The following is a 144,179-nucleotide window of genomic DNA, read 5'->3' as shown; positions in this document are numbered from 1 at the left end:
TTTGACACTCATGTGGGGGGTTTGTGTCGCTTTCTACCCTAAAATGTGAAGTTCAGCCTTAAAACTTTCTTCATCTTCCAGCTTTCATCTTAACTCCCACCTTATTGGTTTAAGTTTTTTAAAATAACATTTCTGACAATGAAAATTGACAGTTGGAGGTGCATTTCTATCTTTTTATAGCCTTTCAGTGGTTTTATTTAAATTATTTTTAAAATGACATGTCTGACCGTGGTTTGTATAGACAGAGGTCTTTAGTGACTCTACGTTGGCCTCCATAGGTAAATCATTTTGATGAGGCTTTACTGTTATAAAAAAAGGAGAGTGGAGAGCTCACGTTTTAAGATCTGATCTAAAGGTTCCACTTTGCCAAGAAGGACCTTTATGATACAATAAAACTACAACAAAGTGCAGGTACTAGGGCAGTAGTATTTAGTTACCTGAAAACATTCCTACAATCAAATTTTAGATTGTAGTAACACACATTCATCTGCCTATAAGATTTAACTGCTCATTAATCGAGGGAACCAGAATACAGTACAGGATCCTTCCAGCCCACTTTAACCCCTGGTCATATTTAACATAAGCTTGAAAAACAGTCAAACTTCTTCTTTGGATGTTACCTTTACAGGCTGTGGCTGTAGACACTCACTGCTGTACCTCTCTCCTCACCTCCTCAGTGATATTATTCTGTGTGTATTTTTTAGGATGAAGCCAAACTATAGATCTTAACTACATTAGAGTTTTTTCTGGTAACGATAAAGGTAGATGTGTATCACCTCCATTTGTCTCCTTTTGTAATACTTAGTGTTTATTAAATACTACTCATGAAATGTGGTAACTGATGTCGCAGACATGTGTCTCGTAACCCCAGAGATACACAATGGAGGCACTGATCATGAATTTTTATTTATAGCTTTTCAGTCCTTTTACTTTAGAGCAGTTTTAACTATTTATTTGTTCACCTAAAACAGTCTTTGCTTTCATGAATTTTGACATTGAAACGATGAGTAAATATTCCCTTTGAATGCAGCTTCCAGTGGTGTCACGGTTCTGGGTGAGTTTGACCCAGTATTTTGAGTTGTTATGTTTTTGGTGTGTTTTTGCATTTTGGATTCTTTTCTTATTATGATGATAATGATGATTATGACTCTATGTTTCGGTTATTCTTGTTTAGGGATTAGTTCGTAGGTTTTTGTGTTCTCATGTTTATTGCAGGTTTAGTTCAGTGTCTAGTCTGTCTCTCTGTGTCATGTCTGTGTGTTTGTTTAGTGGTGTCTTGTTTCCTGTTTTACTCTGAAGGTTCATGTTCCCGTCTTATGTCAGTGTTTCTAGCTTTGTTCCTCCTGTCTCATTAGGTCTTATTCCTCCCAGCTGTGTTCCCCTTCTGTCTCTAATTCCTTGATGACTGCCTCAGTGTATTTAAGCCCAGTGTGTCTTTGTGTCAGTGTCAGATCGTCTGTTATCCTCACCTCGTATTTTTGTAGTTTCCCTTATTGTGACACTGTGTTTCATAGCCTGCTTAGTTACTCTGTGTTTATAGTTTTTTCCATAGTTCCTTCACAGAGTGTCTTAGCCTTTTTAGTTTACACAGTGTTCTCTGTCTTCTTAGTTTTCCCAGTTTCAGTGTTTCCCTAGTGTTTTTGTTATGCCTTCAGCCACAATAAAGGCTTGCCTTATTTTGGAAACCTAGTTCTGTCTCCACCGTGTCTGCTCTTGGGTCTACCTCATTCTTCACACCGGCGCACCCCGCCGTGACAAGTGGTTGTTTCCACATTTATGAAAATCAAGGTTCGTTGAATTTTGTGACTTTTGCACAAACACACTAAAGACAGACAGCATCAACAGTGCAGGGAAAATGTAAATTTTAGTTTCTGAGTGCAGTTTATCCATACTGCACAAACAGAAGGTAAAATGGCAGAACACGGGCAGTCATTCCACTTCTTTGCATCAGTTATTTGGTTGTCCTGCATCCCAGTAGACAAAATCTACTGCACAACCATCAGACCACATCCATCTGCCTTCTTTATGGAGGTCAGTAAGGTTTTGAGGAAAAAAATAAACATTTTTATAGCACAGTCTTTAAAGGGTGTTTAAAGGATTTTATTTCTTCATCTCAGAGTGGAAGTGATTGACTGTTCATGTAAATGGACTGGTTCTTACAGAGTGCTTTACACAACTTGTTTATTCACCCAATCACACAAGCACTTTTTCCTAAGCGCTTCCTAACTGACATTAACACAGCATTCACAGTCTGATGGATGCATCAGAGAGCAACATTGGGTTAGTAATTTGCCAAAGAATATTTGGTATGCAGACTGGAGCAGAGTGGGATCAATCGACTAACATTCTGGTTAGTAGGTGGCCTGCTCTCCCACCTGAGCTACAGCCACCAAAACGCTGCCAAATGTGGAAACATGATTGTTAAAATCAATGTGTTTTGTGCAGTTGAGCCTGTGTGATTAAAAAAAATGCCCTCACTGTTTGAGAACTGCATGAAAACTTTTCTCCTGCGATAATTGAGCCAAATCGACTGATAAAAACTGTAATTAGACTTGAAGTTATTCTGGGAAGATCAATGAGGAGGTGTATTTTCTACATTCATCCTTATTTGAAATACTAACTGCGTGCTGATGAAACATGCACCCGCATGTCTGTGACACCAGTTACACGCTTGCATGTTTTCTCATAGGACCTGTAACCCCAGAGTTAAACAGTGGTGGCACTGATGATGAATTTTCATGTTTAATTGTTTTTTCCTTTTTATTTGGAGCAGTTTTAAACATCTATTAATGTGCCAAAAACGATTTGCTTCTGTACAATGCAGCGAAAAGATACATTTCAGTTTCTAAGGGCAGGTTATTTGTGTTGCACAAACAGAAGCTAAATTGAGAGAACACTGGTAATCATTCCACTTCTTTTCTTTATTCACATTAGTGTGAACACAGTGCTGATCTTTTCCATCGTTGTTTGGTTGTCCAGCACTCCAGTAGACAAAACTCACTGCACAACCATCAGACCACATCCATCTGCCTTCTTTATGGATGTCACTCAGTCCAATCCAGGTCCATCGCTCAGCATGGTCAAAGTTCTTAATTAATGATTTAACAAACTCTTCTTCCTCCTGGCTGTAGATGGACACCAGGTTGGCTCGCTGTGACACACAGTAGAGCTCTGCATCAGCCCAGCTCATGTGTGTGGCCACATATTTGTAGCAGCGGCCATTGAAGCTGTACCAGAACGGGGGGCAGTTTCCATGCAGTAGTTGAACTCTGTGGTCATCTGAAGAAGACACAGCAGTCAGAACTCGATGAAAAACAAATAACTGTTTTTGCCAGTGTGACTGACATTTTTTCTTTGATGTAACCTCTGAAGAATATCAGAAAAGCATGTCTGCACAGCTGACATGGTGAAAGTTGCAGAGAAGTAAGCTGCTCTTATTATGTTTATTAGCAGGTCTTTATCATAACTCTACAGTACAGTAGAACTTATCTGACACGGGGGGAAAAAACATCTATGTTACAATGAAACACCAAGAATTTTGTATCACTGACTGCTGAAACAGACAACAGAAAATCTTGTAGTATTTGACTAAATTGTGATTGAGATAATAAAAAAAACCCCACAAAAATAAAGTTAAATAAAGGAGGGGAAGGAAGAGTCAGAATATAGGATGGTTACCATGTTGTAGCTTCACTTCACTGCCATCAGAAGGAGACTCAGAAGGAGCACCCAGAGCCAGACTGAACAGGAAGAGGAGCAAGATCATGTTGGAGCTTTACGTCTCAACCTTTGATGAAGAGCTGCTGAAGCTTCTTTGTACAGGATTTCTGAAGAGAGGTGGAGCTGCTTTCTTTTATAGCTGCCTGAGAGGGTGTTTTCTCAGATCACTGTGATATCATTGACCAAATGGAACAAAACTCTCCACTGTAAACATCACTAACACCAGGCAGTAAAGACCATCAGATTCTAAAGAAATTAATAATTGCTGAACGACCACGTCCTCCTGGCAGACTCAGAGGAATGTGACTGTATTTGCTGTAATTCTGCATTCATGATATGATCAAAGGTCTTTTCAGCATAATGATTAAACAAACATGAAAGGTCAGAGTTGTAACAAGAAGACAGCAGCTCACAAGCTCTAGTTATGGCCTTCTCTAATAAACAAATGTAGAACAAATACTCAATGTTAAAGAGGACTCAGCACCCAGAGTCACCCAAACAACCTATTGCTGTGCAACACTTTCATTTTATCAATTTAAAGTGATCCAGAAAAACAAACAAACAAACAAATGCATGATGAAAATATCTGTTTAATATAGTATTACAGAGTCCTTAAATTTCAGTACTCCAGCCTTGCCCTTCTGTACTTCTAATATGTTTAATTAATAAACATATTAATTAGGATATATTAATATTAACATTGATAAATTTATTGTGGAGGGACGCTACATGCCAAAATAACATCAGGTTAACTGTCTAATGTTGAATTAGCATCTTGGTTTCTAAACACAAGCATTGCGTTTTACACAAACAGAGGGATAACCATGAGAGCATGGTTCGTCATTCCACTTCTTAACAGGACCAAAGTTGTTTTGCACACAGTGTTCGTTTTTTCCCAGGTTGTTTGGCTCGCCTTCAAGCCAGTTAGAAAAGCGTACCACAGAGCCATCAGACCACATCCATCTGCCCTCTCTGTGAACATCACTGAGTCCAATCCAAGAGGCTCTCTGAGCAGGATCAAAGTTCCTGATCAAGGATCTGACAAAGTTCTCTTCCCCCATGTTGTGGATAGACACCAGGTTGGCTCCCTGTGACAAACAGTGGAACTCTGCATCAGACCAGCTCATCGGTGTAGCTACATACGTATAGCAGCGGCCGTTGAAGCTCCACCAGAACGGGGGACAGTTTCCATGCTGCAGCTGCACTGCTCGGTCATCTGAAAAAGACAGAAACAAGAAGAGGAAAAAGATCATGATTTGTTTTTTAGTGACAGAAGAAACCTGATCTGTACTGCTAATATCCTAAAGGTGAGACCTGGTGTCAGGCTGCTTTTCTGTATGTACTTCAGGGAATAGAAAGAAACATTACATATTAGCTTCACTGCATCAGCTCCCTGATAAATCCAGATTAAAATTTAAAATCTTTCTCCTCACATACAAGGTATTAAATACTCAGGCTACAACTTATTTTAAGAGCAATGGAGTGCTTTGCTCTCAGACTGTTGATTTACTCGTGGTTTTGAGGGTAATTAAAAGTAGAATGGGAGGCAGAGCCTTCCGCTTTAAGCCTCCTCTAATGTGTAATCAGCCAGTTTGGATTAAGGACACAGATAATCAATAATCTACTTTTAATATTAAGCTTTTCTTTTTGATGAGGCCTAAAGTTCCACCAGTCACAGCAAATGGCTGCTCCTGTCTGAGCCTGGTTCTGCTGGAGGTTTGAAACGTGGAACCAAATTAATGCATGTATCCCCAATTATACTAACACAAATTTATCCTGAGCAAAACAAAACAAGAAACATGATAAAAGTGCACTTAAAATCTATTATTTGCTAAATAATATTAAAAAGACAAAAAAAAAATGCACAGAAAAAAGTTACCAAGTTGGAGCTTTACTTCATTTTCATCAGAAGGAGACTCAGAAGGAGCACCCAGAGCCAGACCGAGCAGGAAGAGGAGCAAGATCATGTTGGAGCTTTAAGTCTCAACCTTTGATGAGGAGCTGCTGAAGCTTCTTTGTACAGGATGCTCAGATTTCTGCAGAGAGTTGGAGCTGCTTTCTTTTATAGCTGCCTGAGAGGGTGTTTTCACTCCACTCTAAACAATAACACTAAAAATGAGCCAGAAAAATACATCAAATTCCAATTAACTGAGTTGATGTGTAATTTATGTTTATGGTACCACAAAGCTATATCAGCATAATGATTAATCAAACAGGGTCAATCAGATGTCTAACAGGAAGGACCAAATAGAAACTCCTGAGCTGCTCCAGTAAACAAAGACAGATTGAACTCTCCCCTCTCAGAAGGATCCTCTCTATGTATTCAGCCCAGACAGAGATATGTGACTCTGCTATGGCAGCCAGTAAAGTTGAAGTAAATACAAATTTTAAAATAAATTAAATAACATAATTTGGACCTTTGGTTTATAGATGGATTTTTGAATACCATCCATCTATCCATTTGCTTCTGCTCATCCTTTTCAGGGTTGTGGGGGGCGCTTGAGCCTATCCCAGCTGTCATACGGCGAGAGGCGGGGTACACCCTGGACAGGTCGCCAGTCTGTCGCAGGGCTAACACACAGAGAGAGAGACAACCATTTGCACTCACATTCCCTCCTGCATTCACACTTATGGGCAATTTGTCATGGTCCGCGGCCCGGCGTCCGGGGTGCTGTTGGGATGCCCACGCCCACGGGCGTGGCTGCTAACCCCACACCTGCATCCCATCCCAGGCGATCACCAGGTGGACTATTTAATCCTGCCCTACCTGCTGCTCCACGCCAGTCCGTAGTCGCCTCTCAGCGGTAACGTACTCCTGCGGGAAAAGCCCTTTTTGACAAATTATCCATCGGAACTAACTCTGTTTTACCCTGTGTACTCAGATCACAACTCGGCGTTTTTGCGAGCCTCCTGCCTGTCCACCTGTCCGCCTGAGATTCAGAGCACTATCAGCCTCGCCGTCTCGACCCCTTTGGAGCTCCCCCCCCCTCTGGTTCATTCAGCCCGGCTATCTCCGTAAGACGCATACTCCACCTTCCCTCGTATGCTGCCTTTTTTCCGCACCCCAGTAATCTGTTTCTCTTTTTGTTTTGCAGCTTCTCACAGCCCCGCTCTCGGTGTTCCCTGCGCGGTTCACCTCCCCAGTCCCTCAGTTTCTTCTGGTTTCACACGATTGTTTTTTCGGCTACCCTTACGGGACACCTTTAGTTATAATAAAATTTGCTTTCTTTATTCTCTCCTACCCTGGTGTGTGTGTTCTGCTTCTGGGTCCAGCTTGCGCACGGAACTTCAGTTCATGACAGTACGGACTGGCCAGTATGGACCCAGCAGATCCACTCCGCTCCGCTATTAATAAACAGGGCACTATCCTCGGTCGCTATGATCAGCAGCTCCAGTCCCTCCAAGACCGTTACCAAGAGCTCAGTAACACTCAGGATAAGCTGCAAACTAGGCCGCCCGACCCCGTGCACCGCAGTGTTTCGCCTCCGCCACTGGAACCCTTCCACGGGGAGTTAGACCTGTGTGGGGGGTTCCTTTTCCAGTGCTCCTTATTTTTCAGCCGCACGCCTCATGCTTTTCCCACGGATGCTGCTAAGATCTCCCACTTCGTGGGATTGTTACGGGGGCGTGCTCTAGCATGGGCTGAGGCTTACTTAAACTCTCACCCCATTCGTGATTGTGATTACGATGAATTCCTGGAGGAGTTCCAGGCTATGTTCTCCCCTCCGGTTTCGGAGGACGATGCCGCGCAGAAGTTGCTGGGGCTCCGTCAGGGGCGGCGCAGTATTGCGGAGTACCTAGTTGACTTCCGTACCCGAGCGGTCGCCGTAGGTTGGCCCGATTCGGCCCTCCGTGGGTTTTTTTTACGGTCATTAAACGACCAGATGAAGGACCAACTAGCGTTTCACGAGGAAACCAGATCCTTTGAAGAATTAGCATCCCTCGCCCGTAGGATCGATAGATGCTTGCGGGAGAGGGATGCCGAGCGGCGGCTTAAGCCTATGGGCTCCGTATTGCGCCCCGGGATCCGCGTTTCTCCGCCCCCGCCCCCGGCTGCGTGTGCGCGCTCTCCGTCACCTCCCCCGCCCGAACCCATGCAGATCGGACGCTCTCAGCTTTCTCCGGAGGAGAGGGAACGCCGATTTCGGGCTGGAGAATGCCTGTACTGTGGGAGGCCCGGTCACCGCATCGCTGTTTGCCCGGTCCACCTCGCAGGTGGGCAGGTGAAGACCGACCCGGTGAAGGTCAAAGCGATATTGGAATGGCCGGTTCCAGAGTCACGGAAGAAGCTTCAGAGCTTCCTGGGGTTTGCGAACTTTTATCGCCGCTTCATACGGAACTACAGCCAGGTGGCCGCGCCTCTCACCCAACTCACCTCACCCAAGGTGCCTTTCACATGGTCCCCTGAAGCCCACGCAGCCTTCGCTAAGTTGAAGCGATTGTTCACGTCCACACCCATTCTAACCCATCCTGACACTTCAAAACAGTTTATTGTTGAGGTTGACGCGTCTGATGCGGGAGTTGGGGCGGTTCTCTACCAGCGGTCCGGGCCCCTGAATAAACTCCGGCCGTGCGCCTTCTTCTCACGCCGACTCTCCCCCGTGGAGAGGAATTACGACATCGGCGACAGGGAACTCCTAGCGGTAAAACTCGCATTGGAGGAATGGCGTCACTGGCTGGAAGGGGCCGAACAGCCCTTCCTTATATGGACAGATCATAAGAACCTACTGTACCTTAGAACCGCCAAGAGGTTGAATCCACGTCAAGCTCGCTGGTCCCTGTTCTTCGCCCGCTTCAACTTCACGCTCTCCTATCGTCCCAGGTCACGGAACATCAAACCCGATGCGCTCTCCCGTCAGTATTCCCCCGACAGTGAGGCGCCCCCCCCCCCCCCCCCCCCCGCCACCATCCTACCCGCCGCCTGCGTGGTGGGCGCTCTCACCTGGGAGATTGAGGAGACCATTCGCCGAGCGCTCCCGGGGGACCCCGACCCAGGGACTGGACCGCCAGGACGGCGCTTCGTTCCCGCCGCCGCCCGGGGAGCGGTCATCCACTGGATCCACACAGCACGATTCACGTGCCACCCGGGCGTGAGCAGAACGGCGCGCCTCCTCAGCAGACACTTCTGGTGGAAATCGCTAATACGGGACGTGAGAGACTACGTGTCTGCCTGTGCCGTCTGCGCTCGTAATAAGTCATCCACTAAGCATCCCGTAGGTCAGCTCCACCCACTCACTACTCCCCACCGGCCCTGGTCTCACATCTCCCTCGACTTTGTTACCGGTCTCCCAGCCTCTTCTGGAAAGCATGTCATCCTCACCGTTGTGGACCGGTTTTCTAAGGCCGCTCACTTCATCCCACTAGCCAAGCTGCCCTCGGCTGCTGAGACTGCCCAAGCATTGATCACTGATGTTTTCAGGCTCCACGGAATTCCCCTGGACATTGTCTCCGATCGAGGTCCCCAGTTCACCTCACAAGTGTGGAGGACCTTCTGCTCCATTCTCGGCGCCAAGGTCAGTCTGAGTTCCGGTTTCCACCCGCAATCCAATGGGCAAACCGAACGTCTCAATCAGGAGCTGGAGACTATGCTGAGGTGCGTGGCTAGTCAAAACCCCTCCTCCTGGGTTACTTACCTGCCCTGGGTGGAGTACGCCCACAACTCTCTCACCTCGTCCTCCACCGGATTATCTCCTTTCGAAGCGTCCCTCGGATATCAGCCTCCACTCTTCCCAGAAGAAGACCTGACTCTCTCCGTCCCGTCGGCCTCTCATCACCTCCGGCGCTGCCAACGTGTGTGGCGCAGTGCTCGCCGCGCCCTCCTGCGTGCGAAGGAACGACATGCGCACTACGCCGATCGTCGCCGCGCCCCAGCCCCTGACTACCAGCCGGGACAAAAGGTTTGGTTGGCTGCTGGGAACATCCCGCTCCGGGGCACGTCCCGCAAACTGGCTCCCCGTTTCATCGGGCCGTACGAGGTGGACCGAGTCATCAACCCAGTGGCGGTCAGGCTCCGGCTTCCAGCCTCTCGGCGTGTACACCCCACGTTCCATGTGTCTCAACTTAAGCCGGTCCGCCTCAGCCCCCTGTGCCCTCCTTCCGAGCCCCCTCCTCCCGCCCGGCTCATCGGCGGCCATCTGGCCTATGCGGTCCGGCGGATCCTGGATGCGCGCCGGCGCGGGCGCGGCTGGCAGTATCTCGTGGATTGGGAGGGGTACGGCCCCGAGGACCGCCTCTGGGTCCCGTGCTCCTTCGTTCTGGACCCGCGTCTCATCTCTGCTTTCCATGCTTCTCTCCGCAGGCGGGGTCCCGGCCAGTCGCCTGGGGGCGACCCTTGAGGGGGGGGGTACTGTCATGGTCCGCGGCCCGGCGTCCGGGGTGCTGTTGGGATGCCCACGCCCACGGGCGTGGCTGCTAACCCCACACCTGCATCCCATCCCAGGCGATCACCAGGTGGACTATTTAATCCTGCCCTACCTGCTGCTCCACGCCAGTCCGTAGTCGCCTCTCAGCGGTAACGTACTCCTGCGGGAAAAGCCCTTTTTGACAAATTATCCATCGGAACTAACTCTGTTTTACCCTGTGTACTCAGATCACAACTCGGCGTTTTTGCGAGCCTCCTGCCTGTCCATCTGTCCGCCTGAGATTCGGAGCACTATCAGCCTCGCCGTCTCGACCCCTTTGGAGCTCCCCCCCCTCTGGTTCATTCAGCCCGGCTATCTCCGTAAGACGCATACTCCACCTTCCCTCGTATGCTGCCTTTTTTCCGCACCCCAGTAATCTGTTTCTCTTTTTGTTTTGCAGCTTCTCACAGCCCCGCTCTCGGTGTTCCCTGCGCGGTTCACCTCCCCAGTCCCTCAGTTTCTTCTGGTTTCACACGATTGTTTTTTCGGCTACCCTTACGGGACACCTTTAGTTATAATAAAATTTGCTTTCTTTATTCTCTCCTACCCTGGTGTGTGTGTTCTGCTTCTGGGTCCAGCTTGCGCACGGAACTTCGGTTCATGACACAATTTAGATTAGTCACTTAACCTATCCCCACAAACTGCATGATTGACCTGATCACATGGTTTCCCTAAGAGACCTGCCATTTTTGCAACGCAGAGAGTTTAAAGTACATGGGGGTCAGGTTGGGGAGATTGCATCTGACATTAGCTACCATGGACTGTGTAAGCAGATTGATATGTTGATCAGTAAAGATGACCTGACCCTCATTGAACTCAAAAGCTTACTACATTCACACCTGAGTGAGAAGAGTGGGAGTGAGTTATTTCAGGAATTGTTGAGCACTAAGCAACATGACAATCAAACTCCACAACAGTTCCTCTACAGGATGATTGGACTGAAGCAGAAAGTCATGTTTGCATCCAGGCAGGATAACATGGACATTGCGTATGAGACACATACGATCCAAAATGTGTTTCTACGCACCATTCATCAAGGTCTTCTACCAAAATATAGTGATATTCGTAATGAACTCAAGCCACTACTATCAGACTACAGTGTGTCAGATGAAGCCTTGATAAGGCAAGTGAACAAAGTGTCAAGTGAAGAGAGTGAGCGACAGCGAAGACTGGGATATTCCACTCAACAAAAGGTAACACATGCTCATACTGCTCAACTTGAACCTGCTAAAGACACTGAAATGACTGACTGTAAATCTAAGAGTAAGAATAAAGTCATAGAAGAGCTGGCTGCGAAGGTGGAAGCCCTGACCAAAGTGGTTGAGTCTCTCACAGCCAGTCAGGCTCGTGAACCCACTTGTCAGTGTGCACACCCAAAGCAGAAGCCCAGACAAACTGCAAAACAGTATGGCTGTCCCAAGTGTATTGAAGATGGGGCTACTTCATGCACTCATTGTTTTATCTGTGGGGAGACAGGTCACAGGGCAGTGGGATGTCTCAAACGAAGCCAACCCAGAAGCTCTAGTTGGCCTCCTGCTGATACACACACGCCCAGAACCAGTGGACAGCCAGACCCAAAATCACGAGGTATGTGCTCAGAAGAGTTTGCTCATGTCAGAAGTAGTTGGGCGACCCTTCCAACGAAAAATGCAGACACAGGGGCAAGTGAGAGAGTGGCACAGCTTGCTGGAAAAAAATGTAAAATCAAATGTTACATTCATAGCTTTGCGGTGGACTGTTTATTGGACACAGGTGCACAAGTGAGTCTCATTGATCGCCAGTGGGCAAAAATCTACCTCTCTGACCACAAACTCCGGCCACTGACAGAACTTATTGGAGATAAGGCTCTTAGTGTGCTTGGTGTTAATGGCCAGCCATTACCCTACGACGGCTGGGTGGGCGTGATGGTGAGTCTCCCAGAGAATAGTGACCCAAACTTGACTGTACAAGTCCCCTTTTTAGTAAGCAGTGTGCCCATGGACTGCCCCCTGATTGGTTTCAATGTAATTGAACAGCTGATACTGGGGCCAAATGCTAGTACAAACCTCATACCCACCATTGTGAGCCTCCTGCGCAGCGCAATGAACCTGCGCAGTGAACCTCCAGGATGACACAGCGACGGCACTGGTCAACTTCATCCAGACCAAGCTTGCCAGTGATAACGTGGTCAGCCAGAGTGTCCTAAAAGTGGGCCTGCATGATGTAGTAATCCCAGCTGGTCAAGTTAAGTATGTTAAGTGTAAAGTCTCCTCTACAGTTGACATGTCCAACCCCCTCGTGCTCTTTGAACCAACTGAGAGCAACCCACAACTGCAACAGCTTGATGTTGGCAACAGCCTCCTCACAGTTTGTGATGCCAGAGTCCCATATGTCAAAGTACCTATTGGCAACCACACTAAGCACGATGTGACCCTCACCGGCAGAGCAGCCCTTGGAACTATTGAACCAATAGCAGGAGTCGTACAAACTGACTTACCAAACCTCAATGAGCCCAAAGTGACTCAAGATGTCGACCCTGATGTATCTCAAATACCCCAGCAGTGCGGTGAAGATCAAGCAACACAGGAATGGGATCCACCTGTTGATGTTAGCCACCTGACTGAAGACCAACAAACTGTTGCCAAGAAAATGTTAAGGGAAGAGTCAGGGGCTTTTGCACGTGATGAGAATGACATGGGGTGCATTCCCAGCTTGGAAATGACAATAACACTCAAAGACACAACCCCAATTCAGAAATCGTACACCTCAATTCCAAAACCCCTCTATAAGGAGGTTAAAGAGTATATTGAGGACCTCTTAGCAAGAGGATGGATTGTAAAGTCTAGATCCCCTTACTCTGCGCCAATAGTTTGCGTGCGGAAAAAGGATGGCTCCCTAAGGCTCTGTATCGACTACCGTCTCCTGAACCAGCGCACAGTACCTGATCGCCATCCATTACCAAGAATCCAGGACCTCATTGACACCTTAGGGGGTTACAACTGGTTCTCCATTTTGGACCAGGGAAAAGCCTATCACCAGGGCTTTATAGCAGAAGGATCCCGCCATCTGACTGCATTCATCACCCCCTGGGGCCTTTATGAATGGGTGCGAATTCCCTTCGGTCTTACCAACGCACCTGCTGCATTCCAACGCAGTATGGAAGAAATGCTGGCTCCCCTTCAGGATGAGTGCTGCATCCCATACTTGGATGACATCTTGTGCTACGCCAAAACTTTTGAGGAACATGTGGAAGAGCTGAGGAAAGTCTTGAGAGCCCTGCAGAACTACGGAGTCAAACTCCGGCCGACAAAATGTGACCTATTTAAAAGAGAAGTGAGGTATGTTGGGCGCTTAGTGTCAGCTGAAGGAGTATGCATTGATCCAAAAGATCTCGAGGCAGTGTACGCCCTGAAAAAGGAGACACCTGCCACAGTGGGAGATGTGAGGAGGATCGCTGGGTTCCTGAGTTACTATCGCTCATATATCCAGGATTTTTCGAGAATAGCAAAACCCATCTATGAGCTTTTGCAACCCAAGAAAACCAAAGAGGAGCATCTTCTGGGGAAGGTTACAGGACAGAAGGGGAAAGGTGCACAGTTACCATCCAAAACACCAGTTGAGTGGACCGAGAAGCACCAGGGTGCCCTGTGTAAGTTGATTGATATGTTGGTAAACCCCCCTGTACTTGCCTACCCGGATTTTGAGCTTCCCTTCGTCCTTCATACAGACGCATCTGATAAAGGACTTGGGGCCGTTCTCTACCAACATCAGAATGGGAAGCTAAGAGTGATTGGATACGGCTCCCGAACACTGACACCGGCTGAAAAGAATTACAGACTCCACTCGGGTAAGCTTGAGTTTCTCGCCCTCAAGTGGGCTGTCTGCGAGAAGTTCAGGGATTACTTGTTCTATTACTTCGATCATACTCACTGCCGTGTATATACCCCCCGACGCTAATGCTAGGTTGGCCATGAAAGAACTTTCTGCAGCCATTAACAAACACCAGAATAAACACCCCGAGGCTGCTTTTATTGTTGCTGGCGACTTCAACCACACCAACTTAAAGACAGTCCTCCCCAGATTCCACCAACATGTCTCCTGCCACACCAGAGGAGACAAGACTTTAGACCATGTGTATTCCAACCTGGCTGGAGCCTACAAAGCCACACCCCTCCCCCACATTGGACAATCGGACCATCTCTCCCTGTTCCTCACACCTAGGTATTCACCACTCATCCAACGTGTGAAACCTGCTGTGAGGACAATTAAAGTGTGGCCAGAGGGGACAGACGCAGTGCTCCAGGACAGATTTAAAAACACAGACTGGAATATGTTCACCCACACAGACCTGGACCAGTACGCCTCATCTGTACTGGATTACATCTCCGAAACCACAGACAGTGTCACCACCCAGAAACGGATCACCATGTACCCCAACCAGAAGCCTTGGATGAACCGGGATGTTCGTCTCCTCCTGAAGGCCCGCAACACTGCCTTTAGGTCAGGAGATGCACACGCCTACAGCACAGCCAGGGCTAATCTAAAGAAGGGCATCAAAAAAGCCAAACACCATTACAAAAAGAAGGTAGAAGAACACTTCTCCAACTCCAACCCCCGACGCATGTGGCAAGGACTCCAGACCATTACAGACTACAGGACCACCAAACCCTCCCCCGCATCCTCTGATGTCTCCTTCCTCAACGAGCTCAACAAATTTTATGCTCGTTTTGAGCGAGGGAACCCCACAACCACAACCAAAGCAGACATGACGCCAGACCACCAACCTCTGACTCTCTCCCCCACCGATGTAGGAGCGGTGCTGAGCAGGATCAATGTCCACAAGGCTGCAGGCCCTGATGGCATCCCCGGGCGTGTTCTCAGAGCGTGTTCTGGTGAGCTTGCAGGAGTGCTCACAGACATATTCAATCTGTCCTTGGCCCACGCTGTGGTACCGGCCTGCTTCAAATCCACCTCCATCGTCCCGATACCCAAAAACTCCAACCCATCTTGCCTCAATGATTACCGCCCAGTAGCACTCACCCCCATCATCACTAAGTGCTTAGAGCAGCTGGTCCTAGCACACTTCAAATCCTGTCTCCCCCCCACCCTGGACCCCCACCAATTCGCATACCGCCAGAACAGGAGCACAGAGGATGCAGTCTCCATCGCACTGCACTCTGTCCTCTCACACGTGGACAACAACAACACCTACGCCAGAATGCTGTTTATAGACTTCAGTTCAGCGTTCAATACAATCCACCCCTCACAACTCATCAGGAAACTGACAGACCTGGGCATCAATTCCCTCATCTGCAAATGGTTACTGGACTTCCTGACCAACCGCCCCCAACATGTCCGGCTGGATAACCGCTGCTCATCTACAATCACGATGAACACCGGTGTACCACAAGGCTGTGTGATGAGCCCTTTCCTCTACTCCCTCTTCACCCACGACTGCAGACCTGCTGATGGTTCCAACACCATCATTAAGTTTGCAGATGACACCACGGTGATTGGCCTCATCAGTGACAACGATGAGGCCGCCTACAGGGAGGAGGTGGATCGTCTGGCTGAGTGGTGCGACACAAACAACCTGCTGCTTAACACCGAGAAGACCAAGGAGCTCATCGTGGACTACAGGAGGAATGCTGACCCACATCCACCCATCCACATTAAGGGGACGGCTGTGGAGCGTGTGAGCAGCTTCAAGTTCCTGGGAGTCCACATCTCCGAGGATCTCGTCTGGACGACCAACTGCTCCAAGCTGGTCAAGAAGGCTCACCAGCGCCTCTTCTTCTTGAGGACTCTGAGGAAGAACCACCTGTCCTCAGACATCCTGGTGAACTTCTATCGCTGCACCATCAAGAGCATCCTGACCAACTGTATAACAGTCTGGTATGGGAACTGCTCTGCCTCGGACCGGAAGGCGTTGCAGAGGGTCGTGAAAACTGCCCAGCGCATCGCCGGAGCACCACTTCCTGCCATAAAAGACATCTACAGGAAGCGGTGTCTGAAAAGGGCTGGGAAAATCATCAAAGACCCCAGTCACCCATCACATGGACTCTTCACCCTCCTGCCCTCTGGGAGGCGCCACAGGAGCCTCCAGACTAAGACCACCAGGTACCGGAACAGCTTCTTCCCCACAGCTGTCAGACTCCTGAACTCTGCCTCCTGACATCTGACCCACGTTAAACTCATGGACTGAACATACACACACCCACAATGGACAACTGTACCCTCAAACACACAATAATAACATGGACTGAACCACCACTCACAACCACTAGCACTTTATATAGCCTCTGTAGAAACTATCTACACCCTCACTTATCTTAACTGCACTACTGTATAGCTCTGTGTAAATAATCATTCTGTACATTCGATAATCTTTAATCCTACAACTGTTTACAACTTGCATAGTTCCCATTTCTGTATAGCTGTATATCTCAGATTCTGTAAAGTTATTTATTTCATATTCTGTATAGTTTTTCATATTTATATCCTGTTCATAGCCTGTACATAGCTTGTACTCACTACAGCCTGTACATACTTATAGTTATAGAATATTCACAACATACTTCATACCGTGTACATTATAACATACCATAATAGACCCATTTCTGTAATATACTCACATATCTATATTATTGCTAATATATATTGTAATATATCTATATCACTAAAGCACTTCTGGATGGATGCAAACTGCATTTCGTTGCCCTGTACCTGTGCATGTGCAATGACAATAAAGTTGAATTCTATTCTATTCTATGCCCCGTATTTTACCATCTACACAGACAACAATCCCTTAACTTATGTCATAAGTACTGCCAAGTTGAATGTGGTTGGGTTCAGATGGGTGGGAGAGCTATCAGATTTCAGGTTTGATATAAGGTATGTTGACGCAGACACCCTGTCGAGGAGTCCCCTTGACATTGACAGATACGTCACTGAATGTACAAAAGAGCTCTCCAAAGAAGCTGTTGCCGCTACTTGGGAGGGATGTGGAGCAGGAAAGCATGGAGATGTCGCATGGATCGCTGCTCTGGCTCTAGCACAAGGTGACCAGCTTGAACCAGTAATCCAAGAAATGGTCACGCCCATCAATTTGGATGAACTACAAAGGGCTCAAAGAGCAGACCCTGCGATAGGTGAGATCATGAAAATGAAAGACTCAGATCAAAAGCTGACAGATGACATGAGACGGAATGTGAGAGGTCCTGCAAGGAAAATGATGCATGAGTGGACAAAGCTGAGCTTAGAAGATGGAGTTCTGTACCGTAAGACTGCAGAAAAACGCCAACTAGTCTTACCAGCTAGCTTCAAATCCCTGGTCCTGAAACATCTGCATGATGACATGGGACATGTCGGGGTAGAAAGAGTTCTTAGCCTGGCGAGGCAACGGTTCTACTGGCCATACATGAGGCGAGACATCGAAGCCTATGTCACCCGGCAGTGCCCGTGCATCAAACAGAAGAAACCGGTGACACATGTCCGAGCTCCCATGTCCAGCATTACCACAAGCTCACCAATGGAATTGGTTTCAGTCGATTACCTCCACTTAGAGCCAAGCAGGGGCGGATATCAGTATATCCTAGTTGTGGTAGACCACTTTACTAGGTATGCCCAGGCCTATCCAACCCGCAACAAGACTGGCAAAACTGCAGCTGAAAGGATTTTCAGTGATTATATCCCCAGATTTGGCTACCCTTTAAGGCTGCACCATGATCAGGGACGGGAGTTCGAGAACAAGCTCTTCCGGACTCTGCAACAGTTGAGCAATGTGGGGCACGCTCGAACAACTCCGTACCACCCTCAGGGCAACCCAGCTGAACGCTTTAATCGTACCATCTTGCAGATGCTGAGGACCCTGAGTGAAGAAAAAAAAAAGAAAGATGGAGAGAATATCTCCCACAGATGGTTCATGCGTACAATTGCACGCGCCATGAAGCAACAGGTTACTCACCATTCTTTCTGCTTTTTGGTCGACATCCATGAATGCCAGTAGACCTCCTGTTCAAGTTGGTTACTGATGGAGAGCCACAAACTGCAAGAGGTTATGCTGAGAAATGGAAAGAACGAATGACTGAAGCTTACAGGATTGCATGTGGAAACAGCCAAAAGTCAAGTGATCGTGGGAAGAAACACTATGACCGGCACTTGAAAGGAGTGGTACTCCAACCTGGAGACAGAGTACTAGTGCGGAACCTGACTGAGAGGGGTGGTCCTGGCACGTTAAGGTCCTACTGGGAGAACACCATTTATGTGGTGAAGGAACAGATCAATGACAGCCCAGTGTACAGAGTGACCTCAGAGGCAAAGGGGAAGAAAGTGCGTGTTCTACATCGCAATCTATTGCATCTTGTCAATGGCTTCCTGTGGACTTGCCTGCTGTAAATAAGGGGGACGGGCCATCCGCCGTCAAGAAAAAGAAACCAAAACCAGCTCGCTCAAAGAGAGACAGAGTTTCAACCCCACTCTGACACAAGCTCTGATGACGATGAGAGTTCAATGTATTATGAGTTGAGGTATGATTTGAGGAGTGGGAACAAAGAGGATGCTCTACATACCTGGAACCATACTGTTGGACCCTCAAGGGGAACAGGTGAGTTCAGCAGAGTGGTTAACTGTGACGCACCTCAGCCAACAGAAGCAACAGTATTGGGGGAACCAGAAGCAACAGATGAATTGAGGGAAACAGGAACGGAACAAGATGGTGGACACCAAAGCACTGAACTTGACAATGACATGGGAGAGGAGGAACATGAGAGGGTACGGGAATCAGGAGTCACTGAAGTGCCTTTCACAGTTGACGAAGGAGAAGTTGGACTGCCGCTTTCAGTAAGGGCACAGTATACACCTAACGGGACCCCGCCGACTAATGAATCAGTTCTAAGAAGGTCTACTAGAGAACGACGGCCTGTTACACATTTCACATATGACACCCTTGGCCAGCCCTCTCTCCGGGTGCATCCATCAGTCAGTTGTGCTGAAGTGCATGAGTCACCAAACACAACACACTACACCATGCCACCATATCCCCTGTTACCTTACTTCCCCCTGGTGTCATATCGCATTCCAACATCTCACTGTGCACACCCAGGCACCCTCCCTCTATATTATAACTGTCCAATCTATACATGTTAGTACACAAGGAATGTGGGTATGTGGGAAGGGGATGTGATTTGAGTTGTTTGAATAATGAGTATAATGAGTTTTAAAGGGTAAGAGGTTAAATGTCAGGAGCCATTTTCTTTTTGTTGGGGAGTGTGTGACGCCCACAAGTGTATGGTCACAATTGTAATTTTGTTGTGAATTGTTTTTGATGTAAAAGACCTGATTTTATGGTGGTATTGCACTTTTCATTTAGCGTTATGGACAATGTAATTGCGTGGCATTGCCACAAGGGGGAGATAGTGGGGAGTGCGATAGGCCGTTGCAACGCGTCTCTGCCTCAGACGAGGAAGAGCCTGCAGACCGAACGTAACTGATGTCTCCTGTCTCTGCTTTTCTGTTAAAAAGTTTAAAAACAGACCCCATTGAAGGCCTGTAACATCTACGCAGTAATTATAGTAATAGTAGTAAGTACACTAATAATGTTTTCATGCATTCAGATTGATACACACCTGTTGGATATGTGTGATATTTATCATGATATCAAACCAGCTGTTAAATCCTTGTCACAAAAGCTACATGTCATTAGAAAACTCTGGAATCATGACATTGAGCAGTTTATAAAAGTATTTTTGGTCACATCTTATTAATATTAATCCAAATAATTGCAGTATCAAAAAAAGACCTGAGCTACAACAGAGAGTATTGGCGACTGTCAAGCCTTTGAGTCGCCGAGCAGCTGAATAGGGGAATAATGTTGACGCGCCCGCTGTTTAAAACATTAGTCAAAGTTCCAAGTTAAAACTCCTTTATTTGTTATCAAATCCTTAAAATCCGTAGAAAAACAGTGATCAAAAACATTCCAAGCTTGAGCGGTCAGCAAAAGTCGACTTCCCCCATCACCCACTCATTCACAAAATTTCCCTCGGGCCGTGAACAGGTGATATAGCAATCACTATTACTATTACAGACACCACGTAACCCAAAGCTACGCCTATCCACAACAGAGAGGATGATTAATGTAGCTTTGTTTTTGGCAACAACAATAATATCCAGTCAGCCTCCCCCCTCCTTATTTCATGATTTGGTTTGGTCCAGGTGCACACGCTCCCAGCTGATGCTGAGCCTAGAACTGGACCTCAGCAGGAGAAAGAGACAGTAGGATGGGTCCAGTATAAGTAAGCTCTGCTTTTCAAAAAAGAAAAGCAAAACAGGTGGAAATTAAACTCATAGTGAAGTCCATATGAATGAAACTGCTTTTCTTTCCTAGTGTTTGTTAGCTTACTTCATTTCTAACAAAAGCCTCAGGACAGACATATTATTTATTTATGAGATCATCGTTCAACTTTTAGTCTTTTTTTTGCAAAACTGATTTAAGTGTGTTTGGGTAAAATTATCCACAACTCAAAGACATCACTTAACTACTTATTGACACGTGTTGAGCTCTGGCCTTTTCCAGAGAACTTCACTGTTTGTTTGACTGAGTATTTATTGTTTTATTATATTATAAAATGACATCATCAGCAAAATGCTTAACAGAATAGGTTACTATATCAGGAAGAGGAAATAGAAGCGTGCGATCATTCTCAGTAAACAAATCCAAAACAAACCCTGTGCACACTTTTTATTGCAGTGAACACATATAAATGAAGTGATTGTGGCCGGCCTGTTCAGAGTCAATAAAAAAGAAAGACTGTCTATGTAACTGTTAGAGTTATACACTTAATCACTCTATACATGTCTATACGCTAAGTTATACAATTAATCTTTAATTTTTGTTTTTACTTTGCCACTTTATTTACAGCTTGTACAAATGTTTAAATGCCCTTGTGTCTATTACATTTTTTAAAGAAACCAAACTAAACAAAAAGATTGCAGTAAATAGACTTTTAAACTAAAGCAGACTAACTGCTTGCTGATGAAACATGCACCCGCATGTCTGTGACACCAGTTACACGCTTGCATGTTTTCTCATAGGACCTGTAACCCCAGAGTTGATGAATTTTCATGTTTAATTGTTTTTTCCTTTTTATTTGGAGCAGTTTTAAACATCTATTAATGGGCCAAAAACGATTTGCTTCTGTACAATGCAGCGAAAAGATACATTTCAGTTTCTAAGGGCAGGTTATTTGTGTTGCACAAACAGAAGCTAAATTGAGAGAACACTGGTGATCATTCCATTTCTTTACTTCACGCACGTTAGTGTGAACACAGTGCTCTTTTGTTCCACTGTTGTTTGGCTCGCTAGTATCCCAGTAGACAAAACTCACTGCACAACCATCAGACCACATCCATCTGCCTTCTTTATGGATGTCACTCAGTCCAATCCAGGTCCATCGCTCAGCATGGTCAAAGTTCTTAATTAATGATTTAACAAACTCCTCTTCCTCCTGGCTGTGGATAGACACCAGGTTGGCTCGCTGTGACACACAGTAGAGCTCTGCATCAGCCCAGCTCATGTGTGTGGCCACATATTTGTAGCAGCGGCCATTGAAGCTGTACCAGAACGGGGGACAGTTTCCATGCAGTAGTTGAACTCTGTGGTCATCTGAAGAAGACACAGCAGTCAGAACTCGATGAAAAACAAATAACTGTTTTTGCCAGTGTGACTGACATTTTTTCTTTGATGTAACCTCTGAAGAATATCAGAAAAGCATGTCTGCACAGCTGACATGGTGAAAGTTAAAGAAATGCAGAGAAATAAGCTGCTCTTATTATGTTTATTAGCAGGTCTTTATCATAACTCTACAGTATAGTAGAACTTATCTGAAACGGGGGGGAAAAAAATCTATGTTACAATGAAACACCAAGAATTTTGTATCACTGACTGCTGAAACAGACAACAGAAAATCTTGGAGTATTTGACTAAATTGTGATTGAGATAATAAAAAAAACCCCCACAAAAATAAAGTTAAATAAAGGAGGGGAAGGAAGAGTCAGAATATAGGATGGTTACCATGTTGTAGCTTCACTTCACTGCCATCAGAAGGAGACTCAGAAGGAGCACCCAGAGCCAGACTGAACAGGAAGAGGAGCAAGATCATGTTGGAGCTTTAAGTCTCAACCTTTGATGAAGAGCTGCTGAAGCTTCTTTGTACAGGATTTCTGAAGAGAGGTGGAGCTGCTTTCTTTTATATCTGCCTGAGAGGGTGTTTTCACCGATCACTGTGATATCATTGGCCAAATGGAATAAAACTCTCCACAGTAAACATCACTAACACCAGGCAGTAAACACCATCAGATTCTAAAGAAATTAATAATTGCTGAACAGCCTCGTCCTCCTGGCAGACTCAGAAGAACGTGACTGTTTTTGTAGTAATAGGATAATAATATACAAAGGCAGAACAAATTCTCAACATTAAAGAGGACTCAGCATCCAGAGCCACCCAAAAAAGAAGAGGAGCAAGATCATGTTGGAGCTTTAAGTCTCAAAGATGATGAGGAGCTGCTGAAGCTTCTTCCTACAGGATGTTCAGATTCCTGCAGAGAGTTGGAGCTGCTTTCTTTTATAGCTGCCTGAGAGGGTGTTTTCACTGCTGGTGTGACATCACTGGCCAAACGGCTCAAAACTCTTAACTATACACAATATTTAACATAAGCCAGAAAAAAACATCAAATTTCCAACACATGAAGAAATGTTGTTTGTTTTTTGATGTGTTATTTATATTTATTGTGTCATAAAGGCGTTATCAGCATAATGACTAATCAAACAGGACAGGTCAGTGCTCTAACAGGTAAAAACTCCTGAGTTGGTCCATTAAACAAAGACAGAATGAACTCCACACAATCAATTTGGTGACCTGCAGAGAAAGGCTGAATTCAACAAGATATGAGCAGATGCTTTACAAACTAATTTCCTTGAGAGCCTAAAGCTGGTATAAAAAGTAAATTGGTGAGTTGAACTAATCAGTTTCATTACTTTAAATATAAATTCATGTCTCTTACCCTTGATGTATATCCTAACATTGACCATGAACACCACAGCCTGCAGTGGAGCAGACCAGCACAGTTCATCACTAAAAATAACACATGTTTCTACAGTTTGTTTTTCAAGACATTTCAGAAGAACATAGTTCAGCAGCACATCATGTTCAGATAAGCGAGCCGTCAGATGTCTTTATTTTCTTGTTACTTATAAAGTGTCTCTGTCAGTGGACTCAACACCAGGCTGCAGTACACAACAAAATTAACTCATTCCCAGTAATACACATTCATCTGTCTATCAGACTGAGTTGCTCATTAACTGAAGGAACCAGAACACAGTTCTGGATCGTTCCAACCCAAATAGTGCAGATTAAAAGTATTTTTCAGTTTCTAAGGGCAGTTTATCCGTGTTGCACAAACAGAAGCTAAATTGAGAGAACACTGGTAATCATTCCACTTCTTTAAGTTTGAATAGTTAGTGTGACCACAGTGTTCATTTGTTCCTGCGTTGTCTGGTTGTCCTGCATGCCAGTAGACGAAACTCACTGCACAACCATCAGACCACATCCATCTGCCTTCTTTATGGAGGTCACTCAGTCCAATCCAGGTGCGTCCCTCAGCATGGTCAAAGTTCTCAATCAAAGATTTAACAAACTCTTCTTCCTCCTGGCTGTGGATAGACACCAGGTTGGCTCGCTGTGACACACAGTAGAGCTCTGCATCAGCCCAGCTCATGTGTGTGGCCACATATTTGTAGCAGCGGCCATTGAAGCTGTACCAGAACATCGGACAGCTTTCTTGCAGTAGTTGAACTCTGTGGTCATCTGAAGAAGACACAGCAGTCAGAACTTGATGAAAAAGCAGGAATGAAAGGGATCAGGTTTTTGTCAGTGTCACAGACTTTTTTCTTTGGGATTCTTCAGAGACGGCACATCAGACAAGCATGTCTGCACAGTTGACACTGTGAAAGTTAAAGCATGCAGAGAAGTAAGCTGCTCTTATTGTGTTTACCAGCAAGTATTTATCATAACTCTGTGGTATAGTAAAACTAGTGCTGTCAGCGTTAATCTCATTAAAATGACTTTAACGCGTAGCCGCATCAACGCGGGAAGGTGCAAGGTGTCAAAGCCTTAGCACGGTTAGCTCGTTAATGCATTAGTGCCGTCCAGCCCCACGGACAGGGCGATCCGTGATAACTTGCTAACAGAGATTTGCCGCGTTAAAGCGGTTATGGCTTTAACGTCACTTTAACGAGATTAACAAGAGTAGAACCCATCTGATATTGGGAATTTTGTAGAATTTTGTATCATTGACTCTGCTTAAATAGAGACATCAGAAATATGCACAACATGTTCTCGAAGTGAAATAAAAAAGACATAAATAAAGGGAAAAGTAGAGAAAAGAGCAGTCAGAATATGAGACAGTTACCAGGTTGGAGCTTCACTTCATTTTCATCAGACGGAGACTCAGAAGGAGCACCCAGAGCCAGACCGAACAAGAAGAGGAGCAAGATCATGTTGGAGCTTTAAGTCTCAAAGTGTGATGAGGAGCTGCTGAAGCTTCTTTGTACAGGATGTTCAGATTTCTGCAGAGTTGAAGCTGCTTTCTTTTATAGCTGAGTGAGAGCGAGATTTCACTGCTGGTGTGACATCATTGGCCACATGGACCAAAGTTTTCCACTGTACACAATAACAATAAACAAAAGCCAGAAAAAACATCACATGCCAAAAAGTTAATAGTTGTTGAACAGTCACGTTTTCTTGGTACTTCCAGGAGAACGTGACTGTTTTTGATGTAATTCTATATTTATGGTTTGTTCAAAGGCCTTTTCAGCATAATGATTAAAGAAAGAGGACAGTTGTAACAGGAAGGGGCAAGCAGAGCTGCTCTCATAAATAAAGACAGAACATTCACACACGCTCATACTTCAGTTGATGCATAAGGCAGCAACTTGGGGTTATTATGTTGGCCAAGGATATTTAGCACGTGGACTGGAGCAGCCAGGGATCAAACTAGACCCTTCCAATTAGTAAATCAACACCTGCTCCACCACCTGAGCTACAGCCACCCAAAGTGGCTATATATGTATATAAAATTCCCACTTGCCCCTGTTATGTCCGACTGTTATCTGCTGACCTGCACTTTTCTAATGTTCACGGCTCTTTGTGAATTTAGCCAACTGAATTCAACAAGATATAAACAGATATTTCTCAAACTAATTTCCTTGAGACCATAAAGCTGGTATAAAAGGTAATTTGGTGAGTTGAACTAATCAGTATCATCACTTTAAATATAAATTCATATCTTTTACCCTTGATGTATATCCTAACATTGATCATGAACACCACAGCCTGCAGTGGAGCAGCCCAGCACAGTTCATCACTATAAACTAGCTTAGCTTGAATAAAACTGCCTGTTATAGTATTTTCATGCAACCTCTGAATAATAAAAAAAAAGATATAAAGATATAAAAGATATTTAAAAAAAGATATGTTTCTTCAGTTTGTTTTTCAAGCCACTTCAGAAGAACATAGTTCTGCAGCACATCATGTACAGATAAGCGAGCCGTCAGATGTCTTATTTTCTTCTTACCAAGCTTTGTCTCTGTCAGTGGACTCAACACCAGGCTGCAGTACACAATAAATTAACTAAATCCTAGTAATACACAAAGCTTTCTGTTGGACACAATAAATCAAAACAGAAGACAAAGAAAATCATGAGATGCCAAAGAATTTAATAGTTTTTAAGCAGTAACATTTTCTTTGGACTTCCAGGAGAACGTGGCTGTTTTTGCTGTAATTGTATATTTATGGTATGATCAAAGGCCTTTACAGCATAATGATTAAACAAACAGGAAAGGTTACAGTAACAGAAAGAGACAAATAGATATGCTCTAGTAAACACAGAGCGAGCTAATTCCCTGCATTAAAGAGCATTAGCTCTCATTCTCTTTAAGTTTTTCTATAAAATTTAATAAGGAAGAGCTTTGTTCTTTCCTTCGGAGGCGATTTTAGGTTCAAACTTTTAGGGGGGTCAGCCACAAATGATAATCTCATGCATACAGTGCTGAATAATTAATATTAATGGAATATGCTGTTTGTCGTCACCCCTTTTCACATTTGCAAACTTTCAAAAGCAGCCTAATTAATTGGACGACCTTTCCCACTGTGTAAACAGATGTCGTCATTTTTGGATGTCCAATTCTGGTCCACTGAAGGAGTAGTTTTGTATGTTTGATGTCCACTGAACAGCTACTGTTGATGTCCGTGCATCTTAGGTGATGAAGAGGTGAGCAAATAACCTGCGCCTTTTCCCAGGCTTGCTCACACACCTGCAACTCATTGCTTTTATCTGTACTGTGTATTTAAGGACTAGCTGTGACAACGTGTCTTCATTATGGTGGCAAATTGGCTAAACTTGTTTGATGATGACTTTTGTAAATTCTGTTCAATCGCCTTTGTGTCTTGTCTGCTTACTAATTACCCACCTGAAGTTCCTGCCTCACTCACTGAGAAATGCACCTGCCTGGAGTCAAAGACCTGCAACTTCACTAGTGCAGCAACGACACTCAGGCTTTGTAAATTTTGGAAACAAGTGGTGAGTTTTGCTTGTGTTTCCATCTGTGTATCTTGTATGTATGTAGTTCTAAAATTAGATGGGATAGTTAGCACTCAGTAGCTTTACTCTAAGTTCATTTGAATGCAAGAACACACCCAGAGCCAGATCGAAAAGCTTTAATCATGAGATGCACACTGTCGTCATATCACTGGCTGGATTCATTCATGAAGCTTAATGTACAGCTTGGATTCAATATCAGACAGTTCAGCTTCTTCTAAAATGTCACAAAACTATGATAAAATTAAAGATTTTGACAGAATAACATATAGATTTAGAATTACGGTATGACTTCACATCGGTGATATTTACAGTTTTGATCCAGAAATATTTAACATGAAAGTCTTTGAATATGTAAGGTTCTCAGTTGCTATGGGCAAGCTACACGAGTAGCACAAACAGAGGCATAAGTTACAGAACACGGTACATCATTCCACTTCTTATTTGTATCACAGTTGTTGTGACCACAGTGTTCAGCTCCTTCATAGTTGTCTGGTTGTCCAGCACTCCAGTAGACGAAACTCACTGCACAACCATCAGACCACATCCATCTGCCTTCTTTATGGAGGTCACTCAGTCCAATCCAGGTCCATCGCTCAGCATGGTCAAAGTTCTCAATCAAAGATTTAACAAACTCTTCTTCCTCCTGGCTGTGGATAGACACCAGGTTGGCTCGCTGTGACACACAGTAGAGCTCTGCATCAGCCCAGCTCATGTGTGTGGCCACATATTTGTAGCAGCGGCCATTGAAGCTGTACCAGAACATCGGACAGCTTTCTTGCAGTAGTTGAACTCTGTGGTCATCTGAAGAAGACACAGCAGTCAGAACTTGATGAAAAAGCAGGAATGAAAGGGATCAGGTTTTTGTCAGTGTCACAGACTTTTTTCTTTGGGATTCTTCAGAGACGGCACATCAGACAAGCATGTCTGCACAGTTGACACTGTGAAAGTTAAAGCATGCAGAGAAGTAAGCTGCTCTTATTGTGTTTACCAGCAAGTATTTATCATAACTCTGTGGTATAGTAAAACTAGTGCTGTCAGCGTTAATCTCATTAAAATGACTTTAACGCGTAGCCGCATCAACGCGGGAAGGTGCAAGGTGTCAAAGCCTTAGCACGGTTAGCTCGTTAATGCTTTAGTGCCGTCCAGCCCCCCGGACAGGGCGATCCGTGATAACTTGCTAACAGAGATTTGCCGCGTTAAAGCGGTTATGGCTTTAACGTCACTTTAACGAGATTAACAAGAGTAGAACCCATCTGATATTGGGAATTTTGTAGAATTTTGTATCATTGACTCTGCTTAAATAGAGACATCAGAAATATGCACAACATGTTCTCGAAGTGAAATAAAAAAGACATAAATAAAGGGAAAAGTAGAGAAAAGAGCAGTCAGAATATGAGACAGTTACCAAGTTGGAGCTTCACTTCATTTTCATCAGACGGAGACTCAGAAGGAGCACCCAGAGCCAGACCGAACAAGAAGAGGAGCAAGATCATGTTGGAGCTTTAAGTCTCAAAGTGTGATGAGGAGCTGCTGAAGCTTCTTTGTACAGGATGTTCAGATTTCTGCAGAGTTGAAGCTGCTTTCTTTTATAGCTGAGTGAGAGCGAGATTTCACTGCTGGTGTGACATCATTGGCCACATGGACCAAAGTTTTCCACTGTACACAATAACAATAAACAAAAGCCAGAAAAAACATCACATGCCAAAAAGTTAATAGTTGTTGAACAGTCACGTTTTCTTGGTACTTCCAGGAGAACGTGACTGTTTTTGATGTAATTCTATATTTATGGTTTGTTCAAAGGCCTTTTCAGCATAATGATTAAAGAAAGAGGACAGTTGTAACAGGAAGGGGCAAGCAGAGCTGCTCTCATAAATAAAGACAGAACATTCACACACGCTCATACTTCAGTTGATGCATAAGGCAGCAACTTGGGGTTATTATGTTGGCCAAGGATATTTAGCACGTGGACTGGAGCAGCCAGGGATCAAACTAGACCCTTCCAATTAGTAAATCAACACCTGCTCCACCACCTGAGCTACAGCCACCCAAAGTGGCTATATATGTATATAAAATTCCCACTTGCCCCTGTTATGTCCGACTGTTATCTGCTGACCTGCACTTTTCTAATGTTCACGGCTCTTTGTGAATTTAGCCAACTGAATTCAACAAGATATAAACAGATATTTCTCAAACTAATTTCCTTGAGACCATAAAGCTGGTATAAAAGGTAATTTGGTGAGTTGAACTAATCAGTATCATCACTTTAAATATAAATTCATATCTTTTACCCTTGATGTATATCCTAACATTGACCATGAACACCACAGCCTGCAGTGGAGCAGCCCAGCACAGTTCATCACTATAAACTAGCTTAGCTTGAATAAAATTGCCTGTTATAGTATTTTCATGCAACCTCTGAATAACAAAAAAAAAAGATATAAAAGATATTAAAAAAAAGATATGTTTCTTCAGTTTGTTTTTCAAGCCACTTCAGAAGAACATAGTTCTGCAGCACATCATGTACAGATAAGCGAGCCGTCAGATGTCTTATTTTCTTCTTACCAAGCTGTGTCTCTGTCAGTGGACTCAACACCAGGCTGCAGTACACAATAAATTAACTAATTCCTAGTAATACACAAAGCTTTCAGTTGGACACAATAAATCAAAACAGAAGACAAAGAAAATCATGAGATGTCAAAGAACTTGATAGTTTTTAAGCAGTAACATTTTCTTTGGACTTCCAGGAGAACGTGGCTGTTTTTGCTGTAATTGTATATTTATGGTATGATCAAAGGCCTTTACAGCATAATGATTAAACAAACAGGAAAGGTTACAGTAACAGAAAGAGACAAATAGATCTGCTCTAGTAAACACAGAGCGAGCTAATTCCCTGCATTAAAGAGCATTAGCTCTCATTCTCTTTAAGTTTTTCTATAAAATTTAATAAGGAAGAGCTTTGTTCTTTCCTTCGGAGGCGATTTTAGGTTCAAACTTTTAGGGGGGTCAGCCCCAAATGATAATCTCATGCATACAGTGCTGAATAATTAATATTAATGGAATATGCTGTTTGTCGTCACCCCTTTTCACATTTGCAAACTTTCAAAAGCAGCCTAATTAATTGGACGACCTTTCCCACTGTGTAAACAGATGTCGTCATTTTTGGATGTCCAATTCTGGTCCACTGAAGGAGTAGTTTTGTAACGTTTTTGATGTCCACTGAACAGCTACTGTTGATGTCCGTGCATCTTAGGTGATGAAGAGGTGAGCAGATAACCTGCGCCTTTTCCCAGGCTTGCTCACACACCTGCAACTCATTGCTTTTATCTGTACTGTGTATTTAAGGACTAGCTGTGACAACGTGACTTCACTATGGTGGCAAATTGGCTAAACTTGTTTGATGATGACTTTTGTAAATTCTGTTCTGTCGCCTTTGTATCTTGTCTGCTTACTAATTACCCACCTGAAGTTCCTGCCTCACTCACTGAGAAATGCACCTGCCTGGAGTCAAAGACCTGCAACTTCACTAGTACAGCAACGACACTCAGGCTTTGTAAATTTTGGAAACAAGTGGTGAGTTTTGCTTGTGTTTCCATCTGTGTATCTTGTATATATGTAGTTCTAAAATTACATGGGATAGTTAGCACTCAGTAGCTTTACTCTAAGTTCATTTGAATGCAAGAACACACCCAGAGCCAGATCGAAAAGCTTTAATCATGAGATGCACACTGTCGTCATATCAATGGCTGGATTCATTTATGAAGCTTAATGTACAGCTTGGATTCAATATCAGACAGTTCAGCTTCTTCTAAAATGTCACAAAACTATGATAAAATTAAAGATTTTGACAGAATAACATATAGATTTAGAATCAAGGTATGACTTCACATCGGTGATATGTACAGTTGTTGATCCAGCAATAATTAACATGAAAGTCTTTGTGTCAGGGATCCTGGGTCTGAGCGACCCAGGATCCCTGAGCAGTTATGAATTATATTATTATTATTATTGTATGTATATTTGGTGTTGCTGTCCTTCTCCCTGTTTGCGTGTGTGTATATGTGTTTCGGTGGGTGCCTTCAGGCCTGGTGGGTGTGGCCCTGCTGACGGTCTGGCCACACCCGAAGCCACACACCTGCTGCTGATCAGGCCTCATCGTGGGAGCTACTTAGGAGAGTCTTGGAGCTCCCACCGACGCGGGATCATTGCTTGAGACTCCATGTTAGTTACCCAGTTGTGCTTGGTTAGTGTGTGTGTATGCCCGCGGTTGTATGTGTCCTGACGGCTGCTTCTATTGTGTCCTCAGGAGAGGGGTGGAGTGCCAGACAGCAGCCAGCACGGGGAGTGCTGAGACACGGGAGCGGAGAGCACAAACACTAGGAGAAGACACGACACGGGAGTCTGGGGAAAGCACGGGGATTTATTGTTGTTTAGTCTCATACACTGTAAATAAACGCACTGCTTGTACATAGAGCACCGCGCCTGGGTCCTCCTTCCCCACACCCCCAACGGTCTGCCAGCCAGACTGTGACACTTTGAATATGTAAGGTTCTCAGTTGCTATGGACAAGCTACACGAGTAGCACAAACAGAGGTATAAGTTCTAGAACACGGTACATCATTCCACTTTGTATCATAGTTGCTGTGACCACAGTGTTCAGCTCCTCCTTCGTTGTCTGGTTGTCTTGCATGCCAGTAGACAAAACTCACTGCACAACCATCAGACCACATCCATCTGCCTTCTTTATGGAGGTCACTGAGTCCAATCCAGGTGCGTCCCTCAGCATGGTCAAAGTTCTTAATCAAAGATTTAACAAACTCCTCTTCCTCCTCACTGTAGATGGACACCAGGTTGGCTTTCTCAGACACACAGTAGAGCTCTGCATCAGCCCAGCTCATTTGTGTGGCCACATATTTGTAGCAGCGGCCATTGAAACTGTACCAGAACATGGGACAGTTTCCACGCAGTAGTTTCACTGTCTGGTTACCTAAAGAAAACAGAAACAAGAAGAGGAACAGGATCATGCTTTTTGTCAGAGTCGCAACGTTTAGCTGCTCGAAGTAGCTCTGAGATCCTGAATGTGCCACAAAGTAACAGTCTGCCTTTTCTTATATGCTTCAAAAAGGGATTCTTCATATCAATTTGGCAAAAAACAATCAAAAACCCCTTTACTCATACAGAACTACATAGAAGATGGACATAAGTGAAAACAGGAAACCAGGTCCACCTGGAGATGGCCTTTGAGGAACGTGATTATATATTAACAATATTAGAAGTACAAGACCTTCATAATGTCTGCTTGTGAAATTCACGATTTCTTTTGAAACAACAACAACATAACTTTCATTAAAATACTGAAACTGTCATGTGGTGGTTTAGACAGAAAAGGCTCATCGTAACAATGTCTCCATCTTCTGCTAAACTCAGCTGACCAATACAAAGGTTCACTGTTAGTACTCTGAAAAATGTATACATGTGTTTGTTATTCTGTGTCACTGTGTGAATACCACAGGGCCTTGATATAACAGGTATTATCTGTACAGTCTCATTTTGTGAGAAGTTATGTATTAGTTATCACATTACATCCACTTAATCTGAAGTATCAACATGTCCTCTGAAAACCCGGTTTTGCCAATCTGGGATGTTTTATTGATAACAAAAGATCAGTCTGTCCATAAAGATGAACGTTAACATGCAAAGAGAAGTAAACTGCTCTTTCATTAGTGAGCAGGTCTTCATCATAACTCTGTGGTGTAGCAGAACCCATCTGGCATGACTTTGAAATGTTTTTGCTGCATTTCAAAATCCAACAAAAACATCAGACATGGGAAAGAAGGGTTCTTGGAGTGTTTAACTAAATCATTTTTAGACAAAAAACACAGAAATAAAGAAAAAGTAAAGAGTGCCAGAGTATGGGACAGACACCAGTTGTAGCATCACTTCAGTGTCATTAGAAGGAGATTCAGAAGGAGCATCCAGAGTCAGACCGAACAAGAAGAGGAGCAAGATCATGTTGGAGCTTCAAGTCTCAAAGTGTGATGAGGAGCTGCTGAAGCTTCTTTGTACTAAACTTCTTTGCAGTTACTAACAAGTTAAGAGAGTGATGGGAGGAATACTTTGAGGAGCTTGTGAATGAAGAAAATTGAAGAGACATGAAGACATCAGGAAATGCAGAGGGTTAGTAAGGAGGGAGTGAGGGCAGCTAGTGGAAAGGCAGCTGGTCCAGAATACATAACTGTGGAGGTAGGGAGTTTTCCAGGAAAGAGGGCAGTGGGCAGAAAGGAAATGGAAAAGGTAAAGATATGATATGTGAAACAGCAAAGAAGGAACTGATGGAACTCCAGTCTTCCCTTCCATAAATTTTGAGATTTCAGATTAAAGTAATTACAAAATATTTCCTTTGAGTGCAGCTGCCAGTGCTTTATGAAAATCAAGATTAGTGGAATTTTGAAAATTTCACACAACACACAAAAGAAAGAAATAGCATGAACAGTGGAGGTTTAATGTACATTTAAGTATCTAAGGGTAGGTTATCTGTGTTGCAGAAACAGAGGCTAAATTGCATCAAACACTTTAGTGTGAACACAGTGTTCATTTGTTCCACCGTTGTCTGGTTGCCCAGCATGCCAGTATAAAAAACTCACTGCACACCCATCTGCCTTCTTTATGGATGTCACTCAGTCCAATCCAGGTCCATCCCTCAGCATGGCCAAAGTTCTTAACTAAAGATTTAACAAACTCCTCTTCCTCCCTGCTGTGGATAGACACCAGGTTGGCTCACTGTGACACACAGTAGAGCTCTGCATCAGCCCAGCTCATGTGTGTGGCCACATATTTGTAGCAGCGGCCATTGAAGCTGTAGCAGAACGGGGGACAGCTTCCACGCAGTAGCTTTGCTCTGTGGTCATCTGAAGAAGACACAGCAGTCAAAACTTGATGAAATACAAATAATAACTGTTTGACTGACTGTGTGACTGACATTCTTTCTTTGATGTACCCTCTGAATGTCACGGCCTGGTGGATCAGCAGGTAGCTGATCAGTAGCATTATTGTCTCTAGTTCTTCTTTATCTCTCTCTCTCGCTGGTGCGGAACTCACTGTGGATTCACACCCTCAGCCCACGCACCCGTTGTGTGGCTCGGATTGCCTGGATCCGTCCCTGTTTACCCTGAGAGGATTCCTTATCGTGAGTGACCGAACAGGAGCGAGTGTTTTCCCCCTTTCCTCCCGACCTTGGATCCCCTGGAGCCCATACCCCTGTCACCTTGTATATAGCACTATTCCCCGCACTGTCTGTACGTAAACCTGGTGGAATGTGTAATAAATACCACTGTTTATCTCAAGTTGAAGGGTCCTGCGTGAAAGTCCTCAGTGAACCGTGACACTGAAGAATATCAGATAAGCATGTCTGCACAGTTGACACTGTGAAAGTTAAAACATGCAGAGAAGTAAGCTGCTCTTATTGTGTTTTTAAGCAAGTCTTTATCATAACTCTACGGTAGAACCCATCTGACATGGGGAAAAAATGTATGTTACAACCCAACACCAAGAATTTCGTATCACTGACTGCTGAAACACAACAAGCAGAAAATCTTGGAGTGTCTGATTAAAATTTGATTAAAATAATTAAAACACACACACACACACACACACACACACACAGAGAGAGAGAAGAGTCAGAATACAGGACAGTTACCAAGTTGTAGCTCCAATTCACTTGCATTAGAAGGAGACTCAGAAGAAGCACCCAGAGCCAGACTGAACAGGAAGAGGAGCAAGATCATGTTGGAGCTTTAAGTCTCAACCTTTGATGAAGAGCTGCTGAAGCTTCTTTGTACAGGATTCCTGCACAGAGTTGGAGCTGCTTTCTTTTATTGCTGCCTGAGAGGGAGTTTTCAAACTAAACACAAACCAGAAAAAAAAGATCAAATTCCAAAAACAGGAACAAATGTTGTTTGTTTTTTTGCTGTGTGATTTGTATGTATTGCACCATAAAGGCGTTATCAGCAGAATGACTAATCAAACAGGACAGGTCAGTGCTCTAACAGGTAAAAACTCCTGAGTTGCTCCATTACACAAAGACAGAATGAACTCCACACAGTCAAGAGGATCCTCTCTTAGTACTGGACCCAGAGATATGTGACTGCTGTGGCAGGTCTGATTGGAGTAAATGACAAAATAGATAAACTATTAACACCTTTGGTTTAGTAGATTTACTTCACTTCACCCTTGTGTCTATTACAATTGTAAAGCATCCAAAATAAAACCCCTGCAGTAACCAGACTAATCTAAAAGCAGATCATTACCACTGCTGTGTCAGCTACACTGTCCTGCAGATATTTGGCACTCGTGAGAGGTTTGTGTGATCGTCTTAAAGCTTTGTTCATCTGAGCTTCCACCATGTCCATTTACTGAAGTTTCCTGGTAACATTTCTAACAGTGGAAACTGACAACTGTAAGTGCACATCTATCTTTTTACAGCCTTCAAGTGCTTTGTAGAAACTACTGTATAGAGAGTTATTTAGTTACTCTAAGTAGGCCTTCCATAATTGATCCAATTTTATGCAGGTTTCCTGTTATGAAAAAAGGGAGTGGAGAGCTCACGTTTTAACATCTAATCTAAATGTTTCATTTTGCCAAGAAGGACTTTTATGATACAATAAATTACAGTACAGCAAAGTTCAGGTACTTGTGTCAGATAATTTACTGCATTTTAAAATTTTGCAATCCATATGTTATTAGTAAAATTCCTGGTAAGAAATCTACTTAACAAATTTCACAAATCGTTTGTTTATTATTTATTGTTTATTTATTTATTCATTGTCAGTCTTAAGAAAGGCGGGGAGGGCATTCAGATGGTCCCTGCCAGCTCATGCAGTTTCCCATAAATTTGACCTGGTTGTTAATAATCTCTTGCTTCCACACTTTAAAAACTTCATAGTCTGTGGGGACTGGGAGAGCTGTTTGCATTGTTGCTCAATAAGACCAGGCTGAATGTTAATAACATGTTAATTCCCTCCTACCTCTCAGCACATGGAGTTTTTGCACCTATAACTAACTACCTAGTGCAGCTAATGTTAAATTTTCTATTAATGGTAAAATCTTTATTCTTGTACTGCTAATAACATGTCCTTTGTCAGACTGGAATCTGTCCAGGGTGTACCCTGCATCTCGCCCTATGGTAGCTCAGACAGGCCAGTTTACTTAATTTGATAAAATAGCAGCCATATTAAAGACCGATAATGTTCAAGCATGTAGCCAGTCATTAGTTTGGAAGTGTGAGAGTAGTAGTAGTGAATAGACTGATTCTTATATAGCGCCTTTCTACTCTCCCGGAGTACTCAAAGCACTCTATACAACATGCACATAGTGCTTTCTAACTACATTCACATTCTGATGGATGCACCAGAGAGCAACTCGGGGTTAGTGTCTTGCCCAAGGATACTTGGCATACTGGAGGAGCCAGGGATCCTTACGATCACTGGATGACCTGCTCTACCGCCTGAGCTACAGCCAGTGGAATCATAAAATCAGATATAGCTACCTAACATTAACTGGTTGGCCAAACAAGCTGACTAACTATAAGTACTAAAGCAACAGATTTCATGATGTACACATGCTAATACAAGTCACTCTCTAGTGTCTGCAAACAGCTGAACAGATGTGCTTGTAGTGATTATTTATTGTCTTCTATTGTTCAGCTGTTCCTGGAGATAATTTGTCTCAGTTTACGAGTCATATTGACACAGTCAGCAGAAGAGCAGGTCAGTGCTGCGCTGCTGTTCTCAAATGTTAAACTAGAAGTGTACTTCTGCCTCACTCCTTTGACTCACTTTCAGAGTCAAAGAGTGTTAGCTGAGAACTGTAGATCCCTAAATTGACACCCAGTGTCTTGTTTTTGTTTATAAACTTCAGAGTGGTTGTTGTAGTTGTCATAATATGAAATTGAATAAAGCTTTTGCTTTTGTACAGCTACAAAGATGATAAACAGGTCAGCAAAGAACTTCATGTCCCTTGAAGTTCTACCTAACTTAACATTCATGTGTCACATGAATCTTAGAATAGATTTTTTAATAATGTGTTTTTATTTCAGTTTACTACAAATAAATAACAAATATAGCCTTTTGCTTACATGTTAGCAGTCTGTTAAGAGTTAGAAGAACAGTCTACAAAAAAACACACACACACACTGTGTGTTTTGTTAAAAAAAATCCAAAACTTTAACGATGGCTCGTAAAGCAAAATATGCTTGTGTTGATTTCCTCCATTACAGCGTTTAAGAGCAGGTTGATCGTCGTCACACTCACTTAATCTACTGCTGCCCTCAACTGGCTACAAAACATGGTTACATCTTAATTGTTAAATCCCTGAAAAATTCACTGAGGTGTGTGTTTTTTATGTCTCGGTCATGTACAAGTTAAGCTTTAAAATGACTAATACAGGGCCTTTGTATGACAATTGATGTGATATTTGCAAACAGTTAGTTTTGCTAACTTGTGACCTGTGTGTAGCTGCATTTTAGCTCAAATTTAAATCACTGTTTACCTAAATGTTAAATAATAAATTAAAAATTCTACTTCAAAAGCATAAGGAGTAAATATTTGAAATGCCAGCCATCCAGGACCTCTACAGACAGCATTGTATGAGGAAGGCACAATTACTGTTCACACTGTACATGTATTTATTCTACTCTTTCTTATTGATATATATTTCCTTATTTTTATAGTTTACTTTATAAATACTACCTTATGTGCAAGTTTGAGAGGGCTCTGAGCCTAAAAATTTCATTGCCAGTAATGATGTGCCATTGTTACCTGTATATGACAAAATAAAACTTTAAGACTTTATCAATTACTCTTTGCACTTATTTGACAAGCAAGGTACTAAAATTTATAAACACCTAAATACAATTAAACATCCATCCATTCGCTTCCGCTTATCCTTTTCAGGGTCGCGGGGGGCGCTGGAGCCTATCCCAGCTGTCATAGGGCGAGAGGCAGGGTACACCCTGGACAGTTCGCCAGTCTAACACACAAGGACGGACAACCATTCACACTTAGTGGCAATTTGGATTATCCAATTAACCTATCCCCACAAGCTGCATGTCTTTGGACGGTGTGAGGAAGCCGGAGTACCCGGAGAGAACCCACGCAAACACGGGAAGAACATGCAAACTCCACACAGAAAGACCCCGGCCTGATGGTGGAATTGAACTCAGGACCTTCTTGCTGTGCGGCAACAGTGCTAACCACCGTGTCACCGTGCTGCCCAACATATATTATCAAATTGTTAATATGAGTACAAGAACATTAAAAGAGGGAGACAATGCCAAAATCTAGTCAAAAACATACAAACACAAAAGGTACATTTCACAGAAACTCATTGATAGAAAAATCCTCATTCATGCCTCTCGAGTGTGAAGTCTTTAAACGAAATATCCAGAATGCTTCTCTTTTTATCTGATAAAATTAATGTTACCACCTCTTTGACTCATCTGTTTACCATGAGTGCCTACACATTAAACAACTTAAACATTATAAATGGCTTCAAGCTCACATTGAGGCCTGTGGGGCGCTATCAGCCACTGAGACAAAAGACAAATTTATGTGTTATCATATATGAATATTTCATACTTTAAGGCTGCCTGTTTATTTAAGGGAGATGAACAATACATTATAATTGTACATAAGATGATATATTAATCTTCAGAAGAACATAGTTCTGCAGCACATCATGTACAGATAAGCGAGCCGTCAGATGTCTTATTTTCTTCTTACCAAGCTGTGTCTCTGTCAGTGGACTCAACACCAGGCTGCAGTACACAATAAATTAACTAATTCCTAGTAATACACAAAGCTTTCTGTTGGACACAATAAATCAAAACAGAAGACAAAGAAAATCATGAGACGTCAAAGAACTTGATAGTTTTTAAGCAGTAACATTTTCTTTGGACTTCCAGGAGAACGTGACTGTTTTTGCTGTAATTGTATATTTATGGTATGATCAAAGGCCTTTACAGCATAATGATTAAACAAACAGGAAAGGTCACAGTAACAGAAAGAGATAAATAGATCTGCTCTAGTAAACACAGAGCGAGCTAATTCCCTGCATTAAAGAGCATTAGCTCTCATTCTCTTTAAGTTTTTCTATAAAATTTAATAAGGAAGAGCTTTGTTCTTTCCTTTGGAGGTGATTTTAGGTTTTTTAGGGGGGTCAGCCCCAAATGATAATCTCATGCATACAGTGCTAAATAATTAATGTTAATGGAATATGCTGTTTGTCATCACCCCTTTTCACATTTGCAAACTTTCAAAAGCAGCCTAATTAATTGGACGACCTTTCCCACTGTGTAAACAGATGTCGTCATTTTTGGCTGTCATATTTTGGTCCACTGAAGGAGTAGTTTTGTAACGTTTTTGATGTCCACTGAACAGCTACTGTTGATGTCCGTGCATCTTAGGTGATGAAGAGGTGAGCAGATAACCTGCACCTTTTCCCAGGCTTGCTCACACACCTGCAACTCATTGCTTTTATCTGTACTGTGTATTTAAGGACTAGCTGTGACAACGTGTCTTCACTATGGTGGCAAATTGGCTAAACTTGTTTGATGATGACTTTTGTAAATTCTGTTCAGTCGCCTTTGTGTCTTGTCTGCTTACTAATTACCCACCTGAAGTTCCTGCCTCACTCACTGAGAAATGCACCTGCCTGGAGTCAAAGACCTGCAACTTCACTAGTACAGCAACGACACTCAGGCTTTGTAAATTTTGGAAACAAGTGGTGAGTTTTGCTTGTGTTTCCATCTGTGTATCTTGTATGTATGTAGCTCTAAAATTAGATGTGATAGTTAGCACTCAGTAGCTTTACTCTAAGTTCATTTGAATGCAAGAACACACCCAGAGCCAGATCGAAAAGCTTTAATCATGAGATGCACACTGTCGTTATATCACTGGCTGGATTCATTCATGAAGCTTAATGTACAGCTTGGATTCAATATCAGACAGTTCAGCTTCTTCTAAAATGTCACAAAACTATGATAAAATTAAAGATTTTGACAGAATAACATCTAGATTTAGAATTAAGGTATGACTTCACATCGGTGATATCTACAGTTTTGATCCAGAAATTATTAACATGAAAGTCTTTGAATATGTAAGGTTCTCAGTTGCTATGGACAAGCTACACGAGTAGCATAAACAGAGGTATAAGTTGCAGAACACGGTACATCATTCCACTTCTTATTTGTATCATAGTTGTTGTGACCACAGTGTTCAGCTCCTCCTTCGTTGTCTGGTTGTCTTGCATGCCAGTAGACAAAACTCACTGCACAACCATCAGACCACATCCATCTGCCTTCTTTATGGAGGTCACTCAGTCCAATCCAGGTCCATCCCTCAGCATGGTCAAACTAATGATTTAACAAACTCCTCTTCCTCCTGGCTGTAGATGGACACCAGGTTGGCTCACTGTGACACACAGTAGAGCTCTGCATCAGCCCAGCTCATGTGTGTGGCCACCGCGTTACTGTTACTTGTAACGTGTTACTGTATTCTGATTACTTTTTTCAAGTAACGAGTAAAGTAAGGGATTACTATTGCAAAAACGGTAATTAGATTACCGTTACTTTCCCGTAGGAACGCTGCGTTACTGCGTTACTAAAACCGTGATTTTTTGCGAGAATGTCTCACGACAGTGAAGCAAGCCAGTGTGCTGTTAGTGACAACCATAGCTGGACTGGCCATCGGGCATACCGGGCATTTGCCCGGTGGGCCGCTGGCGATTTTTTGTTTTTATGGGCCGATGGATTTTTTTATTTTTTAATTAATTAAATTTTTTTTAGGAAGGGTATATATAATGAAAGGTGTTGGATTGGCCAATTGGTCATGATCGACTCTGGGCTGGACCAATTACAGCCGAGGAGGCCGGATGCACCCTCCCCCTTGTTTAGCAATCACGTGATTTTCGCGCATTGCATGCCGGGAACTCGTGGCAAAACAATCCAAGTACCGCATCAAATGCAAGCATTTGCAGCACCGCAAAACGTTCATTCTCCGATTCCAATACCTTCTTGTTTTTTCTTTGCCGCACAAAAAAGGAATGTACAAAACAAAAGGAGAACAATGCCGGTCCGTACAAAGACAGACTCGACGAAAAGACAAAGAAAAGATACGAGGAAAAAAATCAAAGGAGTGAAAGGGTCAGACCCTTACGTGCACACAGAGTGGACAAAAGACGTTAGCGTGCTGCCCAACTTTCACCACGCTCATATTTATAATTATACGGTTCTTTGAGTGAGTGCATACACTCATGAAGTTTAGTAACTTCAGGTCACTGCAACAAGACCAGGTACAGTTTACCGACGGATGGGTGCAGGACCTTGAAATGCACCGTGTAGAACGAAAGACCATCGTACGAACAAAGGTAAGTTTACCAGTCTCACATATCGTCGTCATAAATGCACATTCGTTAACCGTTTATTAATATAACCTTTGAGCTCAATGGTAATTAATTAGTAGTGGAAATAATTTCTGGTAGCATTACAGAAATGTAGCAGTGACAATAATATTGTACGTTGTAATCGCACTGGGCAATTAGTGATACAAAACAACTGTTTTATCCTGTGAATAAAAGTATATGTTTTTGTCAATGTACCATGGTAATAACAAGCGAAACGCAATATTGTGTCAGGACAATTCACTATTTATGCACAATAAACAAAGGAGCATAGCGCGACAATTTCTGTTCAGCGCCAGACTTGCTTGTAACCTATATCACCAATTATGTTATGAAAATGACGTGTTAACTACAACAGAAGACTGACCTTTGTGGGAATGCTTGGAGCAGACTAACCTGTGAGCTGGAGTGTTCTGGGACGTTATATTTGGTATATCCAGACCATCCGTCGGCTCTTACTTCGGAAACATGGCTTAAAAAAATTTCTCTTCAACGACGTAATCCGATAAAAAAAAAAAAAACGATCTCTTTACCCGTCGGCTTCCCGTGGCTGTCATGCGACCGGTGTTGTGCCAAAAAGTGATTGCCTGCCAAAAAGTGATTTCCAATGTTTCCGTGTATTTTTTATGTGTAATATCTTTACGTATGTTGGTAAATAGACTTCGGTGAACAGCGTTTACAAAGGGGTTATATATAGAATTAAAAGATTATCTGTTTTTTCAAGTATCTTTATAACTCTGTGTTATTGTACTCACATTATAACCAATCCGGTCCTTTTTCCCCACTTACAATATTTTTACAGAACTATTGTAATATTTGCTGCCATTTCTGCTGTCTTACTCTTACAAAAGACATTTTTAATGTTAATGAGATTTTTTTTAACTGCATAAATAAAGGTTCTATAAAAGTCGCTGCCAAAAACTGATTGCGGCTTCTACCTTGTTACACGAATGTTGTTTGTGGCTCAATATGACTTTGTGTCATCCATGAGGGATGCATTTGACATATGTTTCACATATTATAGGCCAACAAGTTACTTATACCAGTTTAAATACGAGCAATCAGTTTTTGGCAAATACCGGAAATCAGTTTTTGGCAGACAATCACTTTTTGGCACAACACCGGCTATTGCAGTTAATAATACAACAGCTTCTTGCCATTTTTTGTGTTTCTTTTTATCGCTGTGTAACTGAGTTCAATTGAAAGCCTGCGTGCGCTAGTACCTCTTGCCACAAGTTCCCAGAATCCTTTGCGGTTTTACCCCTGAATGACGTCACATTTTCAATCTTTATCCTGGTGGGCCGGTCTCTAGTCAAAATGCCCGGGCCGATTTTTTGTCCCAGTCCAGCCTTGGTCACAACAGCTGTGTGCAGATCAACAATGGATCACATATCGATTGTGGGAGAGAGTATGAGCTTGCTGCATTTAAAGCGTGGAAGTACTGACCTTACTTTGAGTTTGATTCCATAAAAAGTGACAAAAACATTAGTGTCCGTTGTGCGTGGGAAGAAAACTTCTTTTTATAGCGAAAAAAAACCCCTAAACTACCAAGCAAGCACCGAGTGCGCAACGAAGTAATGGGAAACTCACAGAGAAAGTCGCGGATTCTTCAACTGACTGCGGCACACCTGCACCAGGGTAAACCTCCGCCTACCGCAGTCCTGCTTTACAGGTGAAAATAGAGCAACAGGACCTCTGAGTCTTTGACTTTATTTATTTTCTGCTGTGTTTTACTTGCATCTATTTGAAAGACTGAGTGTAAACACAAAAAATATTTTATTTTATGTGCTGGAATGTGTAGAAAATAGGTTTAAATGTTAAACTAATTTATTCAAGTCAGAGAATGTTGCATATGTAATACTCTGATAAATATCAGTGGTATTTATTTTGTTTTCATGAGAATAAGTTAAAGAGGAAATTACAGTTCATGGCGGGGCTAAAATTGATATAAATAAATGTATTAAAATGCATAAATAGTTGTGTTTAAAATCTGTTACGTTAAAGCATAATGTCATGGAATGTGAAGGTCTTTAAGAAGAGAAGAGGTTTAAAATTTTATTTTCTTACGCTACGTCATGCGAATTCACGACCTTGAGGTTTTACTTCCGGGGGAGGGAAAAAAAGGAAAACACAAGAGAGAAGAAGAGGAAGTAATGAAAATGGCGCAGACAGAGCAAAGACTCCGGGACCGCGTATGTCACCAAGGTTGAGGTTGTTCAGTAGTGATGGCCAAATGAAGCTTTCTGAAGCATTGAAGCTTGTATTGAAAAACGGTTCATTACTCGAAGCTTTTCAACACAGTCCTCTCTGGTGACATCTGGTGGCCAAAAATATGAAGAGCAGCTTGAATCCACAAAATAAAACCAACCGCTTCATTATGATTGCCCACTCTACAGAGTGGAATCCTGTCTGATATTGGGCCTCCGTTGTGTTGCTTTGAACGTGTATTTTTTGGTGGTTAAGAAAATGTGTTTTATTTGTTTAATAAATAGTTTTGACCAGTAAACTCTCCTTGTTTAAATATGCACCATGGTGTGGTCTTTCTTTGCTTGTGACTTCTTGATGTTGGTAAATACAATAATTGAAAAATACCACGTTACATATATATACATATAATAATGTAAAACACATTATGGAGTATGCTTCCGCTGTGAGGTCTTGCCTCCATGCAGGTATGCAATTAATCGCCGGAGGGGTGTATTTATAAATAATATTATATTAAGGAAATTTTCCCAGACATATTTTTGACCTGGGGGTAGAATTGATTGTGAAATGGAAAAGGAAAATGCTTATGAACTTGCAAATTAAAAACATGATGCATTGACGGTAACCCTTTTTCATTTTTATTTAAAAAGAGAATTTGTTCTAGTGTGCGATGGCCGAACCTGTTCCTTTTCGTGGAGATAATTTCTCCTGCCTTAAGGAAAATCCCTTCACATGGAACAGAAGAGGCTGGAGCGCACAGAAACTGGTAGAGATGCAGTTATACAGTCTACCTGGGCCCCACAAACTATCAGCTAAAGAGAATAAAGAAATTAAATTGCTGCACATTTGGCAGACTAACATTTTCAGATTAATTAAACGATAAAATATATATTTTTACAACATTACATGTAAAGAGTCAAGTGGAAGTTTTTCTAAAGTTATTTAATGATATTTATATTATGGAAGCAGATTTTTGACATTTTACCTTTTTCCCGTTTTCAGATATAATAAACACGCACAAAACAAAAGCAAACGGCCAGAACACAAAGTTGGAAAACCCACCCGATTGACAAAAATCAACTCAAAATACTCCCACACAACAGAACCTCCTCTATTCCTCGCTGGCTCCAAATCTCTCAGTAGAATGATCAGTGGTTCGCTATCTGTCACCATCAAAACACTCCACAAATCCCGCGAATGATTCGCTTCCTTATAAACCATTGAATCAGATACCGAAGCAGTTAGGTTCTAAATGAAGCTTCGGACGTCACTGATCATGTGAAATGAATCAAGCTTCGATACAGTGCTTCTGAAGCAGTGTGTTGATTTTTTTGACACACGCACCGGAGCTTCAGCTTCAAGCGGACCATCACTATTGTTCAGCTACAACAAACCACCCAACTGTGGACTTTCCAGTAATTATTCGGAGTGTTTGAGCCAGACTTTCTGGGTCCATTCGTGTCGGGTGAACATGAGGCAAGGTTGGTTACGTTGGCTAGCTGGAGCTAGGCTAACACCACGGTCCCTGCTGAAGGAGATTCCGCCTGAACGGACAGGAGGAGTTTTGGGAGTCGTCTCGGCAGAGAGCCGTTGACGGAGGACGATTCGCTGCTACCGAGGGAACCGGGGATTCGTTGCCCGCTGCGGCGAGTGGAGACGGTCGCTACCGCAACGAGCGAGTGATTCATCAGAGGTGGCCAAGACGTCACGGATACACGGAGGTATCGTTATTGCAAAGGGCTCCAACTAAAGCGCGCCAACCAAAATAGACTAGGAGTGCACTCCAAACAACTAAAAATAAACAGGTTGAGAAAAGAGAGACTAAAATCTATCCCCCGGGGTTATATTTTATCTTCTGTATTTGTTCTTTTTCATAAACGAAAAGGGGTTTGAATGTGAATTTCCTGCAAATGCTTAATACATGTTCTAAACCTGAGATCTTGTGTTGGGGTTATTGCATGGTGTTTTATCATTTAAATATTCAGATGCATAAGTGTTTACCGGGCAAGTGTATTTCCTCTAGCCTCCACCAGACTATTTAGACACGAGAATCATACGACACCCTAGACTGATATTTACTTTTCGAGATGTATCTTTTATCACAGAATGTTTAACCAGGGTTAAGACTCCACCTGAAAGCCTATAGGGGGGTCTTATCACACGAGCCAGTGGTAAAAGCGTTACACATATAATTAAATTTTTGCTTGATGCATAAAGTTAAAAGATTAAAACTGATAAAACAAGATAAAAAAAGAGACTTTTCCGTTTGATTACATTTTGTATGATGGATTATGCAGAAAAAGTAGAATTGGGCTGAAAGATCTATTGCTTTATCACCTCTTCAGGTTGTAAATCGTGTTTTTAAAAAGTACTAAGTAACTAAGTAATTAATTACTTTTGAAAATAAGTAATCAGTAAAGTAACGGGATTACTTTTTTGGGGAAGTAATCAGTAATTAGTTACTGATTACTTTTTTCAAATAACTTGACCAACACTGCTGGGGAATAACGAGGGGAATGAGACACGGGAGGAGAGCACAGCTGAGACAAATCAGACATGACGAGACAAGGAAGCAAAGCTGAATACACTTACATGAGACACAAACCTTCAAAGTAAAACAGGAAGTACACAGAGACAGCCTGGAGGGAGAAAGAGAACATGGGGGAGCACATGACGGGATGAGGAAACACAGAACTCATGGAGTGGGAACAAAGCACAATACTCACATCACTATATCCACTTAGACACACAGAGGGAGACGGGGAGGTCATCTACGCAGAGGGAAACCTATTAAATACACAGGAAACTAAACAGAGTGTCATGGTCCTGGGTCGGTGACCCAGCGCTTTAAGTTTATTATTATCATTTTCCAATTTATTATCATGATTATTATTATTGTTTGAGTTCTACGTGTTATATTCGGTCTGCCTCTGAGTCTGCGTCTGTATCTGTCTGTCTATGGTGTCACCACGTCTGTTTGTGAATCTGTCTGTTTAGTTCAATGTCTTGTCTGGTTCCATGTGTCTGAGTTTCCTGTTTTATTGTGAAGGTCTGTGTCGTATGTGAGTGTGCTCAGTTTATGTTTCCCCTGTCTCGTCAGCTGTGATTTCTCCCAGGTGTGTTCCCCTCCTGTCTCTCATCCCTTGATTACTGCCATCTGTGTATTTAAGCCCTGTGTTTCTCTGTGTCAGTGTCGCGTCGTACCCTCAACTTGCTGTGTGTTTGTAATGTCCTGTCCTCCAGCGCCTCGGTTTAGAGTTTTGTTTTTGTAAGTTTTATTTCGTGAATTATTCCTCCAGCAATAAAGCTGCGTTTTCAGTTTATTCCCATCTCCAAGAGTCCTGCAATTTTGGGTCCACCACTTCTGCTTGCCTGCCACACAGCCAACCATGACACAGAGAAAACAGGAAACCTAAGAACACTGGACACTATGGAATAAACTAAGATACAAAGAGAACCTTAAACATCAAACATAATACAAAAGACACAAGGAACTCAAAATGCTGGGTCGAGAGACCCAAGATCCTGACAAAACTGGGGTAACTGCCATAGCTGGACTGGCCATCGGTCCGGCCGATGGTGATTTTTCGTTTTTATGGGCCGATGGGTTTTGTTTTTTGTTTTTTTCGTTTTTTTCCCGTAACGGTATGAACACTAAATCAGAATCAGAATCAGAATCAGAAAGGGGTTTATTGCCAAATGTTGAGCAGGTTTACAACATTAGGAAATTGCTGCGGTGCTTCAGTGCAAACATAGTGTCATAAAGATATAAAAATAAGAATAAGAATTAAAGTGCTACGTAGAAAGATATGTGCATGAGATATACATGAGATATATACATGGGAATAAGAATTAAGAGTGCTACGTAGAAAGATATATACATTAGTGCAGGTGGTGATCAGTGCCAAACATGGAATGATGCAGTGACCCAGCGTAGGGTCATGTGATAGTGGCGGGGACAGTCATATGGTTATTGTTCATGTGTCCAACAGCAGAGGGGAAGAAACTGTTCTTATGGCGAGAGGTTCTGGTGCGAATGGACCGGAGCCTCCTGCCTGAGGGGAGCAGGTCAAACAGACTGTGTCCAGGGTGAGAAGGGTCAGCTGAGATCCGAGCTGCACGCCGCAATGTCCTGGAGGTGTACAGGTCCTGCAGAGATGGGAGTCTGCAGCCAATCACCTTCTCAGCAGAGCGCACAACACGCTGCAGTCTCTGTTTGTCCCTGATAGTGGCTCCAGCGTACCACACGGTGATGGAGGAGGTGAGGATGGACTCGATGATAGCAGTGTAGAACTGCATCATCGTCCGTGTTGGCAGGTTGAATTTCTTCAGCTGCCTCAGGAAGTACATCCTCTGCTGGGCTTTCTTGATGACGGAGGTGATGGTGGGCTCCCACTTCAGGTCCTGGTAAAAGGTGGTGGATTGGCCGTATGCTGGGAGATGTGTAAAAATAACTCAATTGTTTGGTGGTGGCTATTGTGGAGCTTCCACAGATTCAGTAACATTAGCAAGTGGTGGAGGCCAGCAGATGCAACACGCTGGCAGGTGGATAACGGAAAGGCAGAAGGAGCAGAGACCCGAGGCGGTGAACTGAACTTCAGGTAGGAATGACCTGCAGTCTCTCTGGGTCAGATATAAACCAAGTTTAGGTGGAGTTTATTTTCGTTATGCTGACTTTTTACAGTCAGTTACAATAACTCGCACTGCGTACTAGCTAGCATGACGGAGTTTCTATACAGCTGGGCGGGTGCTATAATATTATTGATGTTGAACTTGTTTTATCTTATTTTGTTCATAAGGTTAGTTATTAGAGTTTCCAACCGTCCCGTAAAAACGGAATCGTCTCGTATTCAGAGAAAATATTACACGTTTTGTATTGAGGTGAAAAGGAACACAGTTTGTCCTGTACTTCAGCTACAATGAAAAGACACAAAGCTGGATTTTTCTGTGTCTTTGCTGCACAGCTGCCCTCTTCTTCATTCATTCTCCCCCTCCCTCTCCTGTTTCTGCTTCAATCATGAAACTGATCATGTGATCAGCTGATCGCTTTTCTCTCGTGTTTGTTTATCGCCCACTTTGCGCCAGAACCGGCGGATGTTGCGCTAAACAACAGCAGCATGTTTAAGCTTGATCAGCTGTTGTTAGAATTTATTTAATATTAATTTCTAGTATCAGCTGATGTTCGCTGGAGCCACAGCTGTAAAAGCTGCTGGTCATGATATGGTTTGGTTATCTGGTGAGAGGGAAACATGAAGATGAAACCAGGAGATGTCCTTACTGAATCATCAGAGCTGAACAGGTGATGGAGAACAGGTTTACCTTTAGGTGACATGAATGAGTTGAAGGGAAGTTAGGAACTGTTTCTGAGACACAAATAACACCAGGATCCTTCTTTTTATGTAGCTGACAGCTGGTAACTGTGCAGGGGCGGGTCTAGCAAAGTTTTGCCAGGGGGGCAGGTAGGGCATTAACAGGGAGAGGGGGCACAAAGAAATACTTTTCTTTCTTATTGTGTCTCCTGAGGTCAACACTCAGGAGATATATTAAAAAGAGGGACACACAGGAGGTCAAATCGGTTGGCTATAGTGGAACAGCTTCAGGCAAAGAGAGTCTTCTCTGAGGAGGTGGAGAAGGAGCTAGCAGAGCATATCAAGAAGCTTGGCAGAGCAGTTCCATGGCATTTCCCCAAAAGAAATGCCGTGAACTGGCATCAGAATTGGCAGGCAGAAAACAACATTCCTACTCCCAGCAACTGGACAGAGAAAGGTTTAGCCAGTAGGAAGTGCAAGAAACAACATTTCAGTAGGTTGGCACAGACTAATGTATTTTGTGTAGTTACTACTTTACCATTACATTTTTTAAGGTAAAGAATGGTTCAAGAATTTTTTGGCACGCCACCATCTCTCTTGCCGTATGCCTGAGGCAACATCTTTGGGAAGAGCTACAGCCTTCATAAGACTACAGGTGGGGGAGTTCTTTGACAATCTGGCTAAAGTGATCGACAGGTAACAGAAGTTATCTAATTGAAAACATTAATAACTATTTATGACAACTACAAACAACAGTTAAGTGAATAAATATGCGTACTGCTCAGCTAACATTTTTTGCATTACTTTAAAAATTTAACTATCATCATTGCTCTTTTTTGTTTGACAGGTATAAATTCCCCCCAAACATGATTTTTAATGTTGACGAAACAGGTGTAACAACAGTACAGACACCAAAGCAGTAGTGGCAGAAAAAGGAAAAAAACAAGTGGGCTCCATCACATCTGCTGAAAGAGGCGAACTGGTGACTGTAGTCTGTGCTGTCAATGCGACTGGTAACGCAGTCCCTCCGATGTTTATCTTCCCAAGGGTTAGATACAAAGACCACTTCATTGCAGGAGCACCTCCGGGATCAATTGGTACCACTACAAGATCAGGCTGGATCAGTGAAGATGTCTTTGTTGTGTTCCTTGAACATCTGGTTCAGCAGACCAAGTGCTCCCCTGACCTGCCACTGCTGCTAATCATGGATAACCATGAAGCCCACATTTCACTGAAGGCTTTGGACATAGCAAAAACAAGTGGTATCGTAATGCTCACAATTCCACCCCACACTTCCCATCGCCTTCAGCCTCTGGATAAGTGTGTGTATGGTCCATTTAAAACCTATTACAACAGAGCTCTTGATGGCTGGATGAGGTCCAACCCAGGCAAAACTGCTAGCATATACCAAATTGCTGGTTGTGTGAATGATGCTTTCATGTCAGCAATGACACCACGAAATATCTCCTCAGGATTTAGAGCCACTGGGATTTTCCCTTACAACAGAGATATCTTCTCTGATGCAGAGTTTGAGCCATCCATGGTGTCAGACAGGCCCAACCTGGAGCAGCAGCCTGCCGCTGAAGGTGTTGCACCTGTGGTTTCAGCCTCTCTTTCTGCTGAGCTACCTTCACCAGACCCTGTACATGCATGTGGTTCACGAAGTGACCCCAACCATGCTCGATATGTGTCTCCCACTGATATTCTACCCTTACCCAAAAGTCAGCAGCCCAGGAAACAAACAAATCGAAAGCGTGTGAAGACACGAATCCTGACTGATACACCTGAAAAGCAGGCAATTGAGAGAGCCCATGAAGAAAGGACAAATAAACTGAAAGGCAAAAAAGAAATAATCACAAAAAGCAAGGAATGTGGAAGAGGAAACAAACCCAGACAAAAATTGCAGTGGAAAGCAGCTCTGAGGAGAGTGATGTTCCCATCCCATTTGAAGACACTTCTGAGTATGAGAGTTCCAGCGATGAAAGAAGTGAACCAGATGTCTCAGACCTGGTAGTTGGTGACTTGTCATCGTAAGATTTGCATCCAAATCCAGGAGCCACCATTACATTGGCCTGGTTGACAGCTTTGCAGACAACGAAGTGAGTGCCAGATTTCTCAGAAGAATCCGAGGGATCACTAGCAGTAAGAAACCCACGTTTGTGTTCAAGGAAAATGATGAAGCATCTTTCCCACGCAAGGATGTGCTGAAGAAGCTACCTCAACCTCAACAGGCTGGAGGAACTGCAAGGAGGGAGCAACAGTTCATATTCCCCTGCAACCTTGATCATTGGAATATTGAATAGTTCTTTTGAATAAATGGTTTTGAACTGGTGGTTTGTTTAGAAACCACCAGTTTCCAGGTTTGTTCTCATAGGTTTACAACTGTTTAAATGGTTTTTTTTTCACAATATGATCAGTTTTACATTTTAAAAACTACATGGTCAGTTTGCCCCAAGATGACTCAGTTTACCCACTGACTAGGTTCAATTTACCCCTAATCTGGGGCAAGTTGAGCCAAAGGAGCATTTTTTTTTAATAGGTCATTATTTTGGGCAGCGTCATCAGACATAGATTCTGATTATTACATTTGAAAGGAGACATCCTGAAATAAAGGAATATGTTATCATTCTATTTCTGTCATTTTTTTCTCACATCCAGGGCAACATGAGTAAAAAAGTGGCTCATCTTACCTCACTCTCCCCTATAAGTAATTTCAATGTCACAATCATCAGTTCCTAAAGATTATCTGCTAATCTGTCAATTTAGGAAGCATGAATCTTGTGAATCCATTTCACATCACTTTGGCGCAAATGAAATTGACAACTGGAAAAAGATCATCGAGGAGTGATTTTACAAATCGTTGCTCTCTTCTTGTCCCTTCTTACTGATTTTCTCTAGTTTTGCTTTTAATTTTGGAGTCTTTATCACTACTGGCAGCTACAGTGGCTAACAGTGGCTAAAAGCCCATTTAGGTTGCTGTACACATACCATAAGTTTGCATACCGTAGGTAAGTGGTCCTCTTTGTATTTTTCCTGAAGAACAGTCAAACCTCTTCTTTGGATGTTAGCTTACAGGCTGTGGCTGTAGACACTCACTGCTGTACCTCTCTCCTCACCTCCTCAGTGATATACTTCTGTGTGTGTGTTTTGGGATAAAGCCAAACAACAGATCCTAACTAGATTTTTCCATTTGTTTCCTTTTGTAATACTTAGTGTTTGTCAACTACTACAGATGAAATGTGGTAACTGATGTCGCAGACGTGTCTCGTAACCCCAGAGATACACAATGGAGGCACTGATCATGAATTTTCATTTATAGCTTTTCATTCCTTTTACTTTAGAGCAGTTTTTAACCATTTATTTGTGCACCAAAAACAGTCTTTGCTTTCATAAATTTGGACATTGAAACGATGAGTAAATATTCCCTTTGAGTGCAGCTGCCAGTGGTTGTTTCCACATTTATGAAAATCAACGTCCGTGGAATTTTGTGACTTTTGCAAAAACACACTAAAGACAGACAGCATCAACAGTGCAGGGAAAATGTAAATTGTAGTTTCTGAGTGCAGTTTATCCATACTGCACAAACACAAGGTAAAATGGCAGAACATGGGCAGTCATTCCACTTCTTTGCATCAGTTATTTGGTTGTCCTGCATCCCAGTAGACAAAATCTACTGCACAACCATCAGACCACATCCAGCTGCCTTCTTTAAGGAGGTCAGTAAGGTTTTGAGGAAAAAAACTTTTTTTATAACACAATCTTTAAAGGGTGTTTAAAAGATTTTATTTATTCATCTCAGAGTTGAAGTGATTGACTGTTCATGTAAATGGACTGGTTCTTACAGAACACTTTACACAACTTGTTTATTCACCCAATCACACAAGCACTTTTTCCTAAGTTGTTACTAACTAACATTCACACCGCATTCACAGTCTGATGGATACATCAGAGAGCAACATGGGGTTAGTATCTTGCCCAAGAATATTTGACATGTAGACTGGAGCAGACTAGGATTGAACCACCAACCTTCCAGTTAGTAGGTGACCTGAGCTACAGCTAACAAAACATTTGTCATGTTTCTACAAATATGGAAAATCTATTGTTAAAATCAATTCTGGGAAGATCAGTGAGGAGGTGTATTTTCTGCATTCATCCCTATCTAAAGTATTAAATGCGTGCTGATGAAACATGCAAGCGCATGTCTGTGACACCAGATATGTGCTTGAATGTTTTTTCATGGGCCCTGTAACCCCAGAGTTTCTAAGGGCAGGTTATCTGCGTTGCACAAACAGAAGCTAAATTGACAGAACATGTGTTATCATTCCACTTCTTTAAGTTTGAATAGTGTGACCACAGTGTTCACGTGTATCTGTGTTGTCTGGTTGTCTTGCATCCCAGTAGGTGAAACTCACAGCGCAACCATCAGACCACATCCATCTGCCTTCTTTATGGATGTCACTGAGTCCAATCCAGGTCCACCCAGCATGGTCAAAGTTCTTAATTAATGATTTAACAAACTCCTCTTCCTCCCGGTTGTGGATAGAAACCAGGTTGGCTCGCTGTGACACACAGTGGAGCTCTGCATCAGCCCAGCTCATCTGTGTGGCCACATATTTGTAGCAGCGGCCATTGAAACTGTACCAGAAAGGGGACAGCTTCCTTGCACTAGTTGATCTCTGTCGTCATCTGAAGAAGACACAGCAGTCAGAACAACAATATTAAATGAAATGAAAAACAAACAATAACTGTTTTTGTCAGTGTGACTGACATTTTTCTTTGATCTAACCTCTGAAGAATATCAAAAAGCATGTCTGCACAGCTGACATGGTGAAAGTTAAAACATGCAGTGAAGTAAGCTGCTCTTATTATGTTTACAGGCAGGACTTTATCATAATTATACAGTATAGTAGAACCCATCTGACATGCAGAAAAAAATCTATGTGTTTGACTAAAATGTAATTAAGATAATAACACACACCCCCCACACACACACACACACACACACACACAAAAGTTAAAATACAAGAAGGGAGGGAAGAGTCAGAATATGGGACGTTACCAAGTTGTAGCTCAATTCACTTCCATTAGAAGGAGACTCAGAAGGAGCACCCAGAGCCAGACTGAACAAGAAGAGGAGCAAGATCATGTTGGAGCTTTAAGTCTCAACCTTTGATGAAGAGCTGCTGAAGCTTCTTTGTACAGGATTCCTGCACAGAGTGGGAGCTGCTTTCTTTTATTGCTGGCTGAGAGGGAGTTTTCAAACTAAACACAAACCAGAAAAAAAAGATCAAATTCCAAAAACAGGAACAAATGTTGTTTGTTTTTTTGCTGTGTGATTTGTATGTATTGCACCATAAAGGCGTTATCAGCAGAATGACTAATCAAACAGGACAGGTCAGTGCTCTAACAGGTAAAAACTCCTGAGTTGCTCCATTACACAAAGACAGAATGAACTCCACACAATCAAGAGGATCCTCTCTTAGTACTGGACCCAGAGATATGTGACTGCTGTGGCAGGTCTGATTGGAGTAAATGACAAAATAGATAAACTATTAACACCTTTGGTTTAGTAGATTTACTTCACTTCACCCTTGTGTCTATTACAATTGTAAAGCATCCAAAATAAAACCCCTGCAGTAACCAGACTAATCTAAAAGCAGATCATTACCACTGCTGTGTCAGCTACACTGTCCTGCAGATATTTGGCACTCGTGAGAGGTTTGTGTGATCGTCTTAAAGCTTTGTTCATCTGAGCTTCCACCATATCCATTTACTGAAGTTTCCTGGTAACATTTCTAACAGTGGAAACTGACAACTGTAAGTGCACATCTATCTTTTTACAGCCTTCAAGTGGTTTGTAGAAACTACTGTATAGAGAGTTATTTAGTTACTCTAAGTAGGCCTTCCATAATTGATCCAATTTTATGCAGGTTTCCTGTTATGAAAAAAGGGAGTGGAGAGCTCACGTTTTAACATCTAATCTAAATGTTTCATTTTGCCAAGAAGGACTTTTTGATACAATAAATTACAGTACAGCAAAGTTCAGGTACTTGTGTCAGTAGTATTTGGTGACCTGCACAGCGGACTCCATTCCTACAATCAAACACTGGCGTTAATAGAGAATTACATTTTTTTTACTATCCATCCATCCATCTTATCACTCCCTCCAGTTAATACACGACACCAGTTCTTCATTCACAGATGGATTTATTCTTCCGTCAAACTTCTCCTCAGAAACACCACAAAATCCACCGTCAAACTGTTATTACATAAAAGTACAGAATGACCAAAATATTTACAAATAAACATTTAAACCAAATTTAACAAATACGCGATAAACAAACACAGTTAACGTACCTCGCTGGCTGCACGTAACCGTGAGGGAATGAGACCGCTTCAGGAACAAAAACTTAACGAAAATAATTCCCAATTTCTTCTTCTCTTCGCAGCTTTCTTTTACTTTAAACTGCTTATTTATTCCTTATACTGACTTAGTTAACTCATTAACTTAGCTTCTTTGCACATGCTTTTTACTTCCTTTTACGTCACTTAAAAAGGCCTGTGCGCAACACCAATGAACCTTAGTTCCTACCTCAAAAGGAACAACAATAAATAAAGAAAATAAATAACATAAATGAACACAATAAATTAAACAAACTGACATAATTTACATTTATGGCAGTTAAACTCCCACCAAATCTCAACTTGAGATTTCTTCACAGATTTGCATCTTCAAGTTATAAGCATTTACAACAGTTTAACACATGCTTATTCTGCTTCAACAAGTACTATTTTCTCCTTCCTTTTTCTTCTCTTGTTTGTTCCCTTCTCTCCTTCTCTTTCTTTTTTCTTCCCAGAGGATCGTAGATGGAAGCTACTGTGGATAGCACTCCCCTTCTTGTCATTGGGTGTTTCTTGACGGTTACTCTGAACTGAAAGTCATCAGAGGATACGCACCATTGCACGCCCAGTGCTCTTTCTAGGAGTGGCTCCCCTAAATCTATGTCCAGTTCTTTGACACTGTCTGCACACTCTTCCTTTGGTATTGACTCCAATACCTTCTTGCTGTTGGAAATGAACTTGTGTAGTCTAAGCTTGCCTGTGCTGCAAAGCTCTCTTGCTTCCTTGATCAGCTTGATTGCCTCAGCATCAGACCTTACACTCACCAGTCCATCATCAACATAAAAATTTCTTCGGATGAACTTGACAGTGCTTTGGTTAAATCGATCTTGACCTTCTGTGGCTAGATGGTTAAGTCCAAAATTGGCACAGCCAGGTGAGGAAGCTGCTCCAAACAAATGGACTTTCATCCGAAAAACTGATGGCGGAGACTCAAGATCACCATTCTCCCACCATAAGAACCTCAGTAGTCTTGGTCTTCAGGCTTGACATGAATTGATGAAACATTCGTTCCACATCACACATAATAGCGACTGGGCCCTTTCGAAATCTACAAAGAACTCCCACCAAGGTGTTTGTGAGCTCTGGCCCTGTAAGAAGGTAGTCATTCATGACATGTCTTGAAATCTTGCCGAGCAATCAAAGACCACTCGCAGTTTCTCTGGCTTTTTGAGGGTGGTATACGCCATGGTGGGGAATATACCAAGCTGATTGTTTATCGAGCTCTTCTTCTGGGACCTTTTCTGCTTCACCACGACTGATAATGTCTTCCATGAAGTTCATGTAATCTGTCCGATATTTCTGGTCTCTCTTGAGCTTCTTTTCCAAGCCACATTAGGCGCTGGAACAGCACTTGCTTGTTATTTGTGTAGCTCTGGCCTGCTCTGTATGTAAAAGGCAGAAGGCATTTCAAGATGTCGCGTCTTCTTTGTGCTTAATTTCTTCTTTCATTTTAGTCAAAAACCGGAGATCTTCTGGCGAGAGATTTGTCTTTTCTCCAAGCCTTTCACTGAAGTCAGATTCCAGCACCTTAAGTATGTCTTCTGGATCAGTCATCTCCTTAATTCTTGTTTTGCAAACATAATGAACTTCGCTCTTCAACTTACTTGTTACTTTGGGTTCAGGGGTCACTGGCTTTACAACGAGGCGGTGACGTACTCCTATTGCATCACTGTAGTATTCACCTGGATCACCATAGCTCACTATGCTCCAGCCTACGTCAGTTTTCTGTGCGAAGGTCTGGTTTGTCCTCACCACATACAACTTCTCTAGGCATTATGCTTGTGGACAGTTATACCCGATGAGAAGACCGAGTTCACATTTCTTCGGCGGGGCAATGTGTCCCGCAAGATGCTCTAAATGAGGCCACGCCTTTGCAGTCTCTGGTGTTGGAATGTTGTGTACGATTGGCAGGTATGAATTCACGAGTGTAGACCGTTGGCACTGTGATCTTCTTAGAAGAAGATAACCCTCTTATTTGTAGACATTTGAGTCTTTTGCATGGTACAATTGTCTCCTTGGAAGACATTGTAGACAGCTTCAACTTGACTGGCTCTGCATTAACATCAAGAGCATCTGCCACTTCTTCAAGAATGAATGAAGAATCACTTTGTGAATCTAACAGAGCATAGACAAGGACTTCTTTGTTTGAATCACTTGGCATTGATGCATAAACAGGAAACTATTGCTGAAGTCTGAGCACTGTTACCATAATGCACAACTCTATTGGATGTGGTTTCGTGAGTGGTGGTCTTGCGGCGATTGTGCTTTCTTTCTTTACTGCAACTTGTCTCGTCATTTTCCTTTTGCTTGAGCGATCCTCATGTAAGCATGTGGGGTGGCGCTTTGAGCAGGTGTCGCAGACCATCCGGTTGCTGCAATTCTTGGATTGATGGCCAGGACTCAAACAGCCAAAGCACAGTTTCTCACCTTGAATGAACTTCACTCGGTCAGCAACTGGCCTTGCAGTTAGTCTACGGCACTTGTGCAAGACATGCCCTGTTTTCTTACAAAACATACATGTGCTTATGCTCTTCTCAGTGGTGTTAGTTGTAAAAATCCTTGCACTTGCTGCTTGGTTCTTAGAGGTCACTATATTCTGAGGTTTAGATCTTGTCCTTTCTGGCTCCCCTTGCCGCAAAGCATAGTAAGATGTAACAGGGTTACAAGCAATACTAGCCTCCAAAGTCAGGAAAGTTACGAAATACTTGAAATCTGGGAACCTTCCATGCTCCAGCTGATACTGTGTGGCTTTTCGGTTCCATCTGCTGCTTAACCAATCAGGCAACTTGGCTGTCAGTTTTTGGTTTTCAATGCCATCATCAAGAATACGCAGACTCTCATTGTGAGCCATGGCACATTCACAACTGCGTAAAAAGTCCACAAATTTCCTTAAGTCAGCGCTCTCTCTTGATGCTATCTTTGGCCAGGCATGTAATTTGTCTCGACAGGCTTTGGCAATCATAAAAGGCTGGCCGTATCGCTCATTGAGGAGTTCCCATGCAGCAACATATGCAGTATCTGAACCAATCAGAAAATAACCTTCTAATGCCTCTCTAGCTGCTCCTCCAACATATTTCTGGAGGAAGAATATTTTCTCCAAACTTGGAATGTTTTTCTTTTCAATAAGAGTTTGGAAGGATGACTTCCAATGATTAAACTTGAGTGGATCACCACTAAAAACTGTGGGCTCTGGAATGGGTAGCCTATTTGCTGATATAGCCTCAGCTAAGACCTTCACAAGCTCTCCTGTGCTATCTTGGAGCACATGTGTTGGCACTGCGTCCTTTGGTGGTTGTGAGTACTGGTTCTCAGTCTTCACCTGATTGAGTGGCTGCATAACCTTATGTAGATCCAGGCTCTGTGAAGCATTCCCTTGGGCTGGACTGAGCTCACTCTCATCATATACTTGAAGCCTTGCTTTGGCTGCATTCAGCCTTTTCAAATCTTCCAAACGCTCAAGTTCTCTCTTTAGGTTTTCTACAGACCTTCTTCTTGCAGCATTCTCTTCTTGCTGTTTCTTTAAGAAAGCAGCCTCTTGTTTCTCTCTTTCTAGCCTACGTTCAGTTTCTTCCCTTTCTCCTTCAAGACGACGAGCTAATGCTGCTGCTTCTTGGTCTGCAATGATCAACCTCTCTTCAGCTTCAAGGTTTTGCAGTTTCTCTTCGTGGCGCTCTTGTTCAGCCATAATCTGCAGTACAGCCTGTGTAGCTGCATACTCGGCAGCAGCTTCTTGTCTCTAAGTGAAGATACACTTGAGTGAATAGAAGAAGCTTTAGAACCATTAGAGGCAGGAAGTGAAACACTGGAGGCTGACGATGAGAATACAGAACTATTATCTGGCCAAATCAACTCCTCCGCTGTTCCCTGCATTTCAGATTGAGCATTTTGTACTACAGTCTTTGTGATCGAGATGCAGTTATCCATCTTGCGACGCATGTCATGGGCTGGATGATCAATTCTTCTGTAATCATCATAAGCAATGTTCAACTCAGATAATTCCCTTTGAATACTGGTGATGTGTTCTTGTAGGATGTCACTAGGATCCTGTTTTAACAACAGATCTTTTAGCTACCTTAATCAGAGCTTTCCATCGTTCATATTTGCTGTCAAAGCGAAGCAATAGCCCTTTGATTTGCTCTTTCTGAAACTCTTTTCCTTTTTCTGTTAATGTCCGGGCTCTTTCACTTCTACGAGGCTCTTCGGGTGGTGCTATATTTTGCCCGATATTTGATTCACCTGTCTGCTCTAACTCTGTCTCTTCTTCCAGAGCAGCTGCTGCACCCTGAGCTTCTTTACTTGTATGTGACATTTTGATTATTTAGACACAGATATACACAGGCATCATACAAGAGCAAGCTGCGACAACATTTGTGAATACTGAAAGAATGAGCTTAACTAAAAGAAGTCACTCTCATTCAAATTAGCCCATACATGTAGAATATTACAGAGTAAGTACACTTAACAGAGTTCTTAAAAGACACTGAACCATAAATACAAACTGAATTTCTGTCAAAATGTACAAAGTTTACTTCTGCCCTTTCAGAGCCAACTATACTATTCAGCTGAACATGAATTTACATCTCTTACGTAAATGCACATTCATATACGTGAAACAGCGTGGCTGCCAGGCTATACACAGTTCCTTTTAGTTTCCAACTCTCGTGTCACTTTTCAGACCAAAAACTTTAGAGTCTGGCTTATAGACTTCTTCATGAAAACCTTATGAACCCGTGTGTCCTAAACAGTGGCTTATCTGTGTTCCCGTCTTGATGAGCTGTCGAATTTGCGCTGATGGGGTGAGTCTGGGCAGGTCCGAGTTTGACTATCACTCCCTCCAGTTAATACACGACACCACGGTTCTTCATTCACAGATGGATTTATTCTTCCGTCAAACTTCTCCTCAGAAACACCACAAAATCCACCGTCAAACTGTTATTACATAAAAGTACAGAATGACCAAACATAAATATTACAAATAAACATTTAAAACCAAATTTAACAAATACGCGATAAACAAACACAGTTAACGTACCTCGCTGGCTGCACGTAACCGTGAGGGAATGAGACCGCTTCAGGAACAAAAACTTAACGAAAATAATTCCCAATTTCTTCTTCTTCTTCGCAGCTTTCTTTTACTTTAAACTGCTTATTTATTCCTTATACTGACTTAGTTAACTCATTAACTTAGCTTCTTTGCACATGCTTTTTACTTCCTTTTACGTCACTTAAAAAGGCCTGTGCGCAACACCGAATGAACCTTAGTTCCTACCTCAAAAGTCCCCCTAGGGGACATGGGAGAAAAAAAAATTAGGGAGGGAAAAAAAAAAAAATTAGGGAGAAAAAAAAAAATTAAGACGGACTTTTGCGAGCTCTCGCAATACTTTTCACCTCAATAAGAAACGCGTAACTCTTTTCCTTCTGCGTCCCTTTTCCTTCATCCACCTGCTGGCTTCCACCACTTGCTAATGTTACTGAATCTGTGGAAGCTCCGCGATAGCCACCACACGAAGTAACGAGTAACGACCCTATCTAAATCCCAGTAACGACTAACGCGTTCCTGATTTTGGCATAATAACTAGTTATCGTGCTCGTTACCACAATAATAACGTAGTTACTGTAACGCGTTACTTAATAACGCGTTAGTCCCAACACTGGTTATCAGCTGATATGCAAATTAGCAAATTAGATCAGGGAAAGATGACTGGATTATAAAACAAGTGAATAAGATGTAGCAGAGGGTTGAAATGAGAAATTCACATTCCAGTGATGAAACACTGCCATGAAGTTTTTAGGAAGCATTTAATGGTAAACATTAGTGTTGCGTGAACTGTGCAGCTGCTAATAAAAAAGGGGGAAAATTTCTCGGTGTATTTAGCGGGTGGATCTATGTTGGTTGGCCCCAGACTTTCCAGAATTGTGTGATATTCTGGAGCACTTGTGGGCAACCAGTAAATATGATGTGGGGAACATGAACAGAAGCAGTGACTGCAGCACTGCATGGCAGGCTCTAATCCCTACAGCATGTTGTGTCACCAGAAAGCAAAACTTTTCCTGTGATTTCTGGCAGATTTGGGGGTTTTTGTGTTAGTACCAGGCTGATTCTGCCAGTTAGGTTAGGGTTGTTTTCTTTTTGTAAGAGAAACACAGGTTTATTTTTCATATATATTTAGACATGTCCTGAACAACGCCTAATATGTTTTGGTTTTTTTGCAACAGTGCACTTAGGAAAAAGCCTGCCAGGTATTATCCCTCTGGGGATGATATTTTGTGTGTTGATGATTTAAAAGCAGGCCTGCAAGATTGGGAGTAAAAGTGCAATAAAATACTTTACTGAGAGCAAATACAAGGTGAGCTTCTCCAGATTACAATGGCTTAGGAGAAGTACATCTACCTAGGACGCTGACCATATTAGATGGTAAGTCCTGTGTTTAAAAGGATTGTAGCGATTCAATCCATTTCAAAAGCAATAAGAATTGTTTTCATTTTTGGAATGACGTAATATTGCTGTCAGTAGATACTTAAATTAGTGCGCGGTTTTCCACTGTCAGCAATGATGGGTACAAATGCATGTCATTGGTATTAATGCATATGAATGGACTGTGACTGGACTGATGATGTGGAGCAAGTGTGACTGACTTGAAATTGAGAAGACGGTAACTATTTTAGGATTAGTCACTTCTAATGCCTAATCCACCCCAAACAGTGAAAAAAATGTGGATGTATGTGTTATTGTTTGCTTGTTTTGCAGGAGCAGGAGGACGGCAGAGACTGGAAGTCCACATGAGTGTGGGCGGGCCTTGCCGACTTGACCCTTTAGTTGCCACTTTTCTGTGTTACTGATTTTGTGTGGAGGAAACTGTGTTTTACTGGCTGCTTGTTGGTTATAGTAACACAGTACAGTGGGAAAATGTGTATTCAATGTACATTGAATACACATTTTAACACATACTGTGTTACAATCAGTATCACTCCTTTCACAGAAAAGGAGGGCTGACCACATGATTTACAGCAGCACCTCTGGAATCTGTTGATCCAGACCTGACCTCCGGACGCTCCGCTGCTAATGTTTTTTTTTTTTCTGAGGGTCTTTGTGGAGGATTTGGCATCACACAGGCAGACATGAGTGAAATGAAGCAGGTTGTGTAGTGATTACAGAACATCTTAGTGTTGGGCTCATTATCATATCACTGTTGAGCTCATAGTGTGAAAACAAGTGAGTGACATTACTTAAGAAAAGTCACTGGTTACAGTAGTTTTGATTAAACAGATGGGATGATCCATGATTTGGGGAAATTATGGCAACAGTAGTGGTTTTAATGATTTGGGGAAATAAACTGCACATGGCACACTTGTGTCTGTGTTGTTGGATGCCTTATTACTCCTATGACCCTACAGTTGTTTGCAAGTCTGAAGTTTGTATTTACTCACTGATTTTGGTTTCTAGGTAATTGTGGTGTGGATGCAGGCTCCAGGCGGAGCCAAGAGTTAGACCCACTTAACATGACATTAATACTAATTTTATTCTCTAACACAGGGTTTACAGGGCTAGAGGACAACAGCACTCTACCCTTTTCCGGTTGAGGACCATGGCCTAAGATTTGGAGGTGCTGATTCTCATTTCCACTGGTTCACACTTGGCTGCAAACTGTTCCAGTGCGAGTTGGAGGCCATCACCTGATGAATCCAACAAAAGCGCATCATCCATGAAAAGCAGAGATGAGAGTCTGAGACCCAAGTGAAAGTGTCGGCCACTTGGCTGTGCCCAGAAATTCTGTCCGTAAAAGTTATGAACAGAATCGATGCCAGTGCTGCCCTAACCCTAATCATTAAAGTTACACTTTATTATAAATTCAACATGATGTCACAAAGTTTGCAGATATCTTAAGACCAGTTTTATTAATATACTCTGGATTGCAATCAGAAATAAATCTTCTTTTATTAATTTTATTAAAGGACAAAACACACCAATGCCATTTACTGAGAAAGTTTCACAGACAGGCAGAGATGGTGGTAGATGGCTTCCTATATGTAGAGGGAAGGTCCTTATTTTGTCACTAGCTGTGATGATAGTTTAAATGTAATGCAAATGATGGCGTTAGCTGAACAACAAGCACTGAAAAAATGTAACGTTGTCCTAAAGTACAAAGAAGATTTTTTTTTCATAACAGTGTTGTGTAAATACCTTCTGTCAATTTCTTCCAAAAGAGTTTGAATCATAGCAGGGCACAGACAGTGATATTTGGGCCGAGGTGTGGAAGTGGATGGCTTTCTGTGGGGAGTTGGAGCTGTTTGAATGGATTGAAAGAATCTGCTGTGATGCTCTGGACTCTCTTACCTGTGTGTAAAAGTTCCTTTTGGTCTTAAAATTACTGCAGTGATTTACAAGAAATGTCCAGTATTTATATTGGGGTTGTTTGTTTGTTTGTTTAATCCACAACAACAAGTGGTTCACAGCAGATAATTTACTGCATTTTAAAATTTTGCAATCCATATGTTATTAGTAAAATTCCTGGTAAGAAATCTACGTAACAAATTTCACAAATCGTTTGTTTATTATTTATTGTTTATTTATCTATTCATTGTCAGTCTTAAGAAAGGCGGGGAGGGCATTCAGATGGTCCCTGCCAGCTCATGCAGTTTCCCATAAATTTGACCTGGTTGTTAATAATCTCTTGCTTCCACACTTTGAAAACTTCATAGTCTGTGGGGACTGGGAGAGCTGTTTGCATTGTTGCTCAATAAGACCAGGCTGAATGTTAATAACATGTTAATTCCCTCCTACCTCTCAGCACATGGAGTTTTTGCACCTATAACTAACTACCTAGTGCAGCTAATGTTAAATTTTCTATTAATGGTAAAATCTTTATTCTTGTACTGCTAATAACATGTCCTTTGTCAGACTGGAATCTGTCCAGGGTGTACCCTGCATCTCACCCTATGGTAGCTCAGACAGGCCAGTTTACTTAATTTGATAAAATAGCAGCCACATTAAACACCGATAATGTTCAAGCATGTAGCCAGTCATTAGTTTGGAAGTGTGGGAGTAGTAGTAAATAGACTGATTCTTATATAGTGCCTTTCTACTCTAGCGGAGTACTCAAAGCACTCTATACAACATGCACATAGTGCTTTCTAACTACATTCACATTCTGATGGATGCATCAGAGAGCAACTCGGGGTTAGTGTCTTGCCCAAGGATACTTGGCATACTGGAGGAGCCAGGGATCCTTACGATCACTGGATGACCTGCTCTACCGCCTGAGCTACAGCCAGTGGAATCATAAAATCAGATATAGCTACCTAACATTAACTGGTTGGCCAAACAAGCTGATTAACTATAAGTACTAAAGCAACAGATTTCATGATGTACACATGCTAATACAAGTCACTCTCTAGTGTCTGCAAACAGCTGAACAGATGTGCTTGTAGTGATTATTTATTGTCTTCTATTGTTCAGCTGTTCCTGGAGATAATTTGTCTCAGTTTATGAGTCATATTGACACAGTCAGCAGAAGAGCAGGTCAGTGCTGCGCTGCTGTTCGCAAATGTTAAACTAGAAGTGTACTTGAACTTCTTGAGTCAGATTCACTCCTTTGACTCACTTTCAGAGTCAAAGAGTGTTAGCTGAGAACTGTAGATCCCTAAATTGACACCCAGTGTCTTGTTTTTGTTTATAAACTTCAGAGTGGTTGTTGTAGTTGTCATAATATGAAATTAAATAAAGCTTTTGCACAGCTACAAAGACGATAAACAGGTCAGCAAAGAACTTCATGTCCCTTGAAGTTCTACCTAACTTAACATTCATGTGTCACATGAATCTTAGAATAGATTTTTTTAGTAATGTGTTTTTATTTCAGTTTACTACAAATAAATAACAAATATAGCCTTTTGCTTACATGTTAGCAGTCTGTTAAGAGTTAGAAGAATAGTCAACACCACACACACACACACACACACACACACAAAAAAAAAAAAAAAAAAAAAAAAAAAAATCCAACACTTTAACAATGGCTCGTAAAGCAAAATATGCTTGTGTTGATTTCCTCCATTACAGCGTTTAAGAGCCGGTTGATCGTCGTCACACTCACTTAATCTACTGCTGCCCTCAACTGGCTACAAAACATGGTTACATCTTAATTGTTAAATCCCTGAAGAATTCACTGAGGTGTGTGTTTTTTATGTCTCGGTCATGTACAAGTTAAGCTTTAAAAGGACTAATACAGGGCCTTTGTATGACAATTGATATGATTGTGACACACGCTAGGCACAGATACACCCACACACAGGTCGTTATCATCAGATCCCACGTTTATTGAGAGTGTCCACAGAATTAGGACACCGTCTGACAGCGGTCGGTTTCCCCAGCGTCCTCTCTCTCCACTCCTCTCCGACTCACTATATAAAGGGAAGGAAAACCACCATCAGTCCAAATCGCCATCAGCTGTTCTTACCAGCACCGCCCCGTTGAGCCCACTGCACCACTCCTCCCCTGCAGCCGCGCGCCGGACCACACCTCCGCCACACACCCCCACCGCCCGACTGAGGCCGGGAAGCCCACCGGCCGAACCTACTCCCCCCCCGCGAGCGAGAGAGGAAATCGGCCACCGCCATCTGCGCCCCCGGCCTATGGACCACCTTGAACTTAAAGGGCTGCAAAGCCAGATACCACCGGGTGATCCGGGCGTCGGCATCCTTCATGCGGTGGAGCCACTGTAGCGGGGCGTGGTCCGAGCAGAGGGTGAATGAGCGCCCCAGGAGGTAATAGCGAAGGGAGTCGACCGCCCACCGGATAGCCAAGCACTCTTTCTCCACGGTGCTGTACCGTCTTTCACGCTCTGCCAGCTTCCGACTGATGTAGAGAATGGGACGGTCGGCCCCCCTCACCTGCTGGGACAAAACAGCCCCCAGCCCTCTGTTCGAGGCGTCAGTCTGCAGAACAAAAGGGAGGGAAAAGTTAGGAGTGTGAAGCAGCGGCTCCCCACAGAGAGCCTTTTTCACCTGCACAAACGCCGCCTGGCACGGCCCCGTCCACCGAACCAGATCTGGAGCACCCTTCCGGGTAAGATCGGTTAAGGGGCTGGTCAGCTGCGCAAACCCTGGCACGAACCGGCGATAGTAACCTGCCAGCCCCAGAAACCGTCTCACCTCCTTTTTAGTCTTGGGGCGCGGGCAGGATGCGATAGCCGTCGTCTTTTCCACCTGTGAACGCACCTGCCCGCCCCCCAAAGCGGTAGCCTCATGCACTCCGGTGAAACGGCCCGATGAGGTCCATGCCAATGCGCTCAAACGGGACCTCTATGAGTGGAAGCGGACGCAAAGGCGCTTTTGGTATGGCCGGATGATTAACAAGTTGGCAGTCCGGGCAGGACGCGCACCAGGCTCGCGGGACGGTGGCACCTGACCCATCTCGCCGAACTCCACGAACTGCTCCAGCACCACCTTGTCCACCAGCAGCGTCTCGCCCTCTGACGATCCCGGCTGCAGCCAGCGTACGGCCGCGTCATGCAGCTTCCGGGCCCAAGCAAACGGCCGATCCGCCACGGCCAGCCGACAGGCCCGGAACCGCCGGCGATGATCTTCAGCGGTGAGCCCCAACCTGTCCACCACCGCCCGGCTCACGTCCTGGAAGCTGCCCCTCGAAGCCGGCGGCAGACTCAGGGCCGCCGTCCGGGCCTCCCCCGACAGCAGAGGAGGCAAACGCGGAGCCCACTCCACCTGCGGCCACTGGCAGGCCTCCGCTGTGGCACGAAAAGTCTCCAGAAAAACCTGGGGGTCGTCCCCGTCCCCCATCTGGGGCACCACCACCGACAGCGGCGGCGGCTTCGGCGGGGCAGCGGCGGGGGCTTCGGCGGGGCAGCGGCGCCAACCAGCCGCTCCAGAACCAGAGTCTGCCGGTCCGTCTGCTCCTGCAGCGCAGCCAGGTGAGCCCGCTGGGCCGCCGCATGGTCGTGGCTCATCTTCGCCATCTCTGCCAGCATCTGCGCCAGAAACTGCAAAGGCTGGGCGGGCGGCGCAGCCTGCGGGTCGGACATCCCCACACCGGCAGGCTCCTGGGTTTCGGCACCACTTGTGACACACGCTAGCACAGATACACCCACACGCAGGTCGTTATCATCAGATCCCATGTTTATTGAGAGTGTCCACAGAATAATAGCAGAACACCGTCTGACAGCGGTCGGTTTCCCCAGCGTCCTCTCTCTCCGCTCCTCTCCGACTCACTATGTAAAGGGAAGGAAAATCAGTCCAAATCGCCATCAGCTGTTCTTACCGGCACCGCCCCGTTGAGCCCACTGCACCACTCCTCCCCTGCAGCCGCGCGCCGGACCACACCTCCGCCACAATGATATTTGCAAACAGTTAGTTTTGCTAACTTGTGACCTGTGTGTAGCTGCATTTTAGCTCAAATTTACCTAAATTTTAAATAATAAATTAAAAATTCTACTTCAAAAGCATAAGGAGTAAATATTTGAAATGCCAGCCCATCCAGGACCTCTACAGACAGCATTGTATGAGGAAGGCACAAATTACTGTTCACACTGTACATGTATTTATTCTACTCTTTCTTATTGATATATATTTCCTTATTTTTATAGTTTACTTTTTAAATGCTGCCTTATGTGCAAGTTTGAGAGGGCTCTGAGCCTAAAAATTTCATTGCCAGTAATGACGTGCCATTGTTACCTGTATATGACAAAATAAAACTTTAAGACTTTATCAATTACCCTTTGCACTTATTTGACAAGCAAGGTACTAAAATTTATAAACACCTAAACACAAACAGATTTAAACATATATTATCAAATTGTTAATATGAGTACAAGAACATTAAAAGAGGGAGACAATGCCAAAATCTAGTCAAAAACATACAAACACAAAAGGTACATTTCACAGAAACTCATTGATAGAAAAATCCTCATTCATGCCTCTCGAGTGTGAAGTCTTTAAACGAAATATCCAGAATGCTTCTCTTTTTATCTGATAAAATTAATGTTACCACCTCTTTGACTCATCTGTTTATCATGAGTGCCTACACATTAAACAACTTAAACATTATAAATGGCTTCAAGCTCACATTGAGGCCTGTGGGGCGCTATCAGCCACTGAGACAAAAGACAAATTTATGTGTTATCATATATGAATATTTCATACTTTAAGGCTGCCTGTTTATTTAAGGGAGATGAACAATACATTATAATTGTACATAAGATGATATATTAATCTTCAGAAGAACATAGTTCTGCAGCACATCATGTACAGATAAGCGAGCCATCAGATGTCTTATTTTCTTCTTACCAAGCAAGTGTCTCTGTCAGTGGACTCAACACCAGGCTGCAGTACACAATAAATTAACTAATTCCTAGTAATACACAAAGCTTTCTGTTGGACACAATAAATCAAAACAGAAGACAAAGAAAATCATGAGATGCCAAAGAACTTAATAGTTTTTAAGCAGTAACATTTTCTTTGGACTTCCAGGAGAACGTGACTGTTTTTGCTGTAATTGTATATTTATGGTATGATCAAAGGCCTTTACAGCATAATGATTAAACAAACAGGAAAGGTCACAGTAACAGAAAGAGACAAATAGATCTGCTCTAGTAAACACAGAGCGAGCTAATTCCCTGCATTAAAGAGCATTAGCTCTCATTCTCTTTAAGTTTTTCTATAAAATTTAATAAGGAAGAGCTTTGTTCTTTCCTTTGGAGGCGATTTTAGGTTTTTTAGGGGGGTCAGCCCCAAATGATAATCTCATGCATACAGTGCTAAATAATTAATATTAATGGAATATGCTGTTTGTCATCACCCCTTTTCACATTTGCAAACTTTCAAAAGCAGCCTAATTAATTGGACGACCTTTCCCACTGTGTAAACAGATGTCGTCATTTTTGTCTGTCATATTCTGGTCCACTGAAGGAGTAGTTTTGTAACGTTTTTGATGTCCACTGAACAGCTACTGTTGATGTCCGTGCATCTTAGGTGATGAAGAGGTGAGCAGATAACCTGCACCTTTTCCCAGGCTTGCTCACACACCTGCAACTCATTGCTTTTATCTGTACTGTGTATTTAAGGACTAGCTGTGGCAACGTGTCTTCACTATGGTGGCAAATTGGCTAAACTTGTTTGATGATGACTTTTGTAAATTCTGTTCAGTCGCCTTTGTGTCTTGTCTGCTTACTAATTACCCACCTGAAGTTCCTGCCTCACTCACTGAGAAATGCACCTGCCTGGAGTCAAAGACCTGCAACTTCACTAGTACAGCAACGACACTCAGGCTTTGTAAATTTTGGAAACAAGTGGTGAGTTTTGCTTGTGTTTCCATCTGTGTATCTTGTATGTATGTAGCTCTAAAATTAGATGTGATAGTTAGCACTCAGTAGCTTTACTCTAAGTTCATTTGAATGCAAGAACACACCCAGAGCCAGATCGAAAAGCTTTAATCATGAGATGCACACTGTCGTTATATCACTGGCTGGATTCATTCATGAAGCTTAATGTACAGCTTGGATTCAATATCAGACAGTTCAGCTTCTTCTAAAATGTCACAAAACTATGATAAAATTAAAGATTTTGACAGAATAACATCTAGATTTAGAATTAAGGTATGACTTCACATCGGTGATATTTACAGTTTTGATCCAGAAATTATTAACATGAAAGTCTTTGAATATGTAAGGTTCTCAGTTGCTATGGGCAAGCAACACGAGTAGCATAAACAGAGGTATAAGTTGCAGAACACGGTACATCATAGTTGTTGTGACCACAGTGTTCAGCTCCTCCTTCGTTGTCTGGTTGTCTTGCATGCCAGTAGACAAAACTCACTGCACAACCATCAGACCACATCCATCTGCCTTCTTTATGGAGGTCACTCAGTCCAATCCAGGTCCATCCCTCAGCATGGTCAAAGTTCTTAATCAAGATTTAACAAACTCTTCTTCCTCCTGGCTGTAGATGGACACCAGGTTGGCTCACTGTGACACACAGTAGAGCTCTGCATCAGCCCAGCTCATGTGTGTGGCCACCGCGTTACTGTTACTTGTAACGTGTTACTGTATTCTGATTACTTTTTTCAAGTAACGAGTAAAGTAAGGGATTACTATTGCAAAAACGGTAATTAGATTACCGTTACTTTCCGTAGGAACGCTGCGTTACTGCGTTACTAAAACCGTGATTTTTTGCGAGAATGTCTCACGACAGTGAAGCAAGCCAGTGTGCTGTTAGTGACAACCATAGCTGGACTGGCCATCGGGCATACCGGGCATTTGCCCGGTGGGCCGCTGGCGATTTTTTGTTTTTATGGGCCGATGGATTTTTTTTTTTTAATTAATTAAATTTTTTTTAGGAAGGGTATATATAATGAAAGGTGTTGGATTGGCCAATTGGTCATGATCGACTCTGGGCTGGACCAATTACAGCCGAGGAGGCCGGAATGCACCCTCCCCCTTGTTTAGCAATCACGTGATTTTTGCGCATTGCATGCCGGGAACTCGTGGCAAAACAATCCAAATACCGCATCAAATGCAAGCATTTGCAGCACTGCAAACGTTCAGTCTCCGATTCCAATACCTTCTTGTTTTTTCTTTGCCGCACAAAAAAGGAATGTACAAAACAAAAGGAGAACAATGCTGGTCCGTAAAAAGACAGACTCGACGAAAAGACAAAGAAAAGATACGAGGAAAAAAATCAAAGGAGTGAAAGGGTCAGACCCTTACGTGCACACAGAGTGGACAAAAGACGTTAGCGTGCTGCCCAACTTTCACCACGCTCATATTTATAATTATACGGTTCTTTGAGTGAGTGCATACACTCATGAAGTTTAGTAACTTCAGGTCACTGCAACAAGACCAGGTACAGCTTACCGACGGATGGGTGCAGGACCTTGAAATGCACCGTGTAGAACGAAAGACCATCGTACGAACAAAGGTAAGTTTACCAGTCTCACATATCGTCTTCATAAATACACATTCGTTAACCGTTTATTAATATAACCTTTGAGCTCAATGGTAATTAATTAGTAGTGGAAATAATTTCTGGTAGCATTACAGAAATGTAGCAGTGACAATAATATTGTACGTTGTAATCGCACTGGGCAATTAGTGATACAAAACAACTGTTTTTTCCTGTGAATAAAAGTATATGTTTTTGTCAATGTACCATGGTAATAACAAGCGAAACGCAATATTGTGTCAGGACAATTCACTATTTATGCACAATAAACAAAGGAGCATAGCGCGACAATTTCTGTTCAGCGCCAGACTTGCTGTAACCTATATCACCAATTATGTTATGAAAATGACGTGTTAACTACAACAGAAGACTGACCTTTGTGGGAATGCTTGGAGCAGACTAACCTGTGAGCTGGAGTGTTCTGGGACGTTATATTTGGTATATCCAGACCATCCGCGGCTCTTACTTCGGAAACATGGCTTAAAAAATTTCTCTTCAACGACGTAATCCGATAAAAAAAAAAAAACGATCTCTTTACCCGTCGGCTTCCCGTGGCTGTCATGCGACCGGTGTTGTTGCAAAAAAGTGATTGCCTGCCAAAAAGTGATTTCCAATGTTTCCGTGTATTTTTTATGTGTAATATCTTTACGTATGTTGGTAAATAGACTTCGGTGAACAGCGTTTACAAAGGGGTTATATATAGAATTAAAAGATTATCTGTTTTTTCAAGTATCTTATAACTCTGTGTTATTGTACTCACATTATAACCAATCCGGTCCTTTTTCCCCACTTACAATATTTTACAGAACTATTGTAATATTTGCTGCCATTTCTGCTGTCTTACTCTTACAAAAGACATTTTTAATGTTAATGAGATTTTTTTTAACTGCATAAATAAAGGTTCTATAAAAGTCGCTGCCAAAACTGATTGCGGCTTCTACCTTGTTACACGAATGTTGTTTGTGGCTCAATATGACTTTGTGTCATCCATGAGGGATGCATTTGACATATGTTTCACATATTATAGGCAACAAGTTACTTATACCAGTTTAAATACGAGCAATCAGTTTTTGGCAAATACCGGAAATCAGTTTTTGGCACCGAGCAATCACTTTTTGGCACAACACCGGCTATTGCAGTTAATAATACAACAGCTTCTGCCATTTTTGTGTTTCTTTTTATCGCTGTGTAACTGAGTTCAATTGAAAGCCTGCGTGCGCTAGTACCTCTTGCCACAAGTTCCCAGAATCCTTTGCGGTTTTACCCCTGAATGACGTCACATTTTCAATCTTTATCCTGGTGGGCCGGTCTCTAGTCAAAATGCCCGGGCCGATTTTTTGTCCCAGTCCAGCCTTGGTCACAACAGCTGTGTGCAGATCAACAATGGATCACATATCGATTGTGGGAGAGAGTATGAGCTTGCTGCATTTAAAGCGTGGAAGTACTGACCTTACTTTGAGGTTTGATTCCATAAAAAGTGACCAAAAACATTAGTGTCCGTTGTGCGTGGGAAGAAAACTTCTTTTATAGCGAAAAAAAACCCCTAAACTACCAAGCAAGCACCGAGTGCGCAACGAAGTACTGGGAAACTCACAGAGAAAGTCGCGGATTCTTCAACTGACTGCGGCACACCTGCACCAGGGTAAACCTCCGCCTACCGCAGTCCTGCTTTACAGGTGAAATAGAAGCAACAGGACCTCTGAGTCTTTGACTTTATTTATTTCTGCTGTGTTTTACTTGCATCTATTTGAAAGACTGAGTGTAAACACAAAAAATATTTATTTTATGTGCTGGAATGTGTAGAAAATAGGGTTAAATGTTAAACTAATTTATTCAAGTCAGAGAATGTTGCATATGTAATACTCTGATAAATATCAGTGGTATTTATTTGTTTCATGAGAATAAGTTAAAGAGGAAATTACAGTTCATGGCGGGGCTAAAATTGATATAACTAAATGTATTAAAATGCATAAATAGTGTGTTTTTATTAAAATCTGTTACGTTAAAGCATAATGTCATGGAATGTGAAGGTCTTTAAGAAGAGAAGAGGTTTAAAATTTATTTTCTTACGCTACGTCATGCGAATTCACGACCTTGAGGTTTACTTCCGGGGGAGGGAAAAAAAGGAAAACCACAGAGAGAGAAGAAGAGGAAGTAATGAAAATGGCGCAGACAGAGCAAAGACTCCGGGACCGCGTATGTCACAAGGTGAGGTTGTTCAGTAGTGATGGCCAAATGAAGCTTTCTGAAGCATTGAAGCTTGTATTGCAAAACGGTTCATTACTCGAAGCTTTTTCAACACAGTCCTCTATGGTGACATCTGGTGGCCAAAAATATGAAGAGCAGCTTGAATCCACAAAATACAACCAACCGCTTCATTATGATTGCCCACTCTACAGAGTGGAATCCTGTCTGATATTGGGCCTCCGTTGTGTTGCTTTGAACGTGTATTTTTTGGTGGTTAAGAAATGTGTTTTATTTGTTTAATAAATAGTTTTGACCAGTAAACTCTCCTTGTTTAAATATGCACCATGGTGTGGTCTTTCTTTGCTTGTGACTTCTTGATGTTGGTAAATACAATAATTGAAAAATACCACTTTACATATATATACATATAATAATGTAAAACACATTATGGAGTATGCTTCTGCTGTGAGGTCTTGCCTCCATGCAGGTATGCAATTAATCGCCGGAGGGGTGTATTTATAAATAATATTATATTAAGGAAATTTTCCCAGACATATTTTTGACCTGGGGGTAGAATTGATTGTGAAATGGAAAAGGAAAATGCTTATGAACTTGCAAATTAAAAACATGATGCATTGACGGTAACCCTTTTTCATTTTTATTTAAAAAGAGAATTTGTTCTAGTGTGCGATGGCCGAACCTGTTCCTTTTCGTGGAGATAATTTCTCCTGCCTTAAGGAAAATCCCTTCACATGGAACAGAAGAGGCTGGAGCGCACAGAAAACTGGTTAGAGATGCAGTTATACAGTCTACCTGGGCCCCACAAACTATCAGCTAAAGAGAATAAAGAAATTAAATTGCTGCACATTTGGCAGACTAACATTTTCAGATTAATTAAACAATAAAATATATATTTTACAACATTACATGTAAAGAGTCAAGTGGAAGTTTTTCTAAAGTTATTTAATAATATTTATATTATGGAAGAAGATTTTTGACATTTTACCTTTTTCCCGTTTTCAGATATAATAAACACGCACAAAACAAAAGCAAACGGCCAGAACACAAAGTTGGAAAACCCACCCGATTGACAAAAATCAACTCAAAATACTCCCACACAACAGAACCTCCTCTATTCCTCGCTGGCTCCAAATCTCTCAGTAGAATGATCAGTGGTTCGCTATCTGTCACCATCAAAACACTCCACAAATCCCGCGAATGATTCGCTTCCTTATAAACCATTGAAATCAGATACCGAAGCAGTTAGGTTCTAAATGAAGCTTCGGACGTCACTGATCATGTGAAATGAATCAGCTTCGATACAGTGCTTCTGAAGCAGTGTGTTGATTTTTTTGACACACGCACCGGAGCTTCAGCTTCAAGCGGACCATCACTATTGTTCAGCTACAACAAACCACCCAACTGTGGACTTTCCAGTAATTATTCGGAGTGTTTGAGCCAGACTTTCTGGGTCCATTCGTGTCGGGTGAACATGAGGCAAGGTTGGTTACGTTGGCTAGCTGGAGCTAGGCTAACACCACGGTCCCTGCTGAAGGAGATTCCGCCTGAACGGACAGGAGAGTTTTGGGAGTCGTCTCGGCAGAGAGCCGTTGACGGAGGACGATTCGCTGCTACCGAGGGAACCGGGGATTCGTTGCCCGCTGCGGCGAGTGGAGACGGTCGCTACCGCAACGAGCGAGTGATTCATGAGAGGTGGCCAAGACGTCCACGGATACACGGAGGTATCGTTATTGCAAAGGGCTCCAACTAAAGCGCGCCAACCAAAATAGACTAGGAGTGCACTCCAAACAACTAAAAATAAACAGGTTGAGAAAAGAGAGACTAAAATCTATCCCCCGGGGTTATATTTTATCTTCTGTATTTGTTCTTTTTCATAAACGAAAAGGGGTTTGAATGTGAATTTCCTGCAAATGCTTAATACATGTTCTAAACCTGAGATCTTGTGTTGGGGTTATTGCATGGTGTTTTATCATTTAAATATTCAGATGCATAAGTGTTTACCGGGCAAGTGTATTTCCTCTAGCCTCCACCAGACTATTTAGACACGAGAATCATACGACACCCTAGACTGATATTTACTTTTCGAGATGTATCTTTATCACAGAATGTTTAACCAGGGTTAAGACTCCACCTGAAAGCCTATAGGGGGGTCTTATCACACGAGCCAGTGGTAAAAGCGTTACACATATAATTAAATTTTTGCTTGATGCATAAAGTTTAAAGATTAAAACTGATAAAACAAGATAAAAAAAGAGACTTTTCCGTTTGATTACATTTTGTATGATGGATTATGCAGAAAAAGTAGAATTGGGCTGAAAGATCTATCGCTTTATCACCTCTTCAGGTTGTAAATCGTGTTTTTAAAAAGTACTAAGTAACTAAGTAATTAATTACTTTTGAAAATAAGTAATCAGTAAAGTAACGGGATTACTTTTTTGGGGAAGTAATCAGTAATTAGTTACTGATTACTTTTTTCAAATAACTTGACCAACACTGCTGGGGAATAACGAGGGGAATGAGACACGGGAGGAGAGCACAGCTGAGACAAATCAGACATGACGAGACAAGGAAGCAAAGCTGAATACACTTACATGAGACACAAACCTTCAAAGTAAAACAGGAAGTACACAGAGACAGCCTGGAGGGAGAAAGAGAACATGGGGGAGCACATGACGGGATGAGGAAACACAGAACTCATGGAGTGGGAACAAAGCACAATACTCACATCACTATATCCACTTAGACACACAGAGGGAGACGGGGAGGTCATCTACGCAGAGGGAAACCTATTAAATACACAGGAAACTAAACAGAGTGTCATGGTCCTGGGTCGGTGACCCAGCGCTTTAAGTTTATTATTATCATTTTCCAATTTATTATCATGATTATTATTATTGTTTGAGTTCTACGTGTTATATTCGGTCTGCCTCTGAGTCTGCGTCTGTATCTGTCTGTCTATGGTGTCACCACGTCTGTTTGTGAATCTGTCTGTTTAGTTCAATGTCTTGTCTGGTTCCATGTGTCTGAGTTTCCTGTTTTATTGTGAAGGTCTGTGTCGTATGTGAGTGTGCTCAGTTTATGTTTCCCCTGTCTCGTCAGCTGTGATTTCTCCCAGGTGTGTTCCCCTCCTGTCTCTCATCCCTTGATTACTGCCATCTGTGTATTTAAGCCTGTGTTTCTCTGTGTCAGTGTCGCGTCGTACCCTCAATTGCTGTGTGTTTGTAATGTCCTGTCCTCCAGCGCCTCGGTTTAGAGTTTTGTTTTTTGTAAGTTTTATTTCGTGAATTATTCCTCCAGCAATAAAGCTGCGTTTTCAGTTTATTCCCATCTCCAAGAGTCCTGCAATTTTGGGGTCCACCACTTCTGCTTGCCTTGCCACACAGCCAACCATGACACAGAGGAAACAGGAAACCTAAGAACACTGGACACTATGGAATAAACTAAGATACAAAGAGAACCTTAAACATCAAACATAATACAAAAGACACAAGGAACTCAAAATGCTGGGTCGAGAGACCCAAGATCCTGACAAAACTGGGGTAACTGCCATAGCTGGACTGGCCATCGGTCCAGCCGATGGTGATTTTTCGTTTTTATGGGCCGATGGGTTTGTTTTTTGTTTTTTTTCGTTTTTTTCCCGTAACGGTATGAACACTAAATCAGAATCAGAATCAGAAAGGGGTTATTGCCAAATGTTGAGCAGGTTTACAACATTAGGAAATTGCTGCGGTGCTTCAGTGCAAACATAGTGTCATAAAGATATAAAAATAGAATAAGAATTAAAGTGCTACGTAGAAAGATATGTGCATGAGATATACATGAGATATATACATGGGAATAAGAATTAAGAGTGCTACGTCGAAAGATATATACATTAGTGCAGGTGGTGATCAGTGCCAAACATGGAATGATGCAGTGACCCAGCGTAGGGTCATGTGATAGTGGCGGGGACAGTCATATGGTTATTGTTCATGTGTCCAACAGCAGAGGGGAAGAAACTGTTCTTATGGCGAGAGGTTCTGGTGCGAATGGACCAGAGCCTCCTGCCTGAGGGGAGCAGGTCAAAAAGACTGTGTTCCAGGGTGAGAAGGGTCAGCTGAGATCCGAGCTGCACGCCGCAATGTCCTGGAGGTGTACAGGTCCTGCAGAGATGGGAGTCTGCAGCCAATCACCTTCTCAGCAGAGCGCACAACACGCTGCAGTCTCTGTTTGTCCCTGATAGTGGCTCCAGCGTACCACACGGTGATGGAGGAGGTGAGGATGGACTCGATGATAGCAGTGTAGAACTGCATCATCGTCCGTGTTGGCAGGTTGAATTTCTTTCAGCTGCCTCAGGAAGTACATCCTCTGCTGGCTTTCTGATGACGGAGGTGATGGTGGGCTCCCACTTCAGGTCCTGGTAACAGGTGGTGGATTGGCCGTATGCTGGGAGATGTGTAAAAATAACTCAATTGTTTGGTGGTGGCTATTGTGGAGCTTCCACAGATTCAGTAACATTAAGCAAGTGGTGGAGGCCAGCAGATGCAACACGCTGGCAGGTGGATAACGGAAAGGCAGAAGGAGCAGAGACCCGAGGCGGTGAACTGAACTTCAGGTAGGAATGACCTGCAGTCTCTCTGGGTCAGATATAAACCAAGTTATAGGTGGAGTTTATTTTCGTTATGCTGACTTTTACAGTCAGTTACAATAACTCGCACTGCGTACTAGCTAGCATGACGGAGTTTCTATACAGCTGGGCGGGTGCTATAATATTATTGATGTTGAACTTGTTTTATCTTATTTGTTTCATAAGGTTAGTTATTAGAGTTTCCAACCGTCCGTAAAAAACGGAATCGTCTCGTATTCAGAGAAAAATATTACACGTTTGTATTGAGGTGAAAAGGAACACAGTTTGTCCTGTACTTCAGCTACAATGAAAAGACACAAAGCTGGATTTATTCTTGTCTTTGCTGCACAGCTGCCTCTTCTTCATTCATTCTCCCCCCTCCCTCTCCTGTTCTGCTTTCAATCATGAAACTGATCAGTGATCAGCTGATCGGCTTTTCTCTCGTGTTTGTTATCGCCCACTTTGCGCCAGAACCGGCGGATGTTGCGCTAAACAACAGCAGCATGTTTAAGCTTGATCAGCTGTTGTTAGAATTTATTTAATATTAATTCTAGTATCAGCTTGATGTTCGCTGGAGCCACAGCTGTAAAAGCTGTGGTCATGATATGTTTGGTTATCTGGTGAGAGGGAAACATGAAGATGAAACCAGGAGATGTCCTTACTGAATCATCAGAGCTGAACAGGTGATGGAGAAACAGGTTTACCTTTTAGGTGACATGAATGAGTTGAAGGGAAGTTAGGAACTGTTTCTGAGACACAAATAACACCAGGATCCTTCTTTTTATGTAGCTGACAGCTGGTAACTGTGCAGGGGCGGGTCTAGCAAAGTTTTGCCAGGGGGGCAGGTAGGGCATTAACAGGGAGAGGGGGGCACAAAGAAATACTTTTCTTTCTTATTGTGTCTCCTGAGGTCAACACTCAGGAGATATATTAAAAAGAGGGACACACAGGAGGTCAAATCGGTTGGCTATAGTGGAACAGCTTCAGCAAAGAGAGTCTTCTCTGAGGAGGTGGAGAAGGAGCTAGCAGAGCATATCAAGAAGCTTGCAGAGCAGTTCCATGGCATTTCCCCAAAGAAATGCCGTGAACTGGCATCAGAATTGGCAGGCAGAAACAACATTCCTACTCCCAGCAACTGGACAGAGAAAGGTTTAGCCAGTAGGAAGTGCAAGAAACAACATTTCAGTTAGGTTGGCACAGACTAATGTATTTTGTGTAGTTTACTACTTTACATTACATTTTTTAGGTAAAGACTGGTTCAAGAATTTTTTGGCACGCCACCATCTCTCTTGCCGTATGCCTGAGGCAACATCTTTGGGAAGAGCTACAGCCTTCAATAAGACTACAGTTGGGAGTTCTTTGACAATCTGGCTAAAGTGATCGACAGGTAACAGAAGTTATCTAATTGACAACATTAATAACTATTTATGACAACTACAAACAACAGTTAAGTGAATAAATATGCGTACTCTCAGCTAACATTTTTTGCATTACTTAAAAATTTAACTAATCATCATTGCTCTTTTTTTGTTTGACAGGTATAAATTCCCCCCAAACATGATTTTTAATGTTGACGAAACAGGTGTACAACAGTGTACAGACACCCAAGCAGGTAGTGGCAGAAAAGGAAAAAAACAAGTGGGCTCATCACATCTGCTGAAAGAGGCGAACTGGTGACTGTAGTCTGTGCTGTCAATGCGACTGGTAACGCAAGTCCCTCCGATGTTTATCTTCCCAAGGGTTAGATACAAAGACCACTTTCATTGCAGGAGCACCTCCGGGATCAATTGGTACCCACTACAAGATCAGGCTGGATCAGTGAAGATGTCTTTGTTTGTGTTCCTTGAACATCTGGTTCAGCAGCCCAAGTGCTCCCCTGACCTGCCACTGCTGCTAATCATGGATAACCATGAAGCCCACATTTCACTGAAGGCTTTGGACATAGCAAAAACAAGTGGTATCGTAATGCTCACAATTCCACCCCACACTTCCCATCGCCTTCAGCCTCTGGATAAGTGTGTGTATGGTCCATTTAAAACCTATTACAACAGAGCTCTTGATGGCTGGATGAGGTCCAACCCAGGCAAAACTGCTAGCATATACCAAATTGCTGGTTGTGTGAATGATGCTTTCATGTCAGCAATGACACCACGAAATATCTCCTCAGGATTTAGAGCCACTGGGATTTTCCCTTACAACAGAGATATCTTCTCTGATGCAGAGTTTGAGCCATCCATGGTGTCAGACAGGCCAACCTGGAGCAGCAGGCCTGCCGCTGAAGGTGTTGCACCTGTGGTTTCAGCCTCTCTTTCTGCTGAGCTACCTTCACCAGACCCTGTACATGCATGTGGTCACGAAGTTGACCCCAACCATGCTCGATATGTGTCTCCCACTGATATTCTACCCTTACCCAAAGTCAGCAGCCCAGGAAACAAACAAATCGAAAGCGTGTGAAGACACGAATCCTGACTGATACACCTGAAAAGCAGGCAATTGAGAGAGCCCAATGAAGACAGGACAAATAAACTGAAAGGCAAAAAAGAAATCATCCACAAAAAGCAAGGGAATGTGAAAGAGGAAACAAACCCAGACAAAAATTGCAGTGGAAAGCAGCTCTGAGGAGAGTGATGTTCCCATCCCATTTGAAGACACTTCTGAGTATGAGAGTTCCAGCGATGAAAGAAGTGAACCAGATGTCTCAGACCTGGTAGTGGTGACTTTGTCATCGTAAGATTTGCATCCAAATCAGGAGCCACCATTACATTGGCCTGGTTGACAGCTTTGCAGACAACGAAAGTGAAGTGCCAGATTTTCAGCAGAATCCGAGGGATCACTAGCAGTTAAGAAACCCACGTTTGGTGTTCAAGGAAATGCATGAAGCATCTTTCCCACGCAGGATGTGCTGAAGAAGCTACCTCAACCTCAACAGGCTGGAGGAACTGCAAGGAGGGAGCAACAGTTCATATCCCTGCAACCCTTGATCATTGGAATATTGAATTAGTTCTTTTGAAATAAATGTTTTGAACTGGTGGTTTGTTTAGAACCACCAGTTTCCAGGTTTGTTCTCATAGGTTTACAACTGTATAAAATGGTTTGTTTTCACAATATGATCAGTTTTACATTTTAAAAACTACATGGTCAGTTTGCCCCCAGATGGCTCAGTTTACCCACTGACTAGGTTCAATTTACCCCTAATCTGGGGCAAGTTGAGCCAAAGGAGCATTTTTTTTAATAGGTCATTATTTTGGGCAGCGTCATCAGACATAGATTCTGATTATTACATTTGAAAGGAGACATCCTGAATAAAGGAATATGTATCATTCTATTTTCTGTCATTTTTTCTCACATCCAGGGCAACATGAGTAAAAAGTGGCTCTATCTTACCTCACTCTCCCCTATAAGTAATTTCAATGTCACATCATCAGTTCCTAAAGATTTATCTGCTAATCTGTCAATTTAGGAAGCATGAATCTTGTGAATCCATTTCACATGACTTTGGCGCAAATGAATTGACAACTGGAAAAAGATCATCGAGGAGTGATTTTACAAATCGTGCTCTCTTTCTTGTCCCTTCTTACTGATTTCTCTCTAGTTTGCTTTTAATTTGGAAGTCTTTATCACTACTGGCAGCTACAGTGGCTAACAGTGGCTAAAAGCCCATTTAGGTTGCTGTACACATACCATAAGTTTGCATACCGTAGGTAAGTGGTCCCTCTTTGTATTTTTCCTGAAGAACAGTCAAACCTCTTCTTTGGATGTTAGCTTTACAGGCTGTGGCTGTAGACACTCACTGCTGTACCTCTCTCCTCACCTCCTCAGTGATATACTTCTGTGTGTGTGTTTTGGGATAAAGCCAAACAACAGATCCTAACTAGATTTTTTCCATTTGTTTCCTTTTGTAATACTTAGTGTTTGTCAACTACTACAGATGAAATGTGGTAACTGAGTAGCAGACGTGTCTCGTAACCCCCAGAGATACACCAATGGAGGCACTGATCATGAATTTTCATTTATAGCTTTTCATTCCTTTTACTTTAGAGCAGTTTTTAACCATTTATTTGTGCACCAAAAAACAGTCTTTGCTTTCATAAATTTGGACATTGAAACGATGAGTAAATATTCCCTTGAGTTGCAGCTGCCAGTGGTTGTTTCCACATTTATGAAACTCAACGTCCGTGGAATTTTGTGACTTTTGCAAAAACACACTAAGACAGACCAGCATCAACAGTGCAGGGAAAATGTAAACTTGTAGTTTCTGAGTGCAGTTTATCCATACCTGCACAAACACAAGGTAAATGCAGAACATGGGCAGTCATTCCACTTCTTTGCATCAGTTATTTGGTTGTCCTGCATCCAGTAGACAAAATCTACTGCACACACCATCAGACCACATCCAGCTGCCTTCTTTATGGAGGTCAGTAAGGTTTTGAGGAAAAACTTTTTTTTTATAACACAATCTTTAACAGGGGGTTTTAAAAGATTTTATTTATTCATCTCAGAGTTGAAGTGATTGACTGTTCATGTAAATGGACTGGTTCTTACAGAACACTTTAACAACTTGTTTATCTCACCCAATCACACAAGCACTTTTTCCTAAGTTGTTACTAAAACTAACATTCACACCGCATTCACAGTCTGATGGATACATCAGAGAGCAACATGGGGTTAGTATCTTGCCCAAGAATATTTGACATGTAGAATGGAGCAGACTAGGATTGAACCACCAACCTTCCAGTTAGTAGGTGACCTGAGCGACAGCTAACAAAACATTTGTCATGTTTCTACAAATAGGAAAATCTATTGTTAAATCAATCTGGGAAGATCAGTGAGGAGGTGTATTTTCTGCATTCATCCCTATCTAAAGTATTAAATGCGTGCTGATGAAACATGCAAGCGCATGTCTGTGACACCAGATATGTGCTTGAATGTTTTTCATGGGCCCTGTAACCCCAGAGTTTCTAAGGGCAGGTTATCTGCGTTGCACAAACAGAAGCTAAATTGACAGAACATGTGTTATCATTCCACTTCTTTAAGTTTGAATAGTTAGTGTGACCACAGTGTTCACGTGTATCTGTGTTGTCTGGTGTCTTGCATCCCAGTAGGTGAAACTCACAGCGCAACCATCAGACCACATCCATCTGCCTTCTTTATGGATGTCACTGAGTCCAATCCAGGTCATCCCTCAGCATGGTCAAAGTTCTTAATTAATGATTTAACAAACTCCTCTTCCTCCTGGTTGTGGATAGAAACCAGGTTGGCTCGCTGTGACACACAGTGGAGCTCTGCATCAGCCCAGCTCATCTGTGTGGCCACATATTTGTAGCAGCGGCCATTGAAACTGTACCAGAACAGGGGACAGCTTCCTTGCACTAGTTGACTCTGTCGTCATCTGAAGAAGACACAGCAGTCAGAACAACAATAAATTAAATGAAATGAAAAACAAACAATAACTGTTTTTGTCAGTGTGACTGACATTTTTCTTTGATCTAACCTCTGAAGAATATCAGAAAAGCATGTCTGCACAGCTGACATGGTGAAAGTTAAAACATGCAGTGAAGTAAGCTGCTCTTATTATGTTTACAGGCAGGACTTTATCATAATTATACAGTATAGTAGAACCCATCTGACATGCAGAAAAAAAAAAAATCTATGTGTTTGACTAAAATGTAATTAAGATAATAACACCCCCCCCCACACACACACACACACACACACACACACACACACACACAAAAGTTAAAATAAAGGAGGGAGGGAAGAGTCAGAATAGGACAGTTACCAAGTTGTAGCTCAATTCACTTCCATTAGAAGGAGACTCAGAAGGAGCACCCAGAGCCAGACTGAACAGAAGAGGAGCAAGATCATGTTGGAGCTTTAAGTCTCAACCTTTGATGAAGAGCTGCTGAAGCTTCTTTGTACAGGATTCCTGCACAGAGTGGGAGCTGCTTTCTTTTATTGCTGCTGAGAGGGTGTTTTCAAACTAAACACAAACCAGAAAAAAAAGATCAAATTCCAAAAACAGGAACAAATGTTGTTTGTTTTTTTGCTGTGTGATTTGTATGTATTGCACCATAAAGGCGTTATCAGCAGAATGACTAATCAAACAGGACAGGTCAGTGCTCTAACAGGTAAAAACTCCTGAGTTGCTCCATTACACAAAGACAGAATGAACTCCACACATCAAGAGGATCCTCTCTTAGTACTGGACCCAGAGATATGTGACTGCTGTGGCAGGTCTGATTGGAGTAAATGACAAAATAGATCAACTATTAACACCTTTGGTTTAGTAGATTTACTTCACTTCACCCTTGTGTCTATTACAATTGTAAAGCATCCAAAATAAAACCCCTGCAGTAACCAGACTAATCTAAAAGCAGATCATTACCACTGCTGTGTCAGCTACACTGTCCTGCAGATATTTGGCACTCGTGAGAGGTTTGTGTGATCGTCTTAAAGCTTTGTTCATCTGAGCTTCCACCATATCCATTTACTGAAGTTTCCTGGTAACATTTCTAACAGTGGAAACTGACAACTGTAAGTGCACATCTATCTTTTTACAGCCTTCAAGTGGTTTGTAGAAACTACTGTATAGAGAGTTATTTAGTTACTCTAAGTAGGCCTTCCATAATTGATCCAATTTTATGCAGGTTTCCTGTTATGAAAAAAGGGAGTGGAGAGCTCACGTTTTTAACCATCTAATCGAAGGTTCATTTTGCCAAGAAGGACTTTATGATAAAATAAATTACAGTACAGCAAAGTTCAGGGATACTTGTGTCAGTAGTATTGGTGACCGCAAAGCGGACTCCATCCTACAATCAACACTCTTGGCGTTAATAGCGAATTACATTTTTTTTACTATCCATCCACTCCAATCTTATCACTCCCTCCAGTTAATACACGACACCACAGTTCTTCATTCACAGATGGATTATTCTCCGTCAAACTTCTTCCTCAGAAACAACACAAAAATCCACCGTCAAACTGTTATTACATAAAATGATAACAGAATGACAAACATAAATATACAAATAAACATTTAAACCAAATTTAACAAATTACGGCTATAAACAAACACAGTTAACGTACCTCGCTGGCTGCACAGTAAACCGTGAGGGATGAGACCAGCTATCGGAACAAAAACCTTAACGACAATAATTCCCAATTCTTCTATCTTCTTCGCAGCTTTCTTTTACTTTAAACTGCTTATTTATTCCTTATAACTGACTTAGTTAACTCATTAACTTAGCTTCTTTGCACATGCTTTTTACTTCCTTTTACGTCACTTAAAAAGGCCTGTGCGCAACACACAAATGAACCTTAGTTCCTACCTCAAAAGGAACAACAATAAATAAAGAAAATAAATAACATAATGAACACAATAAATTAAACAACTGACATAATTTACATTTATGGCAGTTAAACTCCCACCAAATCTCAACTTGAGATTTCTTCACAGATTTGCATCTTCAAGTTATAAGCATTTACAACAGTTTAACACATTGCTTATTCTGCTTCAACAAGTAGTACTATTTCTCCTTCCTTTTTTTCTTCTCTTGTTTTGTTCCCTTCTCTCCTTCTCTTTCTTTTTTTCTTCCCAGAGGATCGTAGATGGAAGCTACTGTGGATAGCACTCCCTTCTTGTCATTGGGTGTTTCTTGACGGTTACTCTGAACTGAAAGTCATCAGAGGATACGCACCATTGCACCGCCCCAGTGCTCTTTTCTAGGCAGTCGGCTCCCCTAACTCTATGTCCAGTCTCTTGACACTGTCTGCACCACTCTTCCTTTGGTATTGACTCCAATACCTTATTGCTGTTGGAATATGAACTGTGTTAGTTCTAAGCTTGCCTGTGCTGCAAAGCTCTCTTGCTCTTGACTCCAGCTTGATTGCCTCAGCATCCGACCCTTGACACTCACCAGTCCAGCACGCACATAAAAATTTCTTCGGCATGAACTTGACAGGTGGCTTTGGTTAATCGATCTTGACCTTCGCATGTGGCTAGATGTTTAAGTCCAAAATTGGCACAGCCAGGTTGAGGAAGCTGCTCCAAAACAAATGGACCTTTCATCCGAAGAAAAACTGATGGCGGAGACTCAAGATCACCATTCTCCCACCATAAGAACCTCAAGTAGTCTTGGTCTTCAGGCTTTACATGGAATTGATGAAACATTCGCTTCCACATCACACATAATAGCGCCTGGGCCCCTTCGAAATCTACAAAGAACTCCCACCAAGGTGTTTGTGAGCTCTGGCCCTGTAAGAAGGTAGTCATTCAATGACATGTCTTGAAATCTTGCCGAGCAATCAAAGACCACTCGCAGTTTCTCTGGCTTTTTGAGGGTGGTATACGCCATGGTGGGGAATATACCAAGCTGATTGTTTATCGAGCTCTTCTTCTGGGACCTTTTCTGCTTCACCACGACTGATAATGTCTTCCATGAAGTTCATGTAATCTGTCCGATATTTCTGGTCTCTCTTGAGCTTCTTTTCCAAGCACATGAGGCGTTGAACAGCACTTGGCTTGTTATTTGGTAGCTCTGGCCTGCTCTGTTTAAAAGGCAGAGGCATTTCAAGATGTCCGTCTTCTTTGTGCTTAATTTCTTCTTTCATTTTAGTCAAAAACCGGAGATCTTCTTGCGAGAGATTTGTCTCTTCTCCAAGCCTTTCACTGAAGTCAGATTCCAGCACCTTAAGTATGTCTTCTGGATCAGTCATCTCCTTAATTCTTGTTTTGCAAACATAATGAACTTCGCTCTTCAACTTACTTGTTACTTTGGGTTCAGGGGTCACTTGCTTTACAACGATGCGGTGACTTACTCCTATTGCATCACTGTAGTATTCACCTGGATCACCATAGCTCACTATGCTCCAGCCTACGTCAGTTTTCTGTGCGAAGGGCTGGTTGTCCTCACCACATACAACTTCTCTAGGCATTAGTGCTTGTGGACAGTTATACCCGATGAGAAGACCGATTTCACATTTCTTCGGCGGGGCAATGTGTCCCGCAAGATGCTCTAAATGAGGCCACGCCTTTGCAGTCTCTGGTGTTGGAATGTGTGTACGATTGGCAGGTATGAATTCACGAGTGTAGACCGTTGGCACTGTGATCTCTTAGAAGAAGATAACCCTCTTATTTGTAGACATTTGAGTCTTTGCATGGTACAATTGTCTCCTTGGAAGACATTGTAGACAGCTTCAACTTGACTGGCTCTGCATTAACATCAAGAGCATCTGCCACTTCTTCAAGAATGAATGAAGAATCACTTTGTGAATCTAACAGAGCATAGACAAGGACTTCTTTGTTTGAATCACTTGGCATTGATGCATAAACAGGAACTATTGCTGAAGTCTGAGCACTGTTACCATCATGCACAACTCTATTGGATGTGGTTTCGTGAGTGGTGTCTTGCGGCGATTGTGGCTTTCTTTCTTTACTGCAACTTGTCTCGTCATTTTCCTTTTGCCTTGAGCGATCCTCATGTAAGCATGTGGGGTGGCGCTTTGAGCAGGTGTCGCAGACCATCCGGTTGCTGCAATTCTTGGATTGATGGCCAGGACTCAAACAGCCAAAGCACAGTTTCTCACCTTGAATGAACTTCACTCGGTCAGCAACTGGCCTTGCAGTTAGTCTACGGCACTTGGTGCAAGACATGCCCTGTTTTCTTACAAAACATACATGTGCTTATGCTCTTCTCAGTGGTGTTAGTTGTAAAAATCCTTGCACTTGCTGCTTGGTTCTTAGAGGTCACTACATTCTGAGGTTTAGATCTTGTCCTTTCTGGCTCCCCTTGCCGCAAAGCATAGTAAGATGTAACAGGGTTACAAGCAATACTAGCCTCCAAAGTCAGGAAAGTTACGAAATACTTGAAATCTGGGAACCTTCCATGCTCCAGCTGATACTGTGTGGCTTTTCGGTTCCATCTGCTGCTTAACCAATCAGGCAACTTGGCTGTCAGTTTTTGGTTTTCAATGCCATCATCAAGAATACGCAGACTCTCATTGTGAGCCATGGCACAATTCACAACTGCGTAAAAAGTCCACAAATTTCCTTAAGTCAGCGCTCTCTCTTGATGCTATCTTTGGCCAGGCATGTAATTTGTCTCGACAGGCTTTGGCAATCATAAAAGGCTGGCCGTATCGCTCATTGAGGAGTTCCCATGCAGCAACATATGCAGTATCTGAACCAATCAGAAAATAACCTTCTAATGCCTCTCTAGCTGCTCCTTCCAACATATTTCTGGAGGAAGAATATTTTCTCCAAACTTGGAATGTTTTTCTTTTCAATAAGAGTTTGGAAGGATGACTTCCAATGATTAAACTTGAGTGGATCACCACTAAAAACTGTGGGCTCTGGAATGGGTAGCCTATTTGCTGATATAGCCTCAGCTAAGACCTTCACAAGCTCTCCTGTGCTATCTTGGAGCACATGTGTTGGCACTGCGTCCTTTGGTGGTTGTGAGTACTGGTTCTCAGTCTTCACCTGATTGAGTGGCTGCATAACCTTATGTAGATCCAGGCTCTGTGAAGCATTCCCTTGGGCTGGACTGAGCTCACTCTCATCATATACTTGAAGCCTTGCTTTGGCTGCATTCAGCCTTTTCAAATCTTCCAAACGCTCAAGTTCTCTCTTTAGGTTTTCTACAGACCTTCTTCTTGCAGCATTCTCTTCTTGCTGTTTCTTTAAGAAAGCAGCCTCTTGTTTCTCTCTTTCTAGCCTACGTTCAGTTTCTTCCCTTTCTCCTTCAAGACGACGAGCTAATGCTGCTGCTTCTTGGTCTGCAATGATCAACCTCTCTTCAGCTTCAAGGTTTTGCAGTTTGTCTTCGTGGCGCTCTTGTTCAGCCATAATCTGCAGTACAAGGCCTGTGTAGCTGCATACTCGGCAGCAGCTTCTTGTCTTCTAAGTGAAGATACACTTGAGTGAATAGAAGAAGCTTTAGAACCATTAGAGGCAGGAAGTGAAACACTGGAGGCTGACGATGAGAATACAGAACTATTATCTGGCCAAATCACTCCTCGCTGTTCCCTGCATTTCAGATTGAGCATTTTGTACTACAGTCTTTGTGATCGAGATGCAGTTATCCATCTTGCGACGCAGTCATGGGCTGGATGATCAATTCTTCTGTAATCATCATAAGCAATGTTCAACTCAGATAAATTCCCTTTGAATACTGGTGATGTGTTCTTGTAGGATGTCACTAGGATCCTGTTTTAACAACAGAATCTTTTAGCTACCTTAATCAGAGCTTTCCATCGTTCATATTTGCTGTCAAGCGAAGCAATAGCCCTTTGATTTGCTCTTTCTGAAACTCTTTTCCTTTTTCTGTTAATGTCCGGGCTCTTTCACTTCTACGAGGCTCTTCGGGTGGTGCTATATTTTGCCCGAATATTTGATTCACCTGTCTGCTCTAACTCTGTCTCTTCTTCCAGAGCAGCTGCTGCACCCTGAGCTTTCTTTACTTGTATGTGACATTTTGATTATTTAGACACAGATATACACAGGCATCATACAAGAGCAAGCTGCGACAACATTTGTGAATACTGAAAGAATGAGCTAACTAAAAAAGTCACTCTCATTCAAATTAGCCCATACATGCTAGAATATTACAGAGTAAGTACACTTAACAGAGTTCTTAAAAGACAACTGAAACCATAAATACCAAACTGAATTTCTGTCAAAATGTACAAAGTTTACTTCTGCCCTTTCAGAGCCACTATACTATTCAGCTCTGAACATGAATTTAACTCTCCTTTACGTAAATGCACATTCATATACGGGAAAACACGTGGCTTGCCAGGCTATACACAGTTCCTTTTAGTTTCCAACTCTCGTGTCACTTTTCAGACCAAAAAACTTTAGAGTCTGGCTTATAGACTTCTTCATGAAAAACCTTATGAACCCGTGTGTCCTAAACAGTGGGCTTATCTGTGTTCCCGTCTTGATGAGCTGTCGAATTTGCGCTGATGGGGTGAGTCTGGGCAGGTCCGAGTTTGACTATCACTCCCTCCAGTTAATACACGACACACGGTTCTTCATTCACAGATGGATTTATTCTTCCGTCAAACTTCTCCTCAGAAACACCACAAAAATCCACGTCAAACTGTTATTACATAAAAGTACAGAATGACCAAACATAAATATTACAAATAAACATTTAAACCAATTTAACAAATACGCGATAAACAAACACAGTTAACGTACCTCGCTGGCTGCACGTAACCGTGAGGGAATGAGACCGCTTCAGGAACAAAAACTTAACGAAAATAATTCCCAATTTCTTCTTCTTCTTCGCAGCTTTCTTTTACTTTAAACTGCTTATTTATTCCTTATACTGACTTAGTTAACTCATTAACTTAGCTTCTTTGCACATGCTTTTTACTTCCTTTTACGTCACTTAAAAAGGCCTGTGCGCAACACCGAATGAACCTTAGTTCCTACCTCAAAAGTCCCCCTAGGGGACATGGGAGAAAAAAAAATTAGGGAGGGAAAAAAAAAAAATTAGGGAGAAAAAAAAAATTAAGACGGACTTTTGCGAGATCTCGCAAAAGTATTGCGAGCGCTCGCAAAAGTATTGCAAGAGCTCGCATACTTTTGCGAGCTCTCGCAATACTTTTCACCTCAATAAGAAACGCGTAACTCTTTTCCTTCTGCGTCCCTTTTCCTTCATCCACCTGCTGGCTTCCACCACTTGCTAATGTTACTGAATCTGTGGAAGCTCCGCGATAGCCACCACGACGAAGTAACGAGTAACGACCCTATCTAAATCCCAGTAACGACTAACGCGTTCCTGATTTTGGCATAATAACTAGTTATCGTGCTCGTTACCACAATAATAACGTAGTTACTGTAACGCGTTACTTAATAACGCGTTAGTCCCAACACTGGTTATCAGCTGATATGCAAATTAGCAAATTAGATCAGGGAAAGATGACTGGATTATAAAACAAGTGAATAAGATGTAGCAGAGGGTTGAAATGAGAAATTCACATTCCAGTGATGAAACACTGCCATGAAGTTTTTAGGAAGCATTTAATGGTAAACATTAGTGTTGCGTGAACTGTGCAGCTGCTAATAAAAAAGGGGGAAAATTTCTCGGTGTATTTAGCGGGTGGATCTATGTTGGTTGGCCCCAGACTTTCCAGAATTGTGTGATATTCTGGAGCACTTGTGGGCAACCAGTAAATATGATGTGGGGAACATGAACAGAAGCAGTGACTGCAGCACTGCATGGCAGGCTCTAATCCCTACAGCATGTTGTGTCACCAGAAAGCAAAACTTTTCCTGTGATTTCTGGAAGATTTGGGGGTTTTTGTGTTAGTACCAGGCTGATTCTGCCAGTTAGGTTAGGGTTGTTTTCTTTTATGTAAGAGAAACACAGGTTTATTTTTTCATATATATTTAGACATGTCCTGAACAACGCCTAATATGTTTTGGTTTTTTTGCAACAGTGCACTTAGGAAAAAGCCTGCCAGGTATTATCCCTCTGGGGATGATATTTTGTGTGTTGATGATTTAAAAGCAGGCCTGCAAGATTGGGAGTAAAAGTGCAATAAAATACTTTACTGAGAGCAAATACAAGGTGAGCTTCTCCAGATTACAATGGCTTAGGAGAAGTACATCTACCTAGGACGCTGACCATATTAGATGGTAAGTCCTGTGTTTAAAAGGATTGTAGCGATTCAATCCATTTCAAAAGCAATAAGAATTGTTTTATTTTTGGAATGACGTAATATTGCTGTCAGTAGATACTTAAATTAGTGCGCGGTTTTCCACTGTCAGCAATGTGGGTACAAATGCATGTCATTGGTATTAATGCATATGAATGGACTGTGACTGGACTGATGATGTGGAGCAAGTGTGACTGACTTGAAATTGAGAAGACGGTAACTATTTTAGGATTAGTCACTTCTAATGCCTAATCCACCCCAAACAGTAAAAAAATGTGGATGTATGTGTTATTGTTTGCTTGTTTTGCAGGAGCAGGAGGACGGCAGAGACTGGAAGTCCACATGAGTGTGGGCGGGCCTTGCCGACTTGACCCTTTAGTTGCCACTTTTCTGTGTTACTGATTTTGTGTGGAGGAAACTGTGTTTTACTGGCTGCTTGTTGGTTATAGTAACACAGTACAGTGGGAAAATGTGTATTCAATGTACATTGAATACACATTTTAACACATACTGTGTTACAATCAGTATCACTCCTTTCACAGAAAAGGAGGGCTGACCACATGATTTACAGCAGCACCTCTGGAATCTGTTGATCCAGACCTGACCTCCGGACGCTCCGCTGCTAATGTTTTTTTTTTTTCTGAGGGTCTTTGTGGAGGATTTGGCATCACACAGGCAGACATGAGTGAAATGAAGCAGGTTGTGTAGTGATTACAGAACATCTTAGTGTTGGGCTCATTATCATATCACTGTTGAGCTCATAGTGTGAAAACAAGTGAGTGACATTACTTAAGAAAAGTCACTGGTTACAGTAGTTTTGATTAAACAGATGGGATGATCCATGATTTGGGGAAATTATGGCAACAGTAGTGGTTTTAATGATTTGGGGAAATAAACTGCACATGGCACACTTGTGTCTGTGTTGTTGGATGCCTTATTACTCCTATGACCCTACAGTTGTTTGCAAGTCTGAAGTTTGTATTTACTCACTGATTTTGGTTTCTAGGTAATTGTGGTGTGGATGCAGGCTCCAGGCGGAGCCAAGAGTTAGACCCACTTAACATGACATTAATACTAATTTTATTCTCTAACACAGGGTTTACAGGGCTAGAGGACAACAGCACTCTACCCTTTTCCGGTTGAGGACCATGGCCTAAGATTTGGAGGTGCTGATTCTCATTTCCACTGGTTCACACTTGGCTGCAAACTGTTCCAGTGCGAGTTGGAGGCCATCACCTGATGAATCCAACAAAAGCGCATCATCCAAAAGCAGAGATGAGAGTCTGAGACCCAAGTGAAAGTGTCGGCCACTTGGCTGTGCCCAGAAATTCTGTCCGTAAAAGTTATGAACAGAATCGATGCCAGTGCTGCCCTAACCCTAATCATTAAAGTTACACTTTATTATAAATTCAACATGATGTCACAAAGTTTGCAGATATCTTAAGACCAGTTTTATTAATATACTCTGGATTGCAATCAGAAATAAATCTTCTTTTATTAATTTTATTAAAGGACAAAACACACCAATGCCATTTACTGAGAAAGTTTCACAGACAGGTAGAGATGGTGGTAGATGGCTTCCTATATGTAGAGGGAAGGTCCTTATTTTGTCACTAGCTGTGACGATAGTTTAAATGTAATGCAAATGATGGCGTTAGCTGAACAACAAGCACTGAAAAAATGTAACGTTGTCCTAAAGTACAAAGAAGATTTTTTTTCATAACAGTGTTGTGTAAATACCTTCTGTCAATTTCTTCCAAAAGAGTTTGAATCATAGCAGGGCACAGACAGTGATATTTGGGCCGAGGTGTGGAAGTGGATGGCTTTCTGTGGGGAGTTGGAGCTGTTTGAATGGATTGAAAGAATCTGCTGTGATGCTCTGGACTCTCTTACCTGTGTGTAAAAGTTCCTTTTGGTCTTAAAATTACTGCAGTGATTTACAAGAAATGTCCAGTATTTATATTGGGTTTTTTTTTTGTTTGTTTAATCCACAACAACAAGTGGTTCACAGCAGATAATTTACTGCATTTTAAAATTTTGCAATCCATATGTTATTAGTAAAATTCCTGGTAAGAAATCTACGTAACAAATTTCACAAATCGTTTGTTTATTATTTATTGTTTATTTATCTATTCATTGTCAGTCTTAAGAAGGCGGGGAGGGCATTCAGATGGTCCCTGCCAGCTTCATGCAGTTTCCCATAAATTTGACCTGGTTGTTAATAATCTCTTGCTTCCACACTTTGAAAACTTCATAGTCTGTGGGGACTGGGAGAGCTGTTTTGCATTGTTGCTCATAAGACCAGGCTGAATGTTAATAACATGTTAATTCCCTCCTACCATCTCAGCACATGGAGTTTTTGCACCTATAAACGAACTACCTAGTGCAGCTAATGTTAAATTTTCTATTATGGTAAAATCTTTATTCTTGTACTGCTAATAACATGTCCTTTGTCAGACTGGAATCTGTCCAGGGTGTACCCTGCATCTCACCCTATGGTAGCTCAGACAGGCCAGTTTACTTAATTTGATAAAATAGCAGCCACATTAAACACGAGTAATGTTCAAGCATGTAGCCAGTCATTAGTTTGGAAGTGTGGGAGTAGTAGTAAATAGACTGATTCTTATATAGTGCCTTTCTACTCTAGCGGAGTACTCAAAGCACTCTATACAACATGCACATAGTGCTTTCTAACTACATTCACATTTCTGATGGATGCATCAGAGAGCAACTCGGGTTAGTGTCTTGCCCAAGGATACTTGGCATACTGGAGGAGCCAGGGATCCTTACGATCACTGGATGACTGCTCCTACCGCCTGAGCTACAGCCAGTGGAATCATAAATCAGATATAGCTACCTAACATTAACTGGTTGGCCAAACAAGCTGATTAACTATAAGTACTAAAGCAACAGATTTCATGATGTACACATGCTAATACAAGTCACTCTCTAGTGTCTGCAAACAGCTGAACAGATGTGCTTGTAGTGATTATTTATTGTCTTCTATTGTTCAGCTGTTCCTGGAGATAATTTGTCTCAGTTTATGAGTCATATTGACACAGTCAGCAGAAGAGCAGGTCAGTGCTGCGCTGCTGTTCGCAAATGTTAAACTAGAAGTGTACTTGAACTTCTTGAGTCAGATTCATCTCCTTGACTCACTTTCAGAGTCAAAGAGTGTTAGCTGAGAACTGTAGATCCCTAAATTGACACCCAGTGTCTTGTTTTTGTTTATAAACTTCAGAGTGGTTGTTGTAGTTGTCATAATATGAAATTAAATAAAGCTTTTGCACAGCTACAAAGACGATAAACAGGTCAGCAAAGAACTTCATGTCCCTTGAAGTTCTACCTAACTTAACATTCATGTGTCACATGAATCTTAGAATAGATTTTTTTAGTAATGTGTTTTTATTTCAGTTTACTACAAATAAATAACAAATATAGCCTTTTGCTTACATGTTAGCAGTCTGTTAAGAGTTAGAAGAATAGTCCACACACACACACACACACACACACACACACAAAAAAAAAAAAAAAAAAAAAAAAAATCCAACACTTTAACAATGGCTCGTAAAGCAAAATATGCTTGTGTTGATTTCCTCCATTACAGCGTTTAAGAGCCGGTTGATCGTCGTCACACTCACTTAATCTACTGCTGCCCTCAACTGGCTACAAAACATGGTTACATCTTAATTGTTAAATCCCTGAAGAATTCACTGAGGTGTGTGTTTTTTATGTCTCGGTCATGTACAAGTTAAGCTTTAAAAGGACTAATACAGGGCCTTTGTATGACAATTGATATGATTGTGACACACGCTAGGCACAGATACACCCACACACAGGTCGTTATCATCAGATCCCACGTTTATTGAGAGTGTCCACAGAATTAGGACACCGTCTGACAGCGGTCGGTTTCCCCAGCGTCCTCTCTCTCCACTCCTCTCCGACTCACTATATAAAGGGAAGGAAAACCACCATCAGTCCAAATCGCCATCAGCTGTTCTTACCAGCACCGCCCCGTTGAGCCCACTGCACCACTCCTCCCTGCAGCCGCGCGCCGGACCACACCTCCGCCACACACCCCACCGCCCGACTGAGGCCGGGAAGCCCACCGGCCGAACCTACTCCCCTCCCCGCGAGCGAGAGAGGAAATCGGCCACCGCCATCTGCGCCCCCGGCCTATGGACCACCTTGAACTTAAAGGGCTGCAAAGCCAGATACCACCGGGTGATCCGGGCGTCGGCATCCTTCATGCGGTGGAGCCACTGTAGCGGGGCGTGGTCCGAGCAGAGGTGAATGAGCGCCCCAGGAGGTAATAGCGAAGGGAGTCGACCGCCCACCCCGGATAGCCAAGCACTCTTTCTCCACGGTGCTGTACCGTCTTTCACGCTCTGCCAGCTTCCGACTGATGTAGAGAATGGGACGGTCGGCCCCCCTCACCTGCTGGGACAAAACAGCCCCCAGCCCTCTGTTCGAGGCGTCAGTCTGCAGAACAAAAGGGAGGGAAAAGTTAGGAGTGTGAAGCAGCGGCTCCCCACAGAGAGCCTTTTTCACCTGCACAAACGCCGCCTGGCACGGCCCCGTCCACCGAACCAGATCTGGAGCACCCTTCCGGTAAGATCGGTTAAGGGGCTGGTCAGCTGCGCAAACCCTGGCACGAACCGGCGATAGTAACCTGCCAGCCCCAGAAACCGTCTCACCTCCTTTTTAGTCTTGGGCGCGGGCAGGATGCGATAGCCGTCGTCTTTTCCACCTGTGAACGCACCTGCCGCCCCCCCAAAGCGGTAGCCTCATGCACTCCGGGTGAAACGGCCCGATGAGGTCCATGCCAATGCGCCCAAACGGGACCTCTATGGTGGAAGCGGACGCAAAGGCGCTTTTGGTATGGCCGGATGATTAACAAGTGGCAGTCGGGCAGGACGCGCACCAGGCTCGCGGGACGGTGGCACCTGACCCATCTCGCCGAACTCCACGAACTGCTCCAGCCCACCTTGTCCACCAGCAGCGTCGCCCTCTGACGATCCCGGCTGCAGCCAGCGTACGGCGCGTCATGCAGCTTCCGGGCCCAAGCAAACGGCCGATCCGCCACGGCCAGCCGACAGGCCCGGAACCGCCGGCGATGATCTTCAGCGGTGAGCCCCAACCTGTCCACCACCGCCCGGCTCACGTCCTGGAAGCTGCCCCTCGAAGCCGGCGGCAGACTCAGGGCCGCCGTCCGGGCCTCCCCCGACAGCAGAGGAGGCAAACGCGGAGCCCACTCCACCTGCGGCCACTGGCAGGCCTCCGCTGTGGCACGAAAAGTCTCCAGAAAAACCTGGGGGTCGTCCCCGTCCCCCATCTGGGGCACCACCACCGACAGCGGCGGCGGCTTCGGCGGGGCAGCGGCGGGGGCTTCGGCGGGGCAGCGGCGCCAACCAGCCGCTCCAGAACCAGAGTCTGCCGGTCCGTCTGCTCCTGCAGCGCAGCCAGGTGAGCCCGCTGGGCCGCCGCATGGTCGTGGCTCATCTTCGCCATCTCTGCCAGCATCTGCGCCAGAAACTGCAAAGGCTGGGCGGGCGGCGCAGCCTGCGGGTCGGACATCCCCACACCGGCAGGCTCCTGGGTTTCGGCACCACTTGTGACACACGCTAGGCACAGATACACCCACACGCAGGTCGTTATCATCAGATCCCATGTTTATTGAGAGTGTCCACAGAATAATAGCAGAACACCGTCTGACAGCGGTCGGTTTCCCCAGCGTCCTCTCTCTCCGCTCCTCTCCGACTCACTATGTAAAGGGAAGGAAAATCAGTCCAAATCGCCATCAGCTGTTCTTACCGGCACCGCCCCGTTGAGCCCACTGCACCACTCCTCCCCTGCAGCCGCGCGCCGGACCACACCTCCGCCACAATGATATTTGCAAACAGTTAGTTTTGCTAACTTGTGACCTGTGTGTAGCTGCATTTTAGCTCAAATTTACCTAAATTTTAAATAATAAATTAAAAATTCTACTTCAAAAGCATAAGGAGTAAATATTTGAAATGCCAGCCATCCAGGACCTCTACAGACAGCATTGTATGAGGAAGGCACAATTACTGTTCACACTGTACATGTATTTATTCTACTCTTTCTTATTGATATATATTTCCTTATTTTTATAGTTTACTTTTTAAATGCTGCCTTATGTGCAAGTTTGAGAGGGCTCTGAGCCTAAAAATTTCATTGCCAGTAATGACGTGCCATTGTTACCTGTATATGACAAAATAAAACTTTAAGACTTTATCAATTACCCTTTGCACTTATTTGACAAGCAAGGTACTAAAATTTATAAACACCTAAACACAAACAGATTTAAACATATATTATCAAATTGTTAATATGAGTACAAGAACATTAAAAGAGGGAGACAATGCCAAAATCTAGTCAAAAACATACAAACACAAAAGGTACATTTCACAGAAACTCATTGATAGAAAAATCCTCATTCATGCCTCTCGAGTGTGAAGTCTTTAAACGAAATATCCAGAATGCTTCTCTTTTTATCTGATAAAATTAATGTTACCACCTCTTTGACTCATCTGTTTATCATGAGTGCCTACACATTAAACAACTTAAACATTATAAATGGCTTCAAGCTCACATTGAGGCCTGTGGGGCGCTATCAGCCACTGAGACAACAAGACAAATTTATGTGTTATCATATATGAATCTTTCATAACTTTAAGGCTGCCTGTTTATTTAAGGGAGATGAACAATACATTATAATTGTACATAGATGATATATTAATCTTCAGAAGAACATAGTTCTGCAGCACATCATGTACAGATAAGCGAGCCATCAGAGGTCTTATTTTCTTCTTACCAAGCAAGTGTCTCTGTCAGTGGACTCAACACCAGGCTGCAAGTACACAATAAATTAACTAATTCCTAGTAATACACAAAAGGCTTTCTGTTGGACACATAAATCAAAACAGAAGACAAAGAAAATCATGAGATGCCAAAGAACTTAATAGTTTTTAAGCAGTAACATTTTCTTTGGACTTCCAGGAGAACGTGACTGGTTTTGCTTGTAATTGTATATTTATGGTATGATCAAAGGCCTTTACCGCATAATGATTAAACAAACAGGAAAGGTCACAGTAACAGAAAGAGACAAATAAGATGCGCTCTAGTAACAAGAGCGAGCTAATTCCCTGCATTAAAGAGAATTAGCTCTCATTCTCTTTAAGTTTTTCTATAAATTTAATAAGGAAGAGCTTTGTTCTTTCCTTTGGAGGCGATTTTAGGTTTTTTAGGGGGGTCAGCCCCAATGATAATCTCATGCATACAGTGCTAAATAATTAATATTAATGGAATTGCTGTTTGTCATCACCCCTTTTCACATTTGCAAACTTTCAAAAGCAGCCTAATTAATTGGACGACCTTTCCCACGGTGTAAACAGATGTCGTCATTTTTGTCTGTCATATTCTGGGTCCACTGAAGGAGTAGTTTTGTAACGTTTTTGATGTCCACTGAACAGCTACTGTTGATGTCCGTGCAATCTTAGGTGATGAATAGGTGAGCAGATAACCTGCACCTTTTCCCAGGCTTGCTCACACACCTGCAACTCATTGCTTTATTCTGTACTGTGTATTTAAGGACTAGCTGTGGCAACGTGTCTTCACTATGGTGGCAAATTGGCTAAACTTGTTTGATGATGACTTTTGTAAATTCTGTTCAGTCGCCTTTGTGTCTTGTCTGCTTACTAATTACCCACCTGAAGTTCCTGCCTCACTCACTGAGAAATGCACCTGCCTGGAGTCAAAGACCTGCAACTTCACTAGTACAGCAACGACACTCAGGCTTTGTAAATTTTGGAAACAAGTGGTGAGTTTTGCTTGTGTTTCCATCTGTGTATCTTGTATGTATGTAGCTCTAAAATTAGATGTGATAGTTAGCACTCAGTAGCTTTACTCTAAGTTCATTTGAATGCAAGAACACACCCAGAGCCAGATCGAAAAGCTTTAATCATGAGATGCACACTGTCGTTATATCACTGGCTGGATTCATTCATGAAGCTTAATGTACAGCTTGGATTCAATATCAGACAGTTCAGCTTCTTCTAAAATGTCACAAAACTATGATAAAATTAAAGATTTTGACAGAATAACATCTAGATTTAGAATTAAGGTATGACTTCACATCGGTGATATTTACAGTTTTGATCCAGAAATTATTAACATGAAAGTCTTTGAATATGTAAGGTTCTCAGTTGCTATGGGCAAGCAACACGAGTAGCATAAACAGAGGTATAAGTTGCAGAACACGGTACATCATAGTTGTTGTGACCACAGTGTTCAGCTCCTCCTTCGTTGTCTGGTTGTCTTGCATGCCAGTAGACAAAACTCACTGCACAACCATCAGACCACATCCATCTGCCTTCTTTATGGAGGTCACTCAGTCCAATCCAGGTCCATCCCTCAGCATGGTCAAAGTTCTTAATCAAAGATTTAACAAACTCTTCTTCCTCCTGGCTGTAGATGGACACCAGGTTGGCTCACTGTGACACACAGTAGAGCTCTGCATCAGCCCAGCTCATGTGTGTGGCCACCGCGTTACTGTTACTTGTAACGTGTTACTGTATTCTGATTACTTTTTTCAAGTAACGAGTAAAGTAAGGGATTACTATTGCAAAAACGGTAATTAGATTACCGTTACTTTCCCGTAGGAACGCTGCGTTACTGCGTTACTAAAACCGTGATTTTTTTGCGAGAATGTCTCACGACAGTGAAGCAAGCCAGTGTGCTGTTAGTGACAACCATAGCTGGACTGGCCATCGGGCATACCGGGCATTTGCCCGGTGGGCCGCTGGCGATTTTTTGTTTTTATGGGCCGATGGATTTTTTTTTTTTAATTAATTAAATTTTTTTTAGGAAGGGTATATATAATGAAAGGTGTTGGATTGGCCAATTGGTCATGATCGACTCTGGGCTGGACCAATTACAGCCGAGGAGGCCGGATGCACCCTCCCCCTTGTTTAGCAATCACGTGATTTTCGCGCATTGCATGCCGGGAACTCGTGGCAAAACAATCCAAGTACCGCATCAAATGCAAGCATTTGCAGCACCGCAAAACGTTCATTCTCCGATTCCAATACCTTCTTGTTTTTTCTTTGCCGCACAAAAAAGGAATGTACAAAACAAAAGGAGAACAATGCCGGTCCGTACAAAGACAGACTCGACGAAAAGACAAAGAAAAGATACGAGGAAAAAAATCAAAGGAGTGAAAGGGTCAGACCCTTACGTGCACACAGAGTGGACAAAAGACGTTAGCGTGCTGCCCAACTTTCACCACGCTCATATTTATATTATACGGTTCTTTGAGTGAGTGCATACACTCATGAAGTTTAGTAACTTCAGGTCACTGCAACAAGACCAGGTACAGCTTACCGACGGATGGGTGCAGGACCTTGAAATGCACCGTGTAGAACGAAGACCATCGTACGAACAAAGGTAAGTTTACCAGTCTCACATATCGTCTTCATAAATACACATTCGTTAACCGTTTATTAATATAACCTTTGAGCTCAATGGTAATTAATTAGTAGTGGAAATAATTTTCTGGTAGCATTACAGAAATGTAGCAGTGACAATAATATTGTACGTTGTAATCGCACTGGGGCAATTAGTGATACAAAACAACTGTTTTTCCTGTGAATAAAAGTATATGTTTTTGTCAATGTACCATGGTAATAACAAGCGAAACGCAATATTGTGTCAGGACAATTCACTATTTATGCACAATAAACAAAGGAGCATAGCGCGACAATTTCTGTTCAGCGCCAGACTTGCTTGTAACCTATATCACCAATTATGTTATGAAAATGACGTGTTAACTACAACAGAAGACTGACCTTTGTGGGAATGCTTGGAGCAGACTAACCTGTGAGCTGGAGTGTTCTGGGACGTTATATTTGGTATATCCAGACCATCCGTCGGCTCTTACTTCGGAAACATGGCTTAAAAAAATTTCTCTTCAACGACGTAATCCGATAAAAAAAAAAAAACGATCTCTTTACCCGTCGGCTTCCCGTGGCTGTCATGCGACCGGTGTTGTGCCAAAAAGTGATTGCCTGCCAAAAAGTGATTTCCAATGTTTCCGTGTATTTTTTATGTGTAATATCTTTACGTATGTTGGTAAATAGACTTCGGTGAACAGCGTTTTACAAAGGGGTTATATATAGAATTAAAAGATTATCTGTTTTTTCAAGTATCTTTATAACTCTGTGTTATTGTACTCACATATAAACCAATCCGGTCCTTTTTCCCCCACTTACAATATTTTTACAGAACTATTGTAATATTTGCTGCATTTCTGCTGTCTTTACTCTTACAAAAGACATTTTTAATGTTAATGAGATTTTTTTTAACTGCATAAATAAAGGTTCTATAAAAGTCGCTGCCAAAACTGATTGCGGCTTCTACCTTGTTACACGAATGTTGTTTGTGGCTCAATATGACTTGTGTCATCCATGAGGGATGCATTTTGACATATGTTTCACATATTATAGGCCAACAAGTTACTTATACCAGTTTAAATACGAGCAATCAGTTTTTGGCAAATACCGGAAATCAGTTTTTGGCAGACAATCACTTTTTGGCAACAACACCGGCTATTGCAGTTAATAATACAACAGCTTCTTGCCATTTTTTGTGTTCTTTTTATCGCTGTGGTAACTGAGTTCAATTGAAAGCCTGCGTGCGCTAGTACCTCTTGCCACAAGTTCCCAGAATCCTTTGCGGTTTTACCCCTGAATGACGTCACATTTTCAATCTTTATCCTGGTGGGCCGGTCTCTAGTCAAAATGCCCGGGCCGATTTTTTGTCCCAGTCCAGCCTTGGTCACAACAGCTGTGTGCAGATCAACAATGGATCACATATCGATTGTGGGAGAGAGTATGAGCTTGCTGCATTTAAAGCGTGGAAGTACTGACCTTACTTTGAGTTTGATTCCATAAAAAGTGAACAAAAACATTAGTGGTCCGTTGTGCGTGGGAAGAAAACTTCTTTTTATAGCGAAAAAAAAACCCCTAAACTACCAAGCAAGCACCGAGTGCGCAACGAAGTAATGGGAAAACTCACAGAGAAAGTCGCGGATTCTTCAACTGACTGCGGCACACCTGCACCAGGGTAACCTCGCCTACCGCAGTCCTGCTTTACAGGTGAAATAGAGCAACAGGACCTCTGAGTCTTTGGACTTTATTTATTTTCTGCTGTGGTTTTACTTGCATCTATTTGAAAGACTGAGGTGTAAACACAAAAAATATTTTATTTTATGTGCTGGAATGTTGTAGAAAATAGGTTTAAATGTTAAACTAATTATTCAAGTCAGAGAATGTTGCATATGTAATACTCTGATAAATATCAGTGGTATTTATTTTGTTTTCATGAGAATAAGTTAAAGAGGAAATTACGTTCATGGCGGGGCTAAAATTGATATAAATAAATGTATTAAAATGCATAAATAGTTGTGTTTAAAATCTGTTACGTTAAAGCATATGTCATGGAATGTGAAGGTCTTTAAGAAGAGAAGAGGTTTAACATTTTATTTTCTTACGCTACGTCATGCGAATTCACGACCTTGAGGTTTTACTTCCGGGGAGGGAAAAAAGGAAAACACAAGAGAGAAGAAGAGGAAGTAATGAAAATGGCGCAGACAGAGCAAAGACTCCGGGACCGCGTATGTCACCAAGGTTGAGGTGTTCAGTAGTGATGGCCAAATGAAGCTTTCTGAAGCATTGAAGCTTGTATTGAAAAACGGTCATTACTCGAAGCTTTTCAACACAGTCCTCTCTGGTGACATCTGGTGGCCAAAAATATGAAGAGCAGCTTGAATCCACAAAAAAAACCAACCGCTTCATTATGATTGCCCACTCTACAGAGTGGAATCCTGTCTGAATATTGGGCCTCCGTTGTGTTGCTTTGAACGTGTATTTTTTGGTGGTTAAGAAAATGTGTTTTATTTGTTTAATAAATAGTTTTGACCAGTAAACTCTCCTTGTTTAAATATGCACCATGGTGTGGTCTTTCTTTGCGTGTTGACTTCTTGATGTTGGTAAATACAATAATTGAAAAATACCACTTTACATATATATACATATAATAATGTAAAACACATTATGGAGTATGCTTCTGCTGTGAGGTCTGCCTCCATGCAGGTATGCAATTAATCGCCGGAGGGGGTGTATTTATAAATAATATTATATTAAGGAAATTTTCCCAGACATATTTTGACCTGGGGGTAGAATTGATTGTGAAATGGAAAAGGAAAATTGCCTTATGAACTTGCAAATTAAAAACATGATGCATGACGGTAACCCTTTTTCATTTTTATTTAAAAAGAGAATTTGTTCTAGTGTGCGATGGCCGAACCTGTTCCTTTTCGTGGAGATAATTTCTCCTGCCTTAAGGAAAATCCCTTCACATGGAACAGAAGAGGCTGGAGCGCACAGAAACTGGTAGAGATGCAGTTATACAGTCTACCTGGGCCCCACAAACTATCCAGCTAAAGAGAATAAAGAAATAAATTGCTGCACATTTGGCAGACTAACATTTCAGATTAATTAAACGATAAAATATATATTTTTACAACATTCCAGTAAAGAGTCAAGTGGAAGTTTTTCTAAAGTTATTTAATGATATTTATATTATGGAAGCAGATTTTGACATTTTACCTTTTTTCCCGTTTTCAGATATAATAAACACGCACAAAACAAAAGCAAAACGGCCAGAACACAAAGTTGGAAAACCCACCCGATTGACAAAAATCAACTCAAATACTCCCCACACAACAGAACCTCCTCTATTCCTCGCTGGCTCCAAATCTCTCAGTAGAATGATCAGTGGTTCGCTATCTGTCACCATCAAACCACTCCACAAATCCCGCGAATGATTCGCTTCCTTATAAACCATTGAATCAGATACTGAAGCAGTTAGGTTCTAAATGAAGCTTCGGACGTCACTGATCATGTGAAATGAATCAAGCTTCGATACAGTGCTTCTGAAGCAGTGTGTTGATTTTTTTTGACACACGCACCGGAGCTTCAGCTTCAAGCGGACCATCACTATTGTTTCAGCTACAACAAACCACCCAACTGTGGACTTTCCAGTTAATTATTCGGAGTGTTTGAGCCAGACTTTCTGGGTCCATTCGTGTCGGGTGAACATGAGGCAAGGTTGGTTTACGTTGGCTAGCTGGAGGCTAGCTAACACCACGGTCCTGCTGAAGGAGATTCCGCCTGAACGGACAGGAGGAGTTTTGGGGAGTCGTCTCGGCAAGAGAGCCGTTGACGGAGGACGATCGCTGCTACCGAGGGGACCCGGGGATTCGTTGCCCGCTGCGGCGAGTGGAGACGGTCGCTACCGCAACGATGCGAGTGATTCATGAGAGGTGGCCAAGACGTCACGGATACACGGAGGTATCGTTATTGCAAAGGGCTCCAACTAAAGCGCGCCAACCAAAATAGACTAGGAGTGCACTCCAAACAACTAAAAATAAACAGGTTGAGAAAAGAGAGACTAAAATCTATCCCCCGGGGTTATATTTATCTTCTGTATTTGTTCTTTTTCATAAACGAAAAGGGGTTTGAATGTGAATTTCCTGCAAATGCTTAATACATGTTCTAAACCTGAGATCTTGTGTTGGGGTTATTGCATGGTGTTTTATCATTTAAATATTCAGATGCATAAGTGTTTACCGGGCAAGTTGTATTTCCTCTAGCCTCCACCAGACTATTTAGACACGAGAATCATACGACACCCTAGACTGATATTTACTTTCGAGATGTATCTTTTATCACAGAATGTTTAACCAGGGGTTAAGACTCCACCTGAAAGCCTATAGGGGGGTCTTATCACACGAGCCAGTGGTAAAAGCGTTACACATATAATTAATTTTTGCTTGATGCATAAAGTTAAAAGATTAAAACTGATAAAACAAGATAAAAAAGAGACTTTTCCGTTTGATTACATTTTGTATGATGGATTATGCAGAAAAAGTAGAATTGGGCTGAAAGATCTATCGCTTTATCACCTCTTCAGGTTGTAAATCGTGTTTTTAAAAAGTACTAAGTAACTAAGTAATTAATTACTTTTGAAATAAGTAATCAGTAAAGTAACGGGATTACTTTTTTGGGGAAGTAATCAGTAATTAGTTACTGATTACTTTTTTCAAATAACTTGACCAACACTGCTGGGGAATAACGAGGGGAATGAGACACGGGAGGAGAGCACAGCTGAGACAAATCAGACATGACGAGACAAGGAAGCAAAGCTGAATACACTTACATGAGACACAAACCTTCAAAGTAAAACAGGAAGTACACAGAGACAGCCTGGAGGGAGAAAGAGAACATGGGGGAGCACATGACGGGATGAGGAAACACAGAACTCATGGAGTGGGAACAAAGCACAATACTCACATCACTATATCCACTTAGACACACAGAGGGAGACGGGGAGGTCATCTACGCAGAGGGAAACCTATTAAATACACAGGAAACTAAACAGAGTGTCATGGTCCTGGGTCGGTGACCCAGCGCTTTAAGTTTATTATTATCATTTTCCAATTTATTATCATGATTATTATTATTGTTTGAGTTCTACGTGTTATATTCGGTCTGCCTCTGAGTCTGCGTCTGTATCTGTCTGTCTATGGTGTCACCACGTCTGTTTGTGAATCTGTCTGTTTAGTTCAATGTCTTGTCTGGTTCCATGTGTCTGAGTTTCCTGTTTTATTGTGAAGGTCTGTGTCGTATGTGAGTGTGCTCAGTTTATGTTTCCCCTGTCTCGTCAGCTGTGATTTCTCCCAGGTGTGTTCCCCTCCTGTCTCTCATCCCTTGATTACTGCCATCTGTGTATTTAAGCCCTGTGTTTCTCTGTGTCAGTGTCGCGTCGTACCCTCAACTTGCTGTGTGTTTGTAATGTCCTGTCCTCCAGCGCCTCGGTTTAGAGTTTTGTTTTTGTAAGTTTTATTTCGTGAATTATTCCTCCAGCAATAAAGCTGCGTTTTCAGTTTATTCCCATCTCCAAGAGTCCTGCAATTTTGGGTCCACCACTTCTGCTTGCCTGCCACACAGCCAACCATGACACAGAGAAAACAGGAAACCTAAGAACACTGGACACTATGGAATAAACTAAGATACAAAGAGAACCTTAAACATCAAACATAATACAAAAGACACAAGGAACTCAAAATGCTGGGTCGAGAGACCCAAGATCCTGACAAAACTGGGGTAACTGCCATAGCTGGACTGGCCATCGGTCCAGCCGATGGTGATTTTTCGTTTTTATGGGCCGATGGGTTTTGTTTTTTGTTTTTTTCGTTTTTTTTCCCGTAACGGTATGAACACTAAATCAGAATCAGAATCAGAAAGGGGTTTATTGCCAAATGTTGAGCAGGTTTACAACATTAGGAAATTGCTGCGGTGCTTCAGTGCAAACATAGTGTCATAAAGATATAAAAATAAGAATAAGAATTAAAGTGCTACGTAGAAAGATATGTGCATGAGATATACATGAGATATATACATGGGAATAAGAATTAAGAGTGCTACGTAGAAAGATATATACATTAGTGCAGGTGGTGATCAGTGCCAAACATGGAATGATGCAGTGACCCAGCGTAGGGTCATGTGATAGTGGCGGGGACAGTCATATGGTTATTGTTCATGTGTCCAACAGCAGAGGGGAAGAAACTGTTCTTATGGCGAGAGGTTCTGGTGCGAATGGACCAGAGCCTCCTGCCTGAGGGGAGCAGGTCAAACAGACTGTGTCCAGGGTGAGAAGGGTCAGCTGAGATCCGAGCTGCACGCCGCAATGTCCTGGAGGTGTACAGGTCCTGCAGAGATGGGAGTCTGCAGCCAATCACCTTCTCAGCAGAGCGCACAACACGCTGCAGTCTCTGTTTGTCCCTGATAGTGGCTCCAGCGTACCACACGGTGATGGAGGAGGTGAGGATGGACTCGATGATAGCAGTGTAGAACTGCATCATCGTCCGTGTTGGCAGGTTGAATTTCTTCAGCTGCCTCAGGAAGTACATCCTCTGCTGGGCTTTCTTGATGACGGAGGTGATGGTGGGCTCCCACTTCAGGTCCTGGTAAAAGGTGGTGGATTGGCCGTATGCTGGGAGATGTGTAAAAATAACTCAATTGTTTGGTGGTGGCTATTGTGGAGCTTCCACAGATTCAGTAACATTAGCAAGTGGTGGAGGCCAGCAGATGCAACACGCTGGCAGGTGGATAACGGAAAGGCAGAAGGAGCAGAGACCCGAGGCGGTGAACTGAACTTCAGGTAGGAATGACCTGCAGTCTCTCTGGGTCAGATATAAACCAAGTTTAGGTGGAGTTTATTTTCGTTATGCTGACTTTTTACAGTCAGTTACAATAACTCGCACTGCGTACTAGCTAGCATGACGGAGTTTCTATACAGCTGGGCGGGGTGCTATAATATTATTGATGTTGAACTTGTTTTATCTTATTTTGTTCATAAGGTTAGTTATTAGAGTTTCCAACCGTCCCGTAAAAAACGGAATCGTCTCGTATTCAGAGAAAATATTACACGTTTTGTATTGAGGTGAAAAGGAACACAGTTTGTCCTGTACTTCAGCTACAATGAAAAAGACACAAAGCTGGATTTATTCTGTGTCTTTGCTGCACAGCTGCCTCTTCTTCATTCATTCTCCCCCCTCCCTCTCCTGTTTCTGCTTCAATCATGAAACTGATCAGTGATCAGCTGATCGGCTTTTCTCTCGTGTTTGTTTATCGCCCACTTTGCGCCAGAACCGGCGGATGTTGCGCTAAACACAGCAGCATGTTTAAGCTTGATCAGCTGTTGTTAGAATTTATTTAATATTAATTTCTAGTATCAGCTGATGTTCGCTGGAGCCACAGCTGTAAAAGCTGCTGGTCATGATATGGTTTGGTTATCTGGTGAGAGGGAAACATGAAGATGAAACCAGGAGATGTCCTTACTGAATCATCAGAGCTGAACAGGTGATGGAGAAACAGGTTTACCTTTTAGGTGACATGAATGAGTTGAAGGGAAGTTAGGAACTGTTTCTGAGACACAAATAACACCAGGATCCTTCTTTTATGTAGCTGACAGCTGGTAACTGTGCAGGGGCGGGTCTAGCAAAGTTTTGCCAGGGGGGCAGGTAGGGCATTAACAGGGAGAGGGGGGCACAAAGAAATACTTTTCTTTCTTATTGTGTCTCCTGAGGTCAACACTCAGGAGATATATTAAAAGAGGGACACACAGGAGGTCAAATCGGTTGGCTATAGTGGAACAGCTTCAGCAAAGAGAGTCTTCTCTGAGGAGGTGGAGAAGGAGCTAGCAGAGCATATCAAGAAGCTTGCAGAGCAGTTCCATGGCATTTCCCCAAAGAAATGCCGTGAACTGGCATCAGAATTGGCAGGCAGAAACAACATTCCTACTCCCAGCAACTGGACAGAGAAAGGTTTAGCCAGTAGGAAGTGCAAGAAACAACATTTCAGTAGGTTGGCACAGACTAATGTATTTTGTGTAGTTTACTACTTTACCATTACATTTTTTAGGTAAAGAATGGTTCAAGAATTTTTTGGCACGCCACCATCTCTCTTGCCGTATGCCTGAGGCAACATCTTTGGGAAGAGCTACAGCCTTCAATAAGACTACAGTTGGGGAGTTCTTTGACAATCTGGCTAAAGTGATCGACAGGTAACAGAAGTTATCTAATTGAAAACATTAATAACTATTTATGACAACTACAAACAACAGTTAAGTGAATAAATATGCGTACTCTCAGCTAACATTTTTTGCATTACTTAAAAATTTAACTAATCATCATTGCTCTTTTTTTGTTTGACAGGTATAAATTCCCCCCAAACATGATTTTTAATGTTGACGAAACAGGTGTAACAACAGTACAGACACCAAAGCAGGTAGTGGCAGAAAAAGGAAAAAAACAAGTGGGCTCCATCACATCTGCTGAAAGAGGCGAACTGGTGACTGTAGTCTGTGCTGTCAATGCGACTGGTAACGCAGTCCCTCCGATGTTTATCTTCCCAAGGGTTAGATACAAAGACCACTTCATTGCAGGAGCACCTCCGGGATCAATTGGTACCACTACAAGATCAGGCTGGATCAGTGAAGATGTCTTTGTTGTGTTCCTTGAACATCTGGTTCAGCAGACCAAGTGCTCCCCTGACCTGCCACTGCTGCTAATCATGGATAACCATGAAGCCCACATTTCACTGAAGGCTTTGGACATAGCAAAAACAAGTGGTATCGTAATGCTCACAATTCCACCCCACACTTCCCATCGCCTTCAGCCTCTGGATAAGTGTGTGTATGGTCCATTTAAAACCTATTACAACAGAGCTCTTGATGGCTGGATGAGGTCCAACCCAGGCAAAACTGCTAGCATATACCAAATTGCTGGTTGTGTGAATGATGCTTTCATGTCAGCAATGACACCACGAAATATCTCCTCAGGATTTAGAGCCACTGGGATTTTCCCTTACAACAGAGATATCTTCTCTGATGCAGAGTTTGAGCCATCCATGGTGTCAGACAGGCCCAACCTGGAGCAGCAGCCTGCCGCTGAAGGTGTTGCACCTGTGGTTTCAGCCTCTCTTTCTGCTGAGCTACCTTCACCAGACCCTGTACATGCATGTGGTTCACGAAGTGACCCCAACCATGCTCGATATGTGTCTCCCACTGATATTCTACCCTTACCCAAAGTCAGCAGCCCAGGAAACAAACAAATCGAAAGCGTGTGAAGACACGAATCCTGACTGATACACCTGAAAAGCAGGCAATTGAGAGAGCCCATGAAGAAAGGACAAATAAACTGAAAGGCAAAAAAGAAATAATCCACAAAAAGCAAGGAATGTGGAAGAGGAAACAAACCCAGACAAAAATTGCAGTGGAAAGCAGCTCTGAGGAGAGTGATGTTCCCATCCCATTTGAAGACACTTCTGAGTATGAGAGTTCCAGCGATGAAAGAAGTGAACCAGATGTCTCAGACCTGGTAGTTGGTGACTTTGTCATCGTAAGATTTGCATCCAAATCCAGGAGCCACCATTACATTGGCCTGGTTGACAGCTTTGCAGACAACGAAGTGAGTGCCAGATTTCTCAGAAGAATCCGAGGGATCACTAGCAGTAAGAAACCCACGTTTGTGTTCAAGGAAAATGATGAAGCATCTTTCCCACGCAAGGATGTGCTGAAGAAGCTACCTCAACCTCAACAGGCTGGAGGAACTGCAAGGAGGGAGCAACAGTTCATATTCCCCTGCAACCTTGATCATTGGAATATTGAATAGTTCTTTTGAATAAATGGTTTTGAACTGGTGGTTTGTTTAGAAACCACCAGTTTCCAGGTTTGTTCTCATAGGTTTACAACTGTTAAAATGGTTTGTTTTCACAATATGATCAGTTTTACATTTTAAAAACTACATGGTCAGTTTGCCCCAAGATGGCTCAGTTTACCCACTGACTAGGTTCAATTTACCCCTAATCTGGGGCAAGTTGAGCCAAAGGAGCATTTTTTTTAATAGGTCATTATTTTGGGCAGCGTCATCAGACATAGATTCTGATTATTACATTTGAAAGGAGACATCCTGAAATAAAGGAATATGTTATCATTCTATTTCTGTCATTTTTTTCTCACATCCAGGGCAACATGAGTAAAAAGTGGCTCATCTTACCTCACTCTCCCCTATAAGTAATTTCAATGTCACAATCATCAGTTCCTAAAGATTATCTGCTAATCTGTCAATTTAGGAAGCATGAATCTTGTGAATCCATTTCACATGACTTTGGCGCAAATGAAATTGACAACTGGAAAAAGATCATCGAGGAGTGATTTTACAAATCGTTGCTCTCTTCTTGTCCCTTCTTACTGATTTTCTCTAGTTTTGCTTTTAATTTTGGAGTCTTTATCACTACTGGCAGCTACAGTGGCTAACAGTGGCTAAAAGCCCATTTAGGTTGCTGTACACATACCATAAGTTTGCATACCGTAGGTAAGTGGTCCTCTTTGTATTTTTCCTGAAGAACAGTCAAACCTCTTCTTTGGATGTTAGCTTTACAGGCTGTGGCTGTAGACACTCACTGCTGTACCTCTCTCCTCACCTCCTCAGTGATATACTTCTGTGTGTGTGTTTTGGGATAAAGCCAAACAACAGATCCTAACTAGATTTTTCCATTTGTTTCCTTTTGTAATACTTAGTGTTTGTCAACTACTACAGATGAAATGTGGTAACTGATGTCGCAGACGTGTCTCGTAACCCCAGAGATACACAATGGAGGCACTGATCATGAATTTTCATTTATAGCTTTTCATTCCTTTTACTTTAGAGCAGTTTTTAACCATTTATTTGTGCACCAAAAACAGTCTTTGCTTTCATAAATTTGGACATTGAAACGATGAGTAAATATTCCCTTTGAGTGCAGCTGCCAGTGGTTGTTTCCACATTTATGAAAATCAACGTCCGTGGAATTTTGTGACTTTTGCAAAAACACACTAAAGACAGACAGCATCAACAGTGCAGGGAAAATGTAAATTGTAGTTTCTGAGTGCAGTTTATCCATACTGCACAAACACAAGGTAAAATGGCAGAACATGGGCAGTCATTCCACTTCTTTGCATCAGTTATTTGGTTGTCCTGCATCCCAGTAGACAAAATCTACTGCACAACCATCAGACCACATCCAGCTGCCTTCTTTATGGAGGTCAGTAAGGTTTTGAGGAAAAAAACTTTTTTTTATAACACAATCTTTAAAGGGTGTTTAAAAGATTTTATTTATTCATCTCAGAGTTGAAGTGATTGACTGTTCATGTAAATGGACTGGTTCTTACAGAACACTTTACACAACTTGTTTATTCACCCAATCACACAAGCACTTTTTCCTAAGTTGTTACTAACTAACATTCACACCGCATTCACAGTCTGATGGATACATCAGAGAGCAACATGGGGTTAGTATCTTGCCCAAGAATATTTGACATGTAGACTGGAGCAGACTAGGATTGAACCACCAACCTTCCAGTTAGTAGGTGACCTGAGCGACAGCTAACAAAACATTTGTCATGTTTCTACAAATATGGAAAATCTATTGTTAAAATCAATTCTGGGAAGATCAGTGAGGAGGTGTATTTTCTGCATTCATCCCTATCTAAAGTATTAAATGCGTGCTGATGAAACATGCAAGCGCATGTCTGTGACACCAGATATGTGCTTGAATGTTTTTTCATGGGCCCTGTAACCCCAGAGTTTCTAAGGGCAGGTTATCTGCGTTGCACAAACAGAAGCTAAATTGACAGAACATGTGTTATCATTCCACTTCTTTAAGTTTGAATAGTTAGTGTGACCACAGTGTTCACGTGTATCTGTGTTGTCTGGTTGTCTTGCATCCCAGTAGGTGAAACTCACAGCGCAACCATCAGACCACATCCATCTGTCTTCTTTATGGATGTCACTGAGTCCAATCCAGGTCAATCCCTCAGCATGGTCAAAGTTCTTAATTAATGATTTAACAAACTCCTCTTCCTCCTGGTTGTGGATAGAAACCAGGTTGGCTCGCTGTGACACACAGTGGAGCTCTGCATCAGCCCAGCTCATCTGTGTGGCCACATATTTGTAGCAGCGGCCATTGAAACTGTACCAGAACAGGGGACAGCTTCCTTGCACTAGTTGAACTCTGTCGTCATCTGAAGAAGACACAGCTGTCAGAACAACAATAAATTAAATGAAATGAAAAACAAACAATAACTGTTTTTGTCAGTGTGACTGACATTTTTCTTTGATCTAACCTCTGAAGAATATCATAAAAGCATGTCTGCACAGCTGACATGGTGAAAGTTAAAACATGCAGTGAAGTAAGCTGCTCTTATTATGTTTACAGGCAGGACTTTATCATAATTATACAGTATAGTAGAACCCATCTGACATGCAGAAAAAAATCTATGTGTTTGACTAAAATGTAATTAAGATAATAACACCCCCCCCCCCCACACACACACACACACACACACACACACACACACACACACACAAAGCTGAAATAAAGGAGGGGAGGGAAGATTTAGAATATGGGACGGTTACCAAGTTGTAGCTTCACTTCACTTCCATCAGAATGAGTCTCAGAAGGAGCACCCAGAGCCAGACTGAACAGGAAGAGGAGCAAGATCATGTTGGAGCTTTAAGTCTCAACCTTTGATGAAGAGCTGCTGAAGCTTCTTTGTACAGGATTCCTGCACAGAGTGGGAGCTGCTTTCTTTTATTGCTGTCTGAGAGGGTGTTTTCAAACTAAACACAAACCAGAAAAAAAAGATCAAATTCCAAAAACAGGAACAAATGTTGTTTGTTTTTTTGCTGTGTGATTTGTATGTATTGCACCATAAAGGCGTTATCAGCAGAATGACTAATCAAACAGGACAGGTCAGTGCTCTAACAGGTAAAAACTCCTGAGTTGCTCCATTACACAAAGACAGAATGAACTCCACACAGTCAAGAGGATCCTCTCTTAGTACTGGACCCAGAGATATGTGACTGCTGTGGCAGGTCTGATTGGAGTAAATGACAAAATAGATCAACTATTAACACCTTTGGTTTAGTAGATTTACTTCACTTCACCCTTGTGTCTATTACAATTGTAAAGCATCCAAAATAAAACCCCTGCAGTAACCAGACTAATCTAAAAGCAGATCATTACCACTGCTGTGTCAGCTACACTGTCCTGCAGATATTTGGCACTCGTGAGAGGTTTGTGTGATCGTCTTAAAGCTTTGTTCATCTGAGCTTCCACCATATCCATTTACTGAAGTTTCCTGGTAACATTTCTAACAGTGGAAACTGACAACTGTAAGTGCACATCTATCTTTTTACAGCCTTCAAGTGGTTTGTAGAAACTACTGTATAGAGAGTTATTTAGTTACTCTAAGTAGGCCTTCCATAATTGATCCAATTTTATGCAGGTTTCCTGTTATGAAAAAAGGGAGTGGAGAGCTCACGTTTTAACATCTAATCTAAATGTTTCATTTTGCCAAGAAGGACTTTTATGATACAATAAATTACAGTACAGCAAAGTTCAGGTACTTGTGTCAGTAGTATTTGGTGACCTGCACAGCGGACTCCATTCCTACAATCAAACACTGGCGTTAATAGAGAATTACATTTTTTTTACTATCCATCCATCCATCTTATCACTCCCTCCAGTTAATACACGACACCACAGTTCTTCATTCACAGATGGATTTATTCTTCCGTCAAACTTCTCCTCAGAAACACCACAAAATCCACCGTCAAACTGTTATTACATAAAAGTACAGAATGACCAAACATAAATATTACAAATAAACATTTAAACCAAATTTAACAAATACGCGATAAACAAACACAGTTAACGTACCTCGCTGGCTGCACGTAACCGTGAGGGAATGAGACCGCTTCAGGAACAAAAACTTAACGAAAATAATTCCCAATTTCTTCTTCTTCTTCGCAGCTTTCTTTTACTTTAAACTGCTTATTTATTCCTTATACTGACTTAGTTAACTCATTAACTTAGCTTCTTTGCACATGCTTTTTACTTCCTTTTACGTCACTTAAAAAGGCCTGTGCGCAACACCAAATGAACCTTAGTTCCTACCTCAAAAGGAACAACAATAAATAAAGGAAATAAACAACATAGATGAACACAATAAATTAAACAAACTGACATAATTTACATTTATGGCAGTTAAACTCCCACCAAATCTCAACTTGAGATTTCTTCACAGATTTGAATCTTCAAGTTATAAGCATTTACAACAGTTTAACACATGCTTATTCTGCTTCAACAAGTAGTACTATTTTCTCCTTCCTTTTTTTCTTCTCTTGTTTCGTTTCCTTCTCTCCTTCTCTTTCTTTTTTCTTCCCAGAGGATCGTAGATGGAAGCTACTGTGGATAGCACTCCCCTTCTCGTCATTGGGTGTTTCTTGACGGTTACTCTGAACTGAAAGTCATCAGAGGATACACACCATTGCACGCCCAGTGCTCTTTCTAGGAGTGGCTCCCCTAAATCTATGTCCAGTTCTTTGACACTGTCTGCACACTCTTCCTTTGGTATTGACTCCAATACCTTCTTGCTGTTGGAAATGAACTTGTGTAGTCTAAGCTTGCCTACGCTGCAAAGCTCTCTTGCTTCCTTGATCAGCTCGATTGCCTCAGCATCAGACCTTACACTCACCAGTCCATCATCAACATAAAAATTTCTTCGGATGAACTTGACAGTGCTTTGGTTAAATTGATCCCGACCTTCTGTGGCTAGATGTTTAAGTCCAAAATTGGCACAACCAGGTGAGGAAGCTGCTCCAAACAAATGGACTTTCATCCGAAAAACTGATGGTGGAGACTCAAGATCACCATTCTCCCACCATAAGAACCTCAAGTAGTCTTGGTCTTCAGGCTTTACATGGAATTGATGAAACATTCGTTCCACATCACACATAATAGCGACTGGGCCCTTTCGAAATCTACAAAGAACTCCCACCAAGGTGTTTGTGAGCTCTGGCCCTGTAAGAAGGTAGTCATTCAATGACATGTCTTGAAATCTTGCCGAGCAATCAAAGACCACTCGCAGTTTCTCTGGCTTTTGAGGGTGGTATACGCCATGGTGGGGAATATACCAAGCTGATTGTTTATCAAGCTCTTCTTCTGGGACCTTTTCTGCTTCACCACGACTGATAATGTCTTCCATGAAGTTCATGTAATCTGTCCAATATTTCTGGTCTCTCTTGAGCTGCTTTTCCAAGCACATGAGGTGTTGAACAGCACTTGGCTTGTTATTTGGTAGCTCTGGCCTGCTCTGTTTAAAGGCAGAGGCATTTCAAGATGTCCGTCTTCTTTGTGCTTAATTTCTTCTTTCATTTTAGTCAAAAACCGGAGATCTTCTTGCGAGAGATTTGCCTCTTCTCCAAGCCTTTCACTGAAGTCAGATTCCAGCACCTTAAGTATGTCTTCTGGAGCAGTCATCTCCTTAATTCTTGTTTTGCAAACATAATGAACTTCGCTCTTCAACTTACTTGTTACTTTGGGTTCAGGGGTCACTTGCTTTACAACTGATGCGGTGACTTACTCCTATTGCATCACTGTAGTGTTCACCTGGATCACCATAGCTCACTATGCTCCAGCCTACGTCAGTTTTCTGTGCGAAGGGCTGGTTGTCCTCACCACATACAACTTCTCTAGGCATTAGTGCTTGAGGACAGTTATACCCAATCAGAAGACCAATTTCACATTTCTTCGGCGGGGCAATGTGTTCCGCAAGATGCTCTAAATGAGGCCATGCCCTTGCAGTCTCTGGTGTTGGAATGTGTGTACGATTGGCAGGTATGAATTCACGAGTGTAGACCGTTGGCACTGTGATCTTCTTAGAAGAAGATAACCCTCTTATTTGTAGATCTTTGAGTCTTTTGCATGGTACAATTGTCTCCTTGGAAGACATTGTGGACAGCTTCAACTTGACTGGCTCTGCATTAACATCAAGAGCATCTGCCACTTCTTCAAGAATGAATGAAGAGTCACTTTGTGAATCTAACAGAGTATAGACAAGGACTTCTTTGGTTGAATCACTTGGCATTGATGCAAAAACAGGAACTATTGCTGAAGTCTGAGCGCTGTTACCATCATGCACAACTCTATTGGATGTGATTTCTTGAGTGGTGTCTTGCGGCGATTGTGGCTTTCTTTCCTTACTGCAACTTGTCTCGTCATTTTCCTTTTGCTTTGAGCGATCCTCATGTAAGCATGTGGGGTGGCGCTTTGAGTAGGTGTCGCAGACCATCCGGTTGCTGCAATTCTTGGATTGATGGCCAGGACTCAAACAGCCAAAGCACAGTTTCTCACCTTGAATGAACTTCACTCGGTCAGCAACTGGCCTTGCAGTTAGTCTACGGCACTTGTGCAAGACATGCCCTCTTTTCTTACAAAACATACATGTGCTTATGCTCTTCTCAGTGGTGTTAGTTGTAAAAATCCTTGCACTTGCTGCTTGGTTCTTAGAGGTCACTACATTCTGAGGTTTAGATCTTGTCCTTTCCGGCTCCCCTTGCCGCAAAGCATAGTAAGATGTAACAGGGTTACAAGCAATACTAGCCTCCAAAGTCAGGAAAGTTACAAAATACTTAAAATCTTGGAACCTTCCATGCTCCAGCTGATACTGTGTGGCTTTTCGGTTCCATCTGCTGCTTAACCAATCAGGCAACTTGGCTGTCAGTTTTTGGTTTTCAATGCCATCATCAAGAATACGCAGACTCTCATTGTGAGCCATGGCACATTCACAACTGCGTAAAAAGTCCACAAATTTCCTTAAGTCAGCGCTCTCTCTTGATGCTATCTTTGGCCAGGCATGTAATTTGTCTCGACAGGCTTTGGCAATCATAAAAGGCTGGCCGTATCGCTCATTGAGGAGTTCCCATGCAGCAACATATGCAGTATCTGAACCAATCAGAAAATAACCTTCTAATGCCTCTCTAGCTGCTCCTCCAACATATTTCTGGAGGAAGAATATTTTCTCCAAACTTGGAATGTTTTTCTTTTCAATAAGAGTTTGGAATGATGACTTCCAATGATTAAACTTGAGTGGATCACCACTAAAAACTGTGGGCTCTGGAATGGGTGGCCTATTTGCTGATATAGCCTCAGCTAAGACCTTCACAAGCTCTCCTGTGCTATCTTGGAGCACATGTGTTGGCACTGCGTCCTTTGGTGGTTGTGAGTACTGGTCCTCAGTCTTCACCTGATTGAGTGCCTGCATAACCTTATGTAGATCCAGGCTCTGTGGAGCATTCCTTTGGGCTGGACTGAGCTCACTCCCATCATATACTTGAAGCCTTGGTTTTGGCTGCATTCAGCCTTTTCAAATTTTCCAAACGCTCAAGTTCTCTCTTTAGGTTTTCTACAGACCTTCTTCTTGCAGCATTGTCTTCTTGCTGTTTCTTTAAGAAAGCAGCCTCTTGTTTCTCTCTTTCTAGCCTACGTTCAGTTTCTTCCCTTTCTCCTTCAAGACGACGAGCTAATGCTGCTGCTTCTTGGTCTGCAATGATCAACCTCTCTTCAGCTTCAAGGTTTTGCAGTTTCTCTTCGTGGCTCTCTTGTTCAGCCATAATCTGCAGTACAGCCTGTGTAGCTGCATACTCGGCAGCAGCTTCTTGTCTTCTAAGTGAAGATACACTTGAGTGAATAGAAGAAGCTTTAGAACCATTAGAGGCAGGAAGTGAAACACTGGAGGCTGACGATGAGAATACAGAACTATTATCTGGCCAAATCAACTCCTCCGCTGTTCCCTGCATTTCAGATTGAGCATTTTGTACTACAGTCTTTGTGATCGAGATGCAGTTACCCATCTTGCGACGCATGTCATGGGCTGGATGATCAATTCTTCTGTAATAATCATAAGCAATGTTCAACTCAGATAATTCCCTTTGAATACTGGTGATGTGTTCTTGTAGGATGTCACTAGGATCCTGTTTTAACACAGATCTTTTAGCTACCTTAATCAGAGCTTTCCATCGTTCATATTTGCTGTCAAAGCGAAGCAATAGCCCTTTGATTTGCTCTTTCTGAAACTCTTTTCCTTTTTCTGTTAATGTCCGGGCTCTTTCACTTCTACGAGGCTCTTCAGGTGGTGCTATATTTTGCCCGATATTTGATTCACCTGTCTGCTCTAACTCTGTCTCTTCTTCCAGAGCAGCTGCTGCACCCTGAGCTTCTTTACTTGTATGTGACATTTTGATTATTTAGACACAGATATACACAGGCAGGATACAAGAGCAAGCTGCAACAACATTTGTGAATACTGAAAGAATGAGCTTAACTAAAAGAAGTCACTCTCATTCAAATTAGCCCATACATGTAGAATATTACAGAGTAAGTACACTTAACAGAGTTCTTAAAAGACACTGAACCATAAATACAAACTGAATTTCTGTCAAAATGTACAAAGTTTACTTCTGCCCTTTCAGAGCCAACTATACTATTCAGCTGAACATGAATTTACATCTCTTACGTAAATGCACATTCATATACGTGAAACAGCGTGGCTGCCAGGCTATACACAGTTCCTTTTAGTTTCCAACTCTCGTGTCACTTTTCAGACCAAAAACTTTAGAGTCTGGCTTATAGACTTCTTCATGAAAACCTTATGAACCCGTGTGTCCTAAACAGTGGCTTATCTGTGTTCCCGTCTTGATGAGCTGTCGAATTTGCGCTGATGGGGTGAGTCTGGGCAGGTCCGAGTTTGACTATCACTCCCTCCAGTTAATACACGACACCACGGTTCTTCATTCACAGATGGATTTATTCTTCCGTCAAACTTCTCCTCAGAAACACCACAAAATCCACCGTCAAACTGTTATTACATAAAAGTACAGAATGACCAAACATAAATATTACAAATAAACATTTAAACCAAATTTAACAAATACGCGATAAACAAACACAGTTAACGTACCTCGCTGGCTGCACGTAACCGTGAGGGAATGAGACTGCTTCAGGAACAAAAACTTAACGAAAATAATTCCCAATTTCTTCTTCTTCTTCGCAGCTTTCTTTTACTTTAAACTGCTTATTTATTCCTTATACTGACTTAGTTAACTCATTAACTTAGCTTCTTTGCACATGCTTTTTACTTCCTTTTACGTCACTTAAAAAGGCCTGTGCGCAACACCGAATGAACCTTAGTTCCTACCTCAAAAGTCCCCCTAGGGGACATGGGAGAAAAAAAAATTAGGGAGGGAAAAAAAAAAAAATTAGGGAGAAAAAAAAAATTAAGACGGACTTTTGCGAGATCTCGCAAAAGTATTGCGAGCGCTCGCAAAAGTATTGCGAGAGCTCGCAATACTTTTGCGAGCTCTCGCAATACTTTTCACCTCAATAAGAAACGCGTAACTCTTTTCCTTCTGCGTCCCTTTTCCTTCATCCACCTGCTGGCTTCCACCACTTGCTAATGTTACTGAATCTGTGGAAGCTCCGCGATAGCCACCACACGAAGTAACGAGTAACGACCCTATCTAAATCCCAGTAACGACTAACGCGTTCCTGATTTTGGCATAATAACTAGTTATCGTGCTCGTTACCACAATAATAACGTAGTTACTGTAACGCGTTACTTAATAACGCGTTAGTCCCAACACTGGTTATCAGCTGATATGCAAATTAGCAAATTAGATCAGGGAAAGATGACTGGATTATAAAACAAGTGAATAAGATGTAGCAGAGGGTTGAAATGAGAAATTCACATTCCAGTGATGAAACACTGCCATGAAGTTTTTAGGAAGCATTTAATGGTAAACATTAGTGTTGCGTGAACTGTGCAGCTGCTAATAAAAAAGGGGGAAAATTTCTCGGTGTATTTAGCGGGTGGATCTATGTTGGTTGGCCCCAGACTTTCCAGAATTGTGTGATATTCTGGAGCACTTGTGGGCAACCAGTAAATATGATGTGGGGAACATGAACAGAAGCAGTGACTGCAGCACTGCATGGCAGGCTCTAATCCCTACAGCATGTTGTGTCACCAGAAAGCAAAACTTTTCCTGTGATTTCTGGTAGATTTGGGGGGTTTTGTGTTAGTACCAGGCTGATTCTGCCAGTTAGGTTAGGGTTGTTTTCTTTTTGTAAGAGAAACACAGGTTTATTTTTTCATATATATTTAGACATGTCCTGAACAACGCCTAATATGTTTTGGTTTTTTTTGCAACAGTGCACTTAGGAAAAAGCCTGCCAGGTATTATCCCTCTGGGGATGATATTTTGTGTGTTGATGATTTAAAAGCAGGCCTGCAAGATTGGGAGTAAAAGTGCAATAAAATACTTTACTGAGAGCAAATACAAGGTGAGCTTCTCCAGATTACAATGGCTTAGGAGAAGTACATCTACCTAGGACGCTGACCATATTAGATGGTAAGTCCTGTGTTTAAAAGGATTGTAGCGATTCAATCCATTTCAAAAGCAATAAGAATTGTTTTTATTTTTGGAATGACGTAATATTGCTGTCAGTAGATACTTAAATTAGTGCGCGGTTTTCCACTGTCAGCAATGATGGGTACAAATGCATGTCATTGGTATTAATGCATATGAATGGACTGTGACTGGACTGATGATGTGGAGCAAGTGTGACTGACTTGAAATTGAGAAGACGGTAACTATTTTAGGATTAGTCACTTCTAATGCCTAATCCACCCCAAACAGTGAAAAAAATGTGGATGTATGTGTTTTTGTTTGCTTGTTTTGCAGGAGCAGGAGGACGGCAGAGACTGGAAGTCCACATGAGTGTGGGCGGGCCTTGCCGACTTGACCCTTTAGTTGCCACTTTTCTGTGTTACTGATTTTGTGTGGAGGAAACTGTGTTTTACTGGCTGCTTGTTGGTTATAGTAACACAGTACAGTGGGAAAATGTGTATTCAATGTACATTGAATACACATTTTAACACATACTGTGTTACAATCAGTATCACTCCTTTCACAGAAAAGGAGGGCTGACCACATGATTTACAGCAGCACCTCTGGAATCTGTTGATCCAGACCTGACCTCCGGACGCTCCGCTGCTAATGTTTGTTTTTTTTCTGAGGGTCTTTGTGGAGGATTTGGCATCACACAGGCAGACATGAGTGAAATGAAGCAGGTTGTGTAGTGATTACAGAACATCTTAGTGTTGGGCTCATTATCATATCACTGTTGAGCTCATAGTGTGAAAACAAGTGAGTGACATTACTTAAGAAAAGTCACTGGTTACAGTAGTTTTGATTAAACAGATGGGATGATCCATGATTTGGGGAAATTATGGCAACAGTAGTGTTTTTAATGATTTGGGGAAATAAACTGCACATGGCACACTTGTGTCTGTGTTGTTGGATGCCTTATTACTCCTATGACCCTACAGTTGTTTGCAAGTCTGAAGTTTGTATTTACTCACTGATTTTGGTTTCTAGGTAATTGTGGTGTGGATGCAGGCTCCAGGCGGAGCCAAGAGTTAGACCCACTTAACATGACATTAATACTAATTTTATTCTCTAACACAGGGTTTACAGGGCTAGAGGACAACAGCACTCTACCCTTTTCCGGTTGAGGACCATGGCCTAAGATTTGGAGGTGCTGATTCTCATTTCCACTGGTTCACACTTGGCTGCAAACTGTTCCAGTGCGAGTTGGAGGCCATCACCTGATGAATCCAACAAAAGCAGAGATGAGAGTCTGAGACCCAAGTGAAAGTGTCGGCCACTTGGCTGTGCCCAGAAATTCTGTCCGTAAAAGTTATGAACAGAATCGATGCCAGTGCTGCCCTAACCCTAATCATTAAAGTTACACTTTATTATAAATTCAACATGATGTCACAAAGTTTGCAGATATCTTAAGACCAGTTTTATTAATATACTCTGGATTGCAATCAGAAATAAATCTTCTTTTATTAATTTTATTAAAGGACAAAACACACCAATGCCATTTACTGAGAAAGTTTCACAGACAGGTAGAGATGGTGGTAGATGGCTTCCTATATGTAGAGGGAAGGTCCTTATTTTGTCACTAGCTGTGACGATAGTTTAAATGTAATGCAAATGATGGCGTTAGCTGAACAACAAGCACTGAAAAAATGTAACGTTGTCCTAAAGTACAAAGAAGATTTTTTTTCATAACAGTGTCATGTAAATACCTTCTGTCAATTTCTTCCAAAAGGACGTGTTTAAATCATAGCAGGGCACAGACAGTGATATTTGGGCCGAGGTGTGGAAGTGGATGGCTTTCTGTGGGGAGTTGGAGCTGTTTGAATGGATTGAAAGAATCTGCTGTGATGCTCTGGACTCTCTTACCTGTGTGTAAAAGTTCCTTTTGGTCTTAAAATTACTGCAGTGATTTACAAGAAATGTCCAGTATTTATATTGGGTTTTTTTTTTGTTTGTTTAATCCACAACAACAAGTGGTTCACAGCAGATAATTTACTGCATTTTAAAATTTTGCAATCCATATGTTATTAGTAAAATTCCTGGTAAGAAATCTACGTAACAAATTTCACAAATTGTGTGTTTATTATTTATTGTTTATTTATTTATTCATTGTCAGTCTTAAGAAAGGCGGGGAGGGCATTCAGATGGTCCCTGCCAGCTCATGCAGTTTCCCATAAATTTGACCTGGTTGTTAATAATCTCTTGATTCCACACTTTGAAAACTTCATAGTCTGTGGGGACTGGGAGAGCTGTTTGCATTGTTGCTCAATAAGACCAGGCTGAATGTTAATAACATGTTAATTCCCTCCTACCTCTCAGCACATGGAGTTTTTGCACCTATAACTAACTACCTAGTGCAGCTAATGTTAAATTTTCTATTAATGGTAAAATCTTTATTCTTGTACTGCTAATAACATGTCCTTTGTCAGACTGGAATCTGTCCAGGGTGTACCCTGCATCTCGCCCTATGGTAGCTCAGACAGGCCAGTTTACTTAATTTGATAAAATAGCAGCCACATTAAACACCGATAATGTTCAAGCATGTAGCCAGTCATTAGTTTGGAAGTGTGAGAGTAGTAGTAGTGAATGGTAAATAGACTGATTCTTATATAGCGCTTTTCTACTCTCCCGGAGTACTCAAAGCACTCTATACAACATGCACATAGTGCTTTCTAACTACATTCACACACATTCATATTCCGATGGATGCATCAGAGAGCAACTCGGGGTTAGTGTCTTACCTAAGGATACTTGGCATACTGGAGGAGCCAGGGATCCTTACGATCACTGGATGACCTGCTCTACCGCCTGAGCTACAGCCAGTGGAATCATAAAATCAGATATAGCTACCTAACATTAACTGGTTGGCCAAACAAGCTGACTAACTATAAGTACTAAAGCAACAGATTTCATGATGTACACATGCTAATACAAGTCACTCTCTAGTGTCTGCAAACAGCTGAACAGATGTGCTTGTAGTGATTATTTATTGTCTTCTATTGTTCAGCTGTTCCTGGAGATTCTCAGTTTATGAGTCATATTGACACAGTCAGCAGAAGAACAGGTCAGTGCTGCGCTGCTGTTCGCAAATGTTAAACTAGAAGTGTACTTGAACTTCATGAGTCAGACTCACTCCTTTGACTCACTTTCAGAGTCAAAGAGTGTTAGCTGAGAACTGTAGATCCCTAAATTGACACCCAGTGTCTTGTTTTTGTTTATAAACTTCAGAGTGGTTGTCGTAGTTGTCATAATATGAAATTGAATAAAGCTTTTGCTTTTGTACAGCTACAAAGACGATAAACAGGTCAGCAAAGAACTTCATGTCCCTTGAAGTTCTACCTAACTTAACATTCATGTGTCACATGAATCTTAGAATAGATTTTTTTAGTAATGTGTTTTTATTTCAGTTTACTACAAATAAATAACAAATATAGCCTTTTGCTTACATGTTAGCAGTCTGTTAAGAGTTAGAAGAACAGTCTACAAAAAAACACACACACACACACTGTGTGTTTTGTTAAAAAAAAATCCAAAACTTTAACGATGGCTCGTAAAGCAAAATATGCTTGTGTTGATTTCCTCCATTACAGCGTTTAAGAGCAGGTTGATCGTCGTCACACTCACTTAATCTACTGCTGCCCTCAACTGGCTACAAAACATGGTTACATCTTAATTGTTAAATCCCTGAAAAATTCACTGAGGTGTGTGTTTTCATGTCTCGGTCATGTACAAGTTAATATTTAAAAGGACTAATACAGGGCCTTTGTATGACAATTGATATGATATTTGCAAACAGTTAGTTTTGCTAACTTGTGACCTGTGTGTAGCTGCATTTTAGCTCACATTTAAATCACTATTTGCCTAAATGTTAAATAATAAATTAAAAATTCTACTTCAAAAGCATGAAGAGTAAATATTCAAAATGCCAGCCATCCAGGACCTCTACAGACAGCATTGTGTGAGGAAGGCACAATTACTGTACACGCTGTACATGTATATATCATTACCTCAGCACTACAGTGTCCCACTTTTCTTTGCTGGTAATCTGTATTTATTTATTCTACTCTTTCTTATTGATATGTATTTCCTTATTTTTATAGTTTACTTTATAAATGCTGCCTTATGTGCAAGTTTGAGGGGGCTCTGAGCCTAATAATTTCATTGCCAGTAATGATGTGCCATTGTTACCTGTATATGACAAAATAAAACTTTAAACTTGAATCTCAGAAGGACTTTATCAATTACTCTTTGCACGTTTTTGACAATCAAGGTACTAACATTTATAAAAGGATATCCCCCCCAAAAAGTTTCGGTTTTATTTTACACCTAAACACAAACAGATTTAAACACATATTATCAAATTGTTTAATATTTTAAAAGTCAAACATTCAAGTTTACATCTGGTTACATAAATCTCAGATGTCTAGAATCATTATTTAGTTGAATGAAGTGATTGTGTGCCCTGTATTGGAGAGACTTCAGTGGAAAGAAAACATGTCAAAAAGGTGTTTGGTGTATCTTATGGACGGAGGAACGAGGACACAGACTTGGTGGTGTAAATAGGAAGTAACAGAAACAGTTCACAGAAACATAAAAATGTACACTGGGATCTAATGTGGAGGACCATGGATGTGAGCATGTCACAGGAAAACAGATTATTGAATATGCAGATATCTGTTGGTTCCACAATTAAAAGGAAAATATCAGAACACATGGCATCATTTCATTTATTCTCAATATTGTTATCCTTAACAACATCTGAATTAGCCCAGGTCATGGCTGTGGTTAAATAAGCACCAGAGTGCCGAGCAGACACTGAAGTTGTATCAGAACCAGAACCTTCACCAAGCTGTATCTCACTTCCTGTCTCTCACATAGACAAAGCAGCTAGAGCCAGACTAAACAGAAGATGAACAAGATCATGCTTTCTGTCACTGACAGGACTGATCTGCACTGCCCAGGTGGGGTCAGGATCCTAAAGATGAACACACTGCCTTTCAATCACCCATGAGTATCACATAAATTGTAACATGTGAAGGTAGATTTTTTTTTTAAAATTTCAACATATTAATTATTCCAAGATAATATGTAACTACTATTTAACAGATATATGACTAGTACAGAGTATCTAACGTGTTATTTGTCATGCACACATGCTTAAAACAACTCATCATAATGCATCTTAAAGTATTGATAAGTCACCTGTTAATCAATCATCTGACATCAGCAGCATCACACTGACTTTTTTTCTGCTGCCCTCAAGTGGCCACAAAGTAAATAACAGGTACTTACATTCCAGCTGTGAAAATTCAAACCACAAACATCTTTTGCTCTCAGGAGTGCTCTTCTACATGGCTGAACCCTAAAAAACGTACGCAGCACACTTGTAGTAGTATTCTGCTGTCACAGCAAAAATAAATCACATTACAGAGATGCTGCTGTATTTGAAGCTTTGGAGTAGAAAGTAGTAGTAGAGTAGAAAGGTGCTAAATAAGTACCAGTCCAGTCCATTAAAGTCTCATTGAGCTGATTGTGCAGACAAATATGTGTGTTTGGATTCTGGCCACTCTGTCATGCACTGGTTACTTTGATCATATTTTGACAGCAGGGTGTGTTAGAGACACTGGCTCTAATATCCTCTGTGCACTGATTTGCTGTTCTGTTCTACTCTGGCCCATTTAAACAGCCCAGGAAGTCCTAGAGCTCCTTATTTGAAAGAATTCTTCTTGCATTTAAATAAGAAAGAAACCAAAATAATAATCATGAAATAAAGGAGATGGTAACTGGCTATTGCTGTGCAACACTTTCATTTTATTGATTTAAAGTTATCCAGAAAAACAAACAAACAAACAAATGCATTATGAAAACACCTGTTTAATATAGTATTACAGAGTCCTTAAATTTCATTACTCCAGCCTTGCACTTCTGTACTTTTAATATATTTAATTAACAAACATATTCATTAGGATATATTAATATTAACATTGCTTGTGAACCAAAACCTAAGACCTATAAGTCACAACCCAAGAAGAACTGGAGAGCTCAAAATACAAAACTGAAACCAAAACACTGGTAGTAATAAACCAAGATGACACTTAATGATAATAGTAGTAACATTGGGTCACTGACCAGGACTGTGACAAAAGCAACATCTCTTATTTAGACTGGCTGAACTCTTTCTTTGGTGCTTTCAGGTTAGAGTCATTGTATAAGTAATTTATTGTTAGTTTGACTGTATTTTATTTTAAAATGACTTTATCACCAAAACAATTTAAAAAAAAGTTTGATATAGATATTGGGTGTTTCTTTCCTCCTTCCTCATATTAACATTAGCTGTGAGATTTAAAAAATGGGTAAATATTCCCTGTGATCCACCATCAGAGCTACCAGTGGATGATTCTGTATTCATGAAAATCAAGGTGAGTGAAATTTAATGACTTTTGCACAGACACACAAAATACAGATTACAGTGTGCATTCACATCTTTATTGTAGCATTGTACTAGCAGGAACAGAAGGTTCAGTGCTTCTAAGGACAGGTAATGCGTGTTGCACAAACATAAGGTAAATTGGTAGCACACGTGTAGTCATTCCATTTCTTATCTGATACTACATTGGTGTGAACACAGTGTTCATTTCCTCCCTGATTATTAGGTTGTGTTGGACTCCAGTAGACAAAACGCAGTGGACAACCATCGGACCACATCCAGGTGTCTTCTTTATGCTTGTCACTGAGTCCAATCCAGGTGAGTCCCTCTGCATGGTCAAAGTTCTGGATCAGGTTTTTCACAAAACTCTGTTCCTCTGTACTGTGGATGGACACCAGGTTGGCTCCCTGTGACAAACAGTAGACCTCTGCATCAGCCCAGGTCATGTGGGTGGCGACATATTTGTAGCAGCGGTTGTTGAAGCTCCACCAGAACATGGGACAGGCTCCACGTTGCAGTTTAAATTTCCGTTCACCTGAAAGGAAAACAGAATTCAGGGCTGGATGAAACTGTTAAGATGTTGAAGAGATTTTTTTTCTCAGAGTCACAGAAACAGAGGTGAAAATGCTCTGCTGGTATTGAAACAAGTGACTGCTTTAATTTAAGCGCTGCAGAGAATCATGGCTGCACAGTTGAAATAATGCCACTGGTCAAATGCATTCAGCAAAAGCTTTTCCCTCATTCACAGTTACAAAGAAGAGGAGCATAAGATAACAAATATCCACATAAAATGATCTTTTGCTAACATAATAACCACAAATAAAGGTAAAAGTAAATAAGGGAAAATAAAAGCTAGAAAATGGGACGGTTACCAGGTTGTTGCTTCACTTCATTGTCATCAGAGGGAGACTCAGAAGGAGCACCCAGAGCCAGACCAAACAAGAAGAGGAGCAAGATCATGTTGAAGCTTTAAGTCTCACAGTATGATGAGGAGCTGCTGAAGCTTCCTTATGTAGGATGGTTTCTTTTATAGCTGCCTGAGTGGGTGTTTTTACTGCTGGTGTGATATCATTGGTCAGATAGGCCAAAACTCTCCACCATAAACAATAATATTAATTATAAACCCGAAAAAATCAAATTCCAAAGAAATTCAAAATTGTTTAACTGTTGAACAGTCATTTCCTCTTGGCACTTTCAGGAGAACGTGACTCTTTATTTTATGTAGTTATATATTTATTGCATGGTAAAAAGCCTTATCAGGAACAAGAAGAGGAACAAGATCATGAATTTTATCAGTGATAGAAACTAAACTGATCTGTACTGCCGAGATCCTAAATTTGAGACCAGATGGCAGGTTTCCTTCTTTTCTATGCCTCTGAAAGTGTTTCTGAACAGTGAGCATGATGGAATCAGTCAAATGCGTTTGTCAAAAACTTTCACTTTTACCCCTTTTTCCACTAGCACAATTCAAACTGACCAGCCCTTCTGACAAAAACTAAATAGTTAGTTACAACTCTGAATAATTCAGATTTGTGTTTACATGTCTGTGTCACTAAAAGTGACTATTGTATTGCTTTTATATGACAGTTCATTTATATATATAGGCCTTACTAAATTAAGGGCTCACAGAGCTTAGTGCTAAACTACACTGCTGAAGCTTCTTCCTACAGGATGTTCAGGTCTCTGCAGAGATTTGGGGCTGGTTTCTTTTATAGCTGCCTGAGAGGTTGTTTTCACTGATCACTGAGATATCATTGGTCATTGTCTAGATAAAGGTCAGAGAACATCATAGGAGGCCAAATAAATTTTCTTGATACTCAATAAAAGTCAGACAATTATATTTTTATTATATTATAAAAATATAATTTCTTATCAGAAAAACATCGAACATGTATACCAGTAAGGGGAAATAAAAAAGCTCAGATATATCTGAGCTTTTCCTGTACATGAGGCAAAAAACTCTCTACACTGTTTTCGTTTTTATAACAGCACAGAAATAAACTGATTATAGCAGGCCAGCTTAGTGTCAATTAAAAAAAACTGAAAAGAAACATAGCAGAGATGACTGTTCATGGTTGACTTGGAGGTCACCAAGTGCAAACTCTGACATAGCAAACCCCCATCAAGGCATCTCACTCTATGGGCAGGATTTACTTTTAAGTAGTAATATTGTATTTCAAATATATTCATTTTGTTTAATTTGTTGTTTTTAAACATGCTATAGAAGGTTTGTGTTGCAGTAAGAATCTGTCAAAATTCAATTTTAGTGAAAGAGAAAAACACTTTCTATGGAACAACTGATAAATAAAATATCAAACATGAATTGTGACTTTTGTGTTTCACCATTTAAATAGACTTAGGCAATAAAGGCTTATGAGACACTAAATAGAGCATCTGAATGGTTTCCCTTCATTTCAGAATTTAACAGCAAATAAAACTTGTGACCATCATCTCTCCAACCTGCTGCTTTTCTGCCCTCAGCAACACATATTTAAGCCTTCTGGCTTGTACATGTTAAAGTGTAATAATGTGTTTTTATCTGTTTGTATAAACACATCATAGTCAATCAGAAAGGTGCATTATGTGTGTTTGGATAAAAATAAACGGCAACTGGCAATTAAAAGGAGGAAGCATTTCTTTAGTGATGACAATTAGTGAACTCATTTCATGGTTAACAATAAAAAAGACAACATGGCCTCTGTATGAGTGTCTATATCAAAAACTGTGGAGTTACACACAAGTTTTGAAGTTCAATTCCACAGTTCCTGAACATGAAAATTTTGAGAAACTTCAAGGTCTATTTGTTCTCAGATCATTAATCACAGTGCATATATCGACTACTAAACAGATCACATCACATGTGCACTTGAGATTTTGAGACACACTGTCAGCTTCACGATCCATAAATATAAATTCCTTTCAAATATTAGTAGAAACTTTCGACTCCTCTGTAGTCCTATGCTATTTCTAATAAAACAGGCATGTTTTATAGATAGACATACAAAAGCTGGCCACTGTGTGTTTTTGTAAGTGAACATAAAATAGTCTAAATAATGTTTATTAAGCACTTTTCCAGGTCAGTGCTAAAAAGTAATTCACAAGGGCAGCAAACCCAACCGTCAATCATGTCATAAAATCATCAAGTTTAAAGGAAGACAGATAAAATGTTGTCAAAGGCAAAAAAAACAGATGAAAACAAATGAGTGTATAAAAAAAGTGATGAGGACATTCAAAGGGAAACTCAGGAAAGGTTCTGCCATAAAACTACATCTTGAAAGTAGTTACTGAGTATGGTGATTGTGTTTCTTTGGGCAGATCCCAAATGGAGAAATGCCAATAAAGCTCTTGTAAAACAGACTGGGAGCAGTGCAAAGAGACTAAAACAACTACATTTAGAAAAACTTAGAAACACTCATTTTATCTTGTTCTTTTGTTTTATTGTTCTTCGTTTTGTCATTTTTCTATAATAATAATGGATTGCATTTATAAAGCGCTTTTCAACTCCACTATTCATTCACTCTCAAATTCACACACTGGAGACAAGCTACAGTTGTAGCCACAGCTGCCCTGTGCAAGAAGCAAGGCTGCCATATTTCGCCATCAGCAGTAGGCGAAGTGTCTTGCCCAAGGACACAATGACCGAGAATAGCCAAGCCGGGGCTCGAACCGGCAACCAAGACGAACTCCCAACTCTTGAGCCACGATCGCCCTCAATGTGTTTGTCATGTGTTTTATCCTATTGTAAAGTGTCCTTGGGTGTCCTGAAAGGCACTTTATAAATAAAATTTATTATTATTATTATGATTATTATTTAAAAAAACAGCTTGTACTGTGTAAGAGCCAAAGTGAATATCTATGTTTTGTTTATTTGTTATGGTGACACAGGTGTTCAGATTTTCCTGCACCTCAGGTGGTTGCATGGGGGTGTGGTCGCATGTTATTTACCTGACACTGGCGTGTATGACAGGGAGGTTGGTGAATGGGTTTCTTTTGCAAACTTCAAACAAACAAAAACCAACTCAACAGGCAGCGGCTTTATGTGTGGATGGAAGTCACAACATAATGTGTTTTTTACTATTACGTTCTGTCAAATTACAGATTGACTTAAAAGAGCTCCTTTGATGTTACCTTTAATTGTTTTATTGTATTCTGTAAAATGCTTTGAATTGCCTTTGTGTGGGAAATGCTATATAAAAATGAGTTATTGTGTGCAATGACTGAAGTTTCACAAGTGTGACCTTTGTGTCTGCATCTGAATATCAGTACAAGAACAACTGTAGTTTTTATTATAGCCAGAAATTATGACACTTGTCCTGATTACATAGAATTGTCTCAGGTCGTGCTTACAAAACCTTTTACAACCACCTCTCTACGATCTCCTGTGAGACTTCAAGAAGCTTCAACAAAAAAGATTTTGTTACTGCAAACTCAGATAGCGAATATATCCAGTGGTGTATGTTGAAGGGTGTGTGTAAGACATGCATTCAGCCTCTGTAATGGAACTTGCACCATATACATTAAAATCCAGCACTTCTAAAAAGTACATCACAATTTTTGTGATGTTTTAAAGGGACTGATCAACTCAAAACAATGAAGAGAAACTAGAAGGGAGGATTTTGTTTTATAAACCACTGAGCCTCCAGAAAGAGCAAATAAAACTGGGATAAAACTAACACAGCATTTCATAGAAAGAACATTATACCCACAGTCCAACATGGTGTTGGTAGTCTGGGGCTGCTTTGCTGAACAACCTGCCATAATTGATGGAACCACTTTAACCTGTGGGCCTGCAGGACGTTATGCCTTTGGTCTTTGCAGATTGTATGCTTTAAGCGCATTGAATACATGTATAATATAATTCTTTAATAATAATTGTATTAAATATTATAATAATTTACACCTAAAATGCTAAAGGAATAGAATTAGATTATTTTTTTGTAATATCCTATAATGAATCAAGAAAAGAAAAAAATTTTCTTCCTTAATATTTTCAAATAAGATAATGTAGGTCTCTTCCTGTTGCCCCACACATTGTTTTATTTATTATGTCAGTTGCTATAGTATAAGCAATTAAGACAATAAATAAGATAAGATAACAAAAGATAAAACTTTATTGATCATAAATTTGTGCGTTGGCAGAACTCAGGTACAGATAGCAGAAGAATACAAAGAGTATACCAGAATATAAAGTCAAGAAATACAAAATAAATAAGACAATATAATGTATTCAACAGTAGCTGAGGTTCTATGTACACACATACCCAGAGTGTGTTATGGATATAAATTTGTGGAAATATGCAAGTAATAAATTTCAACTATTCTACTACTACTATTACTATGTAAGAAATAGCTATACGTAAGGTGCATTATGCATGAAGTGGTAACCGTGGATGTCCACAATGTCCAAGTGACTCATGACATCATGATTGAGTTATTGAGGAATAAATAAATAAATAAACAAATGATTTACTCTGCCTTATTTGACTCTCTTTCACTGACTCAGCTTGTTTCTTAAGTGCATTTGAAGAAACAGGGAAAGTTCAAGTTCATCTCAAGAAGCCAAACCAAACACTGAAAGAAGATTATATTTGAGTTCTTTAGGCTCTATAGCTTTCAGAAAGGCTGCTTGCATTGCTGCTGTGATATCATTGGCCAAATGCACTTGTGGTGTCCCTGAATCAGCCACCTGCATTCAGTATCAGAAATATAAGCTTCCTGTGACATGTGATAAAACTATAAGCAAATTTATTTTCTGTAATATTTTGACAGAATAAAATGTTCCTTTTGAATCAAGAAGTGACAAAGTAAAATGTGTTTGGATGGGAGGGGGAAGTTATTGCTCTTTTTTGACATTTTAGATTGTATTAGATTGTATTAGGGTCAGCTGTTCAACTTCTCATTAAGACAAATAATCAGCCAATCATATGGCGGCACCTGTGTATATTTAGGCATGTAGACATTGTCAAGATAACTTGGTGAATTTAAACCCAGCATCAGAACGGGAAGTAATAAGAATCATAATCATCATCTTACACTGTAAACTTTTTATATACAGGTTTTTAACTACATTGCTTTAAGAACAATACTTTTATAACAGTGACAAAACACTGTTGCAACCATGTAGGCTTCTAGGCTCCTTTTAGTTTCCTCTCCATTACAGAATTTGACATCAAAAGGAGGAGATGGGCGTCATCATATCAACCAGCTCTTTTTTGGTTTCTTATCCTGGAAGCAGGTTCATCAAACTCAGCCCTGTCCTTAGTGACCACAGCCACAACTAGACATATGTTCTACCATTGTTTTGTTATGATGCGGAAAAATAAAAAGTGACCTCTGAAGCTGCCAATAAGTAGATTTTTCTCAATAGCATTATCATCATGGTATAGCTTAAAATGTTGATTTTGACTGTTTACCCCTTTCTGCGTGTTTAACGTCCCACTTTATACCAAAGTTTTTATGAACACAGTGTTCATTTCCTCCCATGTTGTCTGGCTCATTTGAAGTCCAATAGGTGTAATCCACTGGACTACCATCAGACCACATCCAGCCTCCTTCTTTATGGAGATCTGTGAGTCCAATGCAGGTGTATCCTTCAGTGGGGTCAAAGTTGCTGATCAGGACTTTCACAAACTGATGTTCCTCCAAACTGTGGATAGATGCCAGGTTGGCTCCCTGTGACACACAGTGGAGCTCTGCATCAGCCCAGGCCATGCTTGCAGAAACACATTTGTAGCAGCGGCCATTGAAGCTGTACCAGAATGTGGGACAGTTTCCACGTCAGCAAACTGCTTGCTAAGTTTCGTGAAACTGGTTCAGTTTGGATTTGCCAAAATGTGGACGCAAGAAAACTGTCACTAATGAAGAAACATCAGTGGCTGTCCAAGCTTCAGCAAGAGCCCACAGCGTAGCACTCGCCGCATGTCACTGGAGAGTGGCATTAGTCGAACATCTTGACATTTCCTTCAAGGTCAACTTTTGGAAGCATGGGTGTTAACAATGAAGGTCAAGGTCAAATGCTCAGCCAACCTAGGCACTCATGTCCCCCGAGGTCTATTTGTTGTGACCTTGGCCATGAATCACCTAAATTAAGTCAGCTAGAGCTGTTACTCCCTCGCATTGGGGGTAGAAAAAAGAGAGAGAGAGAGAGAGAGAGAGAGAGGGAGACGCTGGGTACCTTGCCGGTCTTTTAAAGGGTTAACACAGAGAGACAGAGCTCAAGCTAAAGAGTAAAACCAGAAAAACACAGCATGGATGACACAGACTGAAAATCATAACAAAAACATGATACAGAGTCAGTGGAAAACAGACAGAGAAGCACTGAATTGAATAAACATAAAATAAAGGGACCAAACCATGTTTGCGTTTAAAGTCTTTTATACAAAATCCATTCAGGACACATGATTTTTTATTAAAGACCATAAACAACTCAAAGACATCGCAAAGCAATATTATTTTGCTGTTTACTGATACTTGTTGAGCTCTGGCCGTTTCAGCAGAACTTCGTGGTTTATCAGAGATGGTTTGATTATATTATTAAAAAAAACACACACACACACACATATCAGCAAATGTCAGGAAGATGATAGAGAAGTTTACAATCCTTTCCAGTAAATGAATACGAAACAATGTGCAACAATGTGAAACAATATGAAACAATGAGTTATGTAACAAAGAACATGAGAATATGAATGCCCTGATTGTGGCAGACCTGTTTAGAGACAATAAAAATCAAGGCTGTCATCATAGTTGTAAGATTAATACATATGAAGTTGTAATGTTTTTTTCTTCCTTTTGTCACTTTTTTTTAAGTTAGGATATTAAAGCTTTCTTCTAATCTGAATGTTCATTTATGTTCATTTAAAGTAAAGAATACACTGTGAAAAACAATCGATAGAATCTAACCAGTAAATTTGTAACAATTTGCATTGATTTTGTTTAGGTAAATTTTATTACATAGTTTTAGTAAATAGTCCCTTATATTAAAGGCTATGAAATACTAAAACAAATAAGGTTGAAGTCTACCCAATACTTCTCAGTACATTACATAACTAATTACTGATAGAAAATGAATCCTTCTAACTTATGTTTGTGAGTAGATAATTGTTAATCTACTTAATATAACTGACTGATTTAATTATTCAGGGAAGTTTATGTTTATCCCAGAACTTCGTTTCAGAAACAGAGGTGATGATTATGTCAATACTTTTTTTTTTTTTTCATATTTTATTTAAATTTTTTCAGCAGAGAAAACTCCATCAACAACAAATACAGCTCAGGCGCTGAGATGATAGGACAAGAATAGCACAATAATAATAGTCAATAGTGAAAGACAAAAGAAAAAAAGAAAGAAAACATAAAATTAGAAACTACCAGTATCCATAATGAAGTAAATGTCATGAACATGTATAAACAGGGAAATTGCAGTGCCATGGTACATGTTTATACCATGTGAGCTTTCTCAAGATGAGAACAAAAACGGAGTCCAGGATTTTGAGAAAACATTTGCTGCAGTGTTTGCAGGTATCGAACTTTTTCCAGCTGAATGACTGATAACATGTCATTAAGCCAGACACTGAAGGAGGGAGGAGCAGCGGACTTCCATTCCTTTAGAATAAGTCTTTTTGCAATCATCATTCCGAGGTCGAATTGGACACCCGCACAGTCGCAGGGATAGTTCTGGAAACGTACACAGCCAAAAAACTGCAATTCTGGATTGGGTGAGATGGAAATCCCATAAGCTTTAGAGTACCAATCAAATATTTTGGACCAAAAATTGGTCAATGAGGGGGCAATGCCAGAAAGCGTGAGCCAATGTGCTCTCTGATGTTTTACATCTGTCACAATATGGGGGAAGTTGAAGGATAAATTTTGTGTAGTCGAACCTTAGAATAATGTAGCCGATGGACAATTTTAAATTGTATTAATTGATGTCTGCTGTTAACAGAGCAGGAATGAATTTTGATAGGCATTTGTCCCACATTGATTCTGATATTTCTATGCCCAATTCCTCCCTCCAAGCGTCTCTTATCCTCGTAGTCTGCACTTCAATGCTGTCATCAAACAAATGTACAATTGTAGAAATCAAATGTTTGGAGTAAGGAGGGCTCAGGAGCACATTAAAAAGGTTATGTTCATGTGGAACATCTTGGTAATTCTTCATATGGATTGCATTAAATGCCTGACTTGTAGGTAACGGTAAAAATGTGAATGCGGTAAATCAAATGTTTGCTTAAGTTGATTAAATGATGCAAATTTTCCATCTATATAAAGATCTTTGAATTTGAGTAAGCCCTTCTCCTTCCAAGCATAGTAGGATTTATCATCCCAAGGAGGCAAAAAGGCATGGTTATCACATATTGGTGCCTGCACAGAGGAGTTCGGCAGTTCAAAAAAACCTCTAACTTGGTTTAAATCCGCACAGATTGTTCGGAACAAACCCCAGTTCTTAAGACTCTCAGCCCTCCCTACTTTTGAGAGAAGCAGGGCCTCTAGAGAGGAGCCCTTACCATGCCAGCCTCCATTTTAACCCAAAGGGGGATGTTGAAATCACCAAGATCTGAGGATGTCTGCTGCCAGAAGGTCAAGGCTCTTAGATTTGCAGCCCAGTAATAATGTTTAAATATTGGTAAACTCAGACCTCCCTCCGATTTGGATTTTTGTAGATGTAGTTTTGAAATCCATAGGATTCTTGTTGTTCCCATATGTAAGAAGTAATAATTGAGTCCAACTCCTTAAAGAAAGAGGAAGTGAGATAAATAGGAAGATTTTGGCAAAGATACAGAAATCTAGGAAGAGAGACCATTTTTATGGAAATTTATACGACCAACCATAGATAGGGGAAAGAATTTTCATGACTCGATGTTATGTTTTAATGTTGACAAGAATTCAGCAAAGTTCAAGCTAAAACTTAATTTGGGATCTTAGGAACAGTCAATCCAAGGTATGTGAGATGGTCGTTAACTATTTTGAATGGAACGTTACAAAGAAAACTCGGCGAACCGGTTTTAGATAAAGGCATAAGTTCACTTTAACCCAGTTAATTGTATATCCCTGAAATTTTGCCAAATGAGGTGACCAGATTAAGAAGGGATGGTACAGAGTCTTCTGCATTACGCAGGTATAATAGTACGTCATATGCGTACAAACTAATAACAGTTTCAACCCCTTCCGACCAAGAGCCCTTGTATTTTTGGATGTGCTCTTATCTTAATCGCAAGGGGCTCTAATGCCAGAGCAAATAGAGCAGGAGACAGGGGGCAGCCCTGCTGAACAGAGCGCTGCAAAGGAAATGGCGCCCGACCTCTCTCCATTTGTGAGAACTGAACAGATTGGATTTGCGTATACTAATTTTACCCAAAGATATAAATATTTCACCCAAACCCAAAACTTCCGTAATGACTCGAACATATAAAACCCACTCAACCTGATCAAAGCTTTGTGTGCATCAAGAGCTAAATGTGCTGCTTCTGCCAAACTACCGTGGTCATGAATAGATGGTGTTGAGAAGACGTCTTAACATTGAAAAAGAAAGTCTGCCAGGGATAAATCCCGTTTGATCGGGGTGAATAATAGAGTCAAGTACTTGTTCAGTCTAGTTGCTAAAATTTGGTTATCACTTTTCGATCAAAATTTTGAAGAGCAATTGGCCTGAAGTTAGCAGGATCTGAGTCATCCCTGCCTTTCTTCAAGATTAACGAAATATTTGCTTCATACTTAAATAGTATAGCTACCCCCCTGGCATGTGATGTAAAGGGTGACTGATATATTTGAGATATCCAGTTACATTTTAAAACATGCCGCATTGTAGATTTTACATGGGTTTCTTGCAGAAAAATTACATCTGCACAAAGAGATTTCAAATGTTAATACTTTGCCCCTTTTGACAACTGAACCAAGCCCTCTAACATTCCATGATACAAGCTGCAAATCCCTGTTTCCCATTTGTATACTAGCCTGTGATCTAGCCATTATAGTGGGGAAAAATGAAAAAAAGAAAATGATAAGGAGTGACATTGTTCATATAAAATGACAGAAAGTCGTAAACTGGCAGTAATGAAACTAATGCACCTGAGCTGTAGAACAAGAACAAATCAAAACATAACCCACCCTCTCCCCAAAAAACGCGTCCCCCGGAACCTGACGCATAACATCCCCTCTTCACTTCGAAGGGAGCTGCCGGGCAAATGGCAAGATATCTTCACACCCACCACTCAGAATAAAAACATAAAAGTGTTGTGAATTACCACCACCATGTAATAGAAAAAGCAAACATCATTCACTGAGAAAATTTACACCAGTAAGGAGGTCTCATCTAAAGTTGTTGGTACAATGTTGTACTTGAAAGTCCAAAGCCAGTTCTCAGCATGGTGTCTTTTAAAGTTAGAATTCTTAATACTGCTCAGGCATTCCTGCAGTCAGAACCACTACAGTTACCTTACATTGAGACCTTAATTTCTCATAGTCGACCCGTGTCCTTCAATGCAGCGTGCCGCCTCATCTGCGTCGTTGAAGATTGACGGTGCTTGCCCATCACGCCAGTATACATACAGCCTTGCCGGGTAACGTAGTGTGTGCTTGATTCCATCACTGCGCAGGGTTTGCATCACACCATTAAAAGCGCGACGCTGGTTCATCACTTCGTTGGTGTAGTCCGGAAATATCATCACCCTGTTTCCTTTATACTCGCAGCCTTTTTGCATCCTGCAGCGACGCAGGATCAGCTCCTTCTCCTGAAAATGATGAATGCGGGCCAGGATAGTGCGTGGTTTAGCACCAGCAGGTGGTTTCGCTTGTAGTGCGCGGTGTGCACGATCAACTTTTATCGGATGTGGAAAGTGCTCATTTCCCAGCAACTCCGGGATAAGCCTAGAAACAAAGTCAGTGGGCATACCTTTTTCCTCATCCTCGGGTATGCCGACAATTTTGATATGTGTCTGCGGAGAGCGGGCCTCTAAGTCCTGGAGTTTGGTTTGAGTTGGTTGGCGTGCTGAGTTTAGGGCCGAACATTTGGCTTCTAGCGCTTCTACGCGTTCGTCCAAGGCACACGTCGCTTGTTCTTGACTTTCCATGCGGTTTTTCATCTCTTTCTGCTCCGAAAGGAGCAACTGAAATCTAGCCTCAAAAGTACAAACCGCTCATCAATCTTCCCCATTATAGAAGTGGCCATTTCCCGACACATCTCCTTGCAATAGGGTGTAGGTTCTGTCCTCGTGGGGGCCAGCCTCTGGTTCGGTAGGGCTACTGGTGCTAGCATTAGCCCCGCTAGCGGCGTTGCTAACATAGCCCTCGATGGTTTTATTCTTGCTCGGAGGGTTCGTTTTCGGTCTCATTGCGCAAAAAATGGACAGCGTAGATCAGCCTGGAACGTTCAACCCGCAGAAAAATATCCGCCTGTGTAAGAATTTATGGTGGTGTTCAGTAAAAATCTGAGTTTGGGTGGAGAGCTCCGAAAAGCACGTCTACATCCTACCGATGCTCACTAGCGCCCATGTCAATACTTTTAATCGCTAATACAATGTGCTACCATGAACAACTTGGGTCCAAAAACAGTCAGCATTGTGGTAAAGGAAAAAAGGCAAGATGGAAATGAAGGGAAAGGAGGGGAAGGGAGGGAGAGGTGAGAGGCAAAAGATGAAGAGTAATACCAAAAACCATCTATGTAAAAACACTGAAAAAAGCCAAACGTCAGACCACTTGTTGCAAATATGTGAGATATTTGAAGTTTACAACGGCTACATTTTTCTGAAAAAACATGTTAAAAGTTTATTTTGTGGACCCAGAAAGAGTAATATTTTAAACTCCAATATAATTTAGGTTGAATTTCATTACTACTTAATTTCATTAAGTATTGAAAAGAAGTAATACAAGTAATAATACAACTAAGTTGTTCTTCCATTGTTGGAAACTGGAATTGGCTTGGGTTGCGGCTATGAATATCTGGGATAAGGTGATTTGTCTGTGATTTGTGTGTGCGTAAAAAAGATTTGTATGTGTAAAAAAGATTTGTGCGTGCATAAAAAAGATTTGTGTGTGGACTTAGCCAAAAAAAACCCTGCAAGTTACAAGTACGAATTTTGACCCCATTTTTCTTCCTTTCATCTGATTGGTCAATGTGTCAATCACAAATGTAACAATCCAATCAGAGAACAGATGGGTTTGGCTGTCGGAGGGGCGCTTTTTGTTGGCCGCATTTGGAGCAGCCTTCGAATTTGGACAACCTTTGTCACGTCGCTGTCACGTAATCAGCCTTCAAATGCGGCCTCCGAAGAATGCAGCCCCTGAACTGAGACACAGCCACAGACTAGACAAGGAACAGAGGAAGCATGTGAACCAAAACCTAAGACCTATAAGTCACAACCCAAGAAGAACTGGAGAGCTCAAAATACAAAACTGAAACCAAACACTGGTAGTAATAAACCAAGATGACACTTAATGATAATAGTAGTAACATTGGGTCACTGACCAGGACTGTGACAAAAGCAACATCTCTTATTTAGACTGGCTGAACTCTTTCTTTGGTGCTTTCAGGTTAGAGTCATTGTATAAGTAATTTATTGTTAGTTTGACTGTATTTTATTTTAAAATGACTTTATCAGCAAAACAATTTAAAAAAAAGTTTAATATAGATATTGGGTGTTTCTTTCTCTTCCTCTTTAACATTAGCTGTGAGATAAAAATGGGTAAATATTCCCTGTGATCCACCATCAGAGCTACCAGTGGATGATTCTGTATTCATGAAAATCAAGGTGAGTGAAATTTAATGACTTTTGCACAGACACACAAAAGACAGATTACAGTGTGCATTCACATCTTTATTGTAGCATTGTACTAGCAGGAACAGAAGGTTCAGTGCTTCTAAGGACAGGTAATGCGTGTTGCACAAACATAAGGTAAATTGGTAGCACACGTGTAGTCATTCCATTTCTTATCTGATACTACATTGGTGTGAACACAGTGTTCATTTCCTCCCTGATTATTAGGTTGTGTTGGACTCCAGTAGACAAAACGCAGTGGACAACCATCGGACCACATCCAGGGTTCTTCTATGCTTGTCACTGAGTCCAATCCAGGTGAGTCCCTCTGCATGGTCAAAGTTCTGGATCAGGTTTTTCACAAAACTCTGTTCCTCTGTACTGTGGATGGACACCAGGTTGGCTCCCTGTGACAAACAGTAGACCTCTGCATCAGCCCAGGTCATGTGGGTGGCGACATATTTGTAGCAGCGGTTGTTGAAGCTCCACCAGAACATGGGACAGGCTCCACGTTGCAGTTTAAATTTCTGTTCACCTGAAAGGAAAACAGAATTCAGGGCTGGATGAAACTGTTAAGATGTTGAAGAGATTTTTTTTCTCAGAGTCACAGAAACAGAGGTGAAAATGCTCTGCTGGTATTGAAACAAGTGACTGCTTTAATTTAAGCGCTGCAGAGAATCATGGCTGCACAGTTGAAATAATGCCACTGGTCAAATGCATTTGGCAAAAGCTTTTCCCTCATTCACAGTTACAAAGAAGAGGAGCATAAGGTAACAAATATCCACATAAAATGATCTTTTGCTAACATAATAACCACAAATAAAGGTAAAAGTAAATAAGGGAAAATAAGAGCTAGAAAATGGGACGGTTACCAGGTTGTTGCTTCACTTCATTGTCATCAGAGGGAGACTCAGAAGGAGCACCCAGAGCCAGACCAAACAAGAAGAGCAAGATCATGTTGGAGCTTTAAGTCTCACAGTATGATGAGGAGCTGCTGAAGCTTCCTTATGTAGGATGGTTTCTTTTATAGTTGCCTGAGTGGGTGTTTTTACTGCTGGTGTGATATCATTGGTCAGATAGACCAAAACTCTCCACCATAAACAATAATATTAATTATAAACCCGAAAAAATCAAATTCCAAAGAAATTCATAATTGTTTAACTGTTGAACAGTCATTTCCTCTTGGCACTTTCAGGAGAACGTGACTTTTTTTATTAGTTATATGTTTATTGCATGGTAAAAAGCCTTATCAAGGTCATGAACAATTAAACAGGACAGGTCAGAGCTACGAAAGGAAAAGTAAAGCAGATGAGTTAATCTAACATAAAGAGAACAAAGTCTCTCCACACAGAAGGATCTTCGCTTTCATTTTGGCAGGACAAATAAGTAAATAAACTATTAAGACATTAAAACTTGTTTATTAGAAAATGTGTTTGTTTTTTGTTGGCTTGCATATTTTTCATTCTTTTATGTTTATAGTTTGAGCACCCTAGATTATTACGATTTATTTCTTTTCTTTTAAAATTAACTTCTTTGTAACTCGATTGAGGAAAATTTGTTCTCTTTTCTGCTTGCTGTCCTAGGCTTTAGGGCTTCTCCACTACTAATTATTACATTGCCAAACTCAGTTTTTCTTCCTTATCATGTGATCCGGTCATTTATCTTATCCATTTTTTCTCACTGTGCTTTAATTAAATATCAGCATTATTCTGTCATTATGCTTTTCAGTCTCTGTGAAGAATTACAACATGAGGACCCAAATGCAGACACCGAGCCGGAATGAGCGACAAAACAAGAGGCCTTATTATGGCTGATTTGTAAAAACATACAAAACTTAGCAGACAGAAAGCACCAGAATCCAAAGTAGGCGGGTAATGCACTCTCTCTCTCACACACCCACACACACCACACACACACACACACACACACACACCACACACACACACACACACACAGCTGAGAAAACAGGTAAAACTGATCAGCGAGACAGAAGAAAGTAAAACTACAGTGGGGCAAAAAAGTATTTAGTCAGCCACCGATTGTGCAAGTTCCCCCACTAAAATGATGACAGAGGTCAGTAATTTGCACCAGAGGTACACTTCAACTGTGAGAGACAGAATGTGAAAAAAAAATCCATGAATTCACATGGTAGGATTTGTAAAGAATTTATTCGTAAATTAGGGTGGAAAATAAGTATTTGGTCACCTCAAACAAGGAAAATCTCTGGCTCTCACAGACCTGTAACGTCTTCTGTAAGAAGCTTTTCTGTCCCCCACTCGTTACCTGTATGAATGGCACCTGTTTGAACTCATCATCTGTATAAAGACACCTGTCCACAGCCTCAAACAGTCAGACTCCAAACGCCGCCATGGCCAAGACCAAAGAGCTTTCGAAGGACACCAGGAAAAGTATTGTAGACCTGCACCAGACTGGGAAGAGTGAATCTACAATAGGCAAGCAGCTTGGTGTGAAAAAAT

General features: G+C 41.8%; 6 protein-coding genes, 1 long non-coding RNA gene and 1 pseudogene across 12 annotated transcripts; 1 reads left to right on the top strand and 7 right to left on the bottom strand.

Annotated features, from left to right (window-relative positions):
- Window positions 1-1,772: 1,772 nt before the first annotated feature.
- On the bottom strand, window positions 1,773-3,840 carry LOC120726839 (lactose-binding lectin l-2-like). 2 transcript variants are annotated; one of them, XM_040020820.1, is made up of 3 exons: window positions 3,679-3,840; window positions 2,842-3,279; window positions 1,773-2,686 (listed from the first exon to the last, which is right to left on the bottom strand). In XM_040020820.1, the coding sequence occupies exons 1-2, from the start codon at window positions 3,764-3,766 to the stop codon at window positions 2,846-2,848; spliced, it is 522 nt and encodes a 173-aa protein (XP_039876754.1). In that variant the 5' UTR covers window positions 3,767-3,840; the 3' UTR covers window positions 1,773-2,686; window positions 2,842-2,845. The 2 variants fall into 2 exon arrangements, with proteins under 2 accessions (XP_039876754.1, XP_039876755.1); XM_040020821.1 differs by having other exon boundaries at window positions 1,780-2,018; window positions 2,993-3,279; window positions 3,679-3,836.
- Window positions 3,841-3,948: 108 nt separating this feature from the next.
- Window positions 3,949-22,420, bottom strand: LOC120726840 (lactose-binding lectin l-2-like). 2 transcript variants are annotated; one of them, XM_040020823.1, is made up of 2 exons: window positions 5,600-6,359; window positions 3,949-4,936 (listed from the first exon to the last, which is right to left on the bottom strand). In XM_040020823.1, the coding sequence occupies exons 1-2, from the start codon at window positions 5,685-5,687 to the stop codon at window positions 4,503-4,505; spliced, it is 522 nt and encodes a 173-aa protein (XP_039876757.1). In that variant the 5' UTR covers window positions 5,688-6,359; the 3' UTR covers window positions 3,949-4,502. The 2 variants fall into 2 exon arrangements, with proteins under 2 accessions (XP_039876757.1, XP_039876756.1); XM_040020822.1 differs by lacking the exon at window positions 5,600-6,359 and adding an exon at window positions 22,171-22,420 and having other exon boundaries at window positions 4,339-4,936.
- A 4,300-nt stretch (window positions 22,421-26,720) lies between these two features.
- On the bottom strand, window positions 26,721-28,400 carry LOC120726841 (lactose-binding lectin l-2-like). Its single transcript, XM_040020824.1, has 2 exons — window positions 28,162-28,400; window positions 26,721-27,557 (listed from the first exon to the last, which is right to left on the bottom strand). The coding sequence occupies exons 1-2, from the start codon at window positions 28,247-28,249 to the stop codon at window positions 27,124-27,126; spliced, it is 522 nt and encodes a 173-aa protein (XP_039876758.1). The 5' UTR covers window positions 28,250-28,400; the 3' UTR covers window positions 26,721-27,123.
- Window positions 28,401-31,164: 2,764 nt separating this feature from the next.
- LOC120726836 (lactose-binding lectin l-2-like) lies at window positions 31,165-113,823 on the bottom strand. Of its 4 annotated transcripts, none has more exons than XM_040020817.1 (2): window positions 113,653-113,823; window positions 31,165-31,740 (listed from the first exon to the last, which is right to left on the bottom strand). In XM_040020817.1, the coding sequence occupies exons 1-2, from the start codon at window positions 113,738-113,740 to the stop codon at window positions 31,313-31,315; spliced, it is 516 nt and encodes a 171-aa protein (XP_039876751.1). In that variant the 5' UTR covers window positions 113,741-113,823; the 3' UTR covers window positions 31,165-31,312. The 4 variants fall into 4 exon arrangements, with proteins under 4 accessions (XP_039876751.1, XP_039876750.1, XP_039876748.1 ...); XM_040020816.1 differs by lacking the exon at window positions 113,653-113,823 and adding an exon at window positions 34,450-34,650 and having other exon boundaries at window positions 31,166-31,740; XM_040020814.1 differs by lacking the exon at window positions 31,165-31,740 and adding an exon at window positions 112,458-113,273 and having other exon boundaries at window positions 113,653-113,818.
- Window positions 33,421-34,436, bottom strand: LOC120726845. Its single transcript, XR_005694384.1, has 2 exons — window positions 33,733-34,436; window positions 33,421-33,661 (listed from the first exon to the last, which is right to left on the bottom strand). It is a non-coding gene; the product is annotated as an uncharacterized LOC120726845 (long non-coding RNA).
- On the top strand, window positions 109,045-110,323 carry LOC120726835 (tigger transposable element-derived protein 1-like). The gene is made up of 2 exons (XM_040020813.1): window positions 109,045-109,259; window positions 109,411-110,323. The coding sequence occupies exons 1-2, from the start codon at window positions 109,168-109,170 to the stop codon at window positions 110,321-110,323; spliced, it is 1,005 nt and encodes a 334-aa protein (XP_039876747.1). The 5' UTR covers window positions 109,045-109,167.
- A 14,171-nt stretch (window positions 113,824-127,994) lies between the features above and the next one.
- Window positions 127,995-129,197, bottom strand: LOC120726842 (lactose-binding lectin l-2-like). The gene is made up of 2 exons (XM_040020825.1): window positions 128,824-129,197; window positions 127,995-128,486 (listed from the first exon to the last, which is right to left on the bottom strand). The coding sequence occupies exons 1-2, from the start codon at window positions 128,909-128,911 to the stop codon at window positions 128,053-128,055; spliced, it is 522 nt and encodes a 173-aa protein (XP_039876759.1). The 5' UTR covers window positions 128,912-129,197; the 3' UTR covers window positions 127,995-128,052.
- A 12,550-nt stretch (window positions 129,198-141,747) lies between these two features.
- LOC120726359 lies at window positions 141,748-142,659 on the bottom strand (annotated as a pseudogene).
- Window positions 142,660-144,179: the final 1,520 nt, after the last annotated feature.

The sequence above is a fragment of the Simochromis diagramma genome, unplaced genomic scaffold, assembly GCF_900408965.1.
Source record: "Simochromis diagramma unplaced genomic scaffold, fSimDia1.1 OVJJ01000753.1, whole genome shotgun sequence".
NCBI classification, from domain to species: domain Eukaryota; kingdom Metazoa; phylum Chordata; class Actinopteri; order Cichliformes; family Cichlidae; genus Simochromis; species Simochromis diagramma.
This window is presented reverse-complemented; position numbering and strand designations above follow the sequence as displayed.

Bases quoted from the DNA above. Each gene is read 5' to 3' on its own strand.
- LOC120726835 (XM_040020813.1), top strand. From the start codon at position 109,168: ATGCCTGAGGCAACATCTTTGGGAAGAGCTACAGCCTTCAATAAGACT. The intron at 109,260-109,410 runs GTAACAGAAGTT...TTTGTTTGACAG, and splicing joins CTGGCTAAAGTGATCGACAG to GTATAAATTCCCCCCAAACA.
- LOC120726839 (XM_040020820.1), bottom strand. From the start codon at position 3,766: ATGATCTTGCTCCTCTTCCTGTTCAGTCTGGCTCTGGGTGCTCCTTCT. The intron at 3,280-3,678 runs GTAACCATCCTA...TGTCTTCTTCAG, and splicing joins TGAAGTGAAGCTACAACATG to ATGACCACAGAGTTCAACTA.
- LOC120726836 (XM_040020814.1), bottom strand. From the start codon at position 113,740: ATGATCTTGCTCCTCTTCCTGTTCAGTCTGGCTCTGGGTGCTCCTTCT. The intron at 113,274-113,652 runs GTAACCGTCCCA...TTGTTCTGACAG, and splicing joins TGAAGTGAAGCTACAACTTG to CTGTGTCTTCTTCAGATGAC.
- LOC120726842 (XM_040020825.1), bottom strand. From the start codon at position 128,911: ATGATCTTGCTCCTCTTCTTGTTTGGTCTGGCTCTGGGTGCTCCTTCT. The intron at 128,487-128,823 runs GTAACCGTCCCA...TTTTCCTTTCAG, and splicing joins TGAAGTGAAGCAACAACCTG to GTGAACGGAAATTTAAACTG.
- LOC120726840 (XM_040020822.1), bottom strand. From the start codon at position 22,258: ATGATCTTGCTCCTCTTCCTGTTCAGTCTGGCTCTGGGTGCTCCTTCT. The intron at 4,937-22,170 runs GTAACCATCCTA...TGTCTTTTTCAG, and splicing joins TGAAGTGAAGCTACAACATG to ATGACCGAGCAGTGCAGCTG.
- LOC120726841 (XM_040020824.1), bottom strand. From the start codon at position 28,249: ATGATCTTGCTCCTCTTCTTGTTCGGTCTGGCTCTGGGTGCTCCTTCT. The intron at 27,558-28,161 runs GTAACTGTCTCA...TGTCTTCTTCAG, and splicing joins TGAAGTGAAGCTCCAACTTG to ATGACCACAGAGTTCAACTA.